Genomic DNA, 139,388 nt, shown 5'->3' on the forward strand with positions numbered 1-139,388 from the left:
GAAGGGACACGGCGCTTTGCTAGGCGGCGAGGGCGAGAGGGCACGCAGCGCTTTCTTAGGCGGCGAGGCGCCGAAGGCACGCCGCGCTGTGTGAGGCGGCGAAGGCACGCACTGCTTTGCCAGCCGCCGAAGGCACGCAGCGCTTTGCTAGGCTGCGATGCGGCGAGGCGCCGAAGGCAGGCACTTCTTTGCTAGGCGCCAAAGGAACATGGCGCTTTGCTAGGCGGCAAGGCGGCGAAGGGACGCGGAGCTTTGCTAGGCGGCGAGGCGGCGAAGGGACACGGAGCTTTGCTAGGCAGCGAGGCGGCGAACGCACAAAGCGATTTGCTCGGCGGTCATTCGCTGCCTCGCACAAGAGCTAACCACTGTGCATGTTGGCTGTCTCACAAACAAGCAGCCTGCTGCGTCTCTTCGCTGCCTCGCCAACAAGCAAACCGCTGCATCTCTTCGCTGCCTCGCCAACAAGCAAAGCACTCGATCTGCTCGCCGCCTCGCCAGCATGCAAAGCGCCGCGTCTCTTCGCCGCCTCGCAAACTAAACGGTGCATCTGTTCAGTGCCTCGCCAAAAAGCAGAGCGCTGCGTGTATTCGCTGACTGGCAGAAAGCAAAGCACGGCGCCTGTTCGCTGCCTGGCCGACAAGCAAAGCGCTCCACCTCTTCGCTGCCTCGCAAACGAAGGAAGCGCTGCGTGCCTTCGGCGCCTAGCAAAGCAGCGCGTGCCTTCGCCGCCTCGCCGCCTAGCAAAGCGCTGCGTGCCTTCTCGCCCTCGCCGCCTAGCAAAGCGCCGTGTGCCTTCGCCGCCTCCCAAATCGCTTCGTGCCTTCGCCGCCTAGCAAAGCGCCTAGCAAAGCGTCCTCAGCCTTGGCTGCCTAGCAAAGCTGCACGTCCGCTCGCCGCCTAGCAAAGCACTGTGTGCCCTCGCCGCCTCCTAGAGCGCTGCGTCCTTGGGCGCCTGGCAAAGCGCTGTGTGCCTTCGGCGCCTACAAAAGCGCCGTGTCCCTTCGGCGCTACTACGGCGTTTGCTAAGCGGCGAGGCGGCGAAGGGACGCAGCGCTGTGTGAGGCGGCGAAGGCAAGCAGCGCTTTGCTAGGCGCCGAAGGCACGAAGCGATTGGGGAGGCGGCGAAGGGACACGGCGCTTTGCTAGGCGGCGAGGGCGAGAGGGCACGCAGCGCTTTCTTAGGCGGCGAGGCGCCGAAGGCACGCCGCGCTGTGTGAGGCGGCGAAGGCACGCACTGCTTTGCCAGCCGCCGAAGGCACGCAGCGCTTTGCTAGGCTGCGATGCGGCGAGGCGCCGAAGGCAGGCACTTCTTTGCTAGGCGCCCAAGGAACACGGCGCTTTGCTAGGCGGCGAGGCGGCGAAGGGACGCGGAGCTTTGCTAGGCGGCGAGGCGGCGAAGGGTCACGGAGCTTTGCTAGGCAGCGAGGCGGCGAACGCACAAAGCGATTTGCTCGGCGGTCATTCGCTGCCTCGCACAATAGCTAACCACTGTGCATGTTGGCTGTCTCACAAACAAGCAGCCTGCTGCGTCTCTTCGCTGCCTGGCCAACAAGCAAACCGCTCCACCTCTTCGCTGCCTCGCAAACGAAGGAAGCGCTGCGTGCCTTCGGCGCCTAGCAAAGCAGCGCGTGCCTTCGCCGCCTCGCCGCCTAGCAAAGCGCTGCGTGCCTTCTCGCCCTCGCCGCCTAGCAAAGCGCCGTGTGCCTTCGCCGCCTCCCAAATCGCTTCGTGCCTTCGCCGCCTAGCAAAGCGCCTAGCAAAGCGTCCTCAGCCTTGGCTGCCTAGCAAAGCTGCACGTCCGCTCGCCGCCTAGTAAAGCACTGTGTGCCCTCGCCGCCTCCTAGAGCGCTGCGTCCTTGGGCGCCTGGCAAAGCGCTGTGTGCCTTCGGCGCCTACAAAAGCGCCGTGTCCCTTCGGCGCTACTACGGCGTTTGCTAAGCGGCGAGGCGGCGAAGGGACGCAGCGCTGTGTGAGGCGGCGAAGGCAAGCAGCGCTTTGCTAGGCGCCGAAGGCACGAAGCGATTGGGGAGGCGGTGAAGGGACACGGCGCTTTGTTGGGCGGCGAGGGCGAAAAGGGTCGCAGCGCTTTCTTAGGCGGCGAGGCAGCGAAGGAACACGGCGCTTTGCTAGGCGCCGAAGGAACACGCCGCTTTGCTAGGCGGCGAGGCGGCGAAGGGACACGGAGCTTTGCTAGGCGGCGAGGGCGAGAAGGCACGCAGCGCTTTCTTAGGCGGCGAGGCGCCGAAGGCACGCCGCGCTGTGTGAGGCGGCGAAGGCACGCACTGCTTTGCCAGCCGCCGAAGGCACGCAGCGCTTTGCTAGGCTGCGATGCGGCGAGGCGCCGAAGGCAGGCACTTCTTTGCTAGGCGCCCAAGGAACACGGCGCTTTGCTAGGCGGCGAGGCGGCGAAGGGACGCGGAGCTTTGCTAGGCGGCGAGGCGGCCTATGGTCACGGAGCTTTGCTAGGCAGCGAGGCGGCGAACGCACAAAGCGATTTGCTCGGCGGTCATTCGCTGCCTCGCACAAGAGCTAACCACTGTGCATGTTGGCTGTCTCACAAACAAGCAGACTGCTGCGTCTCTGCGCTGCCTCGCCAACTAGCAAAGTGCTGCATCTCTTCGCTGCCTCGCCAACAAGCAAAGCACTCGATCTGCTCGCCGCCTCGCCAGCATGCAAAGCGCCGCGTCTCTTCGCCGCCTCGCAAACTAAACGGTGCATCTGTTCAGTGCCTCGCCAAAAAGCAGAGCGCTGCGTGTATTCGCTGACTGGCAGAAAGCAAAGCACGGCGCCTGTTCGCTGCCTGGCCGACAAGCAAAGCGCTCCACCTCTTCGCTGCCTCGCAAACGAAGGAAGCGCTGCGTGCCTTCGGCGCCTAGCAAAGCAGCGCGTGCCTTCGCCGCCTCGCCGCCTAGCAAAGCGCTGCGTGCCTTCTCGCCCTCGCCGCCTAGCAAAGCGCCGTGTGCCTTCGCCGCCTCCCAAATCGCTTCGTGCCTTCGCCGCCTAGCAAAGCGCCTAGCAAAGCGTCCTCAGCCTTGGCTGCCTAGCAAAGCTGCACGTCCGCTCGCCGCCTAGCAAAGCACTGTGTGCCCTCGCCGCCTCCTAGAGCGCTGCGTCCTTGGGCGCCTGGCAAAGCGCTGTGTGCCTTCGGCGCCTACAAAAGCGCCGTGTCCCTTCGGCGCTACTACGGCGTTTGCTAAGCGGCGAGGCGGCGAAGGGACGCAGCGCTGTGTGAGGCGGCGAAGGCAAGCAGCGCTTTGCTAGGCGCCGAAGGCACGAAGCGATTGGGGAGGCGGCGAAGGGACACGGCGCTTTGTTGGGCGGCGAGGGCGAAAAGGGTCGCAGCGCTTTCTTAGGCGGCGAGGCAGCGAAGGAACATGGCGCTTTGCTAGGCGCCGAAGGAACACGCCGCTTTGCTAGGCGGCGAGGCGGCGAAGGGACACGGCGCTTTGCTAGGCGGCGAGGGCGAGAAGGCACGCAGCGCTTTCTTAGGCGGCGAGGCGCCGAAGGCACGCCGCGCTGTGTGAGGCGGCGAAGGCACGCACTGCTTTGCCAGCCGCCGAAGGCACGCAGCGCTTTGCTAGGCTGCGATGCGGCGAGGCGCCGAAGGCAGGCACTTCTTTGCTAGGCGCCCAAGGAACACGGCGCTTTGCTAGGCGGCGAGGCGGCGAAGGGACGCGGAGCTTTGCTAGGCAGCGAGGCGGCGAACGCACAAAGCGATTTGCTCGGCGGTCATTCGCTGCCTCGCACAATAGCTAACCACTGTGCATGTTGGCTGTCTCACAAACAAGCAGCCTGCTGCGTCTCTTCGCTGCCTCGCCAACTAGAAAACCGCTGCATCTCTTCGCTGCCTCACACAATGAGCAAGCACTGGGCATGTTGGCTGTCTCACAAACAAGGAGACTGCTGCGTCTCTTCGCTGCCTGGCCAACAAGCAAACCGCTCCACCTCTTCGCTGCCTCGCAAACGAAGGAAGCGCTGCGTGCCTTCGGCGCCTAGCAAAGCAGCGCGTGCCTTCGCCGCCTCGCCGCCTAGCAAAGCGCTGCGTGCCTTCTCGCCCTCGCCGCCTAGCAAAGCGCCGTGTGCCTTCGCCGCCTCCCAAATCGCTTCGTGCCTTCGCCGCCTAGCAAAGCGCCTAGCAAAGCGTCCTCAGCCTTGGCTGCCTAGCAAAGCTGCACGTCCGCTCGCCGCCTAGCAAAGCACTGTGTGCCCTCGCCGCCTCCTAGAGCGCTGCGTCCTTGGGCGCCTGGCAAAGCGCTGTGTGCCTTCGGCGCCTACAAAAGCGCCGTGTCCCTTCGGCGCTACTACGGCGTTTGCTAAGCGGCGAGGCGGCGAAGGGACGCAGCGGTGTGTGAGGCGGCGAAGGCAAGCAGCGCTTTGCTAGGCGCCGAAGGCACGAAGCGATTGGGGAGGCGGCGAAGGGACACGGCGCTTTGCTAGGCGGCGAGGGCGAGAAGGCACGCAGCGCTTTCTTAGGCGGCGAGGCAGCGAAGGAACACGGCGCTTTGCTAGGCGCCGAAGGAACACGCCGCTTTGCTAGGCGGCGAGGCGGCAAAGGGACACGGCGCTTTGCTAGGCGGCGAGGACGAGAAGGCACGCAGCGCTTTCTTAGGCGGCGAGGCGCCGAAGGCACGCCGCGCTGTGTGAGGCGGCGAAGGCACGCACTGCTTTGCCAGCCGCCGAAGGCACGCAGCGCTTTGCTAGGCTGCGATGCGGCGAGGCGCCGAAGGCAGGCACTTCTTTGCTAGGCGCCCAAGGAACACGGCGCTTTGCTAGGCGGCGAGGCGGCGAAGGGACGCGGAGCTTTGCTAGGCGGCGAGGCGGCGAAGGGACACGGAGCTTTGCTAGGCAGCGAGGCGGCGAACGCACAAAGCGATTTGCTCGGCGGTCATTCGCTGCCTCGCACAAGAGCTAACCACTGTGCATGTTGGCTGTCTCACAAACAAGCAGCCTGCTGCGTCTCTTCGCTGCCTCGCCAACAAGCAAACCGCTGCATCTCTTCGCTGCCTCGCCAACAAGCAAAGCACTCGATCTGCTCGCCGCCTCGCCAGCATGCAAAGCGCCGCGTCTCTTCGCCGCCTCGCAAACTAAACGGTGCATCTGTTCAGTGCCTCGCCAAAAAGCAGAGCGCTGCGTGTATTCGCTGACTGGCAGAAAGCAAAGCACGGCGCCTGTTCGCTGCCTGGCCGACAAGCAAAGCGCTCCACCTCTTCGCTGCCTCGCAAACGAAGGAAGCGCTGCGTGCCTTCGGCGCCTAGCAAAGCAGCGCGTGCCTTCGCCGCCTCGCCGCCTAGCAAAGCGCTGCGTGCCTTCTCGCCCTCGCCGCCTAGCAAAGCGCCGTGTGCCTTCGCCGCCTCCCAAATCGCTTCGTGCCTTCGCCGCCTAGCAAAGCGCCTAGCAAAGCGTCCTCAGCCTTGGCTGCCTAGCAAAGCTGCACGTCCGCTCGCCGCCTAGCAAAGCACTGTGTGCCCTCGCCGCCTCCTAGAGCGCTGCGTCCTTGGGCGCCTGGCAAAGCGCTGTGTGCCTTCGGCGCCTACAAAAGCGCCGTGTGCCTTCGGCGCTACTACGGCGTTTGCTAAGCGGCGAGGCGGCGAAGGGACGCAGCGCTGTGTGAGGCGGCGAAGGCAAGCAGCGCTTTGCTAGGCGGCGAAGGGCCGAAGCGATTGGGGAGGCGGCGAAGGGACACGGCGCTTTGTTGGGCGGCGAGGGCGAAAAGGGTCGCAGCGCTTTCTTAGGCGGCGAGGCAGCGAAGGAACACGGCGCTTTGCTAGGCGCCGAAGGAACACGCCGCTTTGCTAGGCGGCGAGGCGGCGAAGGGACACGGCGCTTTGCTAGGCGGCGAGGGCGAGAAGGCACGCAGCGCTTTCTTAGGCGGCGAGGCGCCGAAGGCACGCCGCGCTGTGTGAGGCGGCGAAGGCACGCACTGCTTTGCCAGCCGCCGAAGGCACGCAGCGCTTTGCTAGGCTGCGATGCGGCGAGGCGCCGAAGGCAGGCACTTCTTTGCTAGGCGCCCAAGGAACACGGCGCTTTGCTAGGCGGCGAGGCGGCGAAGGGACGCGGAGCTTTGCTAGGCGGCGAGGCGGCGAAGGGACACGGAGCTTTGCTAGGCAGCGAGGCGGCGAACGCACAAAGCGATTTGCTCGGCGGTCATTCGCTGCCTCGCACAATAGCTAACCACTGTGCATGTTGGCTGTCTCACAAACAAGCAGCCTGCTGCGTCTCTTCGCTGCCTGGCCAACAAGCAAACCGCTCCACCTCTTCGCTGCCTCGCAAACGAAGGAAGCGCTGCGTGCCTTCGGCGCCTAGCAAAGCAGCGCGTGCCTTCGCCGCCTCGCCGCCTAGCAAAGCGCTGCGTGCCTTCTCGCCCTCGCCGCCTAGCAAAGCGCCGTGTGCCTTCGCCGCCTCCCAAATCGCTTCGTGCCTTCGCCGCCTAGCAAAGCGCCTAGCAAAGCGTCCTCAGCCTTGGCTGCCTAGCAAAGCTGCACGTCCGCTCGCCGCCTAGCAAAGCACTGTGTGCCCTCGCCGCCTCCTAGAGCGCTGCGTCCTTGGGCGCCTGGCAAAGCGCTGTGTGCCTTCGGCGCCTACAAAAGCGCCGTGTCCCTTCGGCGCTACTACGGCGTTTGCTAAGCGGCGAGGCGGCGAAGGGACGCAGCGCTGTGTGAGGCGGCGAAGGCAAGCAGCGCTTTGCTAGGCGCCGAAGGCACGAAGCGATTGGGGAGGCGGCGAAGGGACACGGCGCTTTGTTGGGCGGCGAGGGCGAAAAGGGTCGCAGCGCTTTCTTAGGCGGCGAGGCAGCGAAGGAACACGGCGCTTTGCTAGGCGCCGAAGGAACACGCCGCTTTGCTAGGCGGCGAGGCGGCGAAGGGACACGGAGCTTTGCTAGGCGGCGAGGGCGAGAAGGCACGCAGCGCTTTCTTAGGCGGCGAGGCGCCGAAGGCACGCCGCGCTGTGTGAGGCGGCGAAGGCACGCACTGCTTTGCCAGCCGCCGAAGGCACGCAGCGCTTTGCTAGGCTGCGATGCGGCGAGGCGCCGAAGGCAGGCACTTCTTTGCTAGGCGCCCAAGGAACACGGCGCTTTGCTAGGCGGCGAGGCGGCGAAGGGACGCGGAGCTTTGCTAGGCGGCGAGGCGGCGAAGGGACACGGAGCTTTGCTAGGCAGCGAGGCGGCGAACGCACAAAGCGATTTGCTCGGCGGTCATTCGCTGCCTCGCACAATAGCTAACCACTGTGCATGTTGGCTGTCTCACAAACAAGCAGCCTGCTGCGTCTCTTCGCTGCCTCGCCAACTAGAAAACCGCTGCATCTCTTCGCTGCCTCACACAATGAGCAAGCACTGGGCATGTTGGCTGTCTCACAAACAAGGAGACTGCTGCGTCTCTTCGCTGCCTGGCCGACAAGCAAAGCGCTCCACCTCTTCGCTGCCTCGCAAACGAAGGAAGCGCTGCGTGCCTTCGGCGCCTAGCAAAGCAGCGCGTGCCTTCGCCGCCTCGCCGCCTAGCAAAGCGCTGCGTGCCTTCTCACCCTCGCCGCCTAGCAAAGCGCCGTGTGCCTTCGCCGCCTCCCAAATCGCTTCGTGCCTTCGCCGCCTAGCAAAGCGTCCTCAGCCTTGGCTGCCTAGCAAAGCTGCACGTCCGCTCGCCGCCTAGCAAAGCACTGTGTGCCCTCGCCGCCTCCTAGAGCGCTGCGTCCTTGGGCGCCTGGCAAAGCGCTGTGTGCCTTCGGCGCCTACAAAAGCGCCGTGTCCCTTCGGCGCTACTACGGCGTTTGCTAAGCGGCGAGGCGGCGAAGGGACGCAGCGCTGTGTGAGGCGGCGAAGGCAAGCAGCGCTTTGCTAGGCGCCGAAGGCACGAAGCGATTGGGGAGGCGGCGAAGGGACACGGCGCTTTGCTAGGCGGCGAGGGCGAGAAGGCACGCAGCGCTTTCTTAGGCGGGGAGGCAGCGAAGGAACACGGCGCTTTGCTAGGCGCCGAAGGAACACGCCGCTTTGCTAGGCGGCGAGGCGGCAAAGGGACACGGCGCTTTGCTAGGCGGCGAGGACGAGAAGGCACGCAGCGCTTTCTTAGGCGGCGAGGCGCCGAAGGCACGCCGCGCTGTGTGAGGCGGCGAAGGCACGCACTGCTTTGCCAGCCGCCGAAGGCACGCAGCGCTTTGCTAGGCTGCGATGCGGCGAGGCGCCGAAGGCAGGCACTTCTTTGCTAGGCGCCCAAGGAACACGGCGCTTTGCTAGGCGGCGAGGCGGCGAAGGGACGCGGAGCTTTGCTAGGCGGCGAGGCGGCGAAGGGACACGGAGCTTTGCTAGGCAGCGAGGCGGCGAACGCACAAAGCGATTTGCTCGGCGGTCATTCGCTGCCTCGCACAAGAGCTAACCACTGTGCATGTTGGCTGTCTCACAAACAAGCAGCCTGCTGCGTCTCTTCGCTGCCTCGCCAACAAGCAAACCGCTGCATCTCTTCGCTGCCTCGCCAACAAGCAAAGCACTCGATCTGCTCGCCGCCTCGCCAGCATGCAAAGCGCCGCGTCTCTTCGCCGCCTCGCAAACTAAACGGTGCATCTGTTCAGTGCCTCGCCAAAAAGCAGAGCGCTGCGTGTATTCGCTGACTGGCAGAAAGCAAAGCACGGCGCCTGTTCGCTGCCTGGCCGACAAGCAAAGCGCTCCGCCTCTTCGCTGCCTCGCAAACGAAGGAAGCGCTGCGTGCCTTCGGCGCCTAGCAAAGCAGCGCGTGCCTTCGCCGCCTCGCCGCCTAGCAAAGCGCTGCGTGCCTTCTCGCCCTCGCCGCCTAGCAAAGCGCCGTGTGCCTTCGCCGCCTCCCAAATCGCTTCGTGCCTTCGCCGCCTAGCAAAGCGCCTAGCAAAGCGTCCTCAGCCTTGGCTGCCTAGCAAAGCTGCACGTCCGCTCGCCGCCTAGCAAAGCACTGTGTGCCCTCGCCGCCTCCTAGAGCGCTGCGTCCTTGGGCGCCTGGCAAAGCGCTGTGTGCCTTCGGCGCCTACAAAAGCGCCGTGTCCCTTCGGCGCTACTACGGCGTTTGCTAAGCGGCGAGGCGGCGAAGGGACGCAGCGCTGTGTGAGGCGGCGAAGGCAAGCAGCGCTTTGCTAGGCGCCGAAGGCACGAAGCGATTGGGGAGGCGGCGAAGGGACACGGCGCTTTGCTAGGCGGCGAGGGCGAGAAGGCACGCAGCGCTTTCTTAGGCGGCGAGGCGCCGAAGGCACGCCGCGCTGTGTGAGGCGGCGAAGGCACGCACTGCTTTGCCAGCCGCCGAAGGCACGCAGCGCTTTGCTAGGCTGCGATGCGGCGAGGCGCCGAAGGCAGGCACTTCTTTGCTAGGCGCCAAAGGAACATGGCGCTTTGCTAGGCGGCAAGGCGGCGAAGGGACGCGGAGCTTTGCTAGGCGGCGAGGCGGCGAAGGGACACGGAGCTTTGCTAGGCAGCGAGGCGGCGAACGCACAAAGCGATTTGCTCGGCGGTCATTCGCTGCCTCGCACAATAGCTAACCACTGTGCATGTTGGCTGTCTCACAAACAAGCAGCCTGCTGCGTCTCTTCGCTGCCTGGCCAACAAGCAAACCGCTCCACCTCTTCGCTGCCTCGCAAACGAAGGAAGCGCTGCGTGCCTTCGGCGCCTAGCAAAGCAGCGCGTGCCTTCGCCGCCTCGCCGCCTAGCAAAGCGCTGCGTGCCTTCTCGCCCTCGCCGCCTAGCAAAGCGCCGTGTGCCTTCGCCGCCTCCCAAATCGCTTCGTGCCTTCGCCGCCTAGCAAAGCGCCTAGCAAAGCGTCCTCAGCCTTGGCTGCCTAGCAAAGCTGCACGTCCGCTCGCCGCCTAGCAAAGCACTGTGTGCCCTCGCCGCCTCCTAGAGCGCTGCGTCCTTGGGCGCCTGGCAAAGCGCTGTGTGCCTTCGGCGCCTACAAAAGCGCCGTGTCCCTTCGGCGCTACTACGGCGTTTGCTAAGCGGCGAGGCGGCGAAGGGACGCAGCGCTGTGTGAGGCGGCGAAGGCAAGCAGCGCTTTGCTAGGCGCCGAAGGCACGAAGCGATTGGGGAGGCGGCGAAGGGACACGGCGCTTTGTTGGGCGGCGAGGGCGAAAAGGGTCGCAGCGCTTTCTTAGGCGGCGAGGCAGCGAAGGAACACGGCGCTTTGCTAGGCGCCGAAGGAACACGCCGCTTTGCTAGGCGGCGAGGCGGCGAAGGGACACGGCGCTTTGCTAGGCGGCGAGGGCGAGAAGGCACGCAGCGCTTTCTTAGGCGGCGAGGCGCCGAAGGCACGCCGCGCTGTGTGAGGCGGCGAAGGCACGCACTGCTTTGCCAGCCGCCGAAGGCACGCAGCGCTTTGCTAGGCTGCGATGCGGCGAGGCGCCGAAGGCAGGCACTTCTTTGCTAGGCGCCCAAGGAACACGGCGCTTTGCTAGGCGGCGAGGCGGCGAAGGGACGCGGAGCTTTGCTAGGCGGCGAGGCGGCGAAGGGACACGGAGCTTTGCTAGGCAGCGAGGCGGCGAACGCACAAAGCGATTTGCTCGGCGGTCATTCGCTGCCTCGCACAATAGCTAACCACTGTGCATGTTGGCTGTCTCACAAACAAGCAGCCTGCTGCGTCTCTTCGCTGCCTGGCCAACAAGCAAACCGCTCCACCTCTTCGCTGCCTCGCAAACGAAGGAAGCGCTGCGTGCCTTCGGCGCCTAGCAAAGCAGCGCGTGCCTTCGCCGCCTCGCCGCCTAGCAAAGCGCTGCGTGCCTTCTCGCCCTCGCCGCCTAGCAAAGCGCCGTGTGCCTTCGCCGCCTCCCAAATCGCTTCGTGCCTTCGCCGCCTAGCAAAGCGCCTAGCAAAGCGTCCTCAGCCTTGGCTGCCTAGCAAAGCTGCACGTCCGCTCGCCGCCTAGCAAAGCACTGTGTGCCCTCGCCGCCTCCTAGAGCGCTGCGTCCTTGGGCGCCTGGCAAAGCGCTGTGTGCCTTCGGCGCCTACAAAAGCGCCGTGTCCCTTCGGCGCTACTACGGCGTTTGCTAAGCGGCGAGGCGGCGAAGGGACGCAGCGCTGTGTGAGGCGGCGAAGGCAAGCAGCGCTTTGCTAGGCGCCGAAGGCACGAAGCGATTGGGGAGGCGGCGAAGGGACACGGCGCTTTGCTAGGCGGCGAGGGCGAGAGGGCACGCAGCGCTTTCTTAGGCGGCGAGGCGCCGAAGGCACGCCGCGCTGTGTGAGGCGGCGAAGGCACGCACTGCTTTGCCAGCCGCCGAAGGCACGCAGCGCTTTGCTAGGCTGCGATGCGGCGAGGCGCCGAAGGCAGGCACTTCTTTGCTAGGCGCCAAAGGAACATGGCGCTTTGCTAGGCGGCAAGGCGGCGAAGGGACGCGGAGCTTTGCTAGGCGGCGAGGCGGCGAAGGGACACGGAGCTTTGCTAGGCAGCGAGGCGGCGAACGCACAAAGCGATTTGCTCGGCGGTCATTCGCTGCCTCGCACAAGAGCTAACCACTGTGCATGTTGGCTGTCTCACAAACAAGCAGCCTGCTGCGTCTCTTCGCTGCCTCGCCAACAAGCAAACCGCTGCATCTCTTCGCTGCCTCGCCAACAAGCAAAGCACTCGATCTGCTCGCCGCCTCGCCAGCATGCAAAGCGCCGCGTCTCTTCGCCGCCTCGCAAACTAAACGGTGCATCTGTTCAGTGCCTCGCCAAAAAGCAGAGCGCTGCGTGTATTCGCTGACTGGCAGAAAGCAAAGCACGGCGCCTGTTCGCTGCCTGGCCGACAAGCAAAGCGCTCCACCTCTTCGCTGCCTCGCAAACGAAGGAAGCGCTGCGTGCCTTCGGCGCCTAGCAAAGCAGCGCGTGCCTTCGCCGCCTCGCCGCCTAGCAAAGCGCTGCGTGCCTTCTCGCCCTCGCCGCCTAGCAAAGCGCCGTGTGCCTTCGCCGCCTCCCAAATCGCTTCGTGCCTTCGCCGCCTAGCAAAGCGCCTAGCAAAGCGTCCTCAGCCTTGGCTGCCTAGCAAAGCTGCACGTCCGCTCGCCGCCTAGCAAAGCACTGTGTGCCCTCGCCGCCTCCTAGAGCGCTGCGTCCTTGGGCGCCTGGCAAAGCGCTGTGTGCCTTCGGCGCCTACAAAAGCGCCGTGTCCCTTCGGCGCTACTACGGCGTTTGCTAAGCGGCGAGGCGGCGAAGGGACGCAGCGCTGTGTGAGGCGGCGAAGGCAAGCAGCGCTTTGCTAGGCGCCGAAGGCACGAAGCGATTGGGGAGGCGGTGAAGGGACACGGCGCTTTGTTGGGCGGCGAGGGCGAAAAGGGTCGCAGCGCTTTCTTAGGCGGCGAGGCAGCGAAGGAACACGGCGCTTTGCTAGGCGCCGAAGGAACACGCCGCTTTGCTAGGCGGCGAGGCGGCGAAGGGACACGGCGCTTTGCTAGGCGGCGAGGGCGAGAAGGCACGCAGCGCTTTCTTAGGCGGCGAGGCGCCGAAGGCACGCCGCGCTGTGTGAGGCGGCGAAGGCACGCACTGCTTTGCCAGCCGCCGAAGGCACGCAGCGCTTTGCTAGGCTGCGATGCGGCGAGGCGCCGAAGGCAGGCACTTCTTTGCTAGGCGCCCAAGGAACACGGCGCTTTGCTAGGCGGCGAGGCGGCGAAGGGACGCGGAGCTTTGCTAGGCGGCGAGGCGGCGAAGGGACACGGAGCTTTGCTAGGCAGCGAGGCGGCGAAGAACAAAGCGATTTGCTCGGCGGTCATTCACTGCCTCGCACAATAGCTAACCACTGTGCATGTTGGCTGTCTCACAAACAAGCAGCCTGCTGCGTCTCTTCGCTGCCTGGCCAACAAGCAAACCGCTCCACCTCTTCGCTGCCTCGCAAACGAAGGAAGCGCTGCGTGCCTTCGGCGCCTAGCAAAGCAGCGCGTGCCTTCGCCGCCTCGCCGCCTAGCAAAGCGCTGCGTGCCTTCTCGCCCTCGCCGCCTAGCAAAGCGCCGTGTGCCTTCGCCGCCTCCCAAATCGCTTCGTGCCTTCGCCGCCTAGCAAAGCGCCTAGCAAAGCGTCCTCAGCCTTGGCTGCCTAGCAAAGCTGCACGTCCGCTCGCCGCCTAGCAAAGCACTGTGTGCCCTCGCCGCCTCCTAGAGCGCTGCGTCCTTGGGCGCCTGGCAAAGCGCTGTGTGCCTTCGGCGCCTACAAAAGCGCCGTGTCCCTTCGGCGCTACTACGGCGTTTGCTAAGCGGCGAGGCGGCGAAGGGACGCAGCGCTGTGTGAGGCGGCGAAGGCAAGCAGCGCTTTGCTAGGCGCCGAAGGCACGAAGCGATTGGGGAGGCGGCGAAGGGACACGGCGCTTTGTTGGGCGGCGAGGGCGAAAAGGGTCGCAGCGCTTTCTTAGGCGGCGAGGCAGCGAAGGAACACGGCGCTTTGCTAGGCGCCGAAGGAACACGCCGCTTTGCTAGGCGGCGAGGCGGCGAAGGGACACGGCGCTTTGCTAGGCGGCGAGGGCGAGAAGGCACGCAGCGCTTTCTTAGGCGGCGAGGCGCCGAAGGCACGCCGCGCTGTGTGAGGCGGCGAAGGCACGCACTGCTTTGCCAGCCGCCGAAGGCACGCAGCGCTTTGCTAGGCTGCGATGCGGCGAGGCGCCGAAGGCAGGCACTTCTTTGCTAGGCGCCCAAGGAACACGGCGCTTTGCTAGGCGGCAAGGCGGCGAAGGGACGCGGAGCTTTGCTAGGCGGCGAGGCGGCCTATGGTCACGGAGCTTTGCTAGGCAGCGAGGCGGCGAACGCACAAAGCGATTTGCTCGGCGGTCATTCGCTGCCTCGCACAATAGCTAACCACTGTGCATGTTGGCTGTCTCACAAACAAGCAGCCTGCTGCGTCTCTTCGCTGCCTCGCCAACTAGAAAACCGCTGCATCTCTTCGCTGCCTCACACAATGAGCAAGCACTGGGCATGTTGGCTGTCTCACAAACAAGGAGACTGCTGCGTCTCTTCGCTGCCTGGCCGACAAGCAAAGCGCTCCACCTCTTCGCTGCCTCGCAAACGAAGGAAGCGCTGCGTGCCTTCGGCGCCTAGCAAAGCAGCGCGTGCCTTCGCCGCCTCGCCGCCTAGCAAAGCGCTGCGTGCCTTCTCGCCCTCGCCGCCTAGCAAAGCGCCGTGTGCCTTCGCCGCCTCCCAAATCGCTTCGTGCCTTCGCCGCCTAGCAAAGCGCCTAGCAAAGCGTCCTCAGCCTTGGCTGCCTAGCAAAGCTGCACGTCCGCTCGCCGCCTAGCAAAGCACTGTGTGCCCTCGCCGCCTCCTAGAGCGCTGCGTCCTTGGGCGCCTGGCAAAGCGCTGTGTGCCTTCGGCGCCTACAAAAGCGCCGTGTCCCTTCGGCGCTACTACGGCGTTTGCTAAGCGGCGAGGCGGCGAAGGGACGCAGCGGTGTGTGAGGCGGCGAAGGCAAGCAGCGCTTTGCTAGGCGCCGAAGGCACGAAGCGATTGGGGAGGCGGCGAAGGGACACGGCGCTTTGCTAGGCGGCGAGGGCGAGAAGGCACGCAGCGCTTTCTTAGGCGGCGAGGCAGCGAAGGAACACGGCGCTTTGCTAGGCGCCGAAGGAACACGCCGCTTTGCTAGGCGGCGAGGCGGCAAAGGGACACGGCGCTTTGCTAGGCGGCGAGGACGAGAAGGCACGCAGCGCTTTCTTAGGCGGCGAGGCGCCGAAGGCACGCCGCGCTGTGTGAGGCGGCGAAGGCACGCACTGCTTTGCCAGCCGCCGAAGGCACGCAGCGCTTTGCTAGGCTGCGATGCGGCGAGGCGCCGAAGGCAGGCACTTCTTTGCTAGGCGCCCAAGGAACACGGCGCTTTGCTAGGCGGCGAGGCGGCGAAGGGACGCGGAGCTTTGCTAGGCGGCGAGGCGGCGAAGGGACACGGAGCTTTGCTAGGCAGCGAGGCGGCGAACGCACAAAGCGATTTGCTCGGCGGTCATTCGCTGCCTCGCACAAGAGCTAACCACTGTGCATGTTGGCTGTCTCACAAACAAGCAGCCTGCTGCGTCTCTTCGCTGCCTCGCCAACAAGCAAACCGCTGCATCTCTTCGCTGCCTCGCCAACAAGCAAAGCACTCGATCTGCTCGCCGCCTCGCCAGCATGCAAAGCGCCGCGTCTCTTGGCCGCCTCGCAAACTAAACGGTGCATCTGTTCAGTGCCTCGCCAAAAAGCAGAGCGCTGCGTGTATTCGCTGACTGGCAGAAAGCAAAGCACGGCGCCTGTTCGCTGCCTGGCCGACAAGCAAAGCGCTCCACCTCTTCGCTGCCTCGCAAACGAAGGAAGCGCTGCGTGCCTTCGGCGCCTAGCAAAGCAGCGCGTGCCTTCGCCGCCTCGCCGCCTAGCAAAGCGCTGCGTGCCTTCTCGCCCTCGCCGCCTAGCAAAGCGCCGTGTGCCTTCGCCGCCTCCCAAATCGCTTCGTGCCTTCGCCGCCTAGCAAAGCGCCTAGCAAAGCGTCCTCAGCCTTGGCTGCCTAGCAAAGCTGCACGTCCGCTCGCCGCCTAGCAAAGCACTGTGTGCCCTCGCCGCCTCCTAGAGCGCTGCGTCCTTGGGCGCCTGGCAAAGCGCTGTGTGCCTTCGGCGCCTACAAAAGCGCCGTGTCCCTTCGGCGCTACTACGGCGTTTGCTAAGCGGCGAGGCGGCGAAGGGACGCAGCGCTGTGTGAGGCGGCGAAGGCAAGCAGCGCTTTGCTAGGCGCCGAAGGGCCGAAGCGATTGGGGAGGCGGCGAAGGGACACGGCGCTTTGTTGGGCGGCGAGGGCGAAAAGGGTCGCAGCGCTTTCTTAGGCGGCGAGGCAGCGAAGGAACACGGCGCTTTGCTAGGCGCCGAAGGAACACGCCGCTTTGCTAGGCGGCGAGGCGGCGAAGGGACACGGAGCTTTGCTAGGCGGCGAGGGCGAGAAGGCACGCAGCGCTTTCTTAGGCGGCGAGGCGCCGAAGGCACGCCGCGCTGTGTGAGGCGGCGAAGGCACGCACTGCTTTGCCAGCCGCCGAAGGCACGCAGCGCTTTGCTAGGCTGCGATGCGGCGAGGCGCCGAAGGCAGGCACTTCCTTGCTAGGCGCCCAAGGAACACGGCGCTTTGCTAGGCGGCGAGGCGGCGAAGGGACGCGGAGCTTTGCTAGGCGGCGAGGCGGCCTATGGTCACGGAGCTTTGCTAGGCAGCGAGGCGGCGAACGCACAAAGCGATTTGCTCGGCGGTCATTCGCTGCCTCGCACAATAGCTAACCACTGTGCATGTTGGCTGTCTCACAAACAAGCAGCCTGCTGCGTCTCTTCGCTGCCTGGCCAACAAGCAAACCGCTCCACCTCTTCGCTGCCTCGCAAACGAAGGAAGCGCTGCGTGCCTTCGGCGCCTAGCAAAGCAGCGCGTGCCTTCGCCGCCTCGCCGCCTAGCAAAGCGCTGCGTGCCTTCTCGCCCTCGCCGCCTAGCAAAGCGCCGTGTGCCTTCGCCGCCTCCCAAATCGCTTCGTGCCTTCGCCGCCTAGCAAAGCGCCTAGCAAAGCGTCCTCAGCCTTGGCTGCCTAGCAAAGCTGCACGTCCGCTCGCCGCCTAGCAAAGCACTGTGTGCCCTCGCCGCCTCCTAGAGCGCTGCGTCCTTGGGCGCCTGGCAAAGCGCTGTGTGCCTTCGGCGCCTACAAAAGCGCCGTGTCCCTTCGGCGCTACTACGGCGTTTGCTAAGCGGCGAGGCGGCGAAGGGACGCAGCGCTGTGTGAGGCGGCGAAGGCAAGCAGCGCTTTGCTAGGCGCCGAAGGCACGAAGCGATTGGGGAGGCGGTGAAGGGACACGGCGCTTTGCTAGGCGGCGAGGGCGAGAAGGCACGCAGCGCTTTCTTAGGCGGCGAGGCGCCGAAGGCACGCCGCGCTGTGTGAGGCGGCGAAGGCACGCACTGCTTTGCCAGCCGCTGAAGGCACGCAGCGCTTTGCTAGGCTGCGATGCGGCGAGGCGCCGAAGGCAGGCACTTCTTTGCTAGGCGCCAAAGGAACATGGCGCTTTGCTAGGCGGCAAGGCGGCGAAGGGACGCGGAGCTTTGCTAGGCGGCGAGGCGGCGAAGGGACACGGAGCTTTGCTAGGCAGCGAGGCGGCGAACGCACAAAGCGATTTGCTCGGCGGTCATTCGCTGCCTCGCACAAGAGCTAACCACTGTGCATGTTGGCTGTCTCACAAACAAGCAGCCTGCTGCGTCTCTTCGCTGCCTCGCCAACTAGAAAACCGCTGCATCTCTTCGCTGCCTCACACAATGAGCAAGCACTGGGCATGTTGGCTGTCTCACAAACAAGGAGACTGCTGCGTCTCTTCGCTGCCTGGCCAACAAGCAAACCGCTCCACCTCTTCGCTGCCTCGCAAACGAAGGAAGCGCTGCGTGCCTTCGGCGCCTAGCAAAGCAGCGCGTGCCTTCGCCGCCTCGCCGCCTAGCAAAGCGCTGCGTGCCTTCTCGCCCTCGCCGCCTAGCAAAGCGCCGTGTGCCTTCGCCGCCTCCCAAATCGCTTCGTGCCTTCGCCGCCTAGCAAAGCGCCTAGCAAAGCGTCCTCAGCCTTGGCTGCCTAGCAAAGCTGCACGTCCGCTCGCCGCCTAGCAAAGCACTGTGTGCCCTCGCCGCCTCCTAGAGCGCTGCGTCCTTGGGCGCCTGGCAAAGCGCTGTGTGCCTTCGGCGCCTACAAAAGCGCCGTGTCCCTTCGGCGCTACTACGGCGTTTGCTAAGCGGCGAGGCGGCGAAGGGACGCAGCGGTGTGTGAGGCGGCGAAGGCAAGCAGCGCTTTGCTAGGCGCCGAAGGCACGAAGCGATTGGGGAGGCGGCGAAGGGACACGGCGCTTTGCTAGGCGGCGAGGGCGAGAAGGCACGCAGCGCTTTCTTAGGCGGCGAGGCAGCGAAGGAACACGGCGCTTTGCTAGGCGCCGAAGGAACACGCCGCTTTGCTAGGCGGCGAGGCGGCAAAGGGACACGGCGCTTTGCTAGGCGGCGAGGACGAGAAGGCACGCAGCGCTTTCTTAGGCGGCGAGGCGCCGAAGGCACGCCGCGCTGTGTGAGGCGGCGAAGGCACGCACTGCTTTGCCAGCCGCCGAAGGCACGCAGCGCTTTGCTAGGCTGCGATGCGGCGAGGCGCCGAAGGCAGGCACTTCTTTGCTAGGCGCCCAAGGAACACGGCGCTTTGCTAGGCGGCGAGGCGGCGAAGGGACGCGGAGCTTTGCTAGGCGGCGAGGCGGCGAAGGGACACGGAGCTTTGCTAGGCAGCGAGGCGGCGAACGCACAAAGCGATTTGCTCGGCGGTCATTCGCTGCCTCGCACAAGAGCTAACCACTGTGCATGTTGGCTGTCTCACAAACAAGCAGCCTGCTGCGTCTCTTCGCTGCCTCGCCAACAAGCAAACCGCTGCATCTCTTCGCTGCCTCGCCAACAAGCAAAGCACTCGATCTGCTCGCCGCCTCGCCAGCATGCAAAGCGCCGCGTCTCTTGGCCGCCTCGCAAACTAAACGGTGCATCTGTTCAGTGCCTCGCCAAAAAGCAGAGCGCTGCGTGTATTCGCTGACTGGCAGAAAGCAAAGCACGGCGCCTGTTCGCTGCCTGGCCGACAAGCAAAGCGCTCCACCTCTTCGCTGCCTCGCAAACGAAGGAAGCGCTGCGTGCCTTCGGCGCCTAGCAAAGCAGCGCGTGCCTTCGCCGCCTCGCCGCCTAGCAAAGCGCTGCGTGCCTTCTCGCCCTCGCCGCCTAGCAAAGCGCCGTGTGCCTTCGCCGCCTCCCAAATCGCTTCGTGCCTTCGCCGCCTAGCAAAGCGCCTAGCAAAGCGTCCTCAGCCTTGGCTGCCTAGCAAAGCTGCACGTCCGCTCGCCGCCTAGCAAAGCACTGTGTGCCCTCGCCGCCTCCTAGAGCGCTGCGTCCTTGGGCGCCTGGCAAAGCGCTGTGTGCCTTCGGCGCCTACAAAAGCGCCGTGTCCCTTCGGCGCTACTACGGCGTTTGCTAAGCGGCGAGGCGGCGAAGGGACGCAGCGCTGTGTGAGGCGGCGAAGGCAAGCAGCGCTTTGCTAGGCGCCGAAGGGCCGAAGCGATTGGGGAGGCGGCGAAGGGACACGGCGCTTTGTTGGGCGGCGAGGGCGAAAAGGGTCGCAGCGCTTTCTTAGGCGGCGAGGCAGCGAAGGAACACGGCGCTTTGCTAGGCGCCGAAGGAACACGCCGCTTTGCTAGGCGGCGAGGCGGCGAAGGGACACGGAGCTTTGCTAGGCGGCGAGGGCGAGAAGGCACGCAGCGCTTTCTTAGGCGGCGAGGCGCCGAAGGCACGCCGCGCTGTGTGAGGCGGCGAAGGCACGCACTGCTTTGCCAGCCGCCGAAGGCACGCAGCGCTTTGCTAGGCTGCGATGCGGCGAGGCGCCGAAGGCAGGCACTTCCTTGCTAGGCGCCCAAGGAACACGGCGCTTTGCTAGGCGGCGAGGCGGCGAAGGGACGCGGAGCTTTGCTAGGCGGCGAGGCGGCCTATGGTCACGGAGCTTTGCTAGGCAGCGAGGCGGCGAACGCACAAAGCGATTTGCTCGGCGGTCATTCGCTGCCTCGCACAATAGCTAACCACTGTGCATGTTGGCTGTCTCACAAACAAGCAGCCTGCTGCGTCTCTTCGCTGCCTGGCCAACAAGCAAACCGCTCCACCTCTTCGCTGCCTCGCAAACGAAGGAAGCGCTGCGTGCCTTCGGCGCCTAGCAAAGCAGCGCGTGCCTTCGCCGCCTCGCCGCCTAGCAAAGCGCTGCGTGCCTTCTCGCCCTCGCCGCCTAGCAAAGCGCCGTGTGCCTTCGCCGCCTCCCAAATCGCTTCGTGCCTTCGCCGCCTAGCAAAGCGCCTAGCAAAGCGTCCTCAGCCTTGGCTGCCTAGCAAAGCTGCACGTCCGCTCGCCGCCTAGCAAAGCACTGTGTGCCCTCGCCGCCTCCTAGAGCGCTGCGTCCTTGGGCGCCTGGCAAAGCGCTGTGTGCCTTCGGCGCCTACAAAAGCGCCGTGTCCCTTCGGCGCTACTACGGCGTTTGCTAAGCGGCGAGGCGGCGAAGGGACGCAGCGCTGTGTGAGGCGGCGAAGGCAAGCAGCGCTTTGCTAGGCGCCGAAGGCACGAAGCGATTGGGGAGGCGGTGAAGGGACACGGCGCTTTGCTAGGCGGCGAGGGCGAGAAGGCACGCAGCGCTTTCTTAGGCGGCGAGGCGCCGAAGGCACGCCGCGCTGTGTGAGGCGGCGAAGGCACGCACTGCTTTGCCAGCCGCTGAAGGCACGCAGCGCTTTGCTAGGCTGCGATGCGGCGAGGCGCCGAAGGCAGGCACTTCTTTGCTAGGCGCCAAAGGAACATGGCGCTTTGCTAGGCGGCAAGGCGGCGAAGGGACGCGGAGCTTTGCTAGGCGGCGAGGCGGCGAAGGGACACGGAGCTTTGCTAGGCAGCGAGGCGGCGAACGCACAAAGCGATTTGCTCGGCGGTCATTCGCTGCCTCGCACAAGAGCTAACCACTGTGCATGTTGGCTGTCTCACAAACAAGCAGCCTGCTGCGTCTCTTCGCTGCCTCGCCAACTAGAAAACCGCTGCATCTCTTCGCTGCCTCACACAATGAGCAAGCACTGGGCATGTTGGCTGTCTCACAAACAAGGAGACTGCTGCGTCTCTTCGCTGCCTGGCCAACAAGCAAACCGCTCCACCTCTTCGCTGCCTCGCAAACGAAGGAAGCGCTGCGTGCCTTCGGCGCCTAGCAAAGCAGCGCGTGCCTTCGCCGCCTCGCCGCCTAGCAAAGCGCTGCGTGCCTTCTCGCCCTCGCCGCCTAGCAAAGCGCCGTGTGCCTTCGCCGCCTCCCAAATCGCTTCGTGCCTTCGCCGCCTAGCAAAGCGCCTAGCAAAGCGTCCTCAGCCTTGGCTGCCTAGCAAAGCTGCACGTCCGCTCGCCGCCTAGCAAAGCACTGTGTGCCCTCGCCGCCTCCTAGAGCGCTGCGTCCTTGGGCGCCTGGCAAAGCGCTGTGTGCCTTCGGCGCCTACAAAAGCGCCGTGTCCCTTCGGCGCTACTACGGCGTTTGCTAAGCGGCGAGGCGGCGAAGGGACGCAGCGGTGTGTGAGGCGGCGAAGGCAAGCAGCGCTTTGCTAGGCGCCGAAGGCACGAAGCGATTGGGGAGGCGGCGAAGGGACACGGCGCTTTGCTAGGCGGCGAGGGCGAGAAGGCACGCAGCGCTTTCTTAGGCGGCGAGGCAGCGAAGGAACACGGCGCTTTGCTAGGCGCCGAAGGAACACGCCGCTTTGCTAGGCGGCGAGGCGGCAAAGGGACACGGCGCTTTGCTAGGCGGCGAGGACGAGAAGGCACGCAGCGCTTTCTTAGGCGGCGAGGCGCCGAAGGCACGCCGCGCTGTGTGAGGCGGCGAAGGCACGCACTGCTTTGCCAGCCGCCGAAGGCACGCAGCGCTTTGCTAGGCTGCGATGCGGCGAGGCGCCGAAGGCAGGCACTTCTTTGCTAGGCGCCCAAGGAACACGGCGCTTTGCTAGGCGGCGAGGCGGCGAAGGGACGCGGAGCTTTGCTAGGCGGCGAGGCGGCGAAGGGACACGGAGCTTTGCTAGGCAGCGAGGCGGCGAACGCACAAAGCGATTTGCTCGGCGGTCATTCGCTGCCTCGCACAAGAGCTAACCACTGTGCATGTTGGCTGTCTCACAAACAAGCAGCCTGCTGCGTCTCTTCGCTGCCTCGCCAACAAGCAAACCGCTGCATCTCTTCGCTGCCTCGCCAACAAGCAAAGCACTCGATCTGCTCGCCGCCTCGCCAGCATGCAAAGCGCCGCGTCTCTTGGCCGCCTCGCAAACTAAACGGTGCATCTGTTCAGTGCCTCGCCAAAAAGCAGAGCGCTGCGTGTATTCGCTGACTGGCAGAAAGCAAAGCACGGCGCCTGTTCGCTGCCTGGCCGACAAGCAAAGCGCTCCACCTCTTCGCTGCCTCGCAAACGAAGGAAGCGCTGCGTGCCTTCGGCGCCTAGCAAAGCAGCGCGTGCCTTCGCCGCCTCGCCGCCTAGCAAAGCGCTGCGTGCCTTCTCGCCCTCGCCGCCTAGCAAAGCGCCGTGTGCCTTCGCCGCCTCCCAAATCGCTTCGTGCCTTCGCCGCCTAGCAAAGCGCCTAGCAAAGCGTCCTCAGCCTTGGCTGCCTAGCAAAGCTGCACGTCCGCTCGCCGCCTAGCAAAGCACTGTGTGCCCTCGCCGCCTCCTAGAGCGCTGCGTCCTTGGGCGCCTGGCAAAGCGCTGTGTGCCTTCGGCGCCTACAAAAGCGCCGTGTCCCTTCGGCGCTACTACGGCGTTTGCTAAGCGGCGAGGCGGCGAAGGGACGCAGCGCTGTGTGAGGCGGCGAAGGCAAGCAGCGCTTTGCTAGGCGCCGAAGGGCCGAAGCGATTGGGGAGGCGGCGAAGGGACACGGCGCTTTGTTGGGCGGCGAGGGCGAAAAGGGTCGCAGCGCTTTCTTAGGCGGCGAGGCAGCGAAGGAACACGGCGCTTTGCTAGGCGCCGAAGGAACACGCCGCTTTGCTAGGCGGCGAGGCGGCGAAGGGACACGGAGCTTTGCTAGGCGGCGAGGGCGAGAAGGCACGCAGCGCTTTCTTAGGCGGCGAGGCGCCGAAGGCACGCCGCGCTGTGTGAGGCGGCGAAGGCACGCACTGCTTTGCCAGCCGCCGAAGGCACGCAGCGCTTTGCTAGGCTGCGATGCGGCGAGGCGCCGAAGGCAGGCACTTCCTTGCTAGGCGCCCAAGGAACACGGCGCTTTGCTAGGCGGCGAGGCGGCGAAGGGACGCGGAGCTTTGCTAGGCGGCGAGGCGGCCTATGGTCACGGAGCTTTGCTAGGCAGCGAGGCGGCGAACGCACAAAGCGATTTGCTCGGCGGTCATTCGCTGCCTCGCACAATAGCTAACCACTGTGCATGTTGGCTGTCTCACAAACAAGCAGCCTGCTGCGTCTCTTCGCTGCCTGGCCAACAAGCAAACCGCTCCACCTCTTCGCTGCCTCGCAAACGAAGGAAGCGCTGCGTGCCTTCGGCGCCTAGCAAAGCAGCGCGTGCCTTCGCCGCCTCGCCGCCTAGCAAAGCGCTGCGTGCCTTCTCGCCCTCGCCGCCTAGCAAAGCGCCGTGTGCCTTCGCCGCCTCCCAAATCGCTTCGTGCCTTCGCCGCCTAGCAAAGCGCCTAGCAAAGCGTCCTCAGCCTTGGCTGCCTAGCAAAGCTGCACGTCCGCTCGCCGCCTAGCAAAGCACTGTGTGCCCTCGCCGCCTCCTAGAGCGCTGCGTCCTTGGGCGCCTGGCAAAGCGCTGTGTGCCTTCGGCGCCTACAAAAGCGCCGTGTCCCTTCGGCGCTACTACGGCGTTTGCTAAGCGGCGAGGCGGCGAAGGGACGCAGCGCTGTGTGAGGCGGCGAAGGCAAGCAGCGCTTTGCTAGGCGCCGAAGGCACGAAGCGATTGGGGAGGCGGTGAAGGGACACGGCGCTTTGCTAGGCGGCGAGGGCGAGAAGGCACGCAGCGCTTTCTTAGGCGGCGAGGCGCCGAAGGCACGCCGCGCTGTGTGAGGCGGCGAAGGCACGCACTGCTTTGCCAGCCGCTGAAGGCACGCAGCGCTTTGCTAGGCTGCGATGCGGCGAGGCGCCGAAGGCAGGCACTTCTTTGCTAGGCGCCAAAGGAACATGGCGCTTTGCTAGGCGGCAAGGCGGCGAAGGGACGCGGAGCTTTGCTAGGCGGCGAGGCGGCGAAGGGACACGGAGCTTTGCTAGGCAGCGAGGCGGCGAACGCACAAAGCGATTTGCTCGGCGGTCATTCGCTGCCTCGCACAAGAGCTAACCACTGTGCATGTTGGCTGTCTCACAAACAAGCAGCCTGCTGCGTCTCTTCGCTGCCTCGCCAACTAGAAAACCGCTGCATCTCTTCGCTGCCTCACACAATGAGCAAGCACTGGGCATGTTGGCTGTCTCACAAACAAGGAGACTGCTGCGTCTCTTCGCTGCCTGGCCAACAAGCAAACCGCTCCACCTCTTCGCTGCCTCGCAAACGAAGGAAGCGCTGCGTGCCTTCGGCGCCTAGCAAAGCAGCGCGTGCCTTCGCCGCCTCGCCGCCTAGCAAAGCGCTGCGTGCCTTCTCGCCCTCGCCGCCTAGCAAAGCGCCGTGTGCCTTCGCCGCCTCCCAAATCGCTTCGTGCCTTCGCCGCCTAGCAAAGCGCCTAGCAAAGCGTCCTCAGCCTTGGCTGCCTAGCAAAGCTGCACGTCCGCTCGCCGCCTAGCAAAGCACTGTGTGCCCTCGCCGCCTCCTAGAGCGCTGCGTCCTTGGGCGCCTGGCAAAGCGCTGTGTGCCTTCGGCGCCTACAAAAGCGCCGTGTCCCTTCGGCGCTACTACGGCGTTTGCTAAGCGGCGAGGCGGCGAAGGGACGCAGCGCTGTGTGAGGCGGCGAAGGCAAGCAGCGCTTTGCTAGGCGCCGAAGGCACGAAGCGATTGGGGAGGCGGCGAAGGGACACGGCGCTTTGTTGGGCGGCGAGGGCGAAAAGGGTCGCAGCGCTTTCTTAGGCGGCGAGGCAGCGAAGGAACACGGCGCTTTGCTAGGCGCCGAAGGAACACGCCGCTTTGCTAGGCGGCGAGGCGGCGAAGGGACACGGAGCTTTGCTAGGCGGCGAGGGCGAGAAGGCACGCAGCGCTTTCTTAGGCGGCGAGGCGCCGAAGGCACGCCGCGCTGTGTGAGGCGGCGAAGGCACGCACTGCTTTGCCAGCCGCCGAAGGCACGCAGCGCTTTGCTAGGCTGCGATGCGGCGAGGCGCCGAAGGCAGGCACTTCTTTGCTAGGCGCCCAAGGAACACGGCGCTTTGCTAGGCGGCGAGGCGGCGAAGGGACGCGGAGCTTTGCTAGGCGGCGAGGCGGCGAAGGGACACGGAGCTTTGCTAGGCAGCGAGGCGGCGAACGCACAAAGCGATTTGCTCGGCGGTCATTCGCTGCCTCGCACAATAGCTAACCACTGTGCATGTTGGCTGTCTCACAAACAAGCAGCCTGCTGCGTCTCTTCGCTGCCTCGCCAACTAGAAAACCGCTGCATCTCTTCGCTGCCTCACACAATGAGCAAGCACTGGGCATGTTGGCTGTCTCACAAACAAGGAGACTGCTGCGTCTCTTCGCTGCCTAGCCAACAAGCAAACCGCTCCACCTCTTCGCTGCCTCGCAAACGAAGGAAGCGCTGCGTGCCTTCGGCGCCTAGCAAAGCAGCGCGTGCCTTCGCCGCCTCGCCGCCTAGCAAAGCGCTGCGTGCCTTCTCGCCCTCGCCGCCTAGCAAAGCGCCGTGTGCCTTCGCCGCCTCCCAAATCGCTTCGTGCCTTCGCCGCCTAGCAAAGCGCCTAGCAAAGCGTCCTCAGCCTTGGCTGCCTAGCAAAGCTGCACGTCCGCTCGCCGCCTAGCAAAGCACTGTGTGCCCTCGCCGCCTCCTAGAGCGCTGCGTCCTTGGGCGCCTGGCAAAGTGCTGTGTGCCTTCGGCGCCTACAAAAGCGCCGTGTCCCTTCGGCGCTACTACGGCGTTTGCTAAGCGGCGAGGCGGCGAAGGGACGCAGCGCTGTGTGAGGCGGCGAAGGCAAGCAGCGCTTTGCTAGGCGCCGAAGGCACGAAGCGATTGGGGAGGCGGTGAAGGGACACGGCGCTTTGCTAGGCGGCGAGGGCGAGAAGGCACGCAGCGCTTTCTTAGGCGGCGAGGCGCCGAAGGCACGCCGCGCTGTGTGAGGCGGCGAAGGCACGCACTGCTTTGCCAGCCGCCGAAGGCACGCAGCGCTTTGCTAGGCTGCGATGCGGCGAGGCGCCGAAGGCAGGCACTTCTTTGCTAGGCGCCAAAGGAACATGGCGCTTTGCTAGGCGGCAAGGCGGCGAAGGGACGCGGAGCTTTGCTAGGCGGCGAGGCGGCGAAGGGTCACGGAGCTTTGCTAGGCAGCGAGGCGGCGAACGCACAAAGCGATTTGCTCGGCGGTCATTCGCTGCCTCGCACAATAGCTAACCACTGTGCATGTTGGCTGTCTCACAAACAAGCAGCCTGCTGCGTCTCTTCGCTGCCTCGCCAACTAGAAAACCGCTGCATCTCTTCGCTGCCTCACACAATGAGCAAGCACTGGGCATGTTGGCTGTCTCACAAACAAGGAGACTGCTGCGTCTCTTCGCTGCCTGGCCAACAAGCAAACCGCTCCACCTCTTCGCTGCCTCGCAAACGAAGGAAGCGCTGCGTGCCTTCGGCGCCTAGCAAAGCAGCGCGTGCCTTCGCCGCCTCGCCGCCTAGCAAAGCGCTGCGTGCCTTCTCGCCCTCGCCGCCTAGCAAAGCGCCGTGTGCCTTCGCCGCCTCCCAAATCGCTTCGTGCCTTCGCCGCCTAGCAAAGCGCCTAGCAAAGCGTCCTCAGCCTTGGCTGCCTAGCAAAGCTGCACGTCCGCTCGCCGCCTAGCAAAGCACTGTGTGCCCTCGCCGCCTCCTAGAGCGCTGCGTCCTTGGGCGCCTGGCAAAGCGCTGTGTGCCTTCGGCGCCTACAAAAGCGCCGTGTCCCTTCGGCGCTACTACGGCGTTTGCTAAGCGGCGAGGCGGCGAAGGGACGCAGCGCTGTGTGAGGCGGCGAAGGCAAGCAGCGCTTTGCTAGGCGCCGAAGGCACGAAGCGATTGGGGAGGCGGCGAAGGGACACGGCGCTTTGTTGGGCGGCGAGGGCGAAAAGGGTCGCAGCGCTTTCTTAGGCGGCGAGGCAGCGAAGGAACACGGCGCTTTGCTAGGCGCCGAAGGAACACGCCGCTTTGCTAGGCGGCGAGGCGGCGAAGGGACACGGAGCTTTGCTAGGCGGCGAGGGCGAGAAGGCACGCAGCGCTTTCTTAGGCGGCGAGGCGCCGAAGGCACGCCGCGCTGTGTGAGGCGGCGAAGGCACGCACTGCTTTGCCAGCCGCCGAAGGCACGCAGCGCTTTGCTAGGCTGCGATGCGGCGAGGCGCCGAAGGCAGGCACTTCTTTGCTAGGCGCCCAAGGAACATGGCGCTTTGCTAGGCGGCGAGGCGGCGAAGGGACACGGAGCTTTGCTAGGCAGCGAGGCGGCGAACGCACAAAGCGATTTGCTCGGCGGTCATTCGCTGCCTCGCACAATAGCTAACCACTGTGCATGTTGGCTGTCTCACAAACAAGCAGCCTGCTGCGTCTCTTCGCTGCCTCGCCAACTAGAAAACCGCTGCATCTCTTCGCTGCCTCACACAATGAGCAAGCACTGGGCATGTTGGCTGTCTCACAAACAAGGAGACTGCTGCGTCTCTTCGCTGCCTGGCCAACAAGCAAACCGCTCCACCTCTTCGCTGCCTCGCAAACGAAGGAAGCGCTGCGTGCCTTCGGCGCCTAGCAAAGCAGCGCGTGCCTTCGCCGCCTCGCCGCCTAGCAAAGCGCTGCGTGCCTTCTCGCCCTCGCCGCCTAGCAAAGCGCCGTGTGCCTTCGCCGCCTCCCAAATCGCTTCGTGCCTTCGCCGCCTAGCAAAGCGCCTAGCAAAGCGTCCTCAGCCTTGGCTGCCTAGCAAAGCTGCACGTCCGCTCGCCGCCTAGCAAAGCACTGTGTGCCCTCGCCGCCTCCTAGAGCGCTGCGTCCTTGGGCGCCTGGCAAAGCGCTGTGTGCCTTCGGCGCCTACAAAAGCGCCGTGTCCCTTCGGCGCTACTACGGCGTTTGCTAAGCGGCGAGGCGGCGAAGGGACGCAGCGCTGTGTGAGGCGGCGAAGGCAAGCAGCGCTTTGCTAGGCGCCGAAGGCACGAAGCGATTGGGGAGGCGGTGAAGGGACACGGCGCTTTGCTAGGCGGCGAGGGCGAGAAGGCACGCAGCGCTTTCTTAGGCGGCGAGGCGCCGAAGGCACGCCGCGCTGTGTGAGGCGGCGAAGGCACGCACTGCTTTGCCAGCCGCCGAAGGCACGCAGCGCTTTGCTAGGCTGCGATGCGGCGAGGCGCCGAAGGCAGGCACTTCTTTGCTAGGCGCCCAAGGAACACGGCGCTTTGCTAGGCGGCGAGGCGGCGAAGGGACGCGGAGCTTTGCTAGGCGGCGAGGCGGCGAAGGGTCACGGAGCTTTGCTAGGCAGCGAGGCGGCGAACGCACAAAGCGATTTGCTCGGCGGTCATTCGCTGCCTCGCACAATAGCTAACCACTGTGCATGTTGGCTGTCTCACAAACAAGCAGCCTGCTGCGTCTCTTCGCTGCCTCGCCAACTAGAAAACCGCTGCATCTCTTCGCTGCCTCACACAATGAGCAAGCACTGGGCATGTTGGCTGTCTCACAAACAAGGAGACTGCTGCGTCTCTTCGCTGCCTGGCCAACAAGCAAAGCGCTCCACCTCTTCGCTGCCTCGCAAACGAAGGAAGCGCTGCGTGCCTTCGGCGCCTAGCAAAGCAGCGCGTGCCTTCGCCGCCTCGCCGCCTAGCAAAGCGCTGCGTGCCTTCTCGCCCTCGCCGCCTAGCAAAGCGCCGTGTGCCTTCGCCGCCTCCCAAATCGCTTCGTGCCTTCGCCGCCTAGCAAAGCGCCTAGCAAAGCGTCCTCAGCCTTGGCTGCCTAGCAAAGCTGCACGTCCGCTCGCCGCCTAGCAAAGCACTGTGTGCCCTCGCCGCCTCCTAGAGCGCTGCGTCCTTGGGCGCCTGGCAAAGCGCTGTGTGCCTTCGGCGCCTACAAAAGCGCCGTGTCCCTTCGGCGCTACTACGGCGTTTGCTAAGCGGCGAGGCGGCGAAGGGACGCAGCGCTGTGTGAGGCGGCGAAGGCAAGCAGCGCTTTGCTAGGCGCCGAAGGCACGAAGCGATTGGGGAGGCGGCGAAGGGACACGGCGCTTTGTTGGGCGGCGAGGGCGAAAAGGGTCGCAGCGCTTTCTTAGGCGGCGAGGCAGCGAAGGAACACGGCGCTTTGCTAGGCGCCGAAGGAACACGCCGCTTTGCTAGGCGGCGAGGCGGCGAAGGGACACGGAGCTTTGCTAGGCGGCGAGGGCGAGAAGGCACGCAGCGCTTTCTTAGGCGGCGAGGCGCCGAAGGCACGCCGCGCTGTGTGAGGCGGCGAAGGCACGCACTGCTTTGCCAGCCGCCGAAGGCACGCAGCGCTTTGCTAGGCTGCGATGCGGCGAGGCGCCGAAGGCAGGCACTTCTTTGCTAGGCGCCCAAGGAACACGGCGCTTTGCTAGGCGGCGAGGCGGCGAAGGGACGCGGAGCTTTGCTAGGCGGCGAGGCGGCCTATGGTCACGGAGCTTTGCTAGGCAGCGAGGCGGCGAACGCACAAAGCGATTTGCTCGGCGGTCATTCGCTGCCTCGCACAATAGCTAACCACTGTGCATGTTGGCTGTCTCACAAACAAGCAGCCTGCTGCGTCTCTTCGCTGCCTCGCCAACTAGAAAACCGCTGCATCTCTTCGCTGCCTCACACAATGAGCAAGCACTGGGCATGTTGGCTGTCTCACAAACAAGGAGACTGCTGCGTCTCTTCGCTGCCTGGCCAACAAGCAAACCGCTCCACCTCTTCGCTGCCTCGCAAACGAAGGAAGCGCTGCGTGCCTTCGGCGCCTAGCAAAGCAGCGCGTGCCTTCGCCGCCTCGCCGCCTAGCAAAGCGCTGCGTGCCTTCTCGCCCTCGCCGCCTAGCAAAGCGCCGTGTGCCTTCGCCGCCTCCCAAATCGCTTCGTGCCTTCGCCGCCTAGCAAAGCGCCTAGCAAAGCGTCCTCAGCCTTGGCTGCCTAGCAAAGCTGCACGTCCGCTCGCCGCCTAGCAAAGCACTGTGTGCCCTCGCCGCCTCCTAGAGCGCTGCGTCCTTGGGCGCCTGGCAAAGCGCTGTGTGCCTTCGGCGCCTGGCAAAGCGCTGAGTGCCTTCGGCGCCTGGCAAAGCGCTGCGTGCCTTCGCCGCCTCGCCGCCTAGCAAGGCGCCCGAGCCCGTCGACCACCATCAAATGGCTGCGTGCCTTCGCTGCCTCGGTGCTTAGCAAGGCGCCACGTGCCTTCGGCGCCTACAAAAGCGCCGTTTCCCTTCGGCGCTACTACGGCGTTTGCTAAGCGGCGAGGCGGCGAAGGGACGCAGCGCTGTGTGAGGCGGCGAAGGCAAGCAGCGCTTTGCTAGGCGCCGAAGGCACGAAGCGATTGGGGAGGCGGTGAAGGGACACGGCGCTTTGTTGGGCGGCGAGGGCGAAAAGGGTCGCAGCGCTTTCTTAGGCGGCGAGGCAGCGAAGGAACACGGCGCTTTGCTAGGCGCCGAAGGAACACGCCGCTCTGCTAGGCGGCGACGGGACGCGGAGCTTTGCTAGGCGGCGAGGCGGCGAAGGGACGCGGAGCTTTGCTAGGCGGCGAGGGCGAGAAGGCACGCAGCGCTTTCTTAGGCGGCGAGGCGCCGAAGGCACGCACTGCTTTGCCAGCCGCCGAAGGCAAGCAGCGCTTTGCTAGGCGCCGAAGGCACGAAGCGATTGGGGAGGCGGCGAAGGGACACGGCGCTTTGCTAGGCGGCGAGGGCGAGAAGGCACGCAGCGCTTTCTTAGGCGGCGAGGCAGCGAAGGAACACGGCGCTTTGCTAGGCGCCGAAGGAACACGCCGCTTTGCTAGGCGGCGAGGCGGCAAAGGGACACGGCGCTTTGCTAGGCGGCGAGGACGAGAAGGCACGCAGCGCTTTCTTAGGCGGCGAGGCGCCGAAGGCACGCCGCGCTGTGTGAGGCGGCGAAGGCACGCACTGCTTTGCCAGCCGCCGAAGGCACGCAGCGCTTTGCTAGGCTGCGATGCGGCGAGGCGCCGAAGGCAGGCACTTCTTTGCTAGGCGCCCAAGGAACACGGCGCTTTGCTAGGCGGCGAGGCGGCGAAGGGACGCGGAGCTTTGCTAGGCGGCGAGGCGGCGAAGGGACACGGAGCTTTGCTAGGCAGCGAGGCGGCGAACGCACAAAGCGATTTGCTCGGCGGTCATTCGCTGCCTCGCACAAGAGCTAACCACTGTGCATGTTGGCTGTCTCACAAACAAGCAGCCTGCTGCGTCTCTTCGCTGCCTCGCCAACAAGCAAACCGCTGCATCTCTTCGCTGCCTCGCCAACAAGCAAAGCACTCGATCTGCTCGCCGCCTCGCCAGCATGCAAAGCGCCGCGTCTCTTGGCCGCCTCGCAAACTAAACGGTGCATCTGTTCAGTGCCTCGCCAAAAAGCAGAGCGCTGCGTGTATTCGCTGACTGGCAGAAAGCAAAGCACGGCGCCTGTTCGCTGCCTGGCCGACAAGCAAAGCGCTCCACCTCTTCGCTGCCTCGCAAACGAAGGAAGCGCTGCGTGCCTTCGGCGCCTAGCAAAGCAGCGCGTGCCTTCGCCGCCTCGCCGCCTAGCAAAGCGCTGCGTGCCTTCTCGCCCTCGCCGCCTAGCAAAGCGCCGTGTGCCTTCGCCGCCTCCCAAATCGCTTCGTGCCTTCGCCGCCTAGCAAAGCGCCTAGCAAAGCGTCCTCAGCCTTGGCTGCCTAGCAAAGCTGCACGTCCGCTCGCCGCCTAGCAAAGCACTGTGTGCCCTCGCCGCCTCCTAGAGCGCTGCGTCCTTGGGCGCCTGGCAAAGCGCTGTGTGCCTTCGGCGCCTACAAAAGCGCCGTGTCCCTTCGGCGCTACTACGGCGTTTGCTAAGCGGCGAGGCGGCGAAGGGACGCAGCGCTGTGTGAGGCGGCGAAGGCAAGCAGCGCTTTGCTAGGCGCCGAAGGGCCGAAGCGATTGGGGAGGCGGCGAAGGGACACGGCGCTTTGTTGGGCGGCGAGGGCGAAAAGGGTCGCAGCGCTTTCTTAGGCGGCGAGGCAGCGAAGGAACACGGCGCTTTGCTAGGCGCCGAAGGAACACGCCGCTTTGCTAGGCGGCGAGGCGGCGAAGGGACACGGCGCTTTGCTAGGCGGCGAGGGCGAGAAGGCACGCAGCGCTTTCTTAGGCGGCGAGGCGCCGAAGGCACGCCGCGCTGTGTGAGGCGGCGAAGGCACGCACTGCTTTGCCAGCCGCCGAAGGCACGCAGCGCTTTGCTAGGCTGCGATGCGGCGAGGCGCCGAAGGCAGGCACTTCCTTGCTAGGCGCCCAAGGAACACGGCGCTTTGCTAGGCGGCGAGGCGGCGAAGGGACGCGGAGCTTTGCTAGGCGGCGAGGCGGCCTATGGTCACGGAGCTTTGCTAGGCAGCGAGGCGGCGAACGCACAAAGCGATTTGCTCGGCGGTCATTCGCTGCCTCGCACAATAGCTAACCACTGTGCATGTTGGCTGTCTCACAAACAAGCAGCCTGCTGCGTCTCTTCGCTGCCTGGCCAACAAGCAAACCGCTCCACCTCTTCGCTGCCTCGCAAACGAAGGAAGCGCTGCGTGCCTTCGGCGCCTAGCAAAGCAGCGCGTGCCTTCGCCGCCTCGCCGCCTAGCAAAGCGCTGCGTGCCTTCTCGCCCTCGCCGCCTAGCAAAGCGCCGTGTGCCTTCGCCGCCTCCCAAATCGCTTCGTGCCTTCGCCGCCTAGCAAAGCGCCTAGCAAAGCGTCCTCAGCCTTGGCTGCCTAGCAAAGCTGCACGTCCGCTCGCCGCCTAGCAAAGCACTGTGTGCCCTCGCCGCCTCCTAGAGCGCTGCGTCCTTGGGCGCCTGGCAAAGCGCTGTGTGCCTTCGGCGCCTACAAAAGCGCCGTGTCCCTTCGGCGCTACTACGGCGTTTGCTAAGCGGCGAGGCGGCGAAGGGACGCAGCGCTGTGTGAGGCGGCGAAGGCAAGCAGCGCTTTGCTAGGCGCCGAAGGCACGAAGCGATTGGGGAGGCGGTGAAGGGACACGGCGCTTTGCTAGGCGGCGAGGGCGAGAAGGCACGCAGCGCTTTCTTAGGCGGCGAGGCGCCGAAGGCACGCCGCGCTGTGTGAGGCGGCGAAGGCACGCACTGCTTTGCCAGCCGCTGAAGGCACGCAGCGCTTTGCTAGGCTGCGATGCGGCGAGGCGCCGAAGGCAGGCACTTCTTTGCTAGGCGCCAAAGGAACATGGCGCTTTGCTAGGCGGCAAGGCGGCGAAGGGACGCGGAGCTTTGCTAGGCGGCGAGGCGGCGAAGGGACACGGAGCTTTGCTAGGCAGCGAGGCGGCGAACGCACAAAGCGATTTGCTCGGCGGTCATTCGCTGCCTCGCACAAGAGCTAACCACTGTGCATGTTGGCTGTCTCACAAACAAGCAGCCTGCTGCGTCTCTTCGCTGCCTCGCCAACAAGCAAACCGCTGCATCTCTTCGCTGCCTCGCCAACAAGCAAAGCACTCGATCTGCTCGCCGCCTCGCCAGCATGCAAAGCGCCGCGTCTCTTCGCCGCCTCGCAAACTAAACGGTGCATCTGTTCAGTGCCTCGCCAAAAAGCAGAGCGCTGCGTGTATTCGCTGACTGGCAGAAAGCAAAGCACGGCGCCTGTTCGCTGCCTGGCCGACAAGCAAAGCGCTCCACCTCTTCGCTGCCTCGCAAACGAAGGAAGCGCTGCGTGCCTTCGGCGCCTAGCAAAGCAGCGCGTGCCTTCGCCGCCTCGCCGCCTAGCAAAGCGCTGCGTGCCTTCTCGCCCTCGCCGCCTAGCAAAGCGCCGTGTGCCTTCGCCGCCTCCCAAATCGCTTCGTGCCTTCGCCGCCTAGCAAAGCGCCTAGCAAAGCGTCCTCAGCCTTGGCTGCCTAGCAAAGCTGCACGTCCGCTCGCCGCCTAGCAAAGCACTGTGTGCCCTCGCCGCCTCCTAGAGCGCTGCGTCCTTGGGCGCCTGGCAAAGCGCTGTGTGCCTTCGGCGCCTACAAAAGCGCCGTGTCCCTTCGGCGCTACTACGGCGTTTGCTAAGCGGCGAGGCGGCGAAGGGACGCAGCGGTGTGTGAGGCGGCGAAGGCAAGCAGCGCTTTGCTAGGCGCCGAAGGCACGAAGCGATTGGGGAGGCGGCGAAGGGACACGGCGCTTTGCTAGGCGGCGAGGGCGAGAAGGCACGCAGCGCTTTCTTAGGCGGCGAGGCAGCGAAGGAACACGGCGCTTTGCTAGGCGCCGAAGGAACACGCCGCTTTGCTAGGCGGCGAGGCGGCAAAGGGACACGGCGCTTTGCTAGGCGGCGAGGACGAGAAGGCACGCAGCGCTTTCTTAGGCGGCGAGGCGCCGAAGGCACGCCGCGCTGTGTGAGGCGGCGAAGGCACGCACTGCTTTGCCAGCCGCCGAAGGCACGCAGCGCTTTGCTAGGCTGCGATGCGGCGAGGCGCCGAAGGCAGGCACTTCTTTGCTAGGCGCCCAAGGAACACGGCGCTTTGCTAGGCGGCGAGGCGGCGAAGGGACGCGGAGCTTTGCTAGGCGGCGAGGCGGCGAAGGGACACGGAGCTTTGCTAGGCAGCGAGGCGGCGAACGCACAAAGCGATTTGCTCGGCGGTCTTTCGCTGCCTCGCACAATAGCTAACCACTGTGCATGTTGGCTGTCTCACAAACAAGCAGCCTGCTGCGTCTCTTCGCTGCCTGGCTAACAAGCAAACCGCTCCACCTCTTCGCTGCCTCGCAAACGAAGGAAGCGCTGCGTGCCTTCGGCGCCTAGCAAAGCAGCGCGTGCCTTCGCCGCCTCGCCGCCTAGCAAAGCGCTGCGTGCCTTCTCGCCCTCGCCGCCTAGCAAAGCGCCGTGTGCCTTCGCCGCCTCCCAAATCGCTTCGTGCCTTCGCCGCCTAGCAAAGCGCCTAGCAAAGCGTCCTCAGCCTTGGCTGCCTAGCAAAGCTGCACGTCCGCTCGCCGCCTAGCAAAGCACTGTGTGCCCTCGCCGCCTCCTAGAGCGCTGCGTCCTTGGGCGCCTGGCAAAGCGCTGTGTGCCTTCGGCGCCTACAAAAGCGCCGTGTCCCTTCGGCGCTACTACGGCGTTTGCTAAGCGGCGAGGCGGCGAAGGGACGCAGCGCTGTGTGAGGCGGCGAAGGCAAGCAGCGCTTTGCTAGGCGCCGAAGGCACGAAGCGATTGGGGAGGCGGCGAAGGGACACGGCGCTTTGTTGGGCGGCGAGGGCGAAAAGGGTCGCAGCGCTTTCTTAGGCGGCGAGGCAGCGAAGGAACACGGCGCTTTGCTAGGCGCCGAAGGAACACGCCGCTTTGCTAGGCGGCGAGGCGGCGAAGGGACACGGAGCTTTGCTAGGCGGCGAGGGCGAGAAGGCACGCAGCGCTTTCTTAGGCGGCGAGGCGCCGAAGGCACGCCGCGCTGTGTGAGGCGGCGAAGGCACGCACTGCTTTGCCAGCCGCCGAAGGCACGCAGCGCTTTGCTAGGCTGCGATGCGGCGAGGCGCCGAAGGCAGGCACTTCTTTGCTAGGCGCCCAAGGAACACGGCGCTTTGCTAGGCGGCGAGGCGGCGAAGGGACGCGGAGCTTTGCTAGGCGGCGAGGCGGCGAAGGGACACGGAGCTTTGCTAGGCAGCGAGGCGGCGAACGCACAAAGCGATTTGCTCGGCGGTCATTCGCTGCCTCGCACAATAGCTAACCACTGTGCATGTTGGCTGTCTCACAAACAAGCAGCCTGCTGCGTCTCTTCGCTGCCTCGCCAACTAGAAAACCGCTGCATCTCTTCGATGCCTCACACAATGAGCAAGCACTGGGCATGTTGGCTGTCTCACAAACAAGGAGACTGCTGCGTCTCTTCGCTGCCTAGCCAACAAGCAAACCGCTCCACCTCTTCGCTGCCTCGCAAACGAAGGAAGCGCTGCGTGCCTTCGGCGCCTAGCAAAGCAGCGTGTGCCTTCGCCGCCTCGCCGCCTAGCAAAGCGCTGCGTGCCTTCTCGCCCTCGCCGCCTAGCAAAGCGCCGTGTGCCTTCGCCGCCTCCCAAATCGCTTCGTGCCTTCGCCGCCTAGCAAAGCGCTGCTTGCCTTCGCCGCCTCACACAGCGCTGCGTCCCTTCGCCGCCTCGCCGCTTAGCAAACGCCGTAGTAGCGCCGAAGGGACACGGCGCTTTTGTAGGCGCCGAAGGCACACAGCACTTTGCCAGGCGCCCAAGGACGCAGCGCTCTAGGAGGCGGCGAGGGCACACAGTGCTTTGCTAGGCGGCGAGCGGACGTGCAGCTTTGCTAGGCAGCCAAGGCTGAGGACGCTTTGCTAGGCGCTTTGCTAGGCGGCGAAGGCACGAAGCGATTTGGGAGGCGGCGAAGGCACACGGCGCTTTGCTAGGCGGCGAGGGCGAGAAGGCACGCAGCGCTTTGCTAGGCGGCGAGGCGGCGAGGCGCCGAAGGCAGGCACTTCTTTGCTAGGCGCCCAAGGAACATGGCGCTTTGCTGGGCGGCAAGGCGGCGAAGGAACGCGGAGCTTTGCTAGGCGGCGAGGCGGCGAAGGGTCACGGAGCTTTGCTAGGCAGCGAGGCGGCGAACGCACAAAGCGATTTGCTCGGCGGTCATTCGCTGCCTCACACAATGAGCAAGCACTGGGCATGTTGGCTGTCTCACAAACAAGCAGCCTGCTGCGTCTCTTCGCTGCCTCGCCGACAAGCAAACCGCTGCATCTCTTCGATGCCTCGCCAACAAGCAAAGCACTCGATCTGCTCGCCGCCTCGCCAGCATGCAAAGCGCCGCGTCTCTTCGCCGCCTCGCAAACTAAACGGTGCATCTGTTCAGTGCCTCGCCAAAAAGCAGAGCGCTGCGTGTATTCGCTGACTGGCAGAAAGCAAAGCACGGCGCCTGTTCGCTGCCTGGCCAACAAGCAAACCGCTCCACCTCTTCGCTGCCTCGCAAACGAAGGAAGCGCTGCGTGCCTTCGGCGCCTAGCAAAGCAGCGCGTGCCTTCGCCGCCTCGCCGCCTAGCAAAGCGCTGCGTGCCTTCTCGCCCTCGCCGCCTAGCAAAGCGCCGTGTGCCTTCGCCGCCTCCCAAATCGCTTCGTGCCTTCGCCGCCTAGCAAAGCGCCTAGCAAAGCGTCCTCAGCCTTGGCTGCCTAGCAAAGCTGCACGTCCGCTCGCCGCCTAGCAAAGCACTGTGTGCCCTCGCCGCCTCCTAGAGCGCTGCGTGCCTTCGGCGCCTGGCAAAGCGCTGTGTGCCTTCGGCGCCTACAAAAGCGCCGTGTCCCTTCGGCGCTACTACGGCGTTTGCTAAGCGGCGAGGCGGCGAAGGGACGCAGCGCTGTGTGAGGCGGCGAAGGCAAGCAGCGCTTTGCTAGGCGCCGAAGGCACGAAGCGATTGGGGAGGCGGTGAAGGGACACGGCGCTTTGTTGGGCGGCGAGGGCGAAAAGGGACGCAGCGCTTTCTTAGGCGGCGAGGCAGCGAAGGAACACGGCGCTTTGCTAGGCGCCGAAGGAACACGCCGCTCTGCTAGGCGGCGACGGGACGCGGAGCTTTGCTAGGCGGCGAGGCGGCGAAGGGACACGGAGCTTTGCTAGGCAGCGAGGCGGCGAACGCACAAAGCGATTTGCTCGGCGGTCATTCGCTGCCTCGCACAATAGCTAACCACTGTGCATGTTGGCTGTCTCACAAACAAGCAGCCTGCTGCGTCTCTTCGCTGCCTCGCCAACTAGAAAACCGCTGCATCTCTTCGCTGCCTCACACAATGAGCAAGCACTGGGCATGTTGGCTGTCTCACAAACAAGGAGACTGCTGCGTCTCTTCGCTGCCTGGCCAACAAGCAAACCGCTCCACCTCTTCGCTGCCTCGCAAACGAAGGAAGCGCTGCGTGCCTTCGGCGCCTAGCAAAGCAGCGCGTGCCTTCGCCGCCTCGCCGCCTAGCAAAGCGCTGCGTGCCTTCTCGCCCTCGCCGCCTAGCAAAGCGCCGTGTGCCTTCGCCGCCTCCCAAATCGCTTCGTGCCTTCGCCGCCTAGCAAAGCGCCTAGCAAAGCGTCCTCAGCCTTGGCTGCCTAGCAAAGCTGCACGTCCGCTCGCCGCCTAGCAAAGCACTGTGTGCCCTCGCCGCCTCCTAGAGCGCTGCGTCCTTGGGCGCCTGGCAAAGCGCTGTGTGCCTTCGGCGCCTGGCAAAGCGCTGAGTGCCTTCGGCGCCTGGCAAAGCGCTGCGTGCCTTCGCCGCCTCGCCGCCTAGCAAGGCGCCCGAGCCCGTCGACCACCATCAAATGGCTGCGTGCCTTCGCTGCCTCGGTGCTTAGCAAGGCGCCACGTGCCTTCGGCGCCTACAAAAGCGCCGTGTCCCTTCGGCGCTACTACGGCGTTTGCTAAGCGGCGAGGCGGCGAAGGGACGCAGCGGTGTGTGAGGCGGCGAAGGCAAGCAGCGCTTTGCTAGGCGCCGAAGGCACGAAGCGATTGGGGAGGCGGTGAAGGGACACGGCGCTTTGTTGGGCGGCGAGGGCGAAAAGGGACGCAGCGCTTTCTTAGGCGGTGAGGCAGCGAAGGGACACGGCGCTTTGCTAGGCGGCGAGGCGGTGAAGGGACACGGCGCTTTGCTAGGCGGCGAGGGCGAGAAGGCACGCAGCGCTTTCTTAGGCGGCGAGGCGGCGAAGGCACACGCTGCTTTGCCAGGTGGCGAAGACACTCCGCGGTGTGTGAGGCGGCGAAGGCACGCAGCGCTTTGCTACGCTGCGATGCGGCGAGGCGCCGAAGGCAGGCACTTCTTTGCTAGGCGCCCAAGGAACACGGCGCTTTGCTTGACGGCGACGGCACGCGCAGCTTTGCTAGGCGCCCAAGGCAGACGACGCTTTGCTAGGCAGCGAGGCGGCGAACGCACAAAGCGATTTGCTCGGCGGTCATTCGCTGCCTCGCACAATAGCTAACCACTGTGCATGTTGGCTGTCTCCCAAACAAGCAGCCTGCTGCGTCTCTGCGCTGCCTCACACAATGAGCAAGCACTGGGCATGTTGGCTGTCTCACAAACAAGGAGACTGCTGCGTCTCTTCGCTGCCTCGCCAACTAGAAAACCGTTGCATCTCTTCGCTGCCTCACACAATGAGCAAGCACTGGGCATGTTGGCTGTCTCACAAACAAGGAGACTGCTGCGTCTCTTCGCTGCCTGGCCAACAAGCAAAGCGCTCCACCTCTTCGCTGCCTCGCAAACGAAGGAAGCGCTGCGTGCCTTCGGCGCCTAGCAAAGCAGCGCGTGCCTTCGCCGCCTCGCCGCCTAAGAAAGCGCTGCGTCCCTTCTCGCCCTCGCCGCCTAGCAAAGCGCCTAGCAAAGCGTCCTCAGCCTTGGCTGCCTAGCAAAGCTGCACGTCCGCTCGCCGCCTAGCAAAGCACTGTGTGCCCTCGCCGTCTCCTAGAGCGCTGCGTCCTTGGGCGCCTGGCAAAGCGCTGTGTGCCTTCGGCGCCTGGCAAAGCGCTGAGTGCCTTCGGCGCCTGGCAAAGCGCTGCGTGCCTTCGCCGCCTCGCCGCCTAGCAAGGCGCCCGAGCCCGTCGACCACCATCAAATGGCTGCGTGCCTTCGCTGCCTCGGTGCTTAGCAAGGCGCCCGAGCCCGTTGACCACCATCAAATGGCTGCGTGCCTTCGCTGCCTCGGTGCTTAGCAAGGCGCCACGTGCCTTCGGCGCCTACAAAAGCGCCGTGTCCCTTCGGCGCTACTACGGCGTTTGCTAAGCGGCGAGGCGGCGAAGGGACGCAGCGGTGTGTGAGGCGGCGAAGGCAAGCAGCGCTTTGCTAGGCGCCGAAGGCACGAAGCGATTGGGGAGGCGGTGAAGGGACACGGCGCTTTGTTGGGCGGCGAGGGCGAAAAGGGTCGCAGCGCTTTCTTAGGCGGCGAGGCAGCGAAGGGACGCGCTGCTTTGCTAGGCGCCGAAGGAACACGCCGCTCTGCTAGGCGGCGACGGGACGCGGAGCTTTGCTAGGCGGCGAGGCGGCGAAGGGACACGGCGCTTTGCTAGGCGGCGAGGGCGAGAAGGCACGCAGCGCTTTCTTAGGCGGCGAGGCGCCGAAGGCACGCCGCGCTGTGTGAGGCGCCGAAGGCACGCACTGCTTTGCCAGCCGCCGAAGGCACGCAGCGCTTTGCTAGGCTGCGATGCGGCGAGGCCCCGAAGGCAGGCAGTTCTTTGCTAGGCGCCCAAGGAACACGGCGCTTTGCTTGACGGCAAGGCGGCGAAGGGACGCGGAGCTTTGCTAGGCAGCGAGGCGGCGAACGCAAAAAGCGATTTGCTCGGCGGTCATTCGCTGCCTCGCACAATAGCTAACCACTGTGCATGTTGGCTGTCTCACAAACAAGCAGCCTGCTGCGTCTCTTCGCTGCCTCGCCAACTAGCAAAGTGCTGCCTCGCTTCGCCTCCAGGAGAAAAAGCCATCCGCGATGCCACTGCGCCACCTGGTGCACAAGCAAAGTGCTGCATCTCTTCGCTGCCTCGCACAAGGAGCAAGCACTGGGCATGTTGGCTGTCTCACAAACGAGGAGACTGCTGCGTCTCTTCGCTGCCTCGCCAACTAGAAAACCGCTGCATCTCTTCGCTGCCTCGCCAACAAGCAAAGCACTCGATCTGCTCGCCGCCTCGCCAGCATGCAAAGCGCCGCGTCTCTTCGCCGCCTCGCAAACTAAACGCTGCATCTGTTCAGTGCCTCGCCAAAAAGCAGAGCGCTGCGTGTATTCGCTGACTGGCAGAAAGCAAAGCACGGCGCCTGTTCGCTGCCTGGCCAACAAGCAAAGCGCTCCACCTCTTCGCTGCCTCGCAAACGAAGGAAGCGCTGCGTGCCTTCGGCGCCTAGCAAAGCAGTGCGTGCCTTCGCCGCCTCGCCGCCTAGCAAAGCGCTGCGTGCCTTCTCGCCCTCGCCGCCTAGCAAAGCGCCGTGTGCCTTCGCCACCTCCCAAATCGCTTCGTGCCTTCGCCGCCTAGCAAAGCGCCTAGCAAAGCGTCCTCAGCCTTGGCTGCCTAGCAAAGCTGCACGTCCGCTCGCCGCCTAGCAAAGCACTGTGTGCCCTCGCCGCCTCCTAGAGCGCTGCGTCCTTGGGCGCCTGGCAAAGCGCTGTGTGCCTTCGGCGACTACAAAAGCGCCGTGTCCCTTCGGCGCTACTACGGCGTTTGCTAAGCGGCGAGGCGGCGAAGGGACGCAGCGCTGTGTGAGGCGGCGAAGGCAAGCAGCGCTTTGCTAGGCACCGAAGGCACGAAGCGATTGGGGAGGCGGTGAAGGGACACGGCGCTTTGCTAGGCGGCGAGGGCGAGAGGGCACGCAGCGCTTTCTTAGGCGGCGAGGCGCCGAAGGCACGCCGCGCTGTGTGAGGCGGCGAAGGCACGCACTGCTTTGCCAGCCGCCGAAGGCACGCAGCGCTTTGCTAGGCTGCGATGCGGCGAGGCGCCGAAGGCAGGCACTTCTTTGCTAGGCGCCAAAGGAACATGGCGCTTTGCTAGGCGGCAAGGCGGCGAAGGGACGCGGAGCTTTGCTAGGCGGCGAGGCGGCGAAGGGACACGGAGCTTTGCTAGGCAGCGAGGCGGCGAACGCACAAAGCGATTTGCTCGGCGGTCATTCGCTGCCTCGCACAAGAGCTAACCACTGTGCATGTTGGCTGTCTCACAAACAAGCAGCCTGCTGCGTCTCTTCGCTGCCTCGCCAACAAGCAAACCGCTGCATCTCTTCGCTGCCTCGCCAACAAGCAAAGCACTCGATCTGCTCGCCGCCTCGCCAGCATGCAAAGCGCCGCGTCTCTTGGCCGCCTCGCAAACTAAACGGTGCATCTGTTCAGTGCCTCGCCAAAAAGCAGAGCGCTGCGTGTATTCGCTGACTGGCAGAAAGCAAAGCACGGCGCCTGTTCGCTGCCTGGCCGACAAGCAAAGCGCTCCACCTCTTCGCTGCCTCGCAAACGAAGGAAGCGCTGCGTGCCTTCGGCGCCTAGCAAAGCAGCGCGTGCCTTCGCCGCCTCGCCGCCTAGGAAAGCGCTGCGTGCCTTCTCGCCCTCGCCGCCTAGCAAAGCGCCGTGTGCCTTCGCCGCCTCCCAAATCGCTTCGTGCCTTCGCCGCCTAGCAAAGCGCCTAGCAAAGCGTCCTCAGCCTTGGCTGCCTAGCAAAGCTGCACGTCCGCTCGCCGCCTAGCAAAGCACTGTGTGCCCTCGCCGCCTCCTAGAGCGCTGCGTCCTTGGGCGCCTGGCAAAGCGCTGTGTGCCTTCGGCGCCTGGCAAAGCGCTGCGTGCCTTCGCCGCCTCGCCGCCTAGCAAGGCGCCCGAGCCCGTCGACCACCATCAAATGGCTGCGTGCCTTCGCTGCCTCGGTGCTTAGCAAGGCGCCACGTGCCTTCGGCGCCTACAAAAGCGCCGTGTCCCTTCGGCGCTACTACGGCGTTTGCTAAGCGGCGAGGCGGCGAAGGGACGCAGCGCTGTGTGAGGCGGCGAAGGCAAGCAGCGCTTTGCTAGGCGCCGAAGGCACGAAGCGATTGGGGAGGCGGTGAAGGGACACGGCGCTTTGTTGGGCGGCGAGGGCGAAAAGGGTCGCAGCGCTTTCTTAGGCGGCGAGGCAGCGAAGGAACACGGCGCTTTGCTAGGCGCCGAAGGAACACGCCGCTCTGCTAGGCGGCGACGGGACGCGGAGCTTTGCTAGGCGGCGAGGCGGCGAAGGGACACGGCGCTTTGCCAGGCGGCGAGGGCGAGAAGGCACGCAGCGCTTTCTTAGGCGGCGAGGCGCCGAAGGCACGCACTGCTTTGCCAGCCGCCGAAGGCACGCAGCGCTTTGCTAGGCTGCGATGCGGCGAGGCGCCGAAGGCAGGCACTTCTTTGCTAGGCGCCCAAGGAACACGGCGCTTTGCTTGACGGCGACGGCACGCGCAGCTTTGCTAGGCGCCCAAGGCAGACGACGCTTTGCTAGGCAGCGAGGCGGCGAACGCACAAAGCGATTTGCTCGGCGGTCATTCGCTGCCTCGCACAATAGCTAACCACTGTGCATGTTGGCTGTCTCACAAACAAGCAGCCTGCTGCGTCTCTTCGCTGCCTCGCCAACAAGCAAACCGCTGCATCTCTTCGCTGCCTCGCCAACAAGCAAAGCACTCGATCTGCTCGCCGCCTCGCCAGCATGCAAAGCGCCGCGTCTCTTCGCCGCCTCGCAAACTAAACGGTGCATCTGTTCAGCGCCTCGCCAAAAAGCAGAGCGCTGCGTGTATTCGCTGACTGGCAGAAAGCAAAGCACGGCGCCTGTTCGCTGCCTGGCCAACAAGCAAAGCGCTCCGCCTCTTCGCTGCCTCGCAAACGAAGGAAGCGCTGCGTGCCTTCGGCGCCTAGCAAAGCAGCGCGTGCCTTCGCCGCCTAGGAAAGCGCTGCGTGCCTTCTCGCCCTCGCCGCCTAGCAAAGCGCCGTGTGCCTTCGCCGCCTCCCAAATCGCTTCGTGCCTTCGCCGCCTAGCAAAGCGTCCTCAGCCTTGGCTGCCTAGCAAAGCTGCACGTCCGCTCGCCGCCTAGCAAAGCACTGTGTGCCCTCGCCGCCTCCTAGAGCGCTGCGTCCTTGGGCGCCTGGCAAAGCGCTGTGTGCCTTCGGCGCCTGGCAAAGCGCTGAGTGCCTTCGGCGCCTGGCAAAGCGCTGCGTGCCTTCGCCGCCTCGCCGCCTAGCAAGGCGCCCGAGCCCGTCGACCACCATCAAATGGCTGCGTGCCTTCGCTGCCTCGGTGCTTAGCAAGGCGCCCGAGCCCGTCGACCACCATCAAATGGCTGCGTGCCTTCGCTGCCTCGGTGCTTAGCAAGGCGCCATGTGCCTTCGGCGCCTACAAAAGCGCCGTGTCCCTTCGGCGCTACTACGGCGTTTGCTAAGCGGCGAGGCGGCGAAGGGACGCAGCGGTGTGTGAGGCGGCGAAGGCAAGCAGCGCTTTGCTAGGCGCCGAAGGCACGAAGCGATTGGGGAGGCGGCGAAGGGACGCGGAGCTTTGCTAGGCGGCGAGGGCGAGAAGGCACGCAGCGCTTTCTTAGGCGGCGAGGCGCCGAAGGCACGCCGCGCTGTGTGAGGCGGCGAAGGCACGCACTGCTTTGCCAGCCGCCGAAGGCACGCAGCGCTTTGCTAGGCTGCGATGCGGCGAGGCGCCGAAGGCAGGCACTTCTTTGCTAGGCGCCAAAGGAACATGGCGCTTTGCTAGGCGGCAAGGCGGCGAAGGGACGCGGAGCTTTGCTAGGCAGCGAGGCGGCGAACGCACAAAGCCATTTGCTCGGCGGTCATTCGCTGCCTCGCACAATAGCTAACCACTGTGCATGTTGGCTGTCTCACAAACAAGCAGCCTGCTGCGTCTCTTCGCTGCCTCGCCAACTAGAAAACCGCTGCATCTCTTCGCTGCCTCACACAATGAGCAAGCACTGGGCATGTTGGCTGTCTCACAAACAAGGAGACTGCTGCGTCTCTTCGCTGCCTGGCCAACAAGCAAAGCGCTCCACCTCTTCGCTGCCTCGCAAACGAAGGAAGCGCTGCGTGCCTTCGGCGCCTAGCAAAGCAGCGCGTGCCTTCGCCGCCTCGCCGCCTAGCAAAGCGCTGCGTGCCTTCTCGCCCTCGCCGCCTAGCAAAGCGCCGTGTGCCTTCGCCGCCTCCCAAATCGCTTCGTGCCTTCGCCGCCTAGCAAAGCGCCTAGCAAAGCGTCCTCAGCCTTGGCTGCCTAGCAAAGCTGCACGTCCGCTCGCCGCCTAGCAAAGCACTGTGTGCCCTCGCCGCCTCCTAGAGCGCTGCGTCCTTGGGCGCCTGGCAAAGCGCTGTGTGCCTTCGGCGCCTACAAAAGCGCCGTGTCCCTTCGGCGCTACTACGGCGTTTGCTAAGCGGCGAGGCGGCGAAGGGACGCAGCGCTGTGTGAGGCGGCGAAGGCAAGCAGCGCTATGCTAGGCGCCGAAGGCACGAAGCGATTGGGGAGGCGGCGAAGGGACACGGCGCTTTGCTAGGCGGCGAGGGCGAGAAGGCACGCAGCGCTTTCTTAGGCGGCGAGGCAGCGAAGGAACACGGCGCTTTGCTAGGCGCCGAAGGAACACGCCGCTTTGCTAGGCGGCGAGGCGGCAAAGGGACACGGCGCTTTGCTAGGCGGCGAGGACGAGAAGGCACGCAGCGCTTTCTTAGGCGGCGAGGCGCCGAAGGCACGCCGCGCTGTGTGAGGCGGCGAAGGCACGCACTGCTTTGCCAGCCGCCGAAGGCACGCAGCGCTTTGCTAGGCTGCGATGCGGCGAGGCGCCGAAGGCAGGCACTTCTTTGCTAGGCGCCCAAGGAACACGGCGCTTTGCTAGGCGGCGAGGCGGCGAAGGGACGCGGAGCTTTGCTAGGCGGCGAGGCGGCGAAGGGACACGGAGCTTTGCTAGGCAGCGAGGCGGCGAACGCACAAAGCGATTTGCTCGGCGGTCATTCGCTGCCTCGCACAATAGCTAACCACTGTGCATGTTGGCTGTCTCACAAACAAGCAGCCTGCTGCGTCTCTTCGCTGCCTCGCCAACTAGAAAACCGCTGCATCTCTTCGCTGCCTCACACAATGAGCAAGCACTGGGCATGTTGGCTGTCTCACAAACAAGGAGACTGCTGCGTCTCTTCGCTGCCTGGCCAACAAGCAAACCGCTCCACCTCTTCGCTGCCTCGCAAACGAAGGAAGCGCTGCGTGCCTTCGGCGCCTAGCAAAGCAGCGCGTGCCTTCGCCGCCTCGCCGCCTAGCAAAGCGCTGCGTGCCTTCTCGCCCTCGCCGCCTAGCAAAGCGCCGTGTGCCTTCGCCGCCTCCCAAATCGCTTCGTGCCTTCGCCGCCTAGCAAAGCGCCTAGCAAAGCGTCCTCAGCCTTGGCTGCCTAGCAAAGCTGCACGTCCGCTCGCCGCCTAGCAAAGCACTGTGTGCCCTCGCCGCCTCCTAGAGCGCTGCGTCCTTGGGCGCCTGGCAAAGCGCTGTGTGCCTTCGGCGCCTGGCAAAGCGCTGAGTGCCTTCGGCGCCTGGCAAAGCGCTGCGTGCCTTCGCCGCCTCGCCGCCTAGCAAGGCGCCCGAGCCCGTCGACCACCATCAAATGGCTGCGTGCCTTCGCTGCCTCGGTGCTTAGCAAGGCGCCCGAGCCCGTCGACCACCATCAAATGGCTGCGTGCCTTCGCTGCCTCGGTGCTTAGCAAGGCGCCACGTGCCTTCGGCGCCTACAAAAGCGCCGTGTCCCTTCGGCGCTACTACGGAATTTGCTAAGCGGCGAGGCGGCGAAGGGACGCAGCGCTGTGTGAGGCGGCGAAGGCAAGCAGCGCTTTGCTAGGCGCCGAAGGCACGAAGCGATTGGGGAGGCGGTGAAGGGACACGGCGCTTTGTTGGGCGGCGAGGGCGAAAAGGGTCGCAGCGCTTTCTTAGGCGGCGAGGCGCCGAAGGCACGCCGCGCTGTGTGAGGCGGCGAAGGCACGCACTGCTTTGCCAGCCGCCGAAGGCACGCAGCGCTTTGCTAGGCTGCGATGCGGCGAGGCCCCGAAGGCAGGCACTTCTTTGCTAGGCGCCCAAGGAACACGGCGCTTTGCTTGACGGCGACGGCACGCGCAGCTTTGCTAGGCGCCCAAGGCAGACGACGCTTTGCTAGGCAGCGAGGCGGCGAACGCACAAAGCGATTTGCTCGGCGGTCATTTGCTGCCTCGCACAATAGCTAACCACTGTGCATGTTGGCTGTCTCACAAACAAGCAGCCTGCTGCGTCTCTTCGCTGCCTCGCCAACAAGCAAACCGCTGCATCTCTTCGCTGCCTCGCCAACAAGCAAAGCACTCGATCTGCTCGCCGCCTCGCCAGCATGCAAAGCGCCGCGTCTCTTCGCCGCCTCGCAAACTAAACGCTGCATCTGTTCAGTGCCTCGCCAAAAAGCAGAGCGCTGCGTGTATTCGCTGACTGGCAGAAAGCAAAGCACGGCGCCTGTTCGCTGCCTGGCCAACAAGCAAAGCGCTCCACCTCTTCGCTGCCTCGCAAACGAAGGAAGCGCTGCGTGCCTTCGGCGCCTAGCAAAGCAGCGCGTGCCCTCGCCGCCTCGCCGCCTAAGAAAGCGCTGCGTCCCTTCTCGCCCTCGCCGCCTAGCAAAGCGCCGTGTGCCTTCGCCGCCTCCCAAATCGCTTCGTGCCTTCGCCGCCTAGCAAAGCGCCTAGCAAAGCGTCCTCAGCCTTGGCTGCCTAGCAAAGCTGCACGTCCGCTCGCCGCCTAGCAAAGCACTGTGTGCCCTCGCCGCCTCCTAGAGCGCTGCGTCCTTGGGCGCCTGGCAAAGCGCTGTGTGCCTTCGGCGCCTACAAAAGCGCCGTGTCCCTTCGGCGCTACTACGGCGTTTGCTAAGCGGCGAGGCGGCGAAGGGACGCAGCGGTGTGTGAGGCGGCGAAGGCAAGCAGCGCTTTGCTAGGCGCCGAAGGCACGAAGCGATTGGGGAGGCGGTGAAGGGACACGGCGCTTTGCTAGGCGGCGAGGGCGAGAAGGCACGCAGCGCTTTCTTAGGCGGCGAGGCGCCGAAGGCACGCCGCGCTGTGTGAGGCGGCGAAGGCACGCACTGCTTTGCCAGCCGCCGAAGGCACGCAGCGCTTTGCTAGGCTGCGATGCGGCGAGGCGCCCAACGCAGGCACTTCTTTGCTAGGCGCCCAAGGAACACGGCGCTTTGCTTGACGGCGACGGCACGCGCAGCTTTGCTAGGCGCCCAAGGCAGACGACGCTTTGCTAGGCAGCGAGGCGGCGAACGCACAAAGCCATTTGCTCTGCCCTCATTCGCTGCCTCGCACAATACCGAACCACTGTGCATGTTGGCTGTCTCCCAAACAAGCAGCCTGCTGCGTCTCTTCGCTGCCTCGCCGACTAGCAAAGTGCTGCCTCGCTTCGCCTCCAGGCGAAAAAGCCATCCGCCATGCCACTGCGCCACCTGCTGCACAAGCAAAGTGCTGCATCTCTTCGCTGCCTCGCACAAGGAGCAAGCACTGGGCACGGTCGCAGTGTCACAAACAAGGAGACCGCTGCATCTCTTCGCTGCCTCGCCAACAAGCAAAGCACTCGATCTGCTCGCCGCCTCGCCAGCATGCAAAGCGCCGCGTCTCTTCGCCGCCTCGCAAACTAAACGCTGCATCTGTTCACTGCCTCGCCAAAAAGCAGAGCGCTGCGTGTATTCGCTGCCTGGCAGAAAGCAAAGCACGGCGCCTGTTCGCTGCCTGGCCAACAAGCAAAGCGCTCCATCTCTTCGCTGCCTCGCAAACGAAGGAAGCGCTGCGTGCCTTGGGCGCCTAGCAAAGCAGCGCGTGCCTTGGCCGCCTGGCCGCCTAAGAAAGCGCTGCGTGCCTTCTCGCCCTCGCCGCCTAGCAAAGCGCCGTGTGCCTTCGCCGCCTCCCAAATCGCTTCGTGCCTTCGCCGCCTAGCAAAGCGCCTAGCAAAGCGTCCTCAGCCTTCGCTGCCTAGCAAAGCTGCACGTCGGCTCGCCGCCTAGCAAAGCACTGTGTGCCCTCGCCGCCTCCTAGAGCGCTGCGTGCCTTCGGCGCCTGGCAAAGCGCTGCGTGCCTTCGCCTCCTCGCCGCCTAGCAAGGCGCCCTAGCCCTTCGACCACAATCAAATGGCTGCCTCGTGCCTTCGCTGCCTCGTGCCTTAGCAAAGCGCCACGTGCCTTGGGCGCCTACAAAAGCGCCGTGTGCCTTCGGCGCTACTACGGCGTTTGCTAAGCGGCGAGGCGGCGAAGGGACGCAGCGCTGTGTGAGGCGGCGAAGGCAAGCAGCGCTTTGCTAGGCGGCGAAGGCAAGCAGCGCTTTGCTAGGCGGCGAGGCGGCGAAGGGACATGGCGCTTTGCTAGGCGGCGAGGCGGTGAAGGGACACGGCGCTTTGCTAGGCGGCGAGGGCGAGAAGGCACGCAGCGCTTTCTTAGGCGGCGAGGCGGCGAAGGCACGCGCTGCTTTGCCAGGTGGCGAAGACACTCCGCGGTGTGTGAGGCGGCGAAGGCACGCAGCGCTTTGCTATGCTGCGATGCGGCGAGGCGCCCAACGCAGGCACTTCTTTGCTAGGTGCCCAAGGAACACGGCGCTTTGCTTGACAGCGACGGCACGCGCAGCTTTGCTAGGCGCCCAAGGCAGACGACGCTTTGCTAGGCAGCGAGGCGGCGAATGAACAAAGCGATTTGCTCGGCGGTCATTCGCTGCCTCGCACAATAGCTAACCACTGTGCATGTTGGCTGTCTCACAAACAAGGAGACTGCTGCGTCTCTTCGCTGCCTCGCCAACAAGCAAACCGCTGCATCTCTTCGCTGCCTCACACAATGAGCAAGCACTGGGCATGTTGGCTGTCTCACAAACAAGGAGACTGCTGCGTCTCTTCGCTGCCTGGCCAACAAGCAAAGCGCTCCACCTCTTCGCTGCCTCGCAAACGAAGGAAGCGCTGCGTGCCTTCGGCGCCTAGCAAAGCAGCGCGTGCCTTCGCCGCCTCGCCGCCTAGCAAAGCGCTGCGTGCCTTCTCGCCCTCGCCGCCTAGCAAAGCGCCGTGTGCCTTCGCCGCCTCCCAAATCGCTTCGTGCCTTCGCCGCCTAGCAAAGCGCCTAGCAAAGCGTCCTCAGCCTTGGCTGCCTAGCAAAGCTGCACGTCCGCTCGCCGCCTAGCAAAGCACTGTGTGCCCTCGCCGCCTCCTAGAGCGCTGCGTCCTTGGGCGCCTGGCAAAGCGCTGTGTGCCTTCGGCGCCTGGCAAAGCGCTGAGTGCCTTCGGCGCCTGGCAAAGCGCTGCGTGCCTTCGCCGCCTCGCCGCCTAGCAAGGCGCCCGAGCCCGTCGACCACCATCAAATGGCTGCGTGCCTTCGCTGCCTCGGTGCTTAGCAAGGCGCCACATGCCTTGGGCGCCTACAAAAGCGCCGTGTCCCTTCGGCGCTACTACGGCGTTTGCTAAGCGGCGAGGCGGCGAAGGGACGCAGCGGTGTGTGAGGCGGCGAAGGCAAGCAGCGCTTTGCTAGGCGGCGAAGGCAAGCAGCGCTTTGCTAGGCGGCGAGGCGGCGAAGGGACGAAGCGTTTCGGGAGGCGGTGAAGGGACAGGGCGCTTTGTTGGGCGGCGAGGGCGGAAAGGGACGCAGCGCTTTCTTAGGCAGCGAAGGCACGCGCTGCTTTGCTAGGCGCCGAAGGAAAACGGCGCTTTGTAGGCGGCGAAGGCACGCGGAGCTTTGCTAGGCGGCGAGGCGGCGAAGGGACACGGCTCTTTGCTAGGCGGCGAGGGCGAGAAGGCACGCAGCGCTTTCTTAGGCGGCGAAGGCACGCGCAGCTTTGCTAGGCGCCCAAGGCAGACGACGCTTTGCTAGGCAGCGAGGCGGCGAACGCACAAAGCCATTTGCTCTGCCCTCATTCGCTGCCTCGCACAAGAGCTAACCACTGTGCATGTTGGCTGTCTCCCAAACAAGCAGACTGCTTTGTCTCTTCGCTGCCTGGCCAACAAGCAAACCGCTCCACCTCTTCGCTGCCTCGCCAACAAGCAAAGCACTCGATCTGCTCGCCGCCTCGCCAGCATGCAAAGCGCCGCGTCTCTTCGCTGCCTCGCAAACTAAACGGTGCATCTGTTCAGTGCCTCGCCAAAAAGCAGAGCGCTGCGTGTATTCGCTGACTGGCAGAAAGCAAAGCACGGCGCCTGATCTCTGCCTGGCCAACAATCAAAGCGCTCCGCCTCTTCGCTGCCTCGCAAACGAAGGAAGCGCTGCGTGCCTTCGGCGCCTAGCAAAGCAGCGCGTGCCTTCGCCGCCTCGCTGCCTAGCAAAGCGCTGCGTGCCTTCTCGCCCTCGCCGCCTAGCAAAGCGCCGTGTGCCTTCGCCGCCTCCCAAATCGCTTCGTGCCTTCGCCGCCTAGCAAAGCGTCCTCAGCCTTGGCTGCCTAGCAAAGCTGCACGTCCGCTCGCCGCCTAGCAAAGCACTGTGTGCCCTCGCCGCCTCCTAGAGCGCTGCGTCCTTGGGCGCCTGGCAAAGCGCTGTGTGCCTTCGGCGCCTGGCAAAGCGCTGAGTGCCTTCGGCGCCTGGCAAAGCGCTGCGTGCACTTGCTGCCTCGCACAGCGCTGCGTCCTTGGGCGCCTGCCAAAGCGCTGCGTGCCTTCGCCGCCTCGCCGCCTAGCAAGGCGCCCGAGCCCGTCGACCACCATCAAATGGCTGCGTGCCTTCGCTGCCTCGGTGCTTAGCAAGGCGCCACGTGTCTTCGGCGCTACTACGGCGTTTGCTAAGCGGCGAGGCGGCGAAGGGACGCAGCGCTGTGTGAGGCGGCGAAGGCAAGCAGCGCTTTGCTAGGCGCCGAAGGCACGAAGCGATTGGGGAGGCGGTGAAGGGACAGGGCGCTTTGTTGGGCGGCGAGGGCGAAAAGGGTCGCAGCGCTTTCTTAGGCGGCGAGGCAGCGAAGGAACACGGCGCTTTGCTAGGCGCCGAAGGAACACGCCGCTCTGCTAGGTGGCGACGGGACGCGGAGCTTTGCTAGGCGGCGAGGCGGCGAAGGGACACGGCGCTTTGCTAGGCGGCGAGGGCGAGAAGGCACGCAGCGCTTTCTCAGGCGGCGAGGCGCCGAAGGCACGCACTGCTTTGCTAGGCTGCGATGCGGCGAGGCGCCCAACGCAGGCACTTCTTTGCTAGGCGCCCAAGGAACACGGCGCTTTGCTTGACGGCGACGGCACGCGTAGCTTTGCTAGGCGCCCAAGGCAGACGACGCTTTGCTAGGCAGCGAGGCGGCGAACGCACAAAGCCATTTGCTCTGCCCTCATTCGCTGCCTCGCACAATACCGAACCACTGTGCATGTTGGCTGTCTCCCAAACAAGCAGCCTGCTGCGTCTCTTCGCTGCCTCGCCGACTAGCAAAGTGCTGCCTCGCTTCGCCTCCAGGCGAAAAAGCCATCCGCCATGCCACTGCGCCACCTGCTGCACAAGCAAAGTGCTGCATCTCCTCGCTGCCTCGCACAAGGAGCAGGCACTGGGCACGGTCGCAGTGTCACAAACAAGGAGACGGCTGCATCTCTTCGCTGCCTCGCCAACAAGCAAACCGCTGCATCTCTTCGCTGCCTCGCCAACAAGCAAAGCACTCGATCTGCTCGCCGCCTCGCCAGCATGCAAAGCGCCGCGTCTCTTGGCCGCCTCGCAAACTAAACGCTGCATCTGTTCAGTGCCTCGCCAAAAAGCAGAGCGCTGCGTGTATTCGCTGCCTGGCAGAAAGCAAAGCACGGCGCCTGTTCGCTGCCTGGCCAACAAGCAAACCGCTCCACCTCTTCGCTGCCTCGCAAACGAAGGAAGCGCTGCGTGCCTTCGGCGCCTAGCAAAGCAGCGCGTGCCTTCGCCGCCTCGCCGCCTAGCAAAGCGCTGCGTGCCTTCTCGCCCTCGCCGCCTAGCAAAGCGCCGTGTGCCTTCGCCGCCTCCCAAATCGCTTCGTGCCTTCGCCGCCTAGCAAAGCGCCTAGCAAAGCGTCCTCAGCCTTGGCTGCCTAGCAAAGCTGCACGTCCGCTCGCCGCCTAGCAAAGCACTGTGTGCCCTCGCCGCCTCCTAGAGCGCTGCGTCCTTGGGCGCCTGGCAAAGCGCTGTGTGCCTTCGGCGCCTACAAAAGCGCCGTGTCCCTTCGGCGCTACTACGGCGTTTGCTAAGCGGCGAGGCGGCGAAGGGACGCAGCGCTGTGTGAGGCGGCGAAGGCAAGCAGCGCTTTGCTAGGCGCCGAAGGCACGAAGCGATTGGGGAGGCGGTGAAGGGACACGGCGCTTTGCTAGGCGGCGAGGGCGAGAAGGCACGCAGCGCTTTCTTAGGCGGCGAGGCGCCGAAGGCACGCCGCGCTGTGTGAGGCGGCGAAGGCACGCACTGCTTTGCCAGCCGCCGAAGGCACGCAGCGCTTTGCTAGGCTGCGATGCGGCGAGGCGCCGAAGGCAGGCACTTCTTTGCTAGGCGCCCAAGGAACACGGCGCTTTGCTAGGCGGCGAGGCGGCGAAGGGACGCGGAGCTTTGCTAGGCGGCGAGGCGGCGAAGGGACACGGAGCTTTGCTAGGCAGCGAGGCGGCGAACGCACAAAGCGATTTGCTCGGCGGTCATTCGCTGCCTCGCACAATAGCTAACCACTGTGCATGTTGGCTGTCTCACAAACAAGCAGCCTGCTGCGTCTCTTCGCTGCCTGGCCAACAAGCAAACCGCTCCACCTCTTCGCTGCCTCGCAAACGAAGGAAGCGCTGCGTGCCTTCGGCGCCTAGCAAAGCAGCGCGTGCCTTCGCCGCCTCGCCGCCTAGCAAAGCGCTGCGTGCCTTCTCGCCCTCGCCGCCTAGCAAAGCGCCGTGTGCCTTCGCCGCCTCCCAAATCGCTTCGTGCCTTCGCCGCCTAGCAAAGCGCCTAGCAAAGCGTCCTCAGCCTTGGCTGCCTAGCAAAGCTGCACGTCCGCTCGCCGCCTAGCAAAGCACTGTGTGCCCTCGCCGCCTCCTAGAGCGCTGCGTGCCTTCGGCGCCTGCCAAAGCACTGCGTGCACTCGCCGCCTCCTAGAGCGCTGAGTGCCTTCGGCGCCTGCCGAAGCGCTGCGTGCCTTCGGCGCCTGCCAAAGCGCTGCGTGTCTTCGCCTCCTCGCCGCCTAGCAAGGCGCCCTAGCCCCTCGACCGCGATCAAATGGCTGCCTCGTGCCTTCGCTGCCTCGTGCCTTAGCAAAGCGCCACGTGCCTTGGGCGCCTACAAAAGCGCCGTGTCCCTTCGGCGCTCCCACGGCGTTTGCTAAGCGGCGAGGCGGCGAAGGGACGCAGCGGTGTGTGAGGCGGCGAAGGCAAGCAGCGCTTTGCTAGGCGGCGAAGGCAAGCAGCGCTTTGCTAGGCGGCGAGGCGGCGAAGGGACGAAGCGGTTCGGGAGGCGGTGAAGGGACAGGGCGCTTTGTTGGGCGGCGAGGGCGAAAAGGGACGCAGCGCTTTCTTAGGCAGCGAAGGCACGCGCTGCTTTGCTAGGCGCCGAAGGAACACGGCGCTTTGTAGGCGGCGAAGGCACGCGGAGCTTTGCTAGGCAGCGAGGGCGAGAAGGCACGCAGCGCTTTCTTCGGCGGCGAGGCAGCGAAGGAACACGGCTCTTTGCTAGGCGGCGACGGGACGCGGAGCTTTGCTAGGCGGCGAGGGCGAGAAGGCACGCAGCACTTTCTCAGGCGGCGAGGCGGCGAAGGCACCCGCTGCTTTGCCATGTGGCGAAGACACTCCGCGGTGTGTGAGGCGGCGAAGGCACGCAGCGCTTTGCTACGCTGCGATGCGGCGAGGCGCCCAACACAGGCACTTCTTTGCTAGGCGCCCAAGGAACACGGCGCTTTGCTTGACGGCGACGGCACGCGCAGCTTTGCTAGGCGCCCAAGGCAGATTACGCTTTGCTAGGCAGCGAGGCGGCGAACGCACAAAGCGATTTGCTCGGCGGTCATTTGCTGCCTCGCACAATACCGAACCACTGTGCATGTTGGCTGTCTCCCAAACAAGCAGCCTGCTGCGTCTCTTCGCTGCCTCGCCGACTAGCAAAGTGCTGCCTCGCTTCGCCTGCAGGCGAAAAAGCCATCCGCCATGCCACTGCGCCACCTGCTGCACAAGCAAAGTGCTGCATCTCTTCGCTGCCTCGCACAAGGAGCAAGCACTGGGCATGGTCGCAGTGTCACAAACAAGGAGACCGCTGCATCTCTTCGCTGCCTCGCCAACTAGAAAACCGCTGCATCTCTTCGCTGCCTCGCCAGCAAGCAAAGCACTCGATCTGCTCGCCGCCTCGCCAGCATGCAAAGCGCCGCGTCTCTTCGCCGCCTCGCAAACTAAACGCTGCATCTGTTCACTGCCTCGCCAAAAAGCAGAGCGCTGCGTGTATTCGCTGCCTGGCAGAAAGCAAAGCACGGCGCCTGTTCGCTGCCTGGCCAACAAGCAAAGCGCTCCATCTCTTCGCTGCCTCGCAAACGAAGGAAGCGCTGCGTGCCTTGGGCGCCTAGCAAAGCAGCGCGTGCCTTGGCCGCCTGGCCGCCTAAGAAAGCGCTGCGTGCCTTCTCGCCCTCGCCGCCTAGCAAAGCGCCGTGTGCCTTCGCCGCCTCCCAAATCGCTTCGTGCCTTCGCCGCCTAGCAAAGCGCCTAGCAAAGCGTCCTCAGCCTTCGCTGCCTATCACTGTTGTGGGTGTTTACTACAGGCCACCTGATCAGGATGAGGAAGTCGATGAGGCCTTCTACAGACAGCTGGAAGTAGCCTCACGATCCCAGGCCCTGGTTCTCATGGGGGACTTCAACCACCCCGATATCTGCTGGAAAGACAACACAGCTAGGCACAAACAGTCCTGGAGGTTCCTGCAGAGCATTGGTGACAACTTCTTGACACAGGTGGTGGAGGAGCCAACAAGGAGAGGTGTGCTGCTGGACCTCGTACTAACAAACAAAGAAGGACTGGTGGAAGATGTGAAGGTTGGGGGCTGCCTTGGCTGCAGTGACCATGAGATGGTGGAGTTCAGGATCCTGCGAGGAGGAAGCAGGACAATAAGTAGGATCGCAACCCTGGAGTTCAGGAGAGCAAACTTTGGCCTCTTCAGGGACCTACTTGGAGGAATCCCATGGGTGAGGGCCCTAGAAGGAAGGAGTGTTCAAGAGAGCTGGTTAATATTCAAACATCACTTCCTCCAGGCTCAAGAGCGGTGCATCCCTATGAGTAGGAAGTCAAGCAAAGGAGGCAGGAGACCTGCATGGATGAGCAAGGAGCTCCTGGCAAAACTCAACCAGAAGAAGGAAGTATACAGAAAGTGGAAAGGGGGACAGGCCACTTGTGAGGAATATAGGAATGTTGTCAGAGTATGCAGGGATGCAACGAGGAAGGCTAAGGCCCGTTTGGAATTAAATCTGGCTAGAGATGTCAAGGACAGCAAGAAGGGCTTCTTCAAATACATCAGCAGTAAGAGGAAGACTAGGGAAAATGCGGGCCCTTTGCTGAATGGGGTGGGTGCCCTGGTGACGAAGGATGCAGAGAAGGCAGAGTTACTGAATGCCGCCTTTGCTTCAGTCTTTACTGCTCAGGCCAGCCCTCAGGAACCCCAGATCCTGGAGGCAAGAGAGAAAGTCTGGAGAGAGGAAGACTTTCCCTTGGTGGAGGAGGAGTGGGTTAGAGATCATTTAAGCAAACTTGACACCCACAAATCCATGGGCCCTGATGGGATGCACCCACGAGTGCTGAGGGAGCTGGCGGATGTCATTGCTAAGCCACTCTCCATCATCTTTGAAAGGTCATGGAGAACAGGAGAGGTGCCTGAGGACTGGAAGAAAGCCAATGTCACCCCAGTCTTCAAAAAGGGCAAGAAGGAGGACCCAGGGAACTACAGGCCAGTCAGCCTCCCCTCCATCCCTGGAAAGGTGATGGAGCAGCTCATCCTGGAAGCCATCTCCACGCATGTGGAGGAAAAGAAGGTGATCAGGAGTAGTCAGCATGGCTTCACCAAGGGGAAATCATGCCTAACCAATCTGATAGCCTTCTATGATGGAATGACTGGCTGGGTAGATGAGGGGAGAGCAGTGGATGTTGTCTCCCTTGACTTCAGCAAGGCTTTTGACACTGTCTCCCATAGCATCCTCATAGAGAAGCTCAGGAAGTGTGGGTTAGATGAGTGGACAGTGAGGTGGATTGAGAACTGGCTGAATGGCAGAGCTCAGAGGGTTGTGATCAGTGGCACAGAGTCTAGTTGGAGGCCTGTAGCTAGCGGTGTCCCCCAGGGGTCAGTACTGGGTCCAGTCTTGTTCAACTTCTTCATCAATGACCTGGATGAAGGCACAGAGTGCACCCTCAGCAAGTTTGCTGATGATACAAAACTGGGAGGAGTGGCTGATACACCAGAGGGCTGTGCTGCCATTCAAAGAGACTTGGACAGGCTGGAGAGGTGGGCAGAGAGGAACCTCATGAAGTTCAACAAAGGCAAGTGCAGGGTCCTGCACCTGGGGAGGAATAACCCCATGCACCAGTACAGGTTGGGGGTTGACCTGCTGGAAAGCAGCTCTGCGGAGAAGGACCTGGGAGTGCTGGTGGACACCAAGTTAAGCATGAGGCAGCAATGTGCCCTTGTGGCCAAGAAGGCCAATGGTATCCTGGGGTGCATCAGGAAGAGTGTTGCCAGCAGGTCGAGGGAGGTGATCCTCCCCCTCTACTCAGCCCTGCTGAGGCCACATCTGGAGTACTGCGTCCAGTTCTGGGCTCCCCAGTACAAGAGGGATGTGGCACTACTGGAGCAAGTCCAGCAAAGGGCCACAAAGATGATTAGGGGACTGGAGCATCTCTCTTATGAGGAAAGGCTGAGAGAGCTGGGCCTGTTTAGCTTGGAGAAGAGAAGGCTGAGAGGAGATCTTATCAACGTGTACAAGTATCTGAAGGGAGGGTGTCGAGAGGATGGGGCCAGACTCTTTTCAGTGGTGCCGAGCGACAGGACGCGAGGCAATGGGCACAAACTGAAACACAGACACTTCCATCTGAACACGAGGAAAAACTTTTTCACTGTGAGGGTGACAGAGCACTGGAACAGGTTGCCCCGAGAGGTGGTGGAGTCTCCTTCTCCGGAGATATTCAAAACGTGCCTGGATGCAATCCTGTGCAATGTGCTCTAGGTGACCCTGCTTGAGCAGGGGGGTTGGACTAGATGATATCCAGAGGTCCCTTCCAACCTCAGCGATTCTGTGATTCTGTGAAAGCTGCACGTCCGCTGGTCGCCTAGCAAAGCACTGTGTGCCCTCGCCGCCTCCTAGAGCGCTGCGTGCCTTCGGCGCCTGCCAAAGCACTGAGTGCCTTCGGCGCCTGGCAAAGCACTGCGTGCACTCGCCGCCTCGCACAGCGCTGCGTCCTTGGGCGCCTGCCAAAGCGCTGCGTGCCTTCGCCGCCTCGCCGCCTAGCAAGGCGCCCGAGCCCCTCGACCACGATCAAATGGCTGCCTTGTGCCTTCGCTGCCTCGGTGCTTAGCAAAGCGCCACATGCCTTGGGCGCCTACAAAAGCGCCGTGTCCCTTCGGCGCTCCCACGGCGTTTGTTAAGCGGCGAGGCGGCGAAGGGACGCAGCGGTGTGTGAGGCGGCGAAGGCAAGCAGCGCTTTGCTAGGCGGCGAAGGCACGAAGCGATTGGGGAGGCGGTGAAGGGACAGGGCGCTTTGTTGGGCGGCGAGGGCGAAAAGGGACGCAGCGCTTTCTTCGGCGGTGAGGCAGCGAAGGAACACGGCGCTTTGCTAGGCGGCGACGGGACGCGGAGCTTTGCTAGGCGGCGAGGCGGCGAAGGGACACGGCGCTTTGCTAGGCGGCGAGGGCGAGAAGGCACGCAGCACTTTCTTAGGCGGCGAGGCGGCGAAGGCACGCGCTGCTTTGCCAGGTGGCGAAGACACTCCGCGGTGTGTGAGGCGGCGAAGGCACGCAGCGCTTTGCTACGCTGCGATGCGGCGAGGCGCCCAACGCAGGCACTTCTTTGCTAGGCGCCCAAGGAACACGGCGCTTTGCTTGACGGCCACGGCACGCGCAGCTTTGCTAGGCGCCCAAGGCAGACGACGCTTTGCTAGGCAGCGAGGCGGCGAACGCACAAAGCGATTTGCTCGGCGGTCATTCGCTGCCTCGCACAATACCGAACCACTGTGCATGTTGGCTGTCTCCCAAACAAGCAGCCTGCTGCGTCTCTTCGCTGCCTCGCCGACTAGCAAAGTGCTGCCTCGCTTCGCCTCCAGGCGAAAAAGCCATCCGCCATGCCACTGCGCCACCTGCTGCACAAGCAAAGTGCTGCATCTCTTCGCTGCCTCGCACAAGGAGCAAGCACTGGGCATGGTCGCAGTGTCACAAACAAGGAGACCGCTGCATCTCTTCGCTGCCTCACCAGCAAGCAAAGCACTCGATCTGCTCGCCGCCTCGCCAGCATGCAAAGCGCCGCGTCTCTTGGCCGCCTCGCAAACTAAACGCTGCATCTGTTCACTGCCTTGCCAAAAAGCAGAGCGCTGCGTGTATTCGCTGAGTGGCAGAAAGCAAAGCACGGCGCCTGTTCGCTGCCTGGCCAACAAGCAAAGCGCTCCATCTCTTCGCTGCCTTGCAAACGAAGGAAGCGCTGCGTGCCTTGGCCGCCTGGCCGCCTAAGAAAGCGCTGCGTGCCTTCTCGCCCTCGCCGCCTAGCAAAGCGCCGTGTGCCTTCGCCGCCTCCCAAATCGCTTCGTGCCTTCGCCGCCTAGCAAAGCGCCTAGCAAAGCGTCCTCAGCCTTCGCCGCCTAGCAAAGCTGCACGTCGGCTCGCCGCCTAGCAAAGCACTGTGTGCCCTCGCCGCCTCCTAGAGCGCTGCGTGCCTTCGGCGCCTGCCAAAGCGCTGCGTGCCTTCGCCTCCTCGCCGCCTAGCAAGGCGCCCTAGCCCCTCGACCACGATCAAATGGCTGCCTCGTGCCTTCGCTGCCTCGTGCCTTAGCAAAGCGCCACGTGCCTTGGGCGCCTACAAAAGCGCCGTGTCCCTTCGGCGCTCCCACGGCGTTTGCTAAGCGGCGAGGCGGCGAAGGGACGCAGCGGTGTGTGAGGCGGCGAAGGCAAGCAGCGCTTTGCTAGGCGGCGAAGGCAAGCAGCGCTTTGCTAGGCGGCGAGGCGGCGAAGGGACACGGCGCTTTGCTAGGCGGCGAGGCGGTGAAGGGACACGGCGCTTTGCTAGGCGGCGAGGGCGAGAAGGCACGCAGCGCTTTCTTAGGCGGCGAGGCGGCGAAGGCACGCGCTGCTTTGCCAGGTGGCGAAGACACTCCGCGGTGTGTGAGGCGGCGAAGGCACGCAGCGCTTTGCTAGGCTGCGATGCGGCGAGGCGCCCAACGCAGGCACTTCTTTGCTAGGTGCCCAAGGAACACGGCGCTTTGCTTGACGGCGACGGCACGCGCAGCTTTGCTAGGCGCCCAAGGGAGACGACGCTTTGCTAGGCAGCGAGGCGGCGAACGAACAAAGCGATTTGCTCGGCGGTCATTCGCTGCCTCGCACAATAGCTAACCACTGTGCATGTTGGCTGTCTCACAAACAAGGAGACTGCTGCGTCTCTTTGCTGCCGCGCCAACTAAAAAACCGCTGCATCTCTTCGCTGCCTCGCACAATGAGCAAGCACTGGGCATGTTGGCTGTGTCACAAACAAGGAGACCGCTGCATCTCTTCGCTGCCTCGCCAACAAGCAAAGCACTCGATCTGCTCGCCGCCTCGCCAGCATGCAAAGCGCCGCGTCTCTTCGCCGCCTCGCAAACTAAACGCGGCATCTGTTCAGTGCCTCGCCAAAAAGCAGAGCGCTGCGTGTATTCGCTGACTGGCAGAAAGCAAAGCACGGCGCCTCTTCGCTGCCTGGCCAACAAGCAAAGCGCTCCATCTCTTCGCTGCCTCGCAAACGAAGGAAGCGCTGCGTGCCTTGGGCGCCTAGCAAAGCAGCGCGTGCCTTGGCCGCCTGGCCGCCTAAGAAAGCGCTGCGTGCCTTCTCGCCCTCGCCGCCTAGCAAAGCGCCGTGTGCCTTCGCCGCCTCCCAAATCGCTTCGTGCCTTCGCCGCCTAGCAAAGCGCCTAGCAAAGCGTCCTCAGCCTTCGCTGCCTAGCAAAGCTCCACGTCCGCTCGCCGCCTAGCAAATTACTGTGTGCCCTCGCCGCCTCGTAGAGCGCTGCGTGCCTTCAGCGCCTGGCAAAGCGCTGAGTGCCTTCGGCGCCTGGCAAAGCACTGCGTGCACTCGCCGCCTCGCACAGCGCTGCGTCCTTGGGCGCCTGCCAAAGCGTTGCGTGCCTTCGCCACCTCGCCGCCTAGCAAGGCGCCCTAGCCCCTCGACCACGATCAAATGGCTGCCTCGTGCCTTCGCTGCCTCGTGCCTTAGCAAAGCTCCACGTGCCTTTGGCGCCTACAAAAGCGCCGTGTCCCTTCGGCGCTACCACGGCGTTTGCTAAGCGGCGAGGCGGCGAAGGGACGCAGCGGTGTGTGAGGCGGCGAAGGCAAGCAGCGCTTTGCTAGGCGGCAAGGCGGCGAAGGGACGAAGCGGTTCGGGAGGCGGTGAAGGGACAGGGCGCTTTGTTGGGCGGCGAGGGCGAAAAGGGACGCAGCGCTTTCTTAGGCGGCGAAGGCACGCGCTGCTTTGCTAGGCGCCGAAGGAACACGGCGCTTTGTAGGCGGCGAAGGCAAGCAGCGCTTTGCTAGGCGGCAAGGCGGTGAAGGGACACGGCGCTTTGCTAGGTGGCGAGGGCGAGAAGGCACGCAGCGCTTTCTTAGGCGGCGAGGCGGCGAAGGCACGCAGCGCTTTGCTAGGCTGCGATGCGGCGAGGCGCCCAACGCAGGCACTTCTTTTCTAGGTGCCCAAGGAACACGGCGCTTTGCTTGACAGCGACGGCACGCGCAGCTTTGCTAGGCGCCCAAGGCAGACGACGCTTTGCTAGGCAGCGAGGCGGCGAATGAACAAAGCGATTTGCTCGGCGGTCATTCGCTGCCTCGCACAATAGCTAACCACTGTGCATGTTGGCTGTCTCACAAACAAGGAGACTGCTGCGTCTCTTCGCTGCCTGGCCAACAAGCAAACCGCTCCACCTCTTCGCTGCCTCGCAAACGAAGGAAGCGCTGCGTGCCTTCGGCGCCTAGCAAAGCAGCGCGTGCCTTCGCCGCCTCGCCGCCTAGCAAAGCGCTGCGTGCCTTCTCGCCCTCGCCGCCTAGCAAAGCGCCGTGTGCCTTCGCCGCCTCCCAAATCGCTTCGTGCCTTCGCCGCCTAGCAAAGCGTCCTCAGCCTTGGCTGCCTAGCAAAGCTGCACGTCCGCTCGCCGCCTAGCAAAGCACTGTGTGCCCTCGCCGCCTCCTAGAGCGCTGCGTCCTTGGGCGCCTGGCAAAGCGCTGTGTGCCTTCGGCGCCTGGCAAAGCGCTGAGTGCCTTCGGCGCCTGGCAAAGCGCTGCGTGCACTTGCTGCCTCGCACAGCGCTGCGTCCTTGGGCGCCTGCCAAAGCGCTGCGTGCCTTCGCCGCCTCGCCGCCTAGCAAGGCGCCCGAGCCCGTCGACCACCATCAAATGGCTGCGTGCCTTCGCTGCCTCGGTGCTTAGCAAGGCGCCACGTGTCTTCGGCGCTACTACGGCGTTTGCTAAGCGGCGAGGCGGCGAAGGGACGCAGCGCTGTGTGAGGCGGCGAAGGCAAGCAGCGCTTTGCTAGGCGCCGAAGGCACGAAGCGATTGGGGAGGCGGTGAAGGGACAGGGCGCTTTGTTGGGCGGCGAGGGCGAAAAGGGTCGCAGCGCTTTCTTAGGCGGCGAGGCAGCGAAGGAACACGGCGCTTTGCTAGGCGCCGAAGGAACACGCCGCTCTGCTAGGTGGCGACGGGACGCGGAGCTTTGCTAGGCGGCGAGGCGGCGAAGGGACACGGCGCTTTGCTAGGCGGCGAGGGCGAGAAGGCACGCAGCGCTTTCTCAGGCGGCGAGGCGCCGAAGGCACGCACTGCTTTGCTAGGCTGCGATGCGGCGAGGCGCCCAACGCAGGCACTTCTTTGCTAGGCGCCCAAGGAACACGGCGCTTTGCTTGACGGCGACGGCACGCGTAGCTTTGCTAGGCGCCCAAGGCAGACGACGCTTTGCTAGGCAGCGAGGCGGCGAACGCACAAAGCCATTTGCTCTGCCCTCATTCGCTGCCTCGCACAATACCGAACCACTGTGCATGTTGGCTGTCTCCCAAACAAGCAGCCTGCTGCGTCTCTTCGCTGCCTCGCCGACTAGCAAAGTGCTGCCTCGCTTCGCCTCCAGGCGAAAAAGCCATCCGCCATGCCACTGCGCCACCTGCTGCACAAGCAAAGTGCTGCATCTCCTCGCTGCCTCGCACAAGGAGCAGGCACTGGGCACGGTCGCAGTGTCACAAACAAGGAGACGGCTGCATCTCTTCGCTGCCTCGCCAACAAGCAAACCGCTGCATCTCTTCGCTGCCTCGCCAACAAGCAAAGCACTCGATCTGCTCGCCGCCTCGCCAGCATGCAAAGCGCCGCGTCTCTTGGCCGCCTCGCAAACTAAACGCTGCATCTGTTCAGTGCCTCGCCAAAAAGCAGAGCGCTGCGTGTATTCGCTGCCTGGCAGAAAGCAAAGCACGGCGCCTGTTCGCTGCCTGGCCAACAAGCAAACCGCTCCACCTCTTCGCTGCCTCGCAAACGAAGGAAGCGCTGCGTGCCTTCGGCGCCTAGCAAAGCAGCGCGTGCCTTCGCCGCCTCGCCGCCTAGCAAAGCGCTGCGTGCCTTCTCGCCCTCGCCGCCTAGCAAAGCGCCGTGTGCCTTCGCCGCCTCCCAAATCGCTTCGTGCCTTCGCCGCCTAGCAAAGCGCCTAGCAAAGCGTCCTCAGCCTTGGCTGCCTAGCAAAGCTGCACGTCCGCTCGCCGCCTAGCAAAGCACTGTGTGCCCTCGCCGCCTCCTAGAGCGCTGCGTCCTTGGGCGCCTGGCAAAGCGCTGTGTGCCTTCGGCGCCTACAAAAGCGCCGTGTCCCTTCGGCGCTACTACGGCGTTTGCTAAGCGGCGAGGCGGCGAAGGGACGCAGCGCTGTGTGAGGCGGCGAAGGCAAGCAGCGCTTTGCTAGGCGCCGAAGGCACGAAGCGATTGGGGAGGCGGCGAAGGGACACGGCGCTTTGTTGGGCGGCGAGGGCGAAAAGGGTCGCAGCGCTTTCTTAGGCGGCGAGGCAGCGAAGGAACACGGCGCTTTGCTAGGCGCCGAAGGAACACGCCGCTTTGCTAGGCGGCGAGGCGGCGAAGGGACACGGCGCTTTGCTAGGCGGCGAGGGCGAGAAGGCACGCAGCGCTTTCTTAGGCGGCGAGGCGCCGAAGGCACGCCGCGCTGTGTGAGGCGGCGAAGGCACGCACTGCTTTGCCAGCCGCCGAAGGCACGCAGCGCTTTGCTAGGCTGCGATGCGGCGAGGCGCCGAAGGCAGGCACTTCTTTGCTAGGCGCCCAAGGAACACGGCGCTTTGCTAGGCGGCGAGGCGGCGAAGGGACGCGGAGCTTTGCTAGGCGGCGAGGCGGCGAAGGGACACGGAGCTTTGCTAGGCAGCGAGGCGGCGAACGCACAAAGCGATTTGCTCGGCGGTCATTCGCTGCCTCGCACAATAGCTAACCACTGTGCATGTTGGCTGTCTCACAAACAAGCAGCCTGCTGCGTCTCTTCGCTGCCTGGCCAACAAGCAAACCGCTCCACCTCTTCGCTGCCTCGCAAACGAAGGAAGCGCTGCGTGCCTTCGGCGCCTAGCAAAGCAGCGCGTGCCTTCGCCGCCTCGCCGCCTAGCAAAGCGCTGCGTGCCTTCTCGCCCTCGCCGCCTAGCAAAGCGCCGTGTGCCTTCGCCGCCTCCCAAATCGCTTCGTGCCTTCGCCGCCTAGCAAAGCGCCTAGCAAAGCGTCCTCAGCCTTGGCTGCCTAGCAAAGCTGCACGTCCGCTCGCCGCCTAGCAAAGCACTGTGTGCCCTCGCCGCCTCCTAGAGCGCTGCGTGCCTTCGGCGCCTGCCAAAGCACTGCGTGCACTCGCCGCCTCCTAGAGCGCTGAGTGCCTTCGGCGCCTGCCGAAGCGCTGCGTGCCTTCGGCGCCTGCCAAAGCGCTGCGTGTCTTCGCCTCCTCGCCGCCTAGCAAGGCGCCCTAGCCCCTCGACCGCGATCAAATGGCTGCCTCGTGCCTTCGCTGCCTCGTGCCTTAGCAAAGCGCCACGTGCCTTGGGCGCCTACAAAAGCGCCGTGTCCCTTCGGCGCTCCCACGGCGTTTGCTAAGCGGCGAGGCGGCGAAGGGACGCAGCGGTGTGTGAGGCGGCGAAGGCAAGCAGCGCTTTGCTAGGCGGCGAAGGCAAGCAGCGCTTTGCTAGGCGGCGAGGCGGCGAAGGGACGAAGCGGTTCGGGAGGCGGTGAAGGGACAGGGCGCTTTGTTGGGCGGCGAGGGCGAAAAGGGACGCAGCGCTTTCTTAGGCAGCGAAGGCACGCGCTGCTTTGCTAGGCGCCGAAGGAACACGGCGCTTTGTAGGCGGCGAAGGCACGCGGAGCTTTGCTAGGCAGCGAGGGCGAGAAGGCACGCAGCGCTTTCTTCGGCGGCGAGGCAGCGAAGGAACACGGCTCTTTGCTAGGCGGCGACGGGACGCGGAGCTTTGCTAGGCGGCGAGGGCGAGAAGGCACGCAGCACTTTCTCAGGCGGCGAGGCGGCGAAGGCACCCGCTGCTTTGCCATGTGGCGAAGACACTCCGCGGTGTGTGAGGCGGCGAAGGCACGCAGCGCTTTGCTACGCTGCGATGCGGCGAGGCGCCCAACACAGGCACTTCTTTGCTAGGCGCCCAAGGAACACGGCGCTTTGCTTGACGGCGACGGCACGCGCAGCTTTGCTAGGCGCCCAAGGCAGACTACGCTTTGCTAGGCAGCGAGGCGGCGAACGCACAAAGCGATTTGCTCGGCGGTCATTTGCTGCCTCGCACAATACCGAACCACTGTGCATGTTGGCTGTCTCCCAAACAAGCAGCCTGCTGCGTCTCTTCGCTGCCTCGCCGACTAGCAAAGTGCTGCCTCGCTTCGCCTGCAGGCGAAAAAGCCATCCGCCATGCCACTGCGCCACCTGCTGCACAAGCAAAGTGCTGCATCTCTTCGCTGCCTCGCACAAGGAGCAAGCACTGGGCATGGTCGCAGTGTCACAAACAAGGAGACCGCTGCATCTCTTCGCTGCCTCGCCAACTAGAAAACCGCTGCATCTCTTCGCTGCCTCGCCAGCAAGCAAAGCACTCGATCTGCTCGCCGCCTCGCCAGCATGCAAAGCGCCGCGTCTCTTCGCCGCCTCGCAAACTAAACGCTGCATCTGTTCACTGCCTCGCCAAAAAGCAGAGCGCTGCGTGTATTCGCTGCCTGGCAGAAAGCAAAGCACGGCGCCTGTTCGCTGCCTGGCCAACAAGCAAAGCGCTCCATCTCTTCGCTGCCTCGCAAACGAAGGAAGCGCTGCGTGCCTTGGGCGCCTAGCAAAGCAGCGCGTGCCTTGGCCGCCTGGCCGCCTAAGAAAGCGCTGCGTGCCTTCTCGCCCTCGCCGCCTAGCAAAGCGCCGTGTGCCTTCGCCGCCTCCCAAATCGCTTCGTGCCTTCGCCGCCTAGCAAAGCGCCTAGCAAAGCGTCCTCAGCCTTCGCTGCCTATCACTGTTGTGGGTGTTTACTACAGGCCACCTGATCAGGATGAGGAAGTCGATGAGGCCTTCTACAGACAGCTGGAAGTAGCCTCACGATCCCAGGCCCTGGTTCTCATGGGGGACTTCAACCACCCCGATATCTGCTGGAAAGACAACACAGCTAGGCACAAACAGTCCTGGAGGTTCCTGCAGAGCATTGGTGACAACTTCTTGACACAGGTGGTGGAGGAGCCAACAAGGAGAGGTGTGCTGCTGGACCTCGTACTAACAAACAAAGAAGGACTGGTGGAAGATGTGAAGGTTGGGGGCTGCCTTGGCTGCAGTGACCATGAGATGGTGGAGTTCAGGATCCTGCGAGGAGGAAGCAGGACAATAAGTAGGATCGCAACCCTGGAGTTCAGGAGAGCAAACTTTGGCCTCTTCAGGGACCTACTTGGAGGAATCCCATGGGTGAGGGCCCTAGAAGGAAGGAGTGTTCAAGAGAGCTGGTTAATATTCAAACATCACTTCCTCCAGGCTCAAGAGCGGTGCATCCCTATGAGTAGGAAGTCAAGCAAAGGAGGCAGGAGACCTGCATGGATGAGCAAGGAGCTCCTGGCAAAACTCAACCAGAAGAAGGAAGTATACAGAAAGTGGAAAGGGGGACAGGCCACTTGTGAGGAATATAGGAATGTTGTCAGAGTATGCAGGGATGCAACGAGGAAGGCTAAGGCCCGTTTGGAATTAAATCTGGCTAGAGATGTCAAGGACAGCAAGAAGGGCTTCTTCAAATACATCAGCAGTAAGAGGAAGACTAGGGAAAATGCGGGCCCTTTGCTGAATGGGGTGGGTGCCCTGGTGACGAAGGATGCAGAGAAGGCAGAGTTACTGAATGCCGCCTTTGCTTCAGTCTTTACTGCTCAGGCCAGCCCTCAGGAACCCCAGATCCTGGAGGCAAGAGAGAAAGTCTGGAGAGAGGAAGACTTTCCCTTGGTGGAGGAGGAGTGGGTTAGAGATCATTTAAGCAAACTTGACACCCACAAATCCATGGGCCCTGATGGGATGCACCCACGAGTGCTGAGGGAGCTGGCGGATGTCATTGCTAAGCCACTCTCCATCATCTTTGAAAGGTCATGGAGAACAGGAGAGGTGCCTGAGGACTGGAAGAAAGCCAATGTCACCCCAGTCTTCAAAAAGGGCAAGAAGGAGGACCCAGGGAACTACAGGCCAGTCAGCCTCCCCTCCATCCCTGGAAAGGTGATGGAGCAGCTCATCCTGGAAGCCATCTCCACGCATGTGGAGGAAAAGAAGGTGATCAGGAGTAGTCAGCATGGCTTCACCAAGGGGAAATCATGCCTAACCAATCTGATAGCCTTCTATGATGGAATGACTGGCTGGGTAGATGAGGGGAGAGCAGTGGATGTTGTCTCCCTTGACTTCAGCAAGGCTTTTGACACTGTCTCCCATAGCATCCTCATAGAGAAGCTCAGGAAGTGTGGGTTAGATGAGTGGACAGTGAGGTGGATTGAGAACTGGCTGAATGGCAGAGCTCAGAGGGTTGTGATCAGTGGCACAGAGTCTAGTTGGAGGCCTGTAGCTAGCGGTGTCCCCCAGGGGTCAGTACTGGGTCCAGTCTTGTTCAACTTCTTCATCAATGACCTGGATGAAGGCACAGAGTGCACCCTCAGCAAGTTTGCTGATGATACAAAACTGGGAGGAGTGGCTGATACACCAGAGGGCTGTGCTGCCATTCAAAGAGACTTGGACAGGCTGGAGAGGTGGGCAGAGAGGAACCTCATGAAGTTCAACAAAGGCAAGTGCAGGGTCCTGCACCTGGGGAGGAATAACCCCATGCACCAGTACAGGTTGGGGGTTGACCTGCTGGAAAGCAGCTCTGCGGAGAAGGACCTGGGAGTGCTGGTGGACACCAAGTTAAGCATGAGGCAGCAATGTGCCCTTGTGGCCAAGAAGGCCAATGGTATCCTGGGGTGCATCAGGAAGAGTGTTGCCAGCAGGTCGAGGGAGGTGATCCTCCCCCTCTACTCAGCCCTGCTGAGGCCACATCTGGAGTACTGCGTCCAGTTCTGGGCTCCCCAGTACAAGAGGGATGTGGCACTACTGGAGCAAGTCCAGCAAAGGGCCACAAAGATGATTAGGGGACTGGAGCATCTCTCTTATGAGGAAAGGCTGAGAGAGCTGGGCCTGTTTAGCTTGGAGAAGAGAAGGCTGAGAGGAGATCTTATCAACGTGTACAAGTATCTGAAGGGAGGGTGTCGAGAGGATGGGGCCAGACTCTTTTCAGTGGTGCCGAGCGACAGGACGCGAGGCAATGGGCACAAACTGAAACACAGACACTTCCATCTGAACACGAGGAAAAACTTTTTCACTGTGAGGGTGACAGAGCACTGGAACAGGTTGCCCCGAGAGGTGGTGGAGTCTCCTTCTCCGGAGATATTCAAAACGTGCCTGGATGCAATCCTGTGCAATGTGCTCTAGGTGACCCTGCTTGAGCAGGGGGGTTGGACTAGATGATATCCAGAGGTCCCTTCCAACCTCAGCGATTCTGTGATTCTGTGAAAGCTGCACGTCCGCTGGTCGCCTAGCAAAGCACTGTGTGCCCTCGCCGCCTCCTAGAGCGCTGCGTGCCTTCGGCGCCTGCCAAAGCACTGAGTGCCTTCGGCGCCTGGCAAAGCACTGCGTGCACTCGCCGCCTCGCACAGCGCTGCGTCCTTGGGCGCCTGCCAAAGCGCTGCGTGCCTTCGCCGCCTCGCCGCCTAGCAAGGCGCCCGAGCCCCTCGACCACGATCAAATGGCTGCCTTGTGCCTTCGCTGCCTCGGTGCTTAGCAAAGCGCCACATGCCTTGGGCGCCTACAAAAGCGCCGTGTCCCTTCGGCGCTCCCACGGCGTTTGTTAAGCGGCGAGGCGGCGAAGGGACGCAGCGGTGTGTGAGGCGGCGAAGGCAAGCAGCGCTTTGCTAGGCGGCGAAGGCACGAAGCGATTGGGGAGGCGGTGAAGGGACAGGGCGCTTTGTTGGGCGGCGAGGGCGAAAAGGGACGCAGCGCTTTCTTCGGCGGTGAGGCAGCGAAGGAACACGGCGCTTTGCTAGGCGGCGACGGGACGCGGAGCTTTGCTAGGCGGCGAGGCGGCGAAGGGACACGGCGCTTTGCTAGGCGGCGAGGGCGAGAAGGCACGCAGCACTTTCTTAGGCGGCGAGGCGGCGAAGGCACGCGCTGCTTTGCCAGGTGGCGAAGACACTCCGCGGTGTGTGAGGCGGCGAAGGCACGCAGCGCTTTGCTACGCTGCGATGCGGCGAGGCGCCCAACGCAGGCACTTCTTTGCTAGGCGCCCAAGGAACACGGCGCTTTGCTTGACGGCCACGGCACGCGCAGCTTTGCTAGGCGCCCAAGGCAGACGACGCTTTGCTAGGCAGCGAGGCGGCGAACGCACAAAGCGATTTGCTCGGCGGTCATTCGCTGCCTCGCACAATACCGAACCACTGTGCATGTTGGCTGTCTCCCAAACAAGCAGCCTGCTGCGTCTCTTCGCTGCCTCGCCGACTAGCAAAGTGCTGCCTCGCTTCGCCTCCAGGCGAAAAAGCCATCCGCCATGCCACTGCGCCACCTGCTGCACAAGCAAAGTGCTGCATCTCTTCGCTGCCTCGCACAAGGAGCAAGCACTGGGCATGGTCGCAGTGTCACAAACAAGGAGACCGCTGCATCTCTTCGCTGCCTCACCAGCAAGCAAAGCACTCGATCTGCTCGCCGCCTCGCCAGCATGCAAAGCGCCGCGTCTCTTCGCCGCCTCGCAAACTAAACGCTGCATCTGTTCACTGCCTTGCCAAAAAGCAGAGCGCTGCGTGTATTCGCTGAGTGGCAGAAAGCAAAGCACGGCGCCTGTTCGCTGCCTGGCCAACAAGCAAAGCGCTCCATCTCTTCGCTGCCTTGCAAACGAAGGAAGCGCTGCGTGCCTTGGCCGCCTGGCCGCCTAAGAAAGCGCTGCGTGCCTTCTCGCCCTCGCCGCCTAGCAAAGCGCCGTGTGCCTTCGCCGCCTCCCAAATCGCTTCGTGCCTTCGCCGCCTAGCAAAGCGCCTAGCAAAGCGTCCTCAGCCTTCGCCGCCTAGCAAAGCTGCACGTCGGCTCGCCGCCTAGCAAAGCACTGTGTGCCCTCGCCGCCTCCTAGAGCGCTGCGTGCCTTCGGCGCCTGCCAAAGCGCTGCGTGCCTTCGCCTCCTCGCCGCCTAGCAAGGCGCCCTAGCCCCTCGACCACGATCAAATGGCTGCCTCGTGCCTTCGCTGCCTCGTGCCTTAGCAAAGCGCCACGTGCCTTGGGCGCCTACAAAAGCGCCGTGTCCCTTCGGCGCTCCCACGGCGTTTGCTAAGCGGCGAGGCGGCGAAGGGACGCAGCGGTGTGTGAGGCGGCGAAGGCAAGCAGCGCTTTGCTAGGCGGCGAAGGCAAGCAGCGCTTTGCTAGGCGGCGAGGCGGCGAAGGGACACGGCGCTTTGCTAGGCGGCGAGGCGGTGAAGGGACACGGCGCTTTGCTAGGCGGCGAGGGCGAGAAGGCACGCAGCGCTTTCTTAGGCGGCGAGGCGGCGAAGGCACGCGCTGCTTTGCCAGGTGGCGAAGACACTCCGCGGTGTGTGAGGCGGCGAAGGCACGCAGCGCTTTGCTAGGCTGCGATGCGGCGAGGCGCCGAACGCAGGCACTTCTTTGCTAGGTGCCCAAGGAACACGGCGCTTTGCTTGACGGCGACGGCACGCGCAGCTTTGCTAGGCGCCCAAGGGAGACGACGCTTTGCTAGGCAGCGAGGCGGCGAACGAACAAAGCGATTTGCTCGGCGGTCATTCGCTGCCTCGCACAATAGCTAACCACTGTGCATGTTGGCTGTCTCACAAACAAGGAGACTGCTGCGTCTCTTTGCTGCCGCGCCAACTAAAAAACCGCTGCATCTCTTCGCTGCCTCGCACAATGAGCAAGCACTGGGCATGTTGGCTGTGTCACAAACAAGGAGACCGCTGCATCTCTTCGCTGCCTCGCCAACAAGCAAAGCACTCGATCTGCTCGCCGCCTCGCCAGCATGCAAAGCGCCGCGTCTCTTCGCCGCCTCGCAAACTAAACGCGGCATCTGTTCAGTGCCTCGCCAAAAAGCAGAGCGCTGCGTGTATTCGCTGACTGGCAGAAAGCAAAGCACGGCGCCTCTTCGCTGCCTGGCCAACAAGCAAAGCGCTCCATCTCTTCGCTGCCTCGCAAACGAAGGAAGCGCTGCGTGCCTTGGGCGCCTAGCAAAGCAGCGCGTGCCTTGGCCGCCTGGCCGCCTAAGAAAGCGCTGCGTGCCTTCTCGCCCTCGCCGCCTAGCAAAGCGCCGTGTGCCTTCGCCGCCTCCCAAATCGCTTCGTGCCTTCGCCGCCTAGCAAAGCGCCTAGCAAAGCGTCCTCAGCCTTCGCTGCCTAGCAAAGCTCCACGTCCGCTCGCCGCCTAGCAAATTACTGTGTGCCCTCGCCGCCTCCTAGAGCGCTGCGTGCCTTCAGCGCCTGGCAAAGCGCTGAGTGCCTTCGGCGCCTGGCAAAGCACTGCGTGCACTCGCCGCCTCGCACAGCGCTGCGTCCTTGGGCGCCTGCCAAAGCGTTGCGTGCCTTCGCCACCTCGCCGCCTAGCAAGGCGCCCTAGCCCCTCGACCACGATCAAATGGCTGCCTCGTGCCTTCGCTGCCTCGTGCCTTAGCAAAGCTCCACGTGCCTTTGGCGCCTACAAAAGCGCCGTGTCCCTTCGGCGCTACCACGGCGTTTGCTAAGCGGCGAGGCGGCGAAGGGACGCAGCGGTGTGTGAGGCGGCGAAGGCAAGCAGCGCTTTGCTAGGCGGCAAGGCGGCGAAGGGACGAAGCGGTTCGGGAGGCGGTGAAGGGACAGGGCGCTTTGTTGGGCGGCGAGGGCGAAAAGGGACGCAGCGCTTTCTTAGGCGGCGAAGGCACGCGCTGCTTTGCTAGGCGCCGAAGGAACACGGCGCTTTGTAGGCGGCGAAGGCAAGCAGCGCTTTGCTAGGCGGCAAGGCGGTGAAGGGACACGGCGCTTTGCTAGGTGGCGAGGGCGAGAAGGCACGCAGCGCTTTCTTAGGCGGCGAGGCGGCGAAGGCACGCAGCGCTTTGCTAGGCTGCGATGCGGCGAGGCGCCCAACGCAGGCACTTCTTTTCTAGGTGCCCAAGGAACACGGCGCTTTGCTTGACAGCGACGGCACGCGCAGCTTTGCTAGGCGCCCAAGGCAGACGACGCTTTGCTAGGCAGCGAGGCGGCGAATGAACAAAGCGATTTGCTCGGCGGTCATTCGCTGCCTCGCACAATAGCTAACCACTGTGCATGTTGGCTGTCTCACAAACAAGGAGACTGCTGCGTCTCTTCGCTGCCGCGCCAACTAGAAAACCGCTGCATCTCTTCGCTGCCTCGCACAATGAGCAAGCACTGGGCATGTTGGCTGTGTCACAAACAAGGAGACCGCTGCATCTCTTCGCTGCCTCGCCAACAAGCAAAGCACTCGATCTGCTCGCCGCCTCGCCAGCATGCAAAGCGCCGCGTCTCTTCGCCGCCTCGCAAACTAAACGCTGCATCTGTTCAGTGCCTCGCCAAAAAGCAGAGCGCTGCGTGTATTCGCTGCCTGGCAGAAAGCAAAGCACGGCGCCTCTTCGCTGCCTGGCCAACAAGCAAAGCGCTCCATCTCTTCGCTGCCTCGCAAACGAAGGAAGCGCTGCGTGCCTTGGGCGCCTAGCAAAGCAGCGCGTGCCTTGGCCGCCTGGCCGCCTAAGAAAGCGCTGCGTGCCTTCTCGCCCTCGCCGCCTAGCAAAGCGCCGTGTGCCTTCGGCGCCTCCCAAATCGCTTCGTGCCTTCGCCGCCTAGCAAAGCGCCTAGCAAAGCGTCCTCAGCCTTCGCTGCCTAGCAAAGCTCCACGTCCGCTCGCCGCCTAGCAAAGCACTGTGTGCCCTCGCCGCCTCCTAGAGCGCTGCGTGCCTTCGGCGCCTGCCAAAGCGCTGAGTGCCTTCGGTGGCTGGCAAAGCACTGCGTGCACTTGCTGCCTCGCACAGCGCTGCGTCCTTGGGCGCCTGCCAAAGCGCTGCGTGCCTTCGCCGCCTCGCCACCTAGCAAGGCGCCCTAGCCCGTCGACCACTATCAAATCGCTGTGTGCCTTCGCTGCCTCGTGCCTTAGCAAAGCTCCACGTGCCTTCGGCGCCTACAAAAGCGCCGTGTCCCTTCGGCGCTACTACGGCGTCTGCTAAGCGGCGAGGCGGCGAAGGGACGAAGCGATTTGGTAAGCAGCGAAGGAACACGGCGCTTTGCTTGGTGGCGCCGGGACGTGGAGCTTTGCTAGGCGGCGAAGGGAGACGGTGCTTTGCTAGGCGGCGAGGCGGCGAAGGGACGCGGTGCTTTGTTTGGCGGCGAGGGCAAAAAGGCACACAGCGCTTTCTTAGGCGGCGAGGCGGCGAGGGCACGCAGCGCTTTGCTAGGCGCCGAAAGGAGACGACGCTTTGCTAGGCAGCTGTCACAGTTCGCGGGAGTAGCGGGAAAGAATCAGACGCAGTCACAGAATGCAGATTCAATTCCAACTTTATTCAGCAATTTGCCTATCTTATATATGTTTGTGCAGTCATGGCATGCAGGCACGCGGCCCCTTGGCCACTTTGGTTGGTTATAGTTTGGACCAATAGTAATAGTTAGGTCTGGGCTCTTCCCCTTCTTCACTAGACCCCTTCATTGTCTCTAGGCAGGCTGCTTCTTATCTTCAAGGTTGGCTATTCCTGCTGTCCGTGTAACTTCTTTATCTCTCTAGCTTGAACCGGCTCTGGGGCCCCCTTTTACTTGTCTAAGTAAAGGTTCACAGCAAGTTTATTGTTCTGAAGCACAGCAAGGGCCCCAACACCTCCCCCGCTTTTTTCAAATAATAGATCAACCATTCTTTGCACCCGAGCTAGAATGCACTGCAATATGCACAGCCCACAAATCAATAGGAGCATACCTATGACACCTATGGTAATCAGCTGTTTTAGTCCTGCCGCCAACCAGGGCCCGATTTTGTAAGGTGGCGTATCTAATTGAATCTATGTCTGTTAATAAGGTGCTTAAAGCAGTACTAGTAGCATTTGCTTCTTTTGCAAGCCAGCATCCTAATCTGTTAAATTGTGATAAAGCATGAGCAGTCCCTATTCCTGCAAAAATACTACTCAAGATACGTTCTGCTGGATTCCAAAATTCTACGTTACTATCGCAACCTGACGTAAAGCCGTGGGTGGACCGCTTTGTTCGAGTGTGGACAGTTCCATTAACTAAGAATTGTTTGGGATGAAACATCATCAAAAGTCCAAAGATACATGGTCCCCCCCACAGCTTTACCTGGTACGCCTTTCCAGGCTCTCTGACCACAAATTAAGAATATCTTAGCAGCCAACCCTATGGGTTGTGGTCCAGGTGTTATTTGACCTGAGGTGGTGTGATTACACCATACAGATGTATTGGCATAAATGCCTGAGGGAGATACATCAACGTCACCCTCTTTGGTAGGTGCCCTCGCAGTATAATTTAGATAAAAGCAGACTGCAGCCTGTGTAATTCCCAATAAGTCAAGTTCTTGCGGCTGCAGTGGCAAGGCAGGAAAATTGTGTACATTGTGCATATTGTTATACCATGTGGAAATATTCCACTCCTGTGTCTCCATTCTGCATCGCACCACCACCATTTGGGCTGAAGTGTACCTGGCGCACTACAATTTGTTAACACAGTATCATTGTAAAGAGACCCCATGCGCTGTATATCAAGAGGAAGTCCGGTCAAGCAAGTGTGGAAAGGGTCTGATGGCATCGTCATTGATAAACAAGGTGTCCGTACTGGTTACATTCGCAAGAGTCACCCAGATGTTGCCACGTTTCCAGGTGCCTGGTCTGACGGGCGTGCTTGTTGCTCCGAGGATGAGGCAACATAAGGTCATACACATCGCGATGGCACCCATCGTAACCGAGTTCCTGTAGAAACACAAGCATTTCCCCTCCCCCAAGTTATCAGTTCCATTGGTCCCACCCATTGGCCGGAAACCAAGTCTTTGACCAAAACTGGGGGCTTCTGTATTCATCTTATGTCTGTGGCTTGCTGACGTTCGGAATTATTATGACCTGTTTCATCACAATTCAAAAAATTAAGGACATATAACGCTTTGTGTAGTCATTCTTGTGGGGTGAGCAGTGTCTCCCCCTTTTTTTGTTCTCGTAGCATGTCTTTCAGGCTGCGGTGTGACCGCTTAACAATGGCTTGGCTGGTTGGGGAGTGGGGTATGCCTGTTACATGAGAGATGCCCCATGTATTGAGGAATTGACGTACACAGCCTGAGCAATAGGCTGGGCTGTTGTCCGTTTTGATGGTTGTTGGCACCCCCAAGACCGCAAAGCAGGCAAGCCAATGGCGAGTCACATCCCTAGCCTTTTCACCAGTGTGGGCGGTGGCCCACAGAAATCAAGAATGGGTGTCGACTGTGACATGTACATATTTAAGATGACCAAATTCTAAAATATCGTAACGTCTGTTTGCCATAATTCATTAGCCTTTAAAACTCTAGGGTTCGCCCCTTCCTCAGAAGGCATTGGGGCAAACTGTTGACAGTCTGGACAAGATAGGATAATGTCCCTGGCCTGCTGGATGGGTAGCTGAAACTGCCTCTTCAGCAAGCAGGCGTTTTGATGAAAGAAGGAGTGAGACAGCCTGGCTTGCTCCAGAAGGTTGGGTAACACCGCTGGCATGGCTGCAGCATCAGCACGTCAATTTCCCTCAGCAATGGGTCCAGCCAGGTCCGTGTGTGAGCGTACATGTAAAACATAAAAGTCATGCTTTCTGTGATTAATAAGAGTCCAAAGAGCATAAAGTTCTGCACAGAGCAATGGATTGGAGACCTCACAGAGAAAGGAGGCCTCTAACCTTTGCACAAGGCCAGCAGCATAACAGGAATCAGTAACAACATTTACAGGTTCCTTGGCACAAAGTTCAAAAGCCACACGGACAGCCACCATCTCCAGTACCTGTACCGACCCTCATTCCTGTGTACGTACTGTTGTTTTCCATTGTTGCGTGACAGGGTCCTGCCACATGATAGCAGCCCTTTTAGATCTGCCCGAAGCATCGGTGAAGACAGTTAAACCAGGAATCGGGACAGGGCGACAGCGGCGCCGAGTGACCAGGGGTAGGCTGCCAGCCTCTGCCCGTAACTTACGTTGAGGATAATGAATGGAAAGTTGTCCAGTGAAATCAGCAAGGGTGATTTGAAAACCCCAATCTTCTGAAATTAACCAGTTCAAGTTGTCTATAGTGGCTGGGATATAAATAACTTCAGGGTCACAGCCATTCATGGTTTGCAATCTCTCCCTGTCCTTAATGATAAGCTTAGAATACATTTCTGTAAGAGTCCATAAGGTTTTCGGTGGAGTATGTTACAGAAAAATCCATTCCAAAATGTGCAAGGGATCTTTGCTTTTTGTATCCCATCAAAATAATACTGCAAAAGGCTGGAAGCTGTTGGCAATCAGAGCTAAATAAAAAGGCAATGAGAAATCATGTCGCCAACTCTGGCGTTCCTCCAGAGCACGGGCACATAACTGGAGTGCCTTTCTCGCTTCAGGTGTCAAAGTTCGAGTGGAGGTTAGGGAGGTGTCCCCTTTGAGCTTTTCAAAAAGGGACTGTAGCAGTTCCGTGGAAAGTCCTAGCACTGGTCAGAGCCAATTAATGGCTCCTAAAATTTTTTTGTAGGTCATTAAGCATGACAATATCGTTTAATTGCAGTTGGACTGGCTGCAATTACAACAAGAAGTGAAGGAAGAGAATTAGAGCCATTATCTCTGAGGGTCATAGTCAAAAGGTTGTAGCATTACTTTGGATTTGAGGTCGGTGGGCGGATCGAGCACCAGGATCTGCTCATGTTTAGCCCGAGCCCCGGCGGCCGGCATCTCACTTGCTCGCTACCGTGGGAGGAGGAAGGGTGGGGGGGGGAGCAGGAGGGGGAGGCGGGGAGGCCGGGCGGCTGCTCGGTGCTGGTGCTGGCGCTGAGGGGCGGCCACCGCGTCGCGCCCCCCCCCCCCAGCGCGGTGCTGCCCCACAACGGGAACATCTTTTTTTTTCTTTTTTGTTCCCCCTTGCTCGTACATCTGAGCCGCCAATGCAGCGGCAAGGGATTCGGTGCTGTGGTGTTTAGAGCCTGCATTTTGACAAGCCCGCACCATCTCTGCAATAGTGCAAGTTGCTCGGTTCTTAATCGCCTGCAAGGCTCTCGCACAGTCAGCATTCGCATTCTCAAAAGCAAGCTGCCTCAGCAACAGTGCCTGAGCCTCCTCATTCTCAATCTGCCGCTCAGTTGCTGCATATAACCAATCAACAAATGCAGGATATGGTTCTGTAGGTCCCTGTAATACTTTCGCAAATGACAAACATGAATCAGCGTTTGTACCTGTCAGTCCACACAAGGCTTGTAAAAAGAACTTTGCAATCCTCTCATATGTTTCTCTATTATATTCCGTCTGGGTTGCCGGATCCGCATGCAGCCCCTCTCCAGCCAATTGGTTATAGCCTACTCCTCGTCCATTATTCAGGTTATCAACCACCTGTATGGTACATTTGTCTCGAAAGTCCGAAAGCCACACAGCATACTGAGTGTTAGTCAAAACCATTTTCATTAACGCTTTCCAGTCATAGGGAGTCATCACATACGTAGTAGAAAGCGCTTCTAGGAATGTGATAGTATGAGTAGATTGAACTCCGCTTTCTTTTACCAATTTCTGCAGTTCCTTGACTATCTCATAATTAAAACTCCGATAAGCCGGATGTTCCCCTGGTTTATAGACGACAGGGAATGCAGTAATAGCTTGGAAGTCTCCTGCTAGTAAGGCTTCCTGATGGCACTTGACCCATTTATCTTTCCCTTTTCCTGCCCGTAGCCCCCGCTTGCCAGCGAGGGGGTCCACAAATCCCGCATCAAAGGAATCACCACCTTCATCACGACCGTCAGTTTCGGAGGGTGGGGTCAGTTTGCAAATACCCCTCTCGCCTTCCCCGTTCCCCGATTCAGGGATCAATTGGGCAGCATCCAGGTCGTGGGGAGATGCCGCGACTACCGGGGGTGGCTCCTCAAGGGAAGGTGCCGAGGGTAAAGACGTACCAGAGGTGGGGGGGGCAGGAGGCAAAATTTTTTGCGTGGCTTCAAGAGTACTTGTAATCGTCCCCCATGTAGCCAGATGCTTCCAAACTGCAACATCTCCAGTCCCTACTTCTTCATGTAATCTCTGACCTACTTTCACCCATTCATCAAGTTGAAATGTCCCATTTACAGGGAAGTCAGGTACATTTCTCGTAATCCAGTCCAAAAATGTGAATAATTTGCTGTCTGAAAGGACCCAATTCTGTCTTTCCAGAAGCCGTCTCAATACGTTGAGACTTTGTTTCTCTTCTAGGGATAACCTTCCCCTTTTGTTCAATATCTTAACTAAGATACGCATGATTGCCTGTTCCTCTGTAGATATCTGCGACCCCATTTTCCGTTCTGTCTTTGCAGCTACTTGTAGTAGCTTTTCTATTGTTGCCCTTTCTACCGCTGATACAGCGTTCCCCATACCGCCTGCTGCCTCTCAAGGGCACCTGACTCACCAGTCAGAAGAGATGCGTAGCTACAACTTTTCCTTTTCTCCCGTCTTTCTTCGGAGGGCCAGGCTCGTTTTTCTTTTCCCGGGGGCGAGCCTGCCAGGCGGTCCCTACTCCCGTCACTCGGACTCTTAGCAAAGCTGACTTCTCCTTCTCGGTGTCACGCTGGGGTCACCAGATGTCACGGTCCGCGGGAGTAGCGGGAAAGAATCAGACGCAGTCACAGAATGCAGATTCAATTCCAACTTTATTCAGCAATTTGCCTATCTTATATATGTTTGTGCAGTCATGGCATGCAGGCACGCGGCCCCTTGGCCACTTTGGTTGGTTATAGTTTGGACCAATAGTAATAGTTAGGTCTGGGCTCTTCCCCTTCTTCACTAGACCCCTTCATTGTCTCTAGGCAGGCTGCTTCTTATCTTCAAGGTTGGCTATTCCTGCTGTCCGTGTAACTTCTTTATCTCTCTAGCTTGAACCAGCTCTGGGGCCCCCTTTTACTTATCTAAGTAAAGGTTCACAGCAAGTTTATTGTTCTGAAGCACAGAAAGGGCCCCAACAGGCAGCGAGGCGGCGAATGGACCAAGCGATTTGATAGGCGGTAATTCGATGCCTCGCAGAAGAACGAACCACTGTGCATGTTGGCTGTCTCACAAACAAGCAGCCTGCTGCGTCTCTTCGCTGCCTCGCCAACTAGCAAAGTGCTGCCTCGCTTCGCCTCCACGCCAAAAAGCCATCCGCGATGCCACTGCGCCACCTGGTGCACAAGCAAAGTGCTGCATCTCTTCGCTGCCTCGCACAATGAGCAACCACTGGGCATGTTGGCTGTCTCACCAACGAGCAAAGCACTCGATCTGCTTGCCGCCTCGCCAGCATGCAAACCACTGCGTCTCTTCACTGCATCGCCAAAAGCAAAGCGTCGCGTCTCTTCGCCGCCTCGCAAACTAAACGGTGCATCTGTTCAGTGCCTCGCAAAAAAGCAGAGCGCTGCGTGTATTCGCTGCCTGGCAGAAAGCAAAGCACGGCGCCTGTTCGCTGCCTGGCCAACAAGCAAACCGCTCCATCTCTTCGCTGCCTTGCAAACGAAGGAAGTGCTGCGTGCCTTCGGCACCTAGCAAAGCAGCGCGTGCCTTCGCCGCCTAAGAAAGCGCTGCGTGCCTTTTCGCCCTCACCGCCTAGCAAAGCACTGTGTGCCCTCGCCGCCTCCTAGAGCGCTGCGTGCCTTCAGCGCCTGCCAAAGCGCTGAGTGCCTTTGCCGCCTCGCCGCTTGGCAAAGCACTGCGTGCCCTCGCCGCCTCGCACAGCGCTGCGTCCTTGGGCGCCTGCCAAAGCGCTGCGTGCCTTCGCCGCCTCGTCGCCTAGCAAGGCGCCCTAGCCCCTCGACCACTGTCAAATGGCTGCATGCCTTCGCTGCCTTGTGCCTTAGCAAAGCGCCACGTGCCTTCGGTGCTACTACGGCGTTTGCTAAGCGGCGAGGCGGCAAAGATACTCAGCGGTGTGTGAGGCGGCGAAGGCAAGCAGCGCTTTGCTAGGTGGCGAAGGGACGAAGCGATTGGGGAGGCGGTGAAGGGACAGGGCGCTTTGTTGGGCGGCGAGGGTGAAAAGGGTCGCAGCGCTTTCTTAGGCGGCGAGGCGGCGAAGGCACACCGCGGTGTGTGAGGCGGTGAAGGCACGCACTGCTTTGCCAGCCGCTGAAGGCACGCAGCGCTTTGCTAGGCTGCGATGAGGCGAGGCGCCGAACGCAGGCACTTCTTTGCTAGGCAGTGAGGCGGCGAACGCACAAAGCCATTTGCTCTGCCCTCATTCGCTGCCTCGCACAATACCGAACCACTGTGCATGTTGGCTGTCTCCCAAACAAGCAGCCTGCTGCGTCTCTTCGCTGCCTCGCCAACTAGCAAAGTGCTTCCTCACTTCGCCTCCAGGCAAAAAGCCATCCGCCATGCTACTGCGCCACCTGCTGCACAAGCAAAGTGCTGCATCTCTTCGCTGCCTCGCACAAGGAGCAAGCACTGGGCATGGTCGCTGTGTCACAAACAAGGAGACCGCTGCATCTCTTCGCTGCCTCACCAACAAGCAAAGCACTCGATCTGCTCGCCGCCTCGCCAGCATGCAAAGCGCCGCGTCTCTTCGCCGCCTCGCAAACTAAACGCGGCATCTGTTCACTGCCTCGCCAAAAAGCAGAGCGCTGCGTCTATTCGCTGAGTGGCAGAAAGCAAAGCACGGCGCCTGTTCGCTGCCTGGCCAACAAGCAAACTGCTCCATCTCTTCGCTGCCTCGCAAACTAAGGAAGCGCTGCGTGCCTTCGGCGCCTAGCAAAGCACGCGTGCCTTTGCCGCCTGGCCGCCTAAGAAAGCGCTGCGTGCCTTTTCGCCCTCGCCACCTAGCAAAGCGCCGTGTCCCTTCGCCACCTCCCAAATAGCTTCATGCCTTCGCTGCCTAGCCGCCTAGCAAAGTGTCATCACCCTTGGCTGCCTAGCAAAGCTCCATGTCTGCTCGCCGCCTAGCAAAGCACTGTGTGTCCTCGCCGCCTCCTAGAGCGCTGCGTGCCTTGGGCGCCTGGCAAAGCACTGCCTGCCTTCGCCGCCTCGCCACCTAGCAAGGCGCCCTAGCCCCTCCACCACGATCAAATGGCTGCCTCGTGCCTTCGCTGCCTCGTGCCTTAGCAAAGCTCCACGTGCCTTTGGCGCCTACAAAAGCGCCGTGTCCCTTCGGCGCTACTAAGGCGTCTGCTAAGCAGCGAGGCGGCGAAGGGACGAAGCGATTTGGTAAGCGGCGAAGGAACACGGCGCTTTGCTTGGCGGCGCCGGGACGTGGATCTTTGCTAGGCGGCGAAGGGAGACGGTGCTTTGCTAGGCGGCGAGGCGGCGAAGGGACGCGGTGCTTTGTTTGGCGGCGAGGGCGAGAAGGCACGCAGAGCTTTCTTAGGTGGCGAGGCAGCGAAGGCACGTGCTGCTTTGCCAGGTGGCGAAGGCACGTGCTGCTTTGCTATGCGCCCAAGGCACGCAGCGCTTCCTTCGTTTGCGAGGCAGCGAAGAGATGGAGCGCTTTGCTTGTTGGCCAGGCAGCGAACAGGCGCTGTGCTTTGCTTTCTGCCACTCAGCGAATACACGCAGCGCTCTGCTTTTTTGCGAGGCACTGAACAGATGCAGCGTTTAGTTTGCGAGGCGGCAAGAGACGCGACGCTTTGCTTTTGGCGATGCAGTGAAGAGATGCAGCGGTTTGCATGCTGGCGAGGCAGCGAGCAGATCGAGTGGTTTGCTTGTTGGCGAGGCAGCGGAGAGATTCAGCAGTCTGCTTGTTTATGAGACAGCCAACATGCACAGTGGTTCGTTCTTCTGCGAGGCAGCGAATCACCACCTAGCAAATCGCTTGGTCCGTTCGCGGCCTTGCTGCCTAGCAAAGCGCCGTCTCCCTTCGCCGCCTAGCAAAGCTCCGCGTGCCGTCGCCGTCAAGCAAAGCGCCGTGTTCCTTCGCCGCTTACCAAATCCTCACAACCCTGCACACTCTAACAATGTTCCTATATTCCTCCCAAGTGGTCTGTCCCCCTTTCCGCATTCTGTATACTTCCTTCTTCTGGTTGAGTTTTGCTAGGAGCTCCTTGCTCATCCACACAGGTCTCCTGCCTCCTTTGTTTGACTTCCTACTCATAGGGATGCACCAATCTTGAGCTTGGAGGAAGTGATGCTTGAACTGAATCCAGCTCTCTTGGACCCCCCTTCCTTCTAGGGCCCTCACCCATGGGATTCCTCCAAGTAGGTCCCTGAAGAGGCCAAAGTTTGCTCTCCTGAACTCCAGGGTTGCGATCCTACTTATTGTCCTGCTGCCTCCTCGCAGAATCCTGAACTCCACCATCTCATGGTCATGCAGCCAAGGCTGCCCCCCAACCTTCACATCTTCAACCAGTCCTTCTTTGTTTGTTAGTACGAGGTCCAGCAGCACACCTCTCCTCGTTGTTGGCTCCTCCACCACCTGTGTCAAGAAGTTGTCACCAATGCTCTGCAGGAACCTCCGGGACTGTTTGAGCCTAGCTGTGTTGTCTTTCCAGCAGGTATCAGGGTGGTTGAAGTCCCCCATGAGAACCAGGGCCTGGGATCGTGAGGCTACTTCCAGTTGTCTGTAGAAGGCCTCATCGACTTCCTCTTCCTGATCAGTGGCCTGTAGTAAACACCCACAACAGTGCCACCCATGCTAGCCTGCCCTTTAATCCTTACCCATAAGCTCTCGACTCGCTCTTCATCCACCTCTAGGCACAGCTCGATACATTCCAGCTGCTCTCTCACAGAAAGAGCAACTCCACCACCTCGCTTTCCTGGCCTGTCCTTCCTAAAAAGCACATAGCCATCCGTAACAGCATTCCAGTCATGTGAGCTATCCCACCATGTCTCTGTAACTGCAATGAGATCATGGGCCTGCGACTGCACACAGATTTCTAGTTGCTCCTGTTTATTCCCCATGCTGCGTGCATTGGTGTACAGGCATTTCAGAGAGGTGATGGAGCATGCAGGTTTCCCAGGAGGGATACAAGAGGATCCTCCATAGCCATGTCCCATGTACACTTCCCTGGCTGCATGCACCTGCTGGAGGCATCCCGACTTGAGCAGTCTTTTGCCAACTACCCTGTCACTATAACTCTCCCCTTCTCCCATCTTTCCTAGTTGAAGGCCCTCCTTACCAGGTTGGCCAGCCTGCTGGCAACGACACACATGCCCCGCTTAGTGAGGTGGATCCCATTTCTCCCAAGCAGTTGTCCATCTTCAAACAGGGTCCCATGGTCATAGAAACCAAATCCCTGTTGCCAACACTAGCAGTGCAGCCAGACATTAACTTGGAAAGTCCGTCTCCTCCTCCTCTCATCCATTCCCCTCACTGGCAGGATTGAGGAGAAGATGACCTAGGCTCCCAGACCCTTGACCACCATCCCCAGAGCTCTGAAATCCTGTTTGATGGTTTCCAATTTGCCCTTGGTGTCATTAGTGCCCACATGGGAGAGCAGCAGAGGGTAATAGTCCGAAGCGTGGACAAGCCTTGGCAGTCTTTCCATGACATCTCATATTCGAGCCCCTGGCAGGCAGCAAACCTCTCTAGACAAGAGATCGGCAGATAGGTGCCTCTGTCCCCTCCACCCACAACTATCACCCGCCGCTTCTTCCGGGTGTTCCCGCAAGGCACAGGGTCTGTTGTCCCAGTTGCTTCCCTTGCAGCCATGCCCAGCTCCTCCTCATCCTGGAGGGCACTAAACCTGTTCTTCACTTGCAAGTCTTTGGGACGAGTAGGAGTCTTTCTCCTCCTACAAGAAGTGACCAGTTTCCAGCTGCCTTCTACAGTGTTATGATGTACCATTTCACATGGCACAGAGCCCTCTGGCAACTCCACTGCTGTGGGGTCTTGAGACCCCTGAAGCTGCACAGTCTCCAAGAATACCCTGTCTATCTCTTGCTCATCCTCTTGGATGCTACGCAGCCTACTGACTTCCTCCCATAACTCCCTTATCTGATGACACAACTCATCAGCAACAGTACACCTCCTGCAGGAGAGCTGACTGTTAGCCCAGGCCTCCTGGAAAGGCCCCAAGCACTCCCTGCAGCCTGAGACCTGTAGAGCTGCATCTATTGTCAGAGGGTCTGTCTGGGTCCAAGCCTCTGACACAGCCAATGCAGCAACTCCAATGGCTACTGGGGAACTGGGATTGGAAACAAAGGTGCCTTCTTGCATCCTGCTGCACAAACTACTACCTCTTTTAGCTGTACTCTGGGCCTGGCTCTTATATAGGCCTCTCCCTCGCACTGACTCCCAGGCTGCTTGACCCACCCTAATCAAGGGCCACCTGGATCAAAGGCACCAACTCCCTCTGGTCAGGGGCAACCAAGAGAGCTCATCAGCTACACCTAGCTAGAGCTTCTCCCAGGAGAAGTTAAGGCCTCCTGCAGTTGTCCTTGCCTAGTTCCCCTTTCCTGTTAGCAGCAATCATCTTCTAGTTCCTCGGGGGTCCTGAAGCAGCACAAAGCATGGCCCTGGGCTGAGATGCTTTGGTGACCGCAGCCCCACCAAACCCCCTCACACCTGCTCTCTCTCCTGCTCCATCCCCTGCTTTGCTCCCTCTTCTCTTTCACTTCTCTTTCACACCTTTTTCCTTCTCTCTCTCTCCCGCTCCCTCTCTCTCTTCTCTCCTCCACATCAGGCCCCCTCTCCCCTCTGTGAGGACTCCACATGGTGGACTCTGATTAGCTGACAGAGCCATCAGTCAAACCCAGACCCCCCCCCACTTGCTGGGCCAAGAGGAGGGCCTCACTGGGGGCATTGCCATAGCAATGCTGCAGCCATTTTTTGTGATGCATGGGGTGTGGCGGGGCCTTGGGGGCTGCCCAGCAGTGTGGGGCCCTGGGGCCTGGCCACTGCCCTGCTGGGGCTGGGCTCTGCCGCAGAGGCTCTGTGGGTCTCCTGGCTGTCCTACACCCGGGGGCCATGGGGGGCACAGGGGAGCAGCCCCAGGGCTTGTGCTGGTGCTGGCCCTGGTGCCGGTGCAGGGGCCCTGGGGATTGCCAGGGTGCCGAAGTCTGCAGGCAGCGTCCTGCTGCCCCCAGGGCAGGACAGCGTCTTCTCACCCCTTTGGCCCTGGTCCCCTCCCCACGGCAGCCCCAGGGCTTGACCACCCTTGCTCTGTGCCCAGAAGGGCTGGGCCATGGCCAGGCAGGGGCTGCTCACTGTGGGACCAGGCTGGGCTCCAGCAGTTGCTCCAGAGGGCTGAGGAGCCCATGGGGGCATGGGGCGGTGATGGGGGGCAGCGATGGGGAGACCAGCTCTGGGCCTGCCGGTGGTGGAGGGCCTGGAGGAGGGCTGGGGTAGATGGCCCTGTTGGACTCATCCCAGCACTGCCCACTACGGCTCAAAGAAGAATGCTTGGGATCAGCCAGCACTTATGGGGTGGCAATGGCACCTCCACCTGTTTCCAAGCTGCTCTCCCAAGCATGCTTTCTTTTGTGTTTAGGGGTTTGACCGCAATTTGCAGGAGGACAGGGGCTGTGGCCATCTGAAGATGGCATCTCTGAGCTCAAAACATGCTGTGCCAAGTTGGAAGCATAAAAGGATTCATGGGGAAGGAACAGAGATTTTCCCAAACATGTAGAGGATTTGGGGTTATTACAAGGTGAAGGTTTCATTTCCTGTATGGAAATTTCCAGCAAGCTCCTGAGAGCCCCACAGGAGCTGCAGGGCACCCCCAATTCTAGGACGCAGGACCCCTTTCCTCTCAGAGCCAGATCACAATGGTGGACCCACTTTCAGGGAAACCTGGCTGTGGATTGCGCACACCTCCCGTCCCCCACAAGGTAAAGGAGCTGGCCCAACAGGAGCCTTGGGGCTCAGGGCAGCCCCAGTCCCAGGACCCAGGAGTCCTGGCTGCCACATTGTCCCCTGAGCCAGTCAGGACCCTATAGCAGGTATCTCATGGCAGCCCCCAGCTCTGTGCAGCCACCCCCACAGCCCAGGATCCACAGCCCATTTTGCAGTTAACAGTCTCTGTGCATCCCCTCAGGAAGGAGATCCCAAAGCCCTTACCTACAGTGGAGAGCCGCAGGAGCGTTGGGAACAAGGAACTGTGGTCTGGGCTGATCGTGTTGGTTCAGCAGTCCTCCATCTTGCTTGCCCTCTTGCCCTCAGCTCGCCTCTCCAGCCAAGGAGGAAGGATGCTCTTCCTGTCTCATCACCCAAAACTCCTCTCCAACGTGCCCCTGCTCCTCTGCCTCTTGGTGCGGGGCCCTAGCGTAGCTCCCGTCCCCTCTCTTTTTACCATGGAGTGGCTCCAAAGGGCAGCAGTGGGGAACGCGTGAGTAGTGCCCAGCAGTGACCAGGCCTCACAGGGATGTGAGGGCATCACTGTGGCACTGAGTAGACCTGTGATGCAGCACATCCCACTGTGACCTCAGCTTGTGTCTTCTGGGGGCTCAGTAGGTCACTGCCATGGAGATGGCACAGCCAGGGAGAGAACAGAGAGATATCCCCTCATGTCCTGGAGAGCTGTCACCTCCCTTCACCCCAGTTATTGTCCAAAACTTGCTGAGAAATCCTTCAGATGGTGGTTCCCTCCAGATGGTGTCAAAGGCTGTGAAATATCTCAAATGGGGCACTGGAGAAGTCAGTTCTGCACCCCTGTACTGACAGGTCTCTGCACTGGGCAGACCTGTGCAAGAAACCAGGGCTTCAGGGCTGGTTTAAGGTTTAGCATTTTTCAAAGCCAGGATCAAAGTCATGTGGGATGAAACAGCACAAAGCATGGCCACAGGCTGAGATGCTTCGGTGAGCCTCAAAACTGGTTTCTGCTGTGGGTCTCTCTTTTTGCAGAAGTAGGATGTAGGACAATATGGGATAGGGCATGGCCTTCCTCGTTTATCACCAAAGCAGGGTCTTTTTTTTTTTGAAAGTCCTCAGCAAGGTTTCTCCAACTGCAGTGCTTAAGATAAGGATGATAAGCCAGAAAAGAGCAAAAGTTCTGTGACCGCAAGGTGGGCAAGAGAGGGTCAGATACCGGCAGAGAGAGATACTCAGAGTTTGTGAGGGGTTAAACAGGATAGATGTAATAAAGGACTTAAACTCCAAGCTGAACAGGGAGACATGGGAACTGTGAGGAGGGGTCATCGGCAGGGGGCTGCTGGACACACACAGATTGGATGCACGGGTTGGATGCCTGGGTGGGACCCTCCCATGTATCCCAATGGCCCCCTTTTATCTACTAGAACTATCTCCTTATTTCAGCTGTGCTAACCGTGAGAAACTACTGCCCAGGATGCAGCTAGACATTGTGGACAAAACGGAATATGCATGCCTGGTTCTGATGGGAATTTGGTCAGTGTGTAGTTTCACACACTGAGGCTGCTACCACGTACTCTGCCAGTCACTGACCCCTTGCCAGATCTGCAGGTGTTCTTACTACACCCCACCCCCTGACTGACAGAGACATGGTATCAGTGCCACCGGTGTGTGGACAAGGTTCAGATGTGCCTTTCCAGTATTAGCCTAACTAAACAGCTAAGGTGTACAAGCAACTAAATAGTACTAAATATGTGTATATATATATATATATGTATGTATGTATGTATGTATGTATGTATATAGTAAATTATAACATGTATGCACACAAAACTGATCAGCCCAGAAGACCAGGAGCATAATGCGCTTTCCCCATAGTCCTAAATTTGACATCCATGATGACAGTCACTACCGGGGGTATCAGCCACATGCTGATTCTTCAGACTTTACATCATGTAGTACTTGAAGTAGGCTCTTTATCTTGTAGATGTTGGGTTCGATGTGCTCACCGCTGTTCTGTTGGTGTCCCAACTGCCGTCAATGTACAGAACTGGGATGGAGAGCAGCAATGTCATGGCTCCACTCGGCATATTCATCAGGTCACGGTTCTCTGGGTGAGAGTCTCCTAGAGGGGACAGAGACTGGGACACTTTCCCCTTTGACACCAGGTGGGTGTCTCCTGGCCCATCAGCAATGATTTCCCCCTTCTGACTGTGCAGGTTTAGCCAGATCATGCATCCACACACCATGCCCTGTAGACCTGACACTGCCTGGTTACTGGTTGGGCTGCAAGGAAGCTGCTTCCTGGGTAGTGGGGACCCCTATCCACTCACATATCAGTTGGACTATATGATTTCCCTGTGTAAATCGCAAGGGTTGGGATCCGGTGTAATGGATTGCAACTTTCATCTCCTCAGGGTAGGGTTCATCTTTCAGAATGGGTAACACTTCTGAGATCTGTCCGATCCCAAGTTTTCCTAGACTAGAGGCATAGTAGTTACCTCTCTCTCCTGTTAACAGAGGCTTATTTGGGGGTACAACCAATAAACATAATCATCGTGGACCGTCTTTTCTTCTAATATGGCAGTATCCTAGAGACTCTTTGCTTGTAATGCAGTAGTATCCCCCAATCAGCCCTTAACTAACCATCCAATTAACCCTCCCTCCCAATCCAGTGAAATATGGAAGGGGTGGTGGTGTCCTGATCTCTCCCTGCCAAAGGACTCACTGCCTTGGGGATCTCTGCTGCAACCTGCACACAGCACACTACTCCAGGCCCTAAAGCAAGACATCCAAGGCTGACATCCAGGAGAAGGCCGCAGAGAGCAGTTTTGACATCGTGGGACTTTTTTCTCCGGCACAGTTAATGAGGAAATGGTCTTGCCATGATGGAACACTCAGAGGTACTCTCGCGAGCAGCAGTGCCACAGTCATTACCTTGCAAAATGGGCAAATAAGAGAAAATTCCAAAGGCAAAGTGTTTCTTCAGAAAATAATTTGCCTCTTACAACTACTACTACCAAGTGCACGTACTACAGTGAGTGCTGTCTCAAAGACTCAGAGCTTTTTTGGGGGGGCTGAAAATGAAGCAAATTACAGCATTGCTTTTAGACCCTGAAAGTTGTCATCTGATGTTTGAGCACTTTCCTGTAAGTCGGCAAGAAATACTTGCAGGGTCCTAGCTGAGAAGCAGCTTGCAAAGTTGAAGTTGTTTTATGCAAATAACTCTGACAGCCCTCCCAGCATTACGTTTCTCACCTTTCCACGTGCTCCTGTCTTCTCTAAGGGAATCATTTCTAACCTGACTGTTCAGGTGTCCATCTCAGCTGAGCACATTTTGCAATGTGTCACTAGGTTGGCTGAGGCCTGCAGTTTCTGAAATTCTTGCAGGATCTCCAGCCAGGATGCTAAGTAAAGCCCTGCATTCAGCTGATGACATAAAATTAACCTCACCATCAACACCCAAGCCATGTGCCTGCTGCTGGTCTATCAGCTGCTAAGGCAAGAGTGACCTCATATGCACATACCCCAGCCGTGTCTCAGAGGCTGAGACAGAAGTGACCTCCCAAGCAAGAACACAAATCTTGTCCATCAGAGAAGCTGAAAGGACATCAGCAGCAACGTGGGCTTGGTAGATGATTGTAAGGCCACCTCTATCTGAGCAGCTGTTAGGGGAACACTTGGCTAACAGCTGGGCCAATTGTTTGTGAGGTCACTTCTGCCTGAGGACCTGATAGGCCACCAAGAGGCACAGGGCTAGGATGTTGATTGTGAGGTCATTCAGAACTGCATAGCTGACAGGCCAGAAACATTTACATGGCTTAGATGGTGACTGTGAGATCACTTCTATCTCAGCCTCTGATAGGCCAGCAGCAGGCACATGGCTCAGATTATGATTGTGAAGTCATTTCTGCATGAGTACCTGACTGGATGGAAGCCAAGACCCTGCTGAGGTTATTTCCCAAAGGGAAGGTGAAAGACCAGCAGCAGGCCCATTGGCTTGTTAGGTAATTATGAAGTCAGCTGTGTCTGATCAGCTGATGGGTCACCAGGAGGCTGATGTTTGGGGATATTTTTATGAGATCAATTCTGTCTCAGAAGCTCATAGAACAGTAGGAGGCCCATGACCATAAAGGTAAAAGTGAGGTCACTTCTGTCTCTGCAGGTGATGGACCAGGAGCAGGCACACGCGTGGGAAAGTAGCTGTGAGGTCGCTTCTATGTGTGAAGCTGATAGGCCAGCAGTTGACTCCTGCCTGGGGTAAGTGGTTGTGAGGTCATATCTGCCTGAGCACCTGAGAGGCCACAAATAGGCACAGGGCTAAATGTTGGCTTTTTGGTCACTTCTGTCTCTGCTGGGTGCGACTCGCTCTGTACAGAGAGTGAGGAGTGGCGTGGACAGCCCTGGGCAAGGGGTGTTTTTGGTCCACTGGACTCTGTGTGAGACACAAAAATATCTTTTTTAATGGTGCAGTCCTGATTATAACAGAAATGTTTAGAAAACGTCTATAAAAATGAAACAAGAAAGAAATTAAGAAAATGATGTAAAGTGAAGAATTGTTTTGTTACACTTCTCAGCTTTTAAAGTTCCTTGTGTTCTTATCATCTTTCTTTGCTTTGTTGTCTTTTTAAATATACTGGTCTTTTGGGGGGATTTTTTTTTCTTTGGAAAGGAGAGCGATTTTCAGAACTGGGGTGGGATGCAGTCACAAGGTCACGAATGTCTGGTGCCACTGTAGGTGCCCTGGTCCCCTCTGCCCAGCCTCCACCTGCAGCTCTGAGGGGCTCTGGTCTCCTGCAGGTGAGAGCTGTGAGAGCTGCCAGGCCCTGGCCAGTACCTCAGATACATGGGGCTTCTTCAAGTGCCACTGGATGCTTGTGGTTAGACACCTTGGCTCTGCCTAAAAACGTGAAGAACTGTTTTCAACATTTAAATAAATATGAGCACCTTTTCATGAGCTGAAATGATTGAATAATTTTAATACAAATGTCAATGTTTTTTCATGATTAAATAATGGAAATTTTCAGGCAGGGTATGAATCTCAGGAGAAGAAATATTGATCTGCCCATGACCTTGCATTACCAGTGCTCTGTCTATTATGCTGTGTATATGCTGTGAACGGCTCTGTCTATGTTGCTGTGGATTTAATCTCACTAATCTTTCACATATTTCTGCATGTCCTGATTAAATTGATGGTTTCTAAAGTCATCTGTCAGGGCATATGCACTTTCCACTGTTTTCTGCTTTTCCTCCTCCCCTTTCTCTTTATCCATTCAGATGCCTCTCAGCTCTCTCGTTGCTGCTCTGAGCTTCAGGGAGTCTGAAGCTTCCCTCATCTTTCAGGAGTCTGATTGTCTCTTTAGCTAACTCCATAGTTGTGTTTCTATCTATCCTTTCCTGTCTATCTGCCTAAAACATTTCAAGAAGGGTTATTCCTTGTGGAAAGCGGACACTAGTGGAGGCATCTTGGGCTTAATGAACATACAGTTGAGGAGTATTTTTAGTGTTTAATTAAACTGTTTCATTTTTTATTTTTGTTTGTAATTAAGAGAAATCCTGCTGTGTCCACAGCTAGTTCTCTAAGGAAAGCAGGTGGGAATTGGTACATAGGAGCTGTAACATTCAGCTACAGACTGGAGTAGGAAAAGGGTAGATTTTTAACAAGAGTGATAAAAGTCCCCGGTGGCAGAAGAGAGAAATGGCAGGGTTGGGAGGTAAGGAGGAAGGCTGTCCATACATGTCTCATGTCAAAAATTCTGCTTTTCTTACAGCTCAGGATTCATTAGAAGACACTCTGGGTCAATGTCAGTTGGAGAATGTGCATATCACTTATTCTGTAAGCTGAAAAATAAATCAAACTTAAAAAGCAGAAATCCTTTCTTCTTCTTCTTCTTTTTTTTTTTTTTTTAGGTGCTCATTGAAATCTTCCTCTTGTAAATACTCTCTGGAAACCTCTCCAATTAGACACATAGGAACTGAAGAACTGAAACAAATTATGGAGAGTGACATGGATTGTTAGGGCTTTTTGCATTTTAATGACCTCTCTGGTGTATTTGGTGCTGAGTCCATGAAGCTCAGATACTGAGAGGAGGCTGAACAAATCTCTCAAGAAGTTAAAGTCAAAAGAAAATGTAAAATTTTCTTGGAGCATTAATGGGTCCCACTGAGGGCCATTACCAACAAAGCCTCCCAGGGACATATTAGAGCTGAAATCTGGAGGCACTGATAGCAGGCAGGCAAAGGAAATGTGCAGGTGACTCTGATGCCAAGTAAACCTTGATGTGTTTTATCAAGCAGAACAGCCAAGACCCACACCCAGCCTCTGGGTAGGGTGATCCTTTTCCCTCACTCTTTGCTCAGGGCTCTTCCTGGGGCAGTGTGAGGGTGGGGGTGTGCAACGTTGAGTGCGGGACAATGACATAGCACCTCCTGGACTCCCTGGGGGCAAGGAGGCAGCAAGGCCACAGTGCTTTAAGGAAACAGTATCTTCTCCTAGGCCTTGGTGCAGAAACAACAGCTATAGCCAAGAGGACAAAGACCTCAGCTCTGCTGGAGGCTTTCAGCCTTGGCAGTCCCCTAGGCTGTCTCCACCACAGACTGTCCCAAACTGTCCCACACCTGCACCTGTTTCCCTACAGCCTGTAGACACTCAACCTACTTCCCCACCTTGCTCTCACCCCGCGATCTCCCCACCCTTACTGATGTCTCTCTGCTCTCTCTTGCTTTTTCTCAAAACACAAAGCCAGGGGTTGATCACAGACTCTCTCTGGGTCACCTGTAGCACCACAGCACTACTCTTCAAGTGGCATTTCCTTTTTCTGAAGTCACATCTGAACCCCACAAGCTGCAGTTTGTGGCTCTTTCTCCTTCTCATGCTGTTTCCCACTACCAAAAAAAGCTCCATCATCTCTGAAACCACCCCTCAAGCAGTCATAGGCTTCTACTCTACTGCCCTTCACCTCCACTTCAGTAGGATGAAGAAGCCCAAGGCCCTCAACCTCTCCTCATGGATGCGGTTACTCCCCACTAGGCGCAGCACTTGACACTTCTCTTGTAAATCTTCATGAGGTGTCTGTTGTCCAAATCACCCAAGTTTCTCAAGTTCCTTCTGGAGTGAAGCTCCTCTGTGTCAAAATAGAAACAAAGCAAAACAGTGCCACTGTGGAAAGGGTATGCAGGGATGCGAGGAGGAAGGTTAAGGCCCATTTGGAATTAAATCTGGCAAGGGTTGTCAAGGACAACAAGAAGGCTTTCTTCAATACATCATATACGTCAATATACATCAGTAGCAAAAGGAAGACTAGGGAAAACGTGGGCCCATTGCTGAATGGAGTGGGTGCCCTGGTGATGAAGGATGCAGAGAAGGCAGAGTTACTTAATGCCTTCTTTGCTTCAGTCTTTACTGCTCAGGTCAGCCCTCAGCAATCCCAGAGCCTGGAGGCAAGAGAGAAAGTCTGGAGAAAGGAAGACTTTCCCTTAGTTGAGGAGGATTGGGTGAGAGATCATTTACCAAACTGGACACCCACAAATCCATGAGTCCTGATGGCATGCACCCATGAGTGTTGAGGGAACTGGCAGATGTTATTGCAAGGCCCCTCTCCATCATCTTTGAAAGGTCATGGAGAATAGGCAAGGTGCCTGAAGACTGGAAGAAATCCAGTGTCACCCCAGTCTTCAAAAAGCACAAGAAGGAGGACCCGGGAAACTAGAGGCCAGTCAGCCTCACCTCCATCCCTGTGAAGGTGATGGAGCAGCTCATGCTGGAGGCCATCTCCAAGCATGTGGAAGAAGAGAAGGTGCTCAGGAGTAGTCAGCATGGCTTCACCAAGGGGAAATCATGCTTAACCAATCTGAGAGCCTTCTCTGATGGAATGACTGGCCGGGTAGATGAGGGGAGAACAGTGGAAGTTGTCTCCCTTGACTTCAGCAAGGCTTTTGACACTGTCTCCCATAGCATCCTCATAGAGAAGCTCAGGAAGTGTGGGTTAGATGAGTGGACAGTGAGGTGGATTGAGAACTGGCTGAATGGCAGAGCTCAGAGGGTTGTGATCAGTGGCACAGAGTCTAGTTGGAGGCCTGTAGCTAGCGGTGTCCCCCAGGGGTCAGTACTGGGTCCAGTCTTGTTCAACTTCTTCATCAATGACCTGGATGAAGGCACAGAGTGCACCCTCAGCAAGTTTGCTGATGATACAAAACTGGGAGCAGTGGCTGATACCCCAGAGGGCTGTGCTGCCATTCAGAGAGACCTGGACAGGCTGGAGAGCTGGGCGGAGAGGAACCTCATGAAGTTCAACAAAGGCAAGTGCAGGGTCCTTCACCTGGGGAGGAATAACCCCATGCACCAGTACAGGTTGGGGGTTGACCTGCTGGAAAGCAGCTCTGCTGAGAAGGACCGGGGGGAGTGCTCGTGGACACCAAGTTAAGCATGAGGCAGCAATGTGCCCTTGTGGCTGAGAAGGCCAATGGTATTCTGGGGTGCATCAGGAAGAGTGTTGCCAGCAGGTGGAGGGAGGTGATCCTCCCCCTCTACTCAGCCTTGGTGAGGCCACATCTGCAGTGTAATTCACTTCTGGAATGTCCAATTCTGGGCTCCCCAATACAAGAGAGGTATGGCACTACTGGAGAGGGTCCTGCAGAGGGCTATGAAGATGATTAAGGGACTGGAGAATCTCCCCTATGAGGAAAGGCTGAGAAAGCTGGGCCTGTTTAGCCTGGTGAAGAGAAGACTGAGAGGGGATCTTATCAACGTATACGAATATCTAAAGGGAGGGTGTCAAGAGGATGAGGCCTGACTCTTTCCAGTGGTGCTCAGCAACAGGACAAGAGGCAACGGGCATAAACTGAAACACAGGAAGGTCCATCTGAACATGAGAAAAATCTTTCCTGTGAGGGTGACAGAGCACTGGAACAGGTTGCCCAGAGAGATTGTGGAGTCTCCTTCTCTGGAGATATTGAAAACCCCGCCCGGATGCAATCCTGTGAAATGTGCTCTAGGTGACCCTTGACCCTTGATCACGGGGGTTGGACTTAGATGATCTCCAGAGGTCCCTTTCAATCTCAACCATTCTGTGATCCTGTGGAGGGGAGTCTGGATGCAGCTTGTTTGGGGAGACCCTGTGCTGCTCAGAACCATCCCGCTACTGCCACTGCAACCATTTCCTCACTGCAGCCTTCCTGTGGGGGCTGCAGCTTTGCTGGAGACACAAACACCAATAGCAATAGAACTTTCTCTATTCAGGGCTGCTCTCCTCACTTCCATACAGTCCTGCTGTGCTCTGTTGTGTGTATAAGACCTAAGTGCTCTTCTAACGTGGTAGTGGAAGGGTTGTGCTTCCCTGGGCATTCCTGGCAGGACCAGGCTTTGGGCACCTTACCTTTTTGCCAGGCGTGGCCTCCGCAATAACATTCCTGTAATAAAAGGGGATGTCCTCAGTGATGTGCCTGAAGTCTGGCCTTTCTTCGGAAGCTGGAGTCAAAAATATTTCCAAAGAATTACACCATGAAAGAACCTGCTGTTCAGCTTGTGAACTCAATGGGCTCAGCAGGATGAGTGCCAAGTCCCATAGCGATCTGTTAGGGATGGAGGGCTGGATTCAGGGCTCATTTCTCAGTGACTAGTGCCAGTGAAGATGGTGAATGGTCTCTGAATTGCCTGCCCAGGGCTATCATGCAGGTGACAGTGCTGATGACAGATGCCTATCCTTCTGGAGGGGAATCTGAGCCCCCAGGAGAGCTCAGGGAATTCCCAGGAACAGTGTGTTCCTGGGGGTGAACAGTGAATGGAGCCTCAGAAAGTGAGGGACAGTCCATGGTGGATTAGCCAGAAGGGAAAGTAATAAATCCAGGTATGTGTAGGGAAATGAGCACCATTCATGAGCACAGACATGTGCCAGCAGTGTCAGTGGTATTTAATCACGTCTGCCTGGGTCTGCTTCCCACCCCGACCAGCATGGCCAGAGCTGAGTCAGGAGACACCCTGTGGCCCTGTGGTCCCACAGCCACTCGCTCTACAGAGCAGCACCACCAGGCCAGGGCTCTTGGGGAGCACCAGGGAGAGGTGCAGGAATGGCCAGGCCAGCATGGACACACTCACCTGGGGAAAGACTCTCTGGGGAGCAGGGACATCCCAGGAGAAAAGCAGGGCAGCATTCAGAGATAGAAAACGAGAATGAGAAACAGGTTTCTCTGTGCACCAGCTTGGGGCAGGCTGCTCTGTCCCTGGGGCAGCAGGAGCTGCAGGGGGTTTGCAGGGCTCTCATGGTGTGCTGGGCAATGGGGTGGGTATGGAGGGGCTGCAGGCAGACAGGGAGGGAGATCTGCTGGACACAAGAGCAGGGGAGACTGTGAGTGACCAGCCTCATTGTGAGGCCTCATCCCCCTTTCTGGGGAGTTGCTCCCCTTGTCCTTGGGTCAGGCCTGAGTTATGCTGTGGACATGCCTGTGCCTGGCCCTGCACCACTCAGTTGCTAACTTGACCCTGTCCTGCTGACCTGACTCCTCAGCTCTACCTTGGACCTGCCCCCTCACTACAGTCAAGAAAGACTTAGCAAGGGAAGCTGGGATCTGAGCAGATCCCAGAGAATGTTGTAAGTAAAATTGTTGGCCATATAGGCACAGCAGCAACCCTTGCCTGACAGCCAATTTAAAAGTGTAAGGAGTGCTTGAGATTTGGACCTCCTACCCAGGTAACACTGCATGCAGAGTCTTAGCTGGATGAAAAAGTGAGGGCAGCCACTTGGGGGGTGATTTTATGATGTGCAGTTAGGAGAGCAGGTCTTTCTGTGTCACAGCTTGAGTGCTTAAGCACCATTTGTGACTGGTTTCCTGCTACAAGGAGTATTGGAGTGTTGGGAGGAGCAAGAGTGGGGCTGCTCTATATGGGAAGGGGAGCTGGAAGCCAAGGGGGACAGCAAGGCAGGCAGGGCAGTGACCCACAGATGAGAGGTGCTGTCCTGCAGTGCCTGGACAAGAGGAGCAGAGCAGGTTTAGGAATAGCAAACAGTGTCAGGCAGAGCCCAGCGATCTCCAGACAAGACTGTATGGCTCTAAGCAGCCCTTCTTTGCACAGGAGGTTGGACTGGAGTCCTACCCATCCAAACTCCTCTGTGACTCCATGAATGGAAAGACCCCAAACACAGAGACAGGCTCTGTCTGTTCCACAGGCTGCACTCCTGGTGGGCAAGGGGTAGAGCCCTTGGCCAGCACCACACTCCCTCATCCTCTGCCTCTGAACAGGACAGGGCCTGTGTCCAGGATAGCGCCTCGCTCACGGCCCCACCGCAGGCTGCTCCCTGCAAAGGGTGAAACCCCAACATTCCCAGCATGGAGCTCACGATGAAGCAGCATCCAGAACCCAGCTGGCCTCAGCGGCCTTGGCCCTCCCTGGCCCAGCTGTGGGTCCCTGAGCAGGGCTGCTCACCCTGTCCCACTGCCCCCCATGCTGACTGTCCCACTGTGCCTTTCCCACCCTCAGTCTTTGCAGCTGTGTGTGCCTGGGTCTGCCCACTTGCTTACACCACAGTCATGGCTGCACTGGAAGCCCATGTGTCCATGCAACACAGAGAACAACCTGGGCTCTTCTCTTCTGCAACCTCCAGGTCCTGCTGCCTTTCCCAGGAGACCTGCATTTGCCCTGCAAGCACACTGGTGTGTGCTCCCACACTGCCTGTTCACACACAGGAGCTGCCTGATGGCAGTTTCACTCTCCTGGGTACTTTCCAGCGCAGCCCAGCCCCTCCCCAGCTCTCCCCACCTCCCCTGCCCTCTCCCCAGCCCACCCAGCAGAGCAGCCCAGCCTGGGGGTGGCCCCACAGCAGCACACACTGCAGGGTGCTGTAGAGCTCAGGGCACTCACCCCGTAGCCCCAGGTGAGGAGGGTTGTGACTGCCCTGGATTTCAAGTCACATTAGTTAAGAAGGGTTCGTAAACAAGAGAGAAATTAGAAAAAGATCTAAAGCCAAGAAGTGTTATCTGACACTTTTTAGTTCTTAAACTTCTTTGTGCTCTTATCATTCTTCTTGATTTTGCTTCCCTTTTTTTTTTAATATACTGGTTAGTTATAACCCTAATCCCACCCGTTAGTGGGATTTTCTGTGTTTTTGTTTGTTTGTTTGTTTACTTTTTAAAGAAAGTGATTTTCAGAATTGGTGTGGGAATGCAGTCACAGGGTCATGGATACCTGGTGCCATTGTAGGTGCCCTGGTCCCCTCTGCCCAGCCTCCATCTGCAGCTCCGAGGGCTCCGGTCTCTCGCAGGCCCTCTGGGAGAGCTGCCAGGCCCAGGCAGGTACCTCAGAGACACCGGGGCCTCTCCAAGTGCCACTGGATGCTTGTGCTTAGACACCTGAGCTCTGCCTGGAAAGGTGAAGAACAGTTTTCAACATTTAAAAAATATGAACTCACTTGCATCACCTAAAAGGATTGAGTAATCCTAATGCTAATGTTTTCCCCTCATGAAATAGTGGAAACTTTCAGGAAAGGTATTAATCTCTGGTGAAGAAATACTGATCTGTCCCTCTCCACTTGTGTTACCCCTGCTCTGTCTATTCTGCTGTGGATGTCATCTCAGTAATCTCTCACATATTTTCATCTGTCCTGATTAAACTGGTCATTTCTAAAGTCCCCTTTGCATCAGACTATCAGGGCATATGCACTTTCCACTGTTTTCCAGTCTTCCTCCTCCCCTTGCTCTTTATCCATTCTGATACCTCTCAGCTGCTCTAGTTGCTGCTTTGAGCTTCGGGGTGTCTGAAGATTGCCTTGTCATTCAGGAGTCTAATTGTCTCTTTAGCCAACTCCTTGGTTGTGTTTTTATCTAGCCTTTCCTATCTATCTGCCTAGAATATTCCAAGGAGGGTTCTTCCTTGCGGAAGGTGGACCTTGAGGGAGGCAGCTTGAAACACAAAGCCAGGGGCTGATCACAGACTCCCTCTGGGTCACCTGTGGCACCACAGCACTACCCTTCCAGTGACATTTCCTTTTCCGAATGTCACACGTGAACCCCACAAGCTGCAGTTTGTGGCTGTTTCCCCTTCTCTTGCTCTTTCCCACTACCAAGAAAAGCTCCATCATTTCTGGAACTACCCTTCAAGCAGTGACAGGCTACTGCTCTACTGCCCTTAGCCTTCCCTTCACCAGACTAAAGCAGTGCAGGTCCTTCAGCCTCTCCATAAAGGCCTTCTCCTTTAGACCCCTCACCTCATCTTTGCAGACCTCCTCTGCACCCTCTCCAGTTCCTCCCCATTCCTCCGGCACAGGGCATTCCACACTGGGACACAGTATTCTAGATGTGGCCACACCAGTGCTGAGATGAGGGGGATAATAATTCACCTTGTCTGGGTGGCCACTCACTTCCTAATGCAGCCCCGTATGCAGCTGGCCTGAATTGTGGTGAGCACGCACCACAGGCTCATATGGCATCCCTTGTAACGTCCAAGCCCTTCTCCTCAGGGTCACTCCTCTACCGGTCAAGTCCCAGCCTGTCCTGATACACAGGCTGTTCTGCCCCCCTATACAGGACCTGCCATTTCTCCTCGTACAATGTCGTGAAGTGCCTGTCAGCCAAATCCCCAAGTCTTTCAAAGACCCTCTGGACTGAAGCTCCCTTGTGTCAGCTCTTAATGTGCGTGTGCTGATGGCTCAAAGTACTGCTCTTTTATCACAGAAGGCAATCAGGTTGCTCAGGAATGATTTGCCTTCAGTAAATCCATGCTGACTGCTCCCAGGCACCTTCTTCATGTGCCCAGGAACATGATGCGAGAGGGCTGGCTCCATGACACACTCCTCAGCAAAGTGAGACAGCAGCCTGCAGCTCCCGGGGTTGTCCTCATGCTCATTTCTGAAAATGGGCACAACATCTTCTTTTTTCTGGTCACTGGGACCACTCCTGATCTCCAAAACCTTTCAAAGATGATAGTGAGTGTCCTTGCTATGACAGCGAACAGCTCTCAGTGTCTTCAGATGCAGCCCATGCAGTCCCATAGACTTGCTGAAGTCGAGTTCTCACAAGTAATCCTTCACCCAAGCCTCATCCTCTGCTGGTTGTTTCTCTCCTCTGGAGTCCTGACTCTAGGCACAGCAGCCCAGGAGACCTTGTTGGTGAAGACTGAAGTCAGGAAGGAATTCAGTTCCTCAGACCTACCTGCACTTGCTGACACTAGATTCCCCGCCCCATTCAGCAGTGAGCCCACATTTTCTTTGCTTATCCCTTCACTGTTATTGAAACATTAGCAGCTCTTCTTCAGGCCCTTGAGGTCCCCTGCATGTGCGTATCCTAGAGGAGCTTTGGCTTCCCCAACACCATCCCTACTTTGCTGGACGATAGTATCCTCTTCAGTCAAGGTGGTCCCCTGAGATGTCTACTGCTACTCCTGAGCATCGGTATGAACCATGCTTGTGCTTGGTGGCTGCTGTCATTAAAGATCAGCTGGCTTTCCTAAGTTCCACTGCCCTTCGTAGCTGCCTCCAACAGGATCCCCCAGCGGACCCCGGAGGAGATCCAAGTCTGTTCCTCTGAAGTCCAGCGTCTGCACTCTGCTACTGTCTTTCCTCACTGCCCTCATGATCTGGGACTCCACTATTTCATGGTCATTGCAGCCAAGGTTTCCACTGATGATCACATCCCTCATCAGTTCTTCCCTGTCTGCAACTACTAGATCCAGATGAGCATTGGCCTTATTGGCTCATCAGGGAGCTGTGCTTAGAAGCTACCATTGACACCCTCCAGAAACCTTCTGGGCTGCTTGCACCATGCTGTTTGCCCTTCCAGTGAATATCAGAGAGTAAAGTCCCCCCTCCCTCCCCAATTAGAACCAGGCCCTGTGATCCTCAGACTTCCTCAGGTTGCTTAAAGGAGACTGTGTCCACCTTCTCACTCAAATCGGGTTGTCTGAAGCTCCCATCACAATGTCACCTTTACTCTCTCATGCTCACCCACAAGCTCTCACCCAGCCCCCTTCCATCGATTGGAAGAGCTCCATACATCCAAGCTGCCCCTTCACACAAAGGACATTCGCCCCTCATCATCTTCCCTGCCAATTTCTCCTGAAGAGCTTGGACCCTGCCATCACAGCCCTCCAGTCGTGTGAGCCACATCTCAGTTATTCCAACAATGTTTCAGTCCTGCCACAGCTTGTGCATCTCCATCGGCTCCTGTCTGTGCCCCAAACTGCGTGCACTTGTGTATATTTGTGCTGCAAGGCCTCAGCTGTGGCACAGAGAACAGATTTGTCCTGGTGAAAGCTGTTATCAAAAGCCAAGGTCACCATGCGTGCAATGGCCCCACTTCAGAGCAGAGACGTGCTGGCATGGATAGCAGGTGGCAATGGAATGGTGAAACAAGGTTCCCACTAAGAGAACAAACCCTGCAGTACCCCAGGCCAGGGAGAAACAGAGCTGAGCCATGCAGAACTGGCAGGAGAGAGGTTTGCTGCCTGACTCTGCAGCACCTTGGGGCATATGACAGAGGTGAACCGATCTCCAGGAAGGACAAGGTGCCAGTGAAGTCCCTGGGCCTGGGCAGCCTGTGATCCAGGCACTGTATGGACATCATTAGCACAGTCCCTGGTCATATTATCTGGAGGTGAATAGAGGTTCAGGGGAAGAAGAGTTGGAAGTGGACAGTGCCCTGCTGCTGGGAGATTTCTTCAAGGCAGACCAGAGCACATTGGGGAAGGCTTCGACATCACCCAACTGACCATGACTTGCTCATATTTCTCCTTCCGTGATGTTTCTATTAGCAGTTCTCTATCATTCCCTGCCCAGCCCTGCTGCCTGGAGCTGTTCCTGCCAAGAGCTTTTTCTCTGTCCCAAAGTCTTTTCCCAGTCAGTGTTCACAGACCGCATCCCACCCTCTGTGTTCTGTGCTATACAGAAACCTCCTGGGTCAGGGCCCTGGCCAGGGCCGTCTCTGTGCTCGCAGGTCCTAGGGAGCAGATCAGAGAAACGCTGGTGAGGCCATAAAGGTGATGCTGGTGCTGTCTACAGGCGGAGGTGGGGATGAAGGGACTTGCTGAGGTTTCTCACAAACTTTTTGATCTGTGTCTCTCTTAAGAGGGAGAGAGCTAACTCTTAATGAGCTGTCTCCCTCTTAAGGAGAGCCCATCTTTAGGACCCTGCACTGTTTCTCTGGGGAGTCCTGCCAAGCTGCAAGCTGCCCTCCAGAAGAGCACAACTTCCCTCTAGCATTTTTGTGATATCTGAGAGTCCGTGGTCTGGTCATGTGAGTCAGAAATGCTCCTCATGACTCCCTCCATCTCTGGGCTGAGAGAGAAGAATTTGGAAATCTTCCCCTTAAAACGGAAGTCCTCTGCTCTCAGTTCAGTCCATTTTTTTCTGAGAGGAACTTGTGAGAATGAGTGTACTTTAGCTGAGAGGTGCAAGTGCAGGACAGTGAGGGGCAAGACTCATTGACAGACCAGGTCCCGTGTGACTGTTTGAAGTCACAGCGAGCCCTTTTTTCTTCTTGGGATGCACAAGTGCTCATGCTGAGAGCCACTGAAATGCCAAAGATTTTTAGCCTGTCCGAGAATGCTCCCACGGTGTAATGGAGGCATCTAAAAACTAAATGAATATATAATCAGACTCCTCTGCTGCAGATTATTTTCTGGAGATAATAGCTGTCAAAATGTTGAACAATTCTTCCACATAAGGGGTGGACATAATTTGCTGCAGGATGTGCACATCAGAACCAGTCCCTTGCCATTCCCACTACAGTGCCTGGAGAAAGAGCACAGATGGTAAATTGATGTGAGGAGATGGTTTATCTCACTGGAACAGGGATGTCTAGAAAAAGTCAGGTCAGCCCCTGCCTTCGCTTGACTGCTTCTCTCCCTTGTTAGAGTGGGAGCTGGTGCGACTGATTCAGATACAGACAACTCTGTTCAAGAGGGCAAGATTGGGGGGGATGAATCCCTCACAAGGGTCTTCTTTTTCAGGCACAGCTGGTATGGGTGCTGTAGTCAGCTCTCATTATGGTAAATAGAGAATATTCCCACTGGGTCACTGGACCAAGTCCTCTCCATGCAGCTCATGGCACCTGTTCCCAGGTATCCCCTCAAATACCTGGGACTGTTTGACACATCCATTTACACCTGTGGCAAAGCAGAACTGGAGCTACAGGCAGAGGCCCCTGCTGCACATGACACACTCAGCCAGCGCAAACCAGAGCCCCAGAAAGGGAGCTGAAAGAACGTAAAGGACAGAGGAAAGGTGGGGGTTTCTATGAGAAGCAGAATGGGTTTGGCTCAGAGAAGTCTACTCTAACTTTCTACTTTCTTTTCTTCCTTGGACATGCCTCCTGTGCCCCAAAGGATCATATGTCCAATGGCAGCTCCCTCAATGAGTTCCTCCTCCTGGCTTTTACGGGCACATGGGAGCTGCAGCTCTTGCACTTCACACTGCTCCTGGGCATCTACCTGGCCGCCCTCCTGGGCAATGGCCTCATCATCACAGCCGCAGCCTGCAACCACCACCTCCACAACCCCACGTACTCCTTCCTCCTCAACCTCTCCCTCCTTGACCTCAGCACCATCTCCATCACTGTCCCCAGATCCATGGCAAATTCTCTGTGGGACACCGGGGCCATTTCCTACTCGGGATGTGCTGCCCAGTTTTTTTTTCCTTTTTCTTATTTTCACCAGAGTTTTATCTCCTCACCATCATGGCATATGATCGCTACATTGTTGTTTGCATATCCCTGCACTTTGGGACCCTGATGGGCAGCAGAGCTTGTGTTAAAATGGCAGCAGCTGCCTGGGCCACTGGTTTTCTCTATGCTGCCCTGCACACTGGAAACATTTTTGATACCACTCTGCCAAGGCAATGCTGTGGAGCAGTTCTTCTGTGAAATTCCCCAGATCCTCAGACTCTCCTGCTCAGACTCCTACCTCAGGGAAGTTGGGCTTCTTGTGGTGAGTGCCTCTTTAGCCTTGGGGTGTTTTGTTTTCATTGTATTGTCCTACATGCAGATCTTCACAGTCGTGCTGAGGATCCCCTCTGCGCAGGGACAGCACAAAGCCTTTTCCATGTGCCTCCCTCACCTGGCCGTGGTCTCCCTGTTTGTCATCACTGGCATGTTTGCCTACCTGAAGCCCCCCTCCATCTCTTCCCCATCTCTGGATCTGGTGGTGGCTGTTCTGTACGCGGTGGTGCCTCCAGTAGTGAACCCCCTCATCTACAGCATGAGGAACAAGGAGCTCAAGGATGCAGTGAAGGAACTGATTCAACTGGTACTAGTTCAGCAACAGTAATCTGCACATCCCTCTTCACAATTGATTTCCAAATTATCTCAGGCAACTCTCTTGTTTTGGGTGTTCTGTCTGTGATACTCATGTTGGTGCACAAATATTTGAGTTCATCCCACTTCTCTAGAGGCACAAATCCAGTCTGTCTGACTCAGAGGCCTTCTGTAAATCTGCCCCTCACTGTGTCAGAGCTGGCCTCCCAAGTAGCATCTCTGTAATAAAAGGGGATTTTCTCAGTACTGTGCCTGAAGGCTGGGCTCTTTTTCCACACCTGGAGCCAAGCATGCGCTCAGGGAATTGCACCCTAAAAGGCCCTGTTGCCGTGCTTGGGTTTTCCATGGGCTAAGGGGGATGAGCTCATAGGTTGATGTGTGAAGGGATGAGGGCTGGATTCATCTCTCACTTGTGGGTGCTCAGTGCCAGTGGAGAGGGTCAGTGGTCCAGAGGTATCTGCTGGGGACTGTCCCATATATTAGAGGGCTGGTGACAGATGCTCGTCCAGTGTGGAGTCACCATGCAGCCCCACAGTCCGCTCACGCTGCAGAGCAGCACCACCAGCCTGACACTCTGTGGGGAGCACAGGGGAGGGGTGCAGGAAGGGCCAGCCAGGCCAGCATGGACACCGTCACCTGAGGAAAGGCTCTCTGGGGAGCAGGGATGTCCTGGGGGAAGAGCAAAGGAACAATTTGTGTTGCAGGGAGGAATAAATGAAAACCTCTTTCTACCTGTGTCAACCCAGGGCAGGCTGCTCTGTTGCTGGAGCAGCTGGAGTTGCTTGAGGAGCCCCCAGGACTCTTGTGCTGTCTTGGGAAGAAGGGCTGGCACAGAGTGGCTGCAGGTAGTCCAGGTTAGGGTCTGCTGGACACAAGAGCAGTGGAGAGAGATTGACTGGCCTCAGTTTCCTCATGTCATTGCTGGCCCCCATCCCTGAGGCTGATGGGGAGGCTGACATCCCTCTCTGCCCCCCAGGAGCTGCTGTGCCCTGCAGAGGGGCTGGGGCTCTGGGGTGAGTGCCCAGAGCTCTGCCACACCCTGCAGCAGGGACTGCTGCGGGGCCACTCCTGGACTGGGCTGCTCTGCTGGGCTGGGCTGGGCTGGGGAGAGGGCAGGGGAGGTGGGAGAGCTGGGGAAGGGCTGGGCTGGGCTGGAAAGGGCCCGGGAGAGGACCACCCCAGGGCTAAGACTAGGCAGTGTAGGGCACACACTGCTGTGTTTGTGGAGCAGAGTCAGGCCCCTGGGGAAAGGCACCAAGATGTGAAGGGCCCTCTGAGCCCACGTAGGGACCCGCAGTGCACATCTCTGCCTGGAGCTGTCAACCATGGCCTGCCTGCCCAGCAGGACCATGCTTGGAAGGCAAGCTGAAATTGTTCTCCTCAGGCCAAAGCAGATGTTGAGTGCAGGCCAGGGAACAAACCCCTGAAGAAGGGTGCCTCATGCTTTGCTGGGGGCACACATGAGCTCGGTGGGATGCCCTCACTCTGTGATTCTCCTCCGTTCCATGTAGAACCATTGTATTGCAGAATAATTTTGGCTGGGAGGGAGCTCTAGTCTCTAGTAAGTCTACTCCTAGCTCCTTCTCAAAACAGCTCCAGGGAGATCAGGTTTCTCATGGCTTGTCCAGACAAATTTTGAAAAAACTCCAAGGATGGAAATCCCCACAGCCTGTCTGGGATGCTGGTCCATTGTTTGATGCCTTAAGGAGAAAATGTTTTTCCTTCTTTCAAGTGGGATGGCCCATGTTTCTGCTTGTGCCCATTGCCCCTTTTCCTTCCACTGTGCATCTTTTACCAGAGTGTGGCTCTGATTTCTCTACACCCTCCCATTTGGTCACCGTAAAGAGCCATAAGGTCTCCCCTGAGCCTTCCCTTCTCCAGGCTCAACACAGCCAGGTCTCTTAGCATCTCCTTATGCCTGTTGGTCTCTAGGCCCAAACCATCATTGTGGCCTCTGCTGCTCTCCCTCCCTTCTGTCATTGTCTTTCTGGCCTGGGGGGGGGGGGCCACAAGTGGACATAGCATTCCACATGTGGCTTACAAGTGTTGGACAGAGGGGCCTCCACTGCTCCTCTGCAAAGGGAGGAAACCCCGATGTTCCCAGCATGGAGCTGACGTCCACGCAGCATCTGGAGCCTGGCTGGGCTCTGAGTGGGGCTGCTGGCCCTGTTCCACTGCTTTCTGTGCACTCTGTACCCCCGTGCCCCATCCCAGCCCTGGTGCCAGTGCAGCTCCAGCTCTCCAAGAGGGGAAAGGGGCAGGGGGCAAGCAGGCTGGGTGGCTGCAAGGAGGCCAGTGTTTCGCTGTCTGGCTGGGAATGGATCCCCACTGTGGGAAGAGGTGGGGATCAATACAGGGATCATTAACAGTATGAACATAGCAGGTAACATCAATCGCAATACACTGGCAGCTTTTGGTGACTAGCCTTTAAGGATATCATACCCATGATGTTCAGTAAGGCTGGTTTCCACTTTCACTAACTGAATCTGTTCTTTATTATCATATATCATTGTTCCTTCTCTTTCTTCTAAGCATTTTTCAGTTTCCAACAGACGTTGAGTTACCTTGGTGTTTTGTTAGAGAAAGCTGCCGAGTTGATGGAAAGTTACTCCAAGTGTTACTGATGTATTAAATGGTACAAAAATAACACCTCCTTTCTTCAGTCATATGAGAAGTTAACTAGTAGGTCTGTTTCCTGATTTGGGCAAAAACATATATCACACTACAATGGCAACTGTTGCCTTCCAGGTCTGTAGTACCCATTTCACTCTACTGTAAAACCATGTGCAGCTTCCCATCAAGTGTGTTATTACACATAGTGACACTGAGACTAACTTTAGATCTTAGGGTTAGTGTAATATTATTGGCTACTACCAGTCCTTGACCTCGTGTTATTACAGATGATATTCCTCCCGTAACTGAAGTTTTAAAGATGGGTTGCGACTGATCTTCAATACCTGAATTGTTCCATGGGCCACGTGAAAAGGCAGAACCTGTTAGTGACAGGTTTAAGGGTCTGTTCCAGTTATCAGTGTTCCCATGGGGAGAAGGTAACACCACGTTTCTCTGCAAGAGAAGACACCTAGGTCTGGGACATAAGCCAAGCCTCACTTCTGGTTAACTTACTCTCGTGTCTATAGCATTGCATACTCCTTTCCTTGTACAACAGCAGAGTCACCCAGACTGATCCCTGAGTTTGGTGTTGAATCACAACCTCATCTGCAGGACATCAAGAGGATTTCACTTCTATTTTAACAGGGATACATGCAGTTATTGACACAACACACTTACCTATGGGACTTCCTCATGGGGGTTTGTCTCTTATGTAGCCAAACTTTGAATTCCCACAAATGGGATCCCCACTTAGAAGTATGGATAGATTCACTCCTGTGTAGCTGTTGTTTCAGTAGTCCATTCACTACTTTGAGGTTGACACAACAGGTGAAAAGTCGCTTCTTTATTCTTCAAAGGTGATCCAGTGTCAGACTACTTTTCTGGGAAAGGGGAAAGCAGCAAACCATTGGTTCAAACCAGCAACGGTTGCTAGATCAGTTGTAGCTCAGGTGGGTTTCACATTCCCCATACAGCTAATTATTTCTGCTCCTGTAAGGATCTATTGCCAGCCTTCAGGTGTTCACGTGAGTATGGAGGGTGGCCTAAAACAAAGGCCACCTCTGGTTCCCTTTGTGCTGAGATAAATTCAGCTTGCTTTGCAACAGCTGTGGTCAGTCACACCCTACATTCTTCCCTGAACCTCATTCCATTGTGGGGATTTACTGGTCGGTCACCATACAATAATCAAGGAGAGTTAAATTTCCTGGAAGATGTTCTAGGATACCAGACTAGAAAGCACATAGAGGCCTTTGTCAAAATAAACACCTACAGCTATGATAAGATGCTTCTAGGCTTAAGTAAAGTCAAGTATGAAATTCAAAGAACACAAACTCAAGGGTTTGAAAAAGAAACCTTGCTTTTATTCTAAAAAATAAATCTCAATTTTAATGCAGTCATCCCAGAGAAAATTCTATTTGAGTTCACATGAGGTGAGCTGCTTTGCTTTAAATGATTTAAGGTAAAATGTTTTAAGTATTACAGCAATCTTTTTAGACAATGGTAAAATTTTTAGGAATATCATGACTTGAATCAACACACCCTAATCTTTTGTGTATCTTTTTGTTGGAAGAAAAAGAGTCTGGGTAAGACACACTTCATTGGAACTTTAGTGCTGAGTTTTGTCTTCATGCTGACTTCTTGCACATACTGATACAACCCTCCCTCTCCAACAGACTTTTCTTTACTCCCTCCTCTACATCTCCTCACACTTAAAGCAGCCAGGACGGTTTACAAAGACTCAGCACTCTGAAGAGTTTGAATCGAAAGGACACAGACCTGTCTGAGTCAAGGAATGTCTTCTTTAGTCTAGCATGCATTTGGTGAGATCATTCATCTTTAGAACCCTGAAAGTGACTCCTCATCACTATATATTGCATCCTCTTTTGAAATACGATTTATACCATCTGAAAGACAAGAGACGTCTGTTAACTTCCCTTAATAGTCCATATCCCTCCTTTGCACTAGTACAGCTTCTAAATCAGTGCTGAAATACATTATCTTGCGTTTCTTGATTTCCTGGGAACGCGTTATTTCTTAAGTCTTCAGCCTACCACACATCCAAGGAGACTGTACAAGTCTCTACAAAGCTCCCCCAAATATCATGATTTGCCTCAGCATATTTCTCCAGTGGTGAAAAGCCTATTCTCCCAAGAATAAAAACAGATGATGATCAGGAATGCCTTCTGTAGTTCCTGGACACCTAAACAATACATATATAATATGTATATATATATATACACATACATATATGTGTGTGTGTGTGTGTATATATATATATATTTAATGACAGGGCGCTTGTGTAGAGTAACAGAGTCCCCACACAACTGCATGAACTGTGGTTTCATAGCTCTGTGCTGTGTGCAGTTCATTTGTACTAGCTGATAAATCTTTGTTTTTAAATGCAACAGCAGCCTCTCTCTTTCTGGTTGCAAAAAATCCCAAACAAACCAATCAAATCCCTGCTTGCATGAACTCAGTGATGAGTCTATTCCATGGACTCCAGGCACCCTGCTGCATCCACGACAGCCGGAGCCTGCCACAAGCCCCCCTGCCCAACACAGCCTGGGGGTAGCTTAGGCCTCTCTGGAGAGCCCCAGCCCACCAGGGAAGAGCCCTGGCCTGCAAGGCCAGAGCGTTTCTGGCCTGTCCTCTTCAGAGACACAAGCATCCTCACAAACAATTTCAGAGCCCTGTTCCTGCTGATCAGCTGCTCTCATTGATGTGACCTCACAGCTGCTTTGCTGGCACTGTTCCTGCTGCTGGCCTATCCGGTACTCAGGCAGCAGTGACCTCACAAGCACAAGCGATGGGTGTCTGTCTGCTTCTGGCATACCAGCTGCTGAGGCAGAAGCAACCTCACAATCAACATTTAAGCCAGGAGGCTGTTGCTGGCCTCTCAGCAGCAGAGAAATTGGTGACATCACAAGAATGTACATGAGCTAAGAGCCCGCTGTTGACCTATCAGCTCCAGAGAAATAAGTGACCTCACAGTCAGAATCCAAGTCTTGTGCCTGCTGCTGGCCTCCTAGGTCCTCAGAGAGAAGTAACCTCACAATCAACATCCAAGTCATCAGCCTGTTTCCAGCCTTCACCTTCAGAGAGACAATGACCTCACAATCAATTCCACAGCCATGTTCCTGCTCCTGGCCTATCACCTACTCAGACTGAAGTGACCTCACAGCCCCTTTTGTGAACCTGTGCCTGCTGCTAGCCTATGAGGTTCTCAGGCAGAAGGGAGCTCACAAGCACAAAGCCCAGTTGTTTGCCTGCTTCTGGCATATCAGCTCCTGAAGCAGAAGCCACATCAAAATCAACATCCATGCCATTAGACTCTTTCTTGCCTATCCCTGTCAGAAACTGAGGTGACATCAGAAGAACATGGCTGAGCCAAGAGCCTGTGGCTGGCCTATCATATCCAGAAGAAGAACTTACCTCAGCATAAGTATCCCAGACATGTGCCTGGTTCTGGGCTATCAGTACTCTGGCAAAAGTGACCTCGCAATCAACATGCAAGCCATGTGCCCACTGCTGGCCTATCAGGTTCCCAGGCAGAAGTGACCTCACAAGCAAGCACAAACCCCAGCCATGTCCCTGCTGCTAGCTTGTCATGTTCCCACACGTAAGTGACCCTGCCATTGACTCCCAGGAATGACAGGAAGGTTGTTTTCCAGGATTTGCTTGTTTCTGCAGTGGCTTCCCAGGGGCTGGGAGAGGGCCTAGGAGGTTGCAGGGCCCTGGTCCCAGGCATGTGTCAGCACCTTCACCTCATGAGCCATGTGACCTGTCCCTCCTCCCTCCAGTCCTCTCCTACAGGGTGGCAAGAGCCCGAGGTCTCCTTGCTCACCCAGAGGGCATGGTCCTGATGGACTCCCATGAGCACTGCTGTCTGCCTGTCCCCCAACACCTGGCCTGGTAAGCATTTGCAGGAGGGGGCTGGTCAGTTTTCACAACCACAGGCATTGCAGTACCACGAGGATCCCTCCAGGCCTGTTCTTCCAGCGCTTCTCAAATGCCATGCTTGGGAGAAACAGGAAGGGCCAGGTCCCATCTGTCCCCATCCAGTCAGCTGCAGGGAACACCTGGCCACTGCTCCCGTAGCTCTGCCACTCCATGTGTCCAGGTTGCTTGCAGCCAGCGAGCCCTTCTGTTCCCAGAGTCTGGAGCAGAAAAGAGGCATTTGCAGGGAAATCCATGCAGCCAGTGGGCACTGGCCCCAGGGCCTCTTTTCCTCCCTGTCCCTCGGGCAGATGGTGGCAAGCAGAGGCATTTCTACGTCTGCCCTGAGCCACCTCCTTCCCACCTGCAGTCCATTTCCTGGGCTGAAGAAAAGTGTGGACACATGGGCAGTTACACTGCCAAGATGATCACCTAGTGACTGAGTTTAACAGAAGAAGAATCTGAGCATAGCAGCAGGGCTGGCAGTCACTGGTGCCTTCTTCCCCAGCCCAGGAGCTGAAACTTCTCCCCCGTGCTAAAGAGCTAAAAATAAAGTCTTAGGTATAGGAAGAAAGGTAGAAAAATACTGCGTGCCTCATTCACACCAGATGATATAGGATCTGCTTCTGAGGTGCTGCTGGTCATGGAAGAAATGGCCCTGCCAGAAAGGGGGTAAAATCCACCCTTATTTGGAGATAATGACTCATGGGACTCCTGGCCTGCATTCCCCTTTTCAGATTCATTTCTACTTTCTTCCTCCATCTCTCCCACAGAAATTTCTTTGCCTGTGAGATGTGTCATGGGCCCATGTCATGAGCAATCTGAGGAGGCCATATCCAGCCCTGTGCCTCAGGGGTTGTGATCCTTGGCATCTCGGGAGGGTCCCTGCCGCTTGGCTTTTCCAGGCCTTTGCTGTGAGCTCTCACATGCACACTTACTCTTTCAGTGGGCTCCCCAGGCTGTCCAGATCATCGGTATGGCATTTCCCTAAGCTCAATTCCTTCTTCACAGTTCTGATCTTTTATGCAAGGGAAAAAACAAACTCAGGCTTCATCCCACAGCCACTGAAGCCAATGGAAACCATTTTTTTTGTTTTCTGTCCCCCTCATTGGTGTTCTTGACTGTTTGTTCTAATGCTTTAATTAAAAAGTTAGATTTGTAAAACATGTTCTGTCACTGAAAAATCATAAACCTGGCCATGCTCTTAGAGGTAGAGTAAATCAGAAGTCTCTCTGGAGCTCTTCCCTTTGAGCAAGTCCAGGTACATCTGGCTCCAACCACTTGGCAACAGGCAGAAATGCCATTTTTCTGGTTGTCTTAAAATGTTTGCAGTACCTGGGCACTCTGTCGAGCATACCGCTCTTTCCAACACTGGTAGTCTGCCAATTCTGACCTTTCTTTATCTTGCTTCTCTTTAGTCAAGGCAGCCAGGATATTTCATCTGTCCCACTGTACTTGCCCTGCTGCCTGCACTCTTGCTAATACAACCCAGGATAAGGGTGGCCATCTTTACTACAGGAGCAACCTGAGGTCTTCTAGTCAACTTGTTGTCTGCCAGGCCCCCCATGTCCTTTCCTGCAAAGCTGCTTTCCAGCTAGTCAGCCCCAGCTTGTCCTGCTGCATGGGATCATTTCATGCCGGGGACAGGACTTGGTTGAACTCCCCATGTCCCTGTCAGCCCATATCACCAGCCTGTCGCTGCCCCTCTGCTTAGCAATCCTGCCCTCCAGCATGTCAACCACTCACCCCAATTTGGCATCGTCCATGAGCTGGTTGAGAGTGCACTCCATCCCACCATCTGAATCATTCATAGTGACAAACAGCATTGGCTCCAGTATTGACCTCTGCAGAACATCACTGGTAACCATTAGTCGGTCGGCTTGGTATCACTCCGCTCTCTGAGCCAGGTGGCCTCCAGCTCATTTCCCACATCCTCCATTGCATACTCCTTCATCCCACATCTCCCCAGTGTGGCTACAAAGACGTTATGGAAGACCATGTCAAAGGCCTTCCTAAATTTGAGTTTTACAACATGCACTGCACTCCCCTTGTCCACACAGCCAGTCATCCTGTCAGAGAAGGCAGTCAGATTGACCAGGCACAATTTGCCCTCAACGACTTCATGCTGGCTGGAACATCTTCATGTGACCAGAATTAACTCCAGGAAGATTTGCTTCCCAGGGACTGAGGTGATGCTGACCAGCACATCACTCCCCAGATACTCTTTCCTGTCCTTCTTGAATATGGATGTAATGTTTGGCAGGGGAGGTGGGGAGCGCCAGGGGTTGGGCAGCGGCTGTGGGGCTGTGCCAGCTCCTGCTGCATCACTGGTCCCTGCATTGTGGGGAAGAGGGACAGAAGACGAGGCAGCACGGGGGTGGTGGCAGGTTGACAGGGGCAGGTCAGCAGGGGCAGGAGCAGGGGCCAGTGGGGGCTGCAGCAAGGGGTCGTGGCCAGTGTTTCAGCAGCGCAGTGACTATCGCATTCGCTTCATGTGCAAAACTCTCTCCCTGACCCCAGGCAGAAACAGGCCATTTCCCTCGTGCCTGTGCCACCCTCCCAGCAGGACAGGGACATACGAGGAACATACTCTGCCTGTTCTGGTGTTCAGGGCAGCTCCCCACAGCTGGCACAGCTTTGCCTGAGGGACCTCTTGGTCCTCAGCCTCTACTCTGGCACGGCTGGCGCAAGGACAAGAGCTCATTGGCCGGGTCTGGGAGAGCTCCTCTGAGAGCTTCCCTTTTGCAGTGGAGCGGTGAGGAGCATCGTGGCTCCTATCTGCACCTGCGCAGCCCTGCTGCCCTCAACATGCCCCAACAGCCCCACTGTGCAGGCTCCGTACAGGGCAGGGTGCATTCAAGGGTAGAGAAATGTCTCCCTGGCACAGTCCCTGTGACAGCCTTCGGTGTCCCATCCCCCCACCGCCCTCCTGCTTTGGCAGCCTCACATAGTGCCCAGACCTTGCCCAGCCCTGGCCATGTCCCACGTTGGGGATAGCACACAGCCATCCCCAGGGTCTGCTGGGGTCTGGGCCAGGAGAGAGGCTGGGTAGGGCTGGCCATTCCCCTCGATACAGGCACTGAGCCCAGCAGGATGGAGCTGGCCACGCGGCAAAACTCACCCATAAACCTGGGGTGTGCAGCCAGGGCTGGAAATGGCCAATGTGAGAGGCTGGTCTGTGACAAATGCCCTGGGGTACCTTCCCGGTTGGTCCATGCACCTGAGGGCACAAACCAGCCTCCTCTCTTCTGCGCCCAGCATGTCTTGGTGCCCCTCCACAAGACCTGGCTCTGCACCACAAACCCACCAGTCTGTGTGCTCACCCTGCCTGTTCACACAGCTGAGCTGACATTGACTTTTTGCTCTTCTGGACCCTTGCCAGCCCAGCCTCGCCTCTCCCTGGCTCTCCCCACCTCCCCTGCCCTCTCTCCAGCCCACCCAGCAGAGCAGCCCAGGCTGGGGGTGTCCCCGCAGCAGTGCCCACTGCAGGGTGCTGCAGAGCTTGGGCATTCACACCACAGCCAAACCCCCTTAAGGGCACAGCAGCTGCAGGCCTGCAGGCCAGCAACAGTATGAGGAAACGGAGGCCAGGGACTCCCTGTCTACCCTGCTCTCCTGTCCAGGAGATCCTTTAATTCAGTTGCCTGCAGCCCCCCCACCATGCCAAACCCTGTCTCCAGGACAGCACAAGAGTTCTAGCTCCTGCTGCCCCAGGGACACAGCAGCTTGCTTTCAGCTGACATACATGGGAACAGATTTTTCTTTCTTGTTTATTTACTCTTCCTTTCAAGCACACAACTGGTCATCTCCTCTTCTCCAGGGAGGTCCCTGCTCCCCACAGAGCCTTTCCCCAGTGAGTGCATCGGTGCTGGCCTGCCTGGCTGTTCCTGGAGCCTCCCCTGTGCTCCCTGCAGGGCCCCAAGCTGGTGGTGCTGCTCTGCAGAGCGAGCGTGCTGTGGTGCCCAAGGGCCACAGGGTGACTCTACACTGGCCGTAGTGGTTGGGGTGAGAAGCAGACCCAGCTGCATGGGCATCATTGCACCTGACAACCCACTACCAAGGGGTCTGTGGCCATGGATGATGCTCTGAGCAATCACAGGGCATTTGGGTGTGTCCGTAGATCCAGCCCATCATTTTCATTGAAGGTGATAGGACTCTCCAGGCTCCCTTCCCTGTGCCTGCAAGGTCCCCACTGTGGGCATCTGTCACCAGCCCTGTCATACAGGAGACAGTCTGAGGCAGATACCACTTGACCATTCAGCACCTCCAGGACCACTGGGCACCCACAAGTGAGAGCTGAATCCAGCCCTCCTTCCCTAACACATCACCCCAAGAGCTCATTGCCTTGAGCCCATGGAGAGCCTCTATAAAGCAACAGGCCCCTTCATGGTGATAGTCCTTGAGTGAACTCTTGGCCCGTGCTGGAAGAAGAGCCCAAACTTCAAGCACTGCTCTGTGGAAATCCCCTTTTATTAGAGACAGGCCAGCTCTGACACAGTGATAGACACACTTACAGAAGGCCTCTGGGTCAGACAGACTAGGTTTGTGCCTCTGGAGAAGCGGGAGGAATTCTAACACTTCATACAAACATCATTATCACAGCAAGAATGCCCAAAGCACAAGAGTTGCCTGAGATAAATTGGAAATCACTTGTGTAGAGGGATGGGCAGCTTATTTCTGCTGAACTAGTAGCACTTGAAGCAGTTTCTTCAGTACGTCCTTGAGCTCTCTGTTCCTCATGCTGTAGATGAAGGGGTTCACTGTTGGAGGCAGCACTGAGTACAGAACAGCCACCACATGATCCAGAGCTGGGGAAGAGATGGAGGAGGGCTTCAGGTAGGCAAACACAGCAGTGCTGACAAACAGGGAAATGACAGCCAGGTGAGGGAGGCACATGGAAAAGGCTTTGTGCCGGCCCTGCTCAGAGGGATCCCCAGCATAGCAGTGAAGATCTGCACATAGGACAGCACAATGAAAATGAAACACCCAAAGTATAAACAAAGACTAACCACAATAACCCCAACTTCCCTGAGGTAGGCATCTGAGCAGGAGAGCTTGAGGAGCCTGGGAACGTCACAGAAAAACTGCTCCACTGTGTTGCCTTGGCAGTGTGGTATTGAAAATATATTAGCACTGTGCAGGAGAGCATTGAGAAAACCACCGCCCCAGGCAGCTGCTGCCATTTTAACACAAGCTCTGCTGCCCATCAAGGTCCCATAGTGTAGGGGTTGGCAGATGGCAACAAAGTGGTCATAGGCCAAGACTGTAAGGAGAGAAAACTCAGCTGAAATCAAGAAGAAAAACAAATCCCAATCTAGGCAACGCATCCTGAGTAGGAAATGGCCCTGGTGTTCCACAGGGAATTGGCCATGGATTTGGGGACAGTGGTGGAGACAGAGCCAAGATCGAGGAGGGAGAGACTGAGGAGAAAGAAGTACATGGGGGTGTAGAGGTGGTGGTTGCAGGCTACGGCTGTGATGATGAGGTCATTGCCCAGGAGGGAAGCCAGGCAGTTGCCCAAGAAGAGTGAGAAGTGCAAGAACTGAAGCTCCCATGTGTCCGCAAACCCCAGGAGGAGGAAGTCAGTGAGGGAGGTGCTATTGGACGCTTTCTGCTTCCAGGCATGGGGAACTGTCCAGGGAGGAAAAGACATTGACACGTTAGGACAGGCTTTATTGAATAAAACCCATCCCTTTTCTCAGAGCAAATCCCCACATTTCCTCTCTCCTTACTGGGAGGACCTTCCTTCAGCTCTCTTGCTTGAGCTCTAGTTCATGCTTTCTGAGTGTGCCGTGAGGAGCAGGGTTCTCTGCCCACAGGCTGCAGAGCAATCAGCCCTGCTTGTTACACAGACACTTGGAATCACATTTCCCAAACAGGCTGGTCAGTCGTTGTCTGATGGCAAAGGGTCTTTGCAACTATGTTCTCAGCTGGATTGGGTGAGACTCAAAAATCACTGTGTTGCTCAGTTCTTCTAACCCAGCTGGCTGTGGATCTACATGACCACCCAGCACATGCATAATTCATTGCTGTTTTTAAAACTTCTGGTCTGTATCTGTATCAATGATCCCCTGCTCCCACTCTATGCAAGGGAGGAACATAGACACACGAGGGCAGGGGTGACCCAACCCATTGTACAAGTCTCTGTTCCACTAAGATAGATCCTATTCTCACATCAATTTGCCATATGCACTACATCTGCAGTCATAATAGGAGTTGGGGGCAGGCAGGGACAGGCAAGCTCTATGTCCACATCGTCTCTCAGATTAAGCCTACTCATAATGTGGAAGGGCTTTTCAGCCTGTTCACACCCCATTCTCCAGTAGATGGGCTGTAGCAGAAAGGCTTAGTTATATATTTACTTAATTTATAGATGCACTCACCACACATGGGGCACATTTCTTTGAGGGACAGAAATCTTTGGTTTTTCCATTACTAACAGCCTGAACACTAGCAAATCCTGTGCAGCAAAACTGTTTGGGTTAGTGCATTGCCCAAAAGATGATGTCTCCTTAGGGAGACTTGGCGCATTCTCCAGCCCTACAGACTGAATTGCCCAAAGCCCCACAAGCTGGAAATGGTCTTGGACCCCTCACTCCCATGCAAACACCTCCAGATGGCTATGCAGGAAAGCCTTCATCTTACCCAGATGTGCAGACCACCTTACAGAGGAGGTTTTGCTCTCAGCCACTGTGTCACACATCCCCTCTCCTGGAGTTCAGGCTGCAGAGGAGGTGGCTCATGGCCTTGATGTCATGGCCTTGAGGGCAGAGAATCTGCTGGGTGGGAAAGGAGACATGGGGTGGTCACTCAGGGGAAGGCATCTGCATTGCAGGAACAGTCAGGGAATTGCCCAGATTCACCTGCCCATAGCCTTTCCTGTTAGAAGTTTCTTCTCTTTCATGCATCATACCGCTGCTGCCTGGCACTGTCCCAGGGGCATCTCCAGATCTGCAGGTGCTAAGGAGCAACTAAGACCAACCCTGAGGAGGCTAATAAAGATTATGGTGGTGCTGCTCGTAGGCAGAGGGGTGGCTGAAGGGATTTGCTGAGGTTCCTCACAGACCTTTTGATCTCTCAGTGTAACAGTTCAGGAGTTTCAGGTTCTTGTCTAAATACAGCAACTCTGTTTCCATTTTAATTCTGTCAAAAGGAGGAAAGCTTAAGCACAGATTCAGGAAGGAAAACTCTCCCTTTTCAGGTATGACCAACCTGGGGTGAACTAAAGCTGAGAGCAGCCCTGACCCATGCAGCACCCTCTCGATGGGAGAATGAACCCACCCTGCTGGGGGTCAATCCTCCCACCCAGAGCTTCCCCCCACAGCACCACGGGGAGTTCCTGGCACAGGCTGAGCGCTGACCCTCACAGGAGTCACTGTCCCAAGCACACAGCACCCTGGGGCACAGGGACACTGCTGTAAAATGCAGCATTGGGCAGATCTGAGTGCGCTGGTCCCTGCAGTGTGGGGAGAGGCAACGGGACACGGGGCAGCATGGGGTGGCGGCAGGTCATCAGGGGCAGGGTGCAGTGGGGGCTGCAACGAGGGGTCATGGACGATGTTTGCGCAGCACAGTGGCACTCACACCAGTGCCCAAGCACCCCTGTGGGCACAGCAGCTCCGGGGGGGCAGGGGTGTGCATGTCAGCTGCCCCATCATCTTCCCAGCTGGAACTGGCCCCAGTGGCACAAGGAGACAGAGGACAGTGACACTCTGTGTCCCTTTTCTTGTGCCCAGGAGATTGTCTGCTCCTAGACTGCCTGCAGCTCCCCCATGCCAGCCCCTCTCTCCAGAACAGCATGAGAGTCCCTGCCCTGCGGCTCCTCAGGCAGCTTCTGCTGCTCCAACAACACAGCAGCCTGCTCTTAGCTGACATACAGAGAAAGAGATTTCTGTTTCTATTTTTTCTTCCTTTCAAGGACACACTTGCTTATCTCCTCTTCTCCAGGGAGGTCCCTGCTCCCCACAGAGCCTTTCCCCAGTGAGTGCATTGGCACTGGCCTGCCCGGCTGTTCCTGGAGCCTTCTTCTTGCTCCCCACAGGGCCCCGAGCTAGTGGTGCTGCTCTGCAGAGTGAGCAGCCTGTGGTGTCCCAGGGCCATGGGATGACTTTGCACTGGCAGTGGCAGTTGAGGTGAGAAGCAGACCCAGCTGCAGGGGCATCACTGCACAGACAACTGCCTACCAAGGAGTCTGTGGCCATGGGTGATGCTCTGAACAATCACAGGGCATTTCAAATGGCTCAGGCTGTGTTCGGGTGTGTCCCTAGATTCAGGCTTCTGTCAGGCCAACTCCATCCCCTTGTGGGAGCCAGGATGTGGGGGCAATCCATGGCCAGGTTTCCCTGGGATTCAGTTCCCCATCGTGATCTGGCTCTGAGAGTAAAGAGGTCCTGCATGCCAGAGGCTGGGGTGGCTGGCAGCTCCCGTGGGGCTCTCAGGAGCTGGCTGGGAATGTCCATACCGGAAATGAAACCTTCACCTTGTAAGAATCCCAAACCTCTACATGTAGGGAGAACCTCTGTTCCTTCCCCTATGGAAAGGTATACACACTGCCCTCTTCCCCCACTGAAGTCGCAGACCCCACAGCTGAACTGGGTGAGAGGGAATGTAGTGAAGCAGCAGGATGTTTTTCTCTCTTCAAAGCCCATACGTTGCAAGACCATGTGCTTTTGCCTTGGTCAGGAACAAGGCATTGGGAACAGAGGAATCGGGACAGAGGAACTGGGTTTGTGGTGAACATCTGTTCCCTTGCAGTGATATGGTTGAGCTGTGGAGGATGCTGGGGAGAAGCTTCTTTGGGAGTCAGGTCCTGAAGTGCTAAATGGAGAGATGAAGGACTGCAGGAAACAACAGCCCCCGGGACTGACTCCTCTGTTTGCCAGCTGGACGAGAGGCCGGTTGCTCTGGAGCCACTCACGGGACATTCAGTGGCAGACACATTTCTGCAGCTTCATCTCTGACTTTCTCAATAGCATTTGAGCCTGAGGGAATGGTGTGCACTTTGGGAATGCATGTGGAGACTCAGAGGGTGCTTTGCTGGGGTGTTTTCAGTCTTTGCAGTGTGGGAAATAGAGATAGTTTGCTGCTGCCCGGCCTCCAGGCTGTTGCAGGAGTGATAAGTGCCGACAGTAGTGGCCAGCAGGCAGGACAGGGGCCTGGTGGGAAAAGCCCTTGTTTTCACCAGGTGGTATTTGATGGGATTTCTCCACAGAGAGCCTGTGCCATCTCTGAGGTGGTGCCCACCCTGCAGAGCATGGAGGCTGTCCTGCACCTACTTCCAGAGGTCCTCCCAGCGCTCCTGAAGCAGATCAACTCCCTGCTGGGGAAGGAGATGCCTTTTTCTCCAGTGAACACCTGGGGCAGGGTGTTCGTCAGGGGGCACAGGAGTGACGAAAACCCTTGCAGGTTGTTGTTTTTCCATGGAGAAACACGACATAACTGAGCTCCCTTGGCTGGCGCTGAGGAGTGTCGGAGTGGGGGGAACGGGCCCAGAGTAACGATGAGTCTCAATATGAGTATGGTCGTTCTCCCTTTATTAGAGCTTACACAAAGTATATATATCGACAAGCAATACACATGCGCTAGCAATAGTTACATGATTGGTTACAGTTTCTGTCCCTACGTGTAAAGCGGATACATGATTGGTGCAAGGTTGCTGTCTGCGCTCCATCGACATTTATGGAACCTAGTTCCGTCCAGACTTGTTTACCAGTTTTGTGAATACCTTCTTTTGTAGTGCTCAAGGCCGCTGCAAGGCTTGCTCGGCCGCTGCAAGGCTCGCTCGCCTTGGCCTACATTCCTTCCCTTACCCTGAGAACGGGATTGCTCATCCCAATCAGATCATGCCCTCTCTCGCTTAACCATTCCTCCACAATTCCCCCTTCTTGTTTATGAGCAATCCAAGCGTGGTGCACTACTTTTAGCAAAGCGTTCTTCAGGTAGCGTAGTACCACATAAAAGCACAAGCGTACCACTACAAGGATTAGTATGATGCGTATGCCTTCAGTAAGCAACCCTATGATCCACTGTGGCAGATTTCCAAACAGGTTAGTTCATACCTTCAAGATCCGCACTACCATGCCTTTGAGCAGCTAACAAAAATCAGTTGCAGCCCTATTTTGCAGAAGAGCATGTCACAGGTTATGTTGGCCCACTAGTAAGTTAAGGCTACGGAATTAGCTCTTGAGGATCCTAAGGTAGCGTAGCACCTAATGTATTAATAAGCGCAGCACTACAATTATTAGCAGGCATACTGCTGTTGCGCCCCCCCCGCTATACTCAGAAAATTCGCTTTTCGCATACTGCTGGAAATTCCTACTAGGCAGGTTCTAAAGGGTTGCGTAGCAGAAGCAAGTGACAGACAAAAGGCGTGTCGCCCTGTTCGCCCAGGTAACGCACAGATATTGTCTGTGTTCAATCCTGGGGAGAGGCATTACCACTGGGAACAGCATTCCCAGAAGCAGGATCTCTGTCTACTTGTTCGCTAGAGGAGTCATGGTGAGTCAAGACAGGCTTCACGTTCTTGCTGGGTACCCACACTGGACCACGATCTGTGGAGACACACATATAACCTCGACCATTAAAAATAACAGGGGCAGGCCCAATCCATATGCCGGAGACTGGGTCCCGATACATGACTTTAAACTGCGGCAACGTTGTTGTATTATTAAACTTAAGATTTTGGTGGTGAATGATTACCGGGGGTTCCTCACGGTCGCCCATGAGACAAAGATAATTCAGGGTGAAGAGCGCACGGTGCAGCCTCTGCTGCGCGTCCGTCTCCTCACCTTTTTGCTTTCTTAGATAGTCTTTTAATACTTGGTGGGTACGTTCTATGAGCCCTTGCCCGGTCGGTGAATGTGGAATTCCGGCAACATGATCAACCCCCCATCGAGATAGAAACATCCTAAGCTTTTGACTGACATAGGCAGGTCCATTATCCGTTTTTATGCGTTCAGGCACACCCAATATGGCAAAGCAGGACAGCAGGTGCTTGCACACATGATGTGCCTTTTCTCCGGGTAATGCAGTTGCCCATATCATTTTCGAAAAGGTATCAATGGTCACATGCACATACTTTAATCGGCCGAACTCGGGAATATGTGTGACGTCCATCTGCCATAATTCTAGAGCTTTTAACCCTCTTGGATTTACCCCAAGCCCAATACCCGGGCCGTGGTTCCCACACCTTGGGCAAGCCTGCACAATACCTCGGGCCTCACTCTCTGTCAGGCCAAATTGCCTTTTTAAGCCCTTGGCATTGTGATGAAACATGTCGTGACTTTGCCTAGCCTGTTGAAACTTGTCCATAGGGGGAAGATGACACACTGAGCTAACCAGGCTGTCAGTTGCTGTAGCACTTGCCATAACTTTCCCTGAGGCTGACGCGAATGTACCTTACCACAGAAACCTAACAGAGCATCTTGTATGGCCACAGCATTTTGAAGCCACCACTCTAGGTCAGCCATGTTAACAGGTATACTGATATTGTTCGGCTCTTGACCACTGATCTCTAAGATTCTTGATCGCCCTTTGCGTATCAATTCACCTACTGCTTCGGTTCGGGTCTGGATACTCATTTTTGGTTGTACACTCAGGAATACCCATTCCAAGATGTTAAATATATCTCTGTGACTTTTGCTTTTGTCAGTGGCATCAGGCAGAACTGGGGAAGGAGGCTCTTCGCTGCTATGTTGCCACTGACAAATGACTGCATATGGTGAGTCTTTTCCATTACATATGAGTAAGGATATGGGCAGGCTTAGAAGGCGTCGCGAGGACCACGATAGATGTAGTTTGTCCGTAATGCGCTGCAATACCGCCTGTAGTTCAGGTGTCATGGTAATCTTGTTCGCAGGATTTGTGCCTCGTAGCAAAGCCGTTAGGGGTGCAATATCAGTGTTAGAGATACCGACACAATGCCGCACCCATTGGATGTCTCCAAGTAAGGTTTGAACGTCATGCAGGGTACGCAATCGAGTTGCAAGCTCCATTTTCTGGGGCCGAATTTTTGACTCTGCAATGGACCATCCAAGATATTTCCACGGAGCCGTGCGCTGGATCTTTTCTGGTGCGATGACAAGTCCCTTTGTCGATAGAATGTCACTTAATTGTGTTAATGACTGTTCTGTAAAAGGCTTTTCCTGGCAGCAGAGAATGTCATCCATATAGTGATAGATTATGGTGTCTGGCCATTGGTTTTGAAGAGGCTGCAATGCCCATGCGACATAAAGTTGGCACAATGTCAGTGAGTTTTTCATTCCCTGTGGCAAAACAACCCACTCATAAAGCTCTGCGGGCTCGGCCTTGTTTTTCGCTGGCACAGTAAAGGCAAAGCGTTGGGTATCTTGAGGATGTAACGGAATGGTAAAAAAGCAGTCCTTCAAGTCGACTATCAGTATGTGCCATCCGTCTGGTAGCATATTAGGTGATGGCATGCCGGGTTGCAACGTTCCCATATGTGGAAACGGTTGTACGGGCCTGTTGTAAGATCTTCCAATCATGCGGTTCCCATTTTTTATCTCCCCCTCTGTAGACGATCGGGAAGGCCAAGGCCGACGGCTTGCCTCCCCCGGGGGCGGGTTGCCACTGTCCCTCTACAATGGCGTCTTTGATGATTCCACTCCACTGGGGCTCCCGCGGGACGAACCCACCGGAGGTCCGCATACACAGGGGAAGATCCCTCCCCCTGTCCCTCAGTTCCAGCTTTTCCAGTTTTTCTGACAGCTGTTCAAACATTTTTAATAGTTGAGCCGTGGACGGCTTTGTCCCCATGGGGGTGGTAGGCGAGGCTGTGCCTGACGACTCCGGAGATAACGATGTCAGGGGCTCCCGCCATAGCCTCAGCGGGGCTGTGCTGCCCTCCCCCGGTATGGGCGGCGACGAGGGCCCTGGGCATGGCGCACTGCCGGCTCCCTCAGGAGCGGACGGAGGCAAGGGCTGCGGGGGGGGCGGTGGCGGAGGGACCGACGGTCGAGGCAGCCCCTCTGTGGGCGGCGGAGGCGGGGCACTAGGAACTGTCCCGCCCTCCCCCGGCTCCTGGCAGGCATCCTGCTGTACTTCCGCGTTCTCATCAGTACTCGAGCCGACTGGCTCGGAGGTAACTTCCCCTTTTCCCGCAGAGCTGGCTGGACCCCCCCGTAGTTTTTGCAGCATCTCCGCCACAGTGCAGTACGGTTTGCCCGTGGAAATGGTTCCCCTGATGGCAAACTGGGATCCGCCGCCATGACAGGAAGAGGCACTAGGTGGCGTAGGGCGCAGCATTGTTGCAGCAGCAGCCGCGACCTCTCCCTCAGCCTTCACGGCTGCCAGGGTCTCTAGGACCGTGTTCCACAGAGCTCGCACCGCCTTAACCTCCTTCTTGTCCTTGTCTCCACCCTCGATGGTCTTATGCCACATTGTTTCTCCGAAATCTCGCCATTCCGATACGGAAAATAGCATATGAGTATCAGGGAAATGTCCCCACTGTTGCCCTAGCCTGATCAACCGATGCAACTGCTTTACCGGGGCGTCAATTCCTCTCTTAGAGAGTATCCCGGCGAGCAAGGTGGCGGCAGCATCAGCTTCCATGCTGCTCCCTGAGAGGCGGGGTGCGACCCCGAGGCCACAGTGTCTGGCCGGCTAGGGACGTACAGCCAGCACTCCTCTCAGCCGTTCAATACCCACTCCTGTCCTCTCGCTGCTTACCGCAGTCACGGACCGGCAACAGAATTTAATCTTCTTGGTAGACGCGGCGAAACCATCCTCTGCTACCAGATGTCGGAGTGGGGGGAACGGGCCCAGAGTAACGATGAGTCTCAATATGAGTATGGTCGTTCTCCCTTTATTAGAGCTTACACAAAGTATATATATCGACAAGCAATACACATGCGCTAGCAATAGTTACATTGTTGGTTACAGTTTCTGTCCCTACGTATAAAGCGGATACATGATTGGTGCAAGGTTGCTGTCTGCGCTCCATCGACATTTATGGAACCTAGTTCCGTCCAGACTTGTTTACCAGTTTTGTGAATACCTTCTTTTGTAGTGCTCAAGGCCGCTGCAAGGCTTGCTCGGCCGCTGCAAGGCTCGCTCGCCTTGGCCTACATTCCTTCCCTTACCCTGAGAACGGGATTGCTCATCCCAATCAGATCACGCCCTCTCTCGCTTAACCATTCCTTCACAGAGGAGTGCCATTTCATTCCCTCGGAGAGAGCAGCAGATCATTTCTGGGCGCAAACTTCCTCCCAGCCTGATTGCCTTGCTGGGCGCCGGGGTTTTGATCGTGGTGGAGCCTGTGCTGACAAGAGAGGAGCTCTGGGCTGGCCTGCACGGGAATTGCTGCAGGTCTTGGCAGATCCTGGGGTGCTGCATTTTTATGTCCTAAAGGCTTTGCTTGTTTAATTGGCGGCTTTGCAAGGTGTGCCTGACTGTCCCCCTTGTGCTGTGCTGCCTCCATGGGCAGTTGTGCTGGGTCTGCTCAAGGTACCCACAGCTAAGGATTAGGCCATGGCATGGTCATTCCTCCCTTGAAACCTCTACCCCCAACCTGGGGGCCCTCTCCAGGTGCCTTCTTCATAGACCTCTAGTACACTGCTCATGTTTCTGCTCCTAAAGGCTAGGAGAAAATCAGAGCTGCCTATTGTCTGCAAGTTATACTTTGTAAAATGCTGTTTAGAAGAGCCATTGGTTATTCCCTGGGGTTTTTAAAATTGAGTATGTAAGGGATGGGGATTTTCTCATGCTGTAAGTTGCTTTGGAGCATCAAAAAGGATGAAAAGGCGAGTATTCTTTTAGCTGTGCATGCTGCAGGTCTATCAGCTTTCATTTCCATCTACTTTGCATTTTTCTTAAAGAAGATTTCTTAGGACTTCTCAAGACACACCTTCCTAAAAACCTCTCTTGCTTGAGATACATTTTATTTTATGTTATTTTATGTTATCTGATTCTTTCCTTTCCTGTTATTCCATTCTATTATGTCTTTCCATGGCCTAACCTAGCCTAGTCTAGTCTATCCTATCCCATCCCATCCTGCTCTATCCTATTCCATCCTCTCCTAATATATCCTATCCTTTCCTGTCCTATCCTGTGCTATCCTATCCCATCCTATCTTATTCTATTTCATTCCTCATCCATTCCAGTCCATTCCATTCTATCCCATTCCATTCCATTCCATTCCATTCCATTCCATTCCGTTCTGCTCTGTTCCAATTCATTTGACTCCATTCTGTTACATTGCATTGCATTCCACTTATTGCATTTGATTTGATTTGATTTGATTCCGTTCCTTTCCGTTGTATTCCTTTCTGTTGCATTCCTTTCCATTCTCTTTCATTCCAGTCCATTACATTGATTCTACTGTATTTCATTTCATTCCATTCTATTCCGTTCCATGACATTCTATTCCTTTCTGTCCCGTTCCACTCCCTTCTCTTGTATTACATTCCATTCTCTTATATTGCATTGCATTCCATTCAAATTCATTCTAGTATAGTCTAGTCTAGACTGTTTGGTTCCTCTCCTACCCCACTCCATCCCACCCCATGCTATCCTAATATATCCTATCCTTTCGCTTCCTATCCTGTCCTATCGTGTCCTGTCCTGTCCTATTCTATCCATTCTGTTCTGTTCTCTTCTGTTTTGTTCTGTTCCATTCCACTCCATTCCAGTCCATTGCATATATTCCATTGCATTCCACTCCATTGCATTGCATTCCATTTGTTATCTTCCATTCCATCAATTCTATTTGATTCGATTCCATTCTCTTCCATTCTCTTTCTTTCCATTCCTTTCCATTCCATTTATTCCTTTCCTTTCCATTACGTTCCATTTTATTTCCTTCTATTATGTCCTTCCCTGTCCTGTTCTATCCCATCCCACCCCATCCTATCCTAATATATCCTATCCTTTCCCATCCTTTCCCATCCTATCCTGTCCTAATATATCCAGTCCTATCCATTCTATTCCATTCCATTCCATTCCAATTCATTTTATTTTATTCTATTCGATACAATTCGGTTCAATTTGGTTCTATTCTGTTCCGTTCCATTCCATTCCATTCCATTCCATTCCATTCCATTCCATTCCATTCCTTCCCATTGAATTCCCTTCCATTTCATTCCATTCATTTCAGTCTATTCAATTCCATCCATTTCTATTCTATTCTTTTCTGTCCTATTCCATCCATCTCTATTCTATTCTTTTCTGCCCTATTCCATTCCCTTCCTTTCCATTCCCTTCCCTTCCATTCAATTCAATTCCATCCCATTCCCTTCCGTTCCATTCTGTTTCATTCCATTCCATCCCATTCCTTTCCTTTCCTTTCCATTCCATTCCAATCCATTCTATTCTGTTCCGTTCCATTCTATTCTATTCCTTTCCATTCCATTCTGTTCTATTCCATTCTATTCTATTCTATTCCATTCCATTCCATTCTGTTCCCTTCCATTCGCTTCCATTCCATGCCATTCTGTTCCATTCTGTTCCGTTCCATTCCATTATACTCTGTTCTGTTCTGTTCTATTCTATTCTGTTCCATTCCTTCTTTTCCATTTTGTTTCATTCTATTATGTCCTTCCCTGTCCTGTCCTGTCCTGTCCTATCCTGTCCTGACACATCCCATCCCATCCTATCCCAACCATCCCACCCCATTCTATCCTAATATAGCCGATCCTTTCCCATCCTGTCCTATCATATCCTGTTCTATCCTGTTCTGTGCTATCCTATTCCATTTTATCTTAGCCTATCTTATCCATTCCGTTCCATTCTGTGCCATTCCATTCCATTCCATTCTGTTCCATTCCATTTGATTAAATTCCATCACATTCCCCTCCATTCCATTCCTTTCCGTTCCCTTCCATTCCTTTCCATTGAATTCCAATCCATTCCAGTTCTATTCTATTCTATTCTATTCTATTCTATTCTATTCTATTCTATTCTATTCTATCTTCCCTTCCCTTCCCTTCCCTTCCCTTCCCTTCCCTTCCCTTCCCTTCCCTTCCCTTCCCTTCCTTTCCCTTTTATTCTATCCCACCGAGGTCTGCTTGATTCAATTCCTTTCTGTTCCCCTCCATTCCATTCCTTCCCCTTTCTGTTCCATTCCATTCTGTTCTGTTCTGTTCCATTCCAGTTCATTCTGTTCTGTTCTGTTCCGTTCCATTCCATTCCATTCCATTCCACAGTTCTATTCAATGCCATTCTGTTCCATTCTGTTCCTTTCCATTCTATCCTATTTACCCCTTTCCTTCCATTCCCTTCCTTTTGTTTCCCTTCCCTTCCATTTGATTCAATTCCATCCCAATCCCTTCCCTTCCATTCTGTTGGATTCAGTTCCATCCCATTCCCTTCCATTCCATTCTGTTTCATTCCATTCCACCGCATTCCATTCCATTCCATTCCATTCCATTCCATTCCATTCCATTCCTTCTTTTCCGTTTTATTTCATTCTATTATGTCTTTCCCTGTCCTGTCCTGACCCGTCCTATCCAAACCCATACCATACCATCCTTCTCAGCCCATCCTATCCTAATATATCCTATCATTTCCCATCATTTCCTATCCTGTCCTAATCTATCCTGTCCTGTCCTGATCTATCCCATCCCATTCTATCCTATCCAATTCATTCCCATTCCATTCAGATTCATTCTATTCTATTCTGTTTGATATGATTCGGTTCAATTCGGTTCTGGTCTGTTCCGTTCCGTTCCATTCCATTTCTTTCCATTGAATTTCATTACATTGCATTCCATTCATTTCAGTCCATTCAATTCCATCAGTTCTATTCCATTCCCTTCTGTTCTATTCCCTTCCCTTCCCTTCCATTCGATTCAGTTCCATCCCATTCCATTCCCCTTGTTCTATTCTATTCTATTCTATTCTATTCTATTCTATTCTATTCTATTCTATTCTATTCTATGCCGTTCTGTTCCGTTCCGTTCTCTTCCGTTCTCTTCCATTGCATTCTGTTCCCTTCTGTTCTGTTGCCTTGCCTTGCCTTCCCTTTCCTGTCCCTCGCCTTTCAATCCCGTCCTGTCCTATCCCATTCCAGGACAGGGAAGGTGTAGTGAGAACACCTGCGGAAGGTCTGGGGAGGAGTCAGTGACTGGCAGAGTACGTGATAGCAGGCCCTGCATGTGAAACTACTCACTGACCAAATTCCCATCTGAACCAGGCATGCGTATTCCGTTTTGTCAACAATGTCTAGCTGCTTCCCAGGCAGTACTTTCCCATGGTTAGCACAGCTGAGATAAGAAAATAGTTCTAGTAGATAGAAAGGGGGATCCTTGGGTTACATGGGGGGAGTCCCATCTGGGCATCTGAGCTGTGCGTTCGACCTGTGCCTCCAGCAGCCTCCTGCCAGCGACCCCTCCTCGCGGTTCCTGGGTCTCCCTGTTCAGCTTGGAGTGTAAGTAAGTCCTTTATTAAATCTGTCCTGTTTAACCCCTCATGAGCTTTGAGTGCCTCTCTCTGCCAGTATGTGACCCTCTCTTGCCCGCTTTGCAGTCACATTTGGCGTAATCGGCAGGATACCGGTGTGGAGATGCCTCTTTGGGAGCAAAAGGACAGGAGAGAGAGAGTGAGCCACATTCCTGGGTGGCCTGCTACAGGTTGGTGGGTACCCATGGCTAGCAAGCTGGTGGGGTGGATTGCCCCCACAGCAAGGCTGGAGCTAGAGAGTGAGCCAGGGGTATCCCCAGAGTGGCTCGTGGAACTAGTTTCCAAGCTCCAGCTGGAAAAAGCAGGGGTGGCAGCGTGAAAGGCAGCGGGGAATCTGGGGTGGATCATCCAAACTTGGGATGGAAATGTCTGGGACTCTGATGAGCTGCCCAGCTTGGAGTCAGACATAGAGCATAAGGGGGAGGTAGCTGCCCAGCAGGTGTCAGAGCAGTGGCTTTCCGGACCGAATGCAGCCAATCTGCAAGGGACCACAACTATTTGTGATTTTAAAGCCTCAGAGCTGCATGATATGCATGGGTGCTACAGGCAGCAGCCCCGTGAAGGGTTATTAGATAGGCAGTTAAGGCTGTGGGACAATGGGGCAGATGCTGTTTATTTTATTAGAGAGGAGCTCGATAGGATGGGGCTCTGCCCCAGGATCCCAGGCTGTGCAACACCCTCCATACCCTGCAGCAGCAAAACCGAAATGTTTTCCCCTCCTTAATGGAGTGGCTGATGAATGCAGCGCGTTTAACCTGGCCGACTTCCCTGGACATCGATGACGGGCTCACTGAATGGGCTACTATTGCATGAGGGATAAACCAGCTGCAGCAACTGCAGATGTTGTCCGGAATTTACTCCCCTGAGTTTACGGGACCGAATCAGATCCCCATGAGCAAAACTATCCGCATTAAGATGCTGCAAATGGCCCCTCCTCCCCCATCTTAAAGTGATGGTGCAACCTATGATTGGGGGTGGGACCAGCACAGTGGGGGAAGTCACAGTGCCGCTATCTCAGGTAGCAGAGACATCTGCTGTTAGCAGAGATGGGAAGTCGGGAAACAGGCGGGTAAACGTGACACAGAAAGAAAGGGCGAGTTGCGACACTATGTTACAAGACCCACTGCGAGCTGGCATACCATGAGGGGAGGTGGACGGCAAACCCAATGCAGAGCTGCTCAAGCGGTGGCTGCAGCTCAAACAAGAGCAGCGCACAAAGCCTGCAGGGTGGGGGGAAAGTCCAGTGAGCAGCCCGGAGAGCACAGGGGAGGGCCAGCGACACCTACTGCCCCGCCTGCTGAATACATGGAGTGGAAGCTGCCAACTCAATATGGACAGGGAGGCAGGTTCCCCCCCGTCACCTGTCCAAATTAGACGATATGTAAGGGGGGACCATCGCCCTTTTATCCCAACTGAAATTTACTGGCCTAATGGGTGACAACAGTGAGTAATGGCACTGGTGGACACGGGGGAGGAGGTTACCATTTTGCATGGGACTGCATCCCACTGGGGCGACTCAGTGACTGTGAGCGGCTTGGTGGGGCCTATGTGCAAGCCATTCCCATGCAATTAAAATTGGCTATGGGCAAATCACCCCCTGTTAAGGTGTTGGTGGCCCCGATCCAAGAGCATATTTTAGGCATTGGTATACTCCAAGGGAAAACAATCAATACTCAGTGGGGCCCCTTTTCTTTTGGGTGGCCCTTATACATTAAAACAGCTATTACTATTTTGAGAGGGCACCTTAAATGGGACCCAGTGGAGCTCCTTGTTAACACTAAACAGTACCACATACCTGGAGGGCATGATGAGATAACAGATACTGTCTGTGGCCTGTTGGCTGCTGGCATCATTTGCCCAGCAGCCAGTGCCTTTAATAGCCCCATTTGGCTGGTGACAAAGAAAGACAGTTTTTGGAGAATGACGGTGGATTACCGCAACATTAATAGCATAACTCCGATGTTGACTGGTGCTGTGCCGACATGTTGTCTGTCATGGAACGATTGGCCTCCAGAATAGGACACTGGCATGTGGTAATAGTTTTGGCAAATGCCTTTTTCTCTATTGCCATCACACAAAAGAGCCAAGATCTATTTCCATTTATATGGGAAGGCCACCAATATACCTTTATGCTGCTGCCATGAGATCACAAACATAGCCCCACCATTTGGCACCAGCCGGTAAGCAAGGACCTTGACCAGGTGACCCTGCCCAATAAGGTGGTAATGGAACACTATATTGATGATATCTTGCTAAGCAGTCCCACTGAAGCAAGCCTTGTTGAAGCAAAGGCATGAGTCCTAGATGTGTTAACCGATAGAAAGCGGGTAGTGAACCCAAAGAAAATACAGGACCCCAGTAATGAAGTCATCTTTCTAGGCATACTCTGGTCAGGTCCCCAGAGGAAAATAGCACAGAAAGCCATTGAGACCACTACCCACTTCCCCAAACCAACGTCTCTAGGTCACAGCCAATCCTTCCTAGGGCTTATGGAGTACTGGCAAACCTTTATCCCACATCTCAGGTACATTATACAGCCCACACAGGCCATAGTGAGGAAGAAAGCCACCTTTGAGTGAAGTCCTAAACAGAAGGCAGCCTTTGCTCATGCTAAAGAAGCTTAAGTCAGCATGCACTGCTGAGGCCAGGAAGACGAGGAACCCCTTTTGAGCTGGACGCCACCATACTAGGTGGCATAGCCTCATGGAGTCTGTGGCAACAAGCCTTGACCCATAAAGAACCCATTGGGTACTGTCCAAAACCTTATGGGGTTTGGCTGAATGATACACTCCAATGGAACAGCAGATACTGGCTGTAGTCTGGGCTCTTCAACAAACAGAAGCTATCACAGGTCCGGATCCAGTGGTAGTGCCCATAATGGGATGGATCCAAGATGAAGAACCACTAGCTAGAAGTGGTACTGCACAAGTCCAAACTTCGTGAAAGTGGAAGCATTGTCTGCAACTACACGTAAGGGCATCTAAACTGGGCATCACAGATGCTCATCTCTTAGGGGTTGTCACCTTTGAGAAATTACCTCCGAGGACAATTGGCAGTGTAGCCCTCTAGCCATGACCCCAGAATCTCCATGTGTAGAACCGCCCCCCCCCCCCCCCCCCCGTACAATCAGCTGATGGCGGAGCAGCAAGAATGCGCATGGTTCACTGATGGCTCGTCCTCGTACAAAGGGGCAGAGAGGTGGTAGTAAGCTGTGACTTTTAATCCAACTGTCAAAGAGATTCTGTATGAGACTGGCCCGGGACAGCGGGCCAAACTTCAGGCAGTCTCTAGTGCTCACAGAAAATGAAGAGCCCTTATTTATATACACTGACGGTTGGGCAGTGTACAAGACTCTTACTGCATGAATGATAGTGTGGTATACTTCAGGATGGACTATCCACGACAAGCCAATATGGAAAAAGCCCCTGTGGCCTAATATCTGGGAAGCCTGCACCCAATGTTGAATTGCCATAAGGCATGTGGACGCCCATGAAACTAGCAATTCCAAGGATCCCAAGGTAGATGCTATGGCAGCTGTTAGTTGCTCCAGGATGAGCAGATTGGATTCACCACAAAAGCAGCCATCTGGGTGGAGATAGGGCCACCCAATGGGCTAGTGTTTGAGGTCTTCGCACCACCATTGTGGCATAAAAAGGGACAAGACAGCGTTGCCCCTGTTGTACCCACTTAGCTCCATGGTAGCTGCAGACCGAAAAGGTGTATATTTGCAGAGGACAAAAGCTTCTGGCAGCTGATGATATGGGACCCTTACCAGAGAGCCAGCGGCACAAATATGTTCTGACCACTGTAGATACCTGCTCTCGTCTATTGTACACCCACTCTTGTGCTGCAGCTACCCAGGCTCACATCATTAAGGCACTAAAAGACTTGATTGAGTTTTACGGTTCCTTGGTGGAAATCCAAAGTGATCAGGGCACTCATTTTACAGGGAGTGGCATTTGAAATTGGGCTGGAGAGTGAGGAATAGCCTGGATTTATCGCAGCTTACCATCTGCAAGGGGTGGGATTGACAGAACAAATGAACAGGCTGCTCAAAGAGCAGCTGTGCAAATTATCCCCTACTGGTACCCTCACGGGTTGGAGTAAAAACATGCATCAGGCACATGCCTGCCTCAGTGACTGCCCACTGCATGGCTCTACCCCATATGCTCGTTTCAAAGGGGAATCCATCGAGCGGTCACATGTGCTTAGAGTGCAATGGCTGCATCCCCAAGCCTGCTTCCCCATGTGAAACATTCCCAGGAGTGCAGGGTTGCATCTACAATTGCCAAACAAAGAAAGAACCCTAGAACTGGAGAGCCGTCATCTTGTGAGTATGGGGTTGGCCATCACCATACCTCAAGGGTATTATGGTCACATGGTGCCCTGTAATAGTTTAGCTCTCCGGGGAGCAGACATTGTTGCAGGAGTCATTGATTCAAACTATCCTGAGGAGGTGAAAGTTGAGATCCATTACGCTGGATCCCAACCCCTGTGATGTACACAGGGAGACCAAATAGCCGAACTGATATGTGAGAGGATAGGGGCCCCCACTGTCTAGGAAGTAGATTCCCTGAGGTCCACCCGGCAACCAGGTGGTTTCAAGTCTACAGGGCATGCTGTGTAGGTGCATGATGTGACTAAACCCGAACAGCTGGAAGGGGAAAACATTGCTGATGGGCCAGGAGATACCCACCTGGTACTAATCAAAGGGGAGAGTGTCCCAGTCTATATTCCATCTAGGGGACTCTCAGCCAGAGAACCTGATGAATATGCTGAGCAGAGCCACAATGTTGCTGCTCTCCATCCCAGCCCTGTACGCTGACGGTTTTGCATGCATATATGTTATAATTTACTATATATTTACAATATAAGGAAATAGTTCTAGTAGCTAAAAGGGCCCCTCAGGATACACAAAGTGAGTCCTGCCTGGGCGTCTGACCTGCGCATCCAGCAGCCTCCAATCAGTGACCCCTCCGTGTGGTTCCTGGGGCTCCCTGCAGTTTGGAGTGTAATTCCTTCATTAAAGCTCCTCTGTTTAACCCCTCATGAACCTTGAGTGTTTCTTTACACTGGTATCCCTACCCTGCCTTGCAGTTACATGTAGCCAGTTGATCCACTCAACTGATATAGCCGTTTATCTAAAACAAGGGCCACCCTGCAGTCCCCGTTGTGTTGAGATAAATTCAGCTTTCTTTGCAATGCTGCGGTCAGTCGTGGTAATGCTAGGGGCCTGCTGTTTGTAACTCTGTACCCCTTCACTGAAGCCACTGAGGCAATGTTTTCCAGAGACTCCATGGCAGCATTTTTTTCTTCTCATGTTTTTTCTGTTGTTCTCATGGCCTTGCACCTGCAAACCCTCACATACAAGGAACATGACAAGCCTTGGTCAATCTGCAAAACAGTGCTGAGACCTTCACAGACCCTGGCAGTGTTTTTCCTAACACAGTTTTAAAAGAAAAAGGCAATGGAATAATAAGCATGTTGTTCGCAGCATCCCAAGATTTCTGCGCCTGGGAGGCTGAAGCATGGCCTTCTGAAATGACTGCACATTGAGCTGTTTCAATGTGAAGTTAGTTCTCAGCACCCCAAAATCAAGACCTGCAGCCTCTAACAGAACAAGTCAATCCCTCCTGAGGAGATTGTGCTGGCCACCAGAATTATTCACTCCAGCTTATCTGGCATCCTGCAGGAGTACAGCTTTGAAACCTTGGCATATACAGATGCCAAAAGGGCAATCATCGGCAGAGAGTTTGAGTGCCGTGGTCAGGAGAGAATATATCTATCACCAGGATGAAGGGTCACTGGGAGAAACATTTTCTTCAGTCACATATATGCCCTGCAGATGGAGACAACTGCCAAAGACTTTCACAAGAGACCAAAGTAACCAGCACTGCGATGAGCTACAAATCCCCCACGGCTTCACAGAAGACATAAGTGCTGGACTTTTATCTCCGTTCCTCCCCCCCACACACACACACTCTCCAATACATCTTTCTCTGCAGAATTTATCTTCATCCACATGAAGTCTGTGAGTGCCTGTCCTGAGAGAGCTCCCTCGAGCATGTGTGCCAGCTCCCCATGACGTGGAGTGTTTGAGTGCAGACAGTGATGCTGTTACTCAGGACGCTGTGCACTTTGCCTGGGCAAAGCTTTTGGCACATTTTCGGTCACAGCCAACAGTGAAGCAATGGATGAAAAGTAGGTGCATGGCTCTCTCTAAGGCTATAAGCAGAGTTGTGTTTTGAAGGAGCTTGCTGGAGAATGGCTACAGACCTGTGTATGTGGAGAATTGTTGCCTCAGAACTGGACAACATGGCAGAGGAAGTGCTCTAAGACCTTGCCAAGCACTCCAGACTCCAAGCCTTCACAATCAGATAGCAGTGACCTCTCTTTCTTCCTCACTGAAACACATGCAGCCAAACTCGTAGCTACATTTTAGTCCCTATTTGCCCACCAGCAGGCTTCCCTCAATTTTCACATCTTGTTGGCTATAGTAGCACAGCCTGTTTTGCACGTCAGAGATCTTCCCCTCATTCACTTTCTGTCATGCCAGCAATTGCTTTAAGTCCCATTCTCACTGAGGTTTCCTTTCTACCCCTTCTTCATCCCACGCTACTTCCAGTGCTAACTCCAGGAAAGAAATGTGATTTCGGACATTTGTTCCAGTTTCCTGTATATGTTACATATCATAGAAAATATAGCCCTTCCCTATTTCTGAGGGTTTGACCACAGGCATGAAACACTGATGCTGGCTGACATTCAAGATCTTTTCATGATGAAAACTGCATTCCCAGCTTTTACATTTGAGAAGTTTTTCCATGTAGACTGTGCACCTCTCTCACAAAATCATAGACAAACCATTTAAAGTCTAATAGCCATGGCCTTGTGCTGGCCCAGATCTACATATAAGCTTGCAGTTAGGACACCTTATTCTTGTGTCTGTGTTATCTGCACAGTTTCACAGCAGGCGGAAATGGCAGTAATGGAGCTATGGAGATGTTTGTGCAATGACTGATGAAGCTCAAAAAAGTTTCTTGACACAAATAAGGGTCAAGACCTTGCCATTCTTATAACGAGAGTAATATTCATTGTGTAAAAGAAGAAAACAGGTCTTGAGATATTTGCAATAGGTATTTGGCTTAAAAATCCCCCAGCTTTTTTTACCCGTGGATATGATGAAGATGGGTATAATAATGTGCAGCAGATCCTCAGACAATGGAGTTTTGCTCAGCCCGACTGTCCTGTTCATGGACCACCAGCAAAACAGTGATCATTGCCCCTGCTATTTAGATTGACTAAATAGTGCTACTTTCTGTAGGTGGTTTTGAAATGGAGGGTAGATCATATGGCAGTGCCTGTCCAAACCCAGCCACTTTTACACTTTTTATAAAGGTTGACAGATGATAAGTCTGTTCAACAAAAAAAAAAACCCTCCCTTTGACTCTAGGGGATCACTGAAACAAACACTTATAAAATCTCCGTGTTCATATTGTTTAAATTAATAGTGGGGAAATAGAAGTATGTGTGCCAAAGCTGGTCCTTCATGCTGCAATGCCAAAGCCTAAGCCTCTGTGCCCTTTGGGAACCACAAGGTGATGGAGAAGCGGGACCTCGACATCAAGATCAAGTGGTTGCAGCACCTCCAAGGCCTGCACTGTTAAAGAACACTAAATGCGGTGGAGTTTTGAATAAAGGGATTCCTCCTTCCTGGTCTGCTAGACAGGAGAGTGCTGCAGCTCACTGTTCCCTGGTCCTGCCATCAGTGAGGCTGGACATGTGTTTCCAACAGGCATACACACACTCTGTATGGACATGATCGACCACCAAAAAATCAACTCAGTCAGGGGCACAGTAGCTTTACAGGCACCACAGAGATGTGAGCAGCACTCATAAACATGAATGATACAAACGCCCTTGAAGTAAACGGCCTATCTCTAAGTACTTTTTTCTTCATTGGTTCCCAGTTTTACTACCTGTGTACTCAAGTTTAGTATTTCTGATACTGTTAGCCAGGTAACCTCTGGCTCAGATGGTGCTTCTGATACCATTGCCTCGGTACTGCTGGTGCTGCAAGAGTCTGCTCCCCAAAGGATCCCTGATATGTCAGTTATGTGTGAAGCTTGTCCTTTTCTCGTATAACTCTCCCTTAACCACTGTTGAAATCCAGCCATCCCTCACAGTGCTGTGTGTAACCTGGCAGGGTCTCATTCTGCTACCTGCAATGTCCAATGATTTCTCATACCCACTAATTTCTCATGTCCTACTCACTGAGTTCAGTTCTGAGCCAGAGCCTAGTCATCTGCCTGCATACACTAACCCCACATTGCCAGTGGAGCTGTGGTCCCAGACGGGAAGACCCAGGGCCACCACATCCTTCACTGTGCTGCAGAAGGACCCAGCCCAGAGCAAGATGACTGAGCTGCCCAAAAGTGCCCAAGTGCTCTGCTAGGCTGAGCTTTGGTCACCCAGAATGCCATAGCTTCCCTGGGGTCCCACGTGAGGAGATGGATTTTGCTATAAAGTGTTCACACTTGTAGAATTCCCTTTGGAAATGGGATGCTTGCACACAAAATTTAAAAGAGCTGTTAAGGGCAAATCTGCCCCTCAGGGGCACTAAGAAAATGAAATGCTGGTTAGAAAAAACTGCAAAGGAGTAAAGCAATGGCAATGTTTTCCCTTTCTCTGTGCTTTTTTTCTTCCCTGTGGAATACAAAAAAAAGGGATCTCTAAAATATGTTTCCTTTTATCATGCTCCTGCCCATCACTTTGCCATGTAAAGATATGCATGGAGAAAGAAGTTTAAAACAAGGGGGGAAGATACAGTTTCAATGAGGAGGAGCTAGAAAAAAGTGTGATAGGAGCATACTTAGTTTATTTGATATAATTCTTGATCATGAAAAACTCCTTTAGCAAAGAAAAAGAAGATGGAAAATGCCTAGTTATCCGAGAAGAAATACATCTTTTTTTTTTTTTTCCTTCAGAAGAATGCATCCTAGCGTCATCAGTGGAGATAAAGCAGGGCTTTAAACAGTAGACATGCTCATACTATGTTACAAAAAGGTGAATTTTTAAGAAACTTCCCTCCAAAGTGAATAATGAAACTATCGTCTGCATGCTGTCATTGACAAATCAATGAGGTTGTCTTCATCAAACTAATGGAACTGAGAAGTGTATTATGGATTTGAATCTGATTCATTTGAACCCATTGTAATGTCTGAGCTTAATTTTCATGCTTAGCATCTTCTGTTATTCAGGGAGAGAAGGTGTTTTGAGCTTTTCTCAATGACCCTTGGACATTGTCCCCAGAGTTCTCAGCTAAATTTCCTGAGATGAGTTAAGAAAATGTCCTTGTGCCAGCACTCACTGGCAGTCTATGCCCCAGTCCCAAGAAGTATGTGTGTCCAACATTTTATTAATATCTTTTAGATTTTGTTTATAATAACCCCTGTAACACAATTCATATTCTTTCCTTTCACTACTACAATCCAAGGAGAAAATAAATCACCTAAGGCACCTGTATTTAGTAGCTACATATGTTTGTGTGTGACATAATATATGATACATAGTTAGAATTGCTGTCATGAAAAGCATCATGACTGGGGAAAAAGCCAAACCTTTGCACGACCAGTGGCTTCTTTCAGGGCCAGTGTCACAGTCTTGTTTCTGAAACTGTAGATGAAGGGGTTTAAGAACGGGTACAGGACAGTGTTCAGCAAAGCTACAATTCTGTTGGTCTCCAAGGAAACATCTTCTGAGGTCTGTGCATAGAGAACAATACAGCTTCCATATACAATGGCTAAGGCGATGAGATGGGAAGAACATGTAGCAAAAGCTTTCTTCCTCCCAGATGCTGATGGCATGTGCAGAATACAGTGGAAGATGCACATGTAGGACACCAGGACTAAACATAAGGAACCCAGCAATACAAACAATAGAAAAACAGAGTCTAATTTCCAAACAAGGCTGGCATCAGAGCAGGACAGTTTGAATAAGGGGGAGTTGTCACAAAAAAAATGATGGATCTTGTTGGGGCCACAGAAAGTCAGCTTTGAGAGGAAGACCAGGCGGTAACTCAGGAGTGTGAAGCTTATGACCCAAGCAGCAACAACCAGGCGGGTGCAGAGCTGCCGCTTCATGATAGCAGCATAATGCAAAGGTTGGCAGATGGCAACGTAGCGGTCAAAGGACATGACGACAAGGAGAACAAACTCTGTAACACCCAGGGAAAAATAAAAATAGGATTGGGCAAAGCAGCTGCTTAATGAGATTGTTCTCCTACCAGAGCTCAGAATCATCAACAATTTGATAGTTGTGGAGGATGTAAACCAGATTTCCAGGAATGCCAGATTGCTGATGAAAAAGTACATGGGGGTTTGCAGGTGGTGATCCACACACACGAGGAAAATGATTGTTGTGTTCCCCATCACTGTTGTCAGGTATATGAGTAGAAGGAGCAGGGAGAGAAACAGCTGTAGTCTTTGATCAAGCCCTGAGAAACCCTCTAGGATGAACTCAGCAACTACAGATTCATTTCCTGGCCCCATGCCCAATTTCAGTACATCCTTCTGAGAGCGGTGCATGAAGAAACAAGTGTGAGAACTTCACAGCCTGGACAGGGGGGTATATCCTTCCTTCTTTGCTCCTTGCCTGCATCCTG

General features: G+C 57.5%; 1 protein-coding gene across 1 annotated transcript; it reads right to left on the reverse strand.

Moving 5' to 3' along the window:
- Positions 1-138,321: 138,321 nt before the first annotated feature.
- On the reverse strand, positions 138,322-139,311 carry LOC106498078 (olfactory receptor 6F1-like). The gene has a single exon (XM_067317576.1). The coding sequence runs from the start codon at positions 139,309-139,311 to the stop codon at positions 138,322-138,324; it is 990 nt and encodes a 329-aa protein (XP_067173677.1).
- Between the last annotated feature and the right edge of the window lie 77 nt (positions 139,312-139,388).

The sequence above is a fragment of the Apteryx mantelli genome, unplaced genomic scaffold, assembly GCF_036417845.1.
Source record: "Apteryx mantelli isolate bAptMan1 unplaced genomic scaffold, bAptMan1.hap1 HAP1_SCAFFOLD_92, whole genome shotgun sequence".
NCBI classification, from domain to species: Eukaryota; Metazoa; Chordata; class Aves; order Apterygiformes; family Apterygidae; genus Apteryx; species Apteryx mantelli.

Excerpts from the sequence above, each read along its gene's own strand:
- LOC106498078 (XM_067317576.1), bottom strand. The coding sequence starts at position 139,311 with ATGCACCGCTCTCAGAAGGATGTACTGAAATTGGGCATGGGGCCAGGA.